At 39.1% G+C, this 144,179-nt stretch overlaps 4 protein-coding genes, 1 long non-coding RNA gene and 1 pseudogene across 5 annotated transcripts; 4 read left to right on the top strand and 2 right to left on the bottom strand.

Moving 5' to 3' along the window:
- Positions 1–31,110: 31,110 nt before the first annotated feature.
- On the top strand, positions 31,111–31,743 carry LOC135714083 (uncharacterized). The gene has a single exon (XM_065237352.1). It carries the CDS (start codon positions 31,111–31,113, stop codon positions 31,741–31,743), a length of 633 nt encoding a protein of 210 aa, XP_065093424.1.
- A 116-nt stretch (positions 31,744–31,859) lies between these two features.
- LOC135714082 (uncharacterized) lies at positions 31,860–32,900 on the top strand. Its single transcript, XM_065237351.1, has one exon. The coding sequence runs from the start codon at positions 31,860–31,862 to the stop codon at positions 32,898–32,900; it is 1,041 nt and encodes a 346-aa protein (XP_065093423.1).
- Positions 32,901–35,719: 2,819 nt separating this feature from the next.
- LOC135714081 (uncharacterized) lies at positions 35,720–49,553 on the bottom strand (annotated as a pseudogene).
- A 1,386-nt stretch (positions 49,554–50,939) lies between these two features.
- On the top strand, positions 50,940–51,489 carry LOC135714085 (uncharacterized). Its single transcript, XR_010518804.1, has 3 exons — positions 50,940–51,016; positions 51,083–51,145; positions 51,413–51,489. It is a non-coding gene; the product is annotated as an uncharacterized LOC135714085 (long non-coding RNA).
- A 20,697-nt stretch (positions 51,490–72,186) lies between these two features.
- LOC135714080 (uncharacterized) lies at positions 72,187–77,813 on the bottom strand. Its single transcript, XM_065237350.1, has 2 exons — positions 73,945–77,813; positions 72,187–73,246 (listed from the first exon to the last, which is right to left on the bottom strand). Exons 1-2 carry the CDS (start codon positions 77,811–77,813, stop codon positions 72,187–72,189), a joined length of 4,929 nt encoding a protein of 1,642 aa, XP_065093422.1.
- A 14,636-nt stretch (positions 77,814–92,449) lies between these two features.
- On the top strand, positions 92,450–93,319 carry LOC135714084 (iron-sulfur cluster assembly 2 homolog, mitochondrial). The gene is made up of 2 exons (XM_065237353.1): positions 92,450–92,548; positions 92,607–93,319. The coding sequence occupies exons 1-2, from the start codon at positions 92,508–92,510 to the stop codon at positions 92,986–92,988; spliced, it is 423 nt and encodes a 140-aa protein (XP_065093425.1). The 5' UTR covers positions 92,450–92,507; the 3' UTR covers positions 92,989–93,319.
- Positions 93,320–144,179: the final 50,860 nt, after the last annotated feature.

Below are 144,179 nucleotides of genomic sequence, written 5' to 3'. Positions count from 1 at the left end.
TCGTAATACCATAGAGGTAACTCTAAGACTAGAAGGTCTCGAAATAACGTGCTCAACTTTTTGGCTCAGCTCTGGTACTCTCTTCGGTCCCAAGCTAATCGATTCAACCCTCGAAACATAGGAAAATCCACTAACCCCTCATTTTATCTGCCAAACTTTCATTGCGAATCAAAACAAACATAGTGCAGTACTAGAATTTCGACTAGATTGGGGTACGTTAATCGTTTGCTTGGGACCAATTGGCTAGTCAAGTAGTGAGCTAATTTAAAATCGTTAGTTTCGTATTGATTGTTAGTAATACCACAAACGAAGTGACAGACGGAGCGGCTCGAAAACTTTGGTGACTAACCTGCTATTGCAATTTTTCAGTGTACCACATGGCAACACCACTACTACTGGATTGTACCACATGGCAACACTACTATTAGATTGAACTAGCATTTTCACCAAATGTACTAGAATGTTTTGGTTCTATCTCATTCACTCTACTCAAAACTGAAATACATAAAAAAATTACAAAATGATACGCACTCTTTGCACACTGTCAAAGAATCATTGTACACAAAATCAACTTTGTTCAAATCAAAACAAAAAAAACTAACCCATCTGGTGGATGATGGCACAAGCTTCCAAGAAAATTCTATTACAGTGAACCACATTATTTTAATGGATTTCTTCGCCAGTTAGTCGTCTGTAACTTCGTTTGTGGTAATACCCTACACGACAGGATCTATACTACCCATAATCGCATAGCAGTCCTATCTTTGCTTGATTTCTTATCCATATGGGACTGATATGCGATTATGGGCAGTATATCACTTCATATATTATTTTATTATTATTTTTTATTACTTAAATTGTTTTATTAGTACCGTAGACCCCCGTTAATCTGAACCACGCTTCGTGCAAATAAACGGGGTTCATTTTTCATTTGAACTTCTAGCAACCCTATTTCCAGCAGAAAAACAAGTTTCTTGTAGCCTTATTTGCTGTTTTGTTTTGATGCTGCGTTCCGTTTCGCATAGTTCGATTTCACTATGGGCTAAATGACGTTTGAGCAATTTTTAGTTTGTACGGCGTGCAGATGAGTGGAGTTTAAAAGTGTTCAAATTAAGGACTGTCAGATTACCAGGATCCACGGTATTATAATCTGCAGTTGCTATTATTCAATCATATTTAATTGCTGTATCAAGTACTATATATAGCGGCGCCGGTGGTGTAGTGGTAAGCGTGATTACCTCTCACCCCAGCAGGCCTGGGTTCAATCCCAGTCGGCGCCGCTGGAATGTTCTGAGGCATAACATCTCTGATCACGCCTTAAGCGTTGGTCCCCGGTTCATAAGTTGATGGGTCGATATGTAGGGTCCAGGTGTGGGAGCTGCCTTCCTGGCGTCGGTAGCATTGGTGCTCAGCACGGAAAACAAGATCGACGGAAAACAAATCAAGGAAAAAAAACAAATAGTACTATATATTCTGGTGAAGTAAATTAATTCATGTCAACACATGTAAATCACCCATTTCATTTAGTAGATTACAGCCCATGAACTTTAACAGGAGCTATTGGAACTTGATTCCATCAGTATGATATTTCTTTATTTTAATTGGATCTTCTATCACCGACAAACCGACATGAATGACCATAGTAAAAACAATAAAATTTCTGACCAAAGCACACTACTGACATCTTGCTCCGTGTTCGCGGGAAATATTTAGCTAAGCCATGACTCCGCATGCAAAAGTTATGAATTGGTTCGTGTCTGTTCTATTCTGGGCAAATTATTTTTATCTAGATAAAAAAAATCCTATGGTTTTGAAAGTTCGGATCACTGCACATTTAAATCAGCTGTTTACGATTTTCGGGCATAAGTCAGAATTAAGTGTCATGTCGGTTTGTCGGTGCTTCTATTACTATACTGACAATATATCAATGATGACGAGATATTTCTCGAGAAGGAACATTTCAAGGACTTCATACTATTTCAGAAGATTTTTTTTTTTACTTTTTTCCATAGAAGTTTTTTTTTACCAACAATTGAATTCGGAATAATTTAACCACCAGTAGGAATTTTTACTTTCAATCCTTTTCGAATTCCTCTATTAAGGGAAGAGTTACCGGCCCGAAAATTAAAAAAAAAATCGGTACGGTTTTGGAACAATTATCAAAAATCCAAGAAAATCAGTTTCTTCCTTAGATTTTTGTCAAAAATTACATTGATACCTTTATCCAATATTTTTTATAAAAATCAAAACGTAATTATTTTTTCGGAGCGGTGAGCTATACAGCTATTTCATTAGACTTGGGAGTAACCTTGAACTCATCTTAGTTTAATAGAAAATAATCAGTTTATCTTTTACTATTCTATTCTATCTTACAAGCATATGAAGCTATGGAGCTTCACATTTATAATTATTTATGGTCAACATTATTTGTAGCAGCTGCATTCCACGGACTTCATGTTTTAATTGGAACTTAATTTTTATTATTGGCCTACAACATCTAAATTACAATTTTTCAAGTAGTCTAGAAATTGACATTTTGCTAATGTATTTTGATTATTCTTATATATTTCAATTTACTGATTAGGTAGTTAATTTATAAAGTATATACTTGTATATGTGACTACCAATCACAAGGACTAAATAATTTTAGCATAAAAAATTATTATATTATTAACTATAAGATGCATTATTTTTATTATGAAAATATATAATACTAGCCACAATTTTATAAAATAAAACTATTACTGATTGAGAAAAATCATCGTGCCGCTTTGACACAATAAATTTCTCTCGATGACCTTTTTCATTTCGATTTTCCTAATTGTTTTTTTAGTAGAAATTGCGTTTATTTTAACAACAATTTTAATTATTAAATCATCAAATATAATAAGTTGATCAATTAATAGTCTTTTTTATTAGCAGGAGCTTTAGAATGAAATAATTAAATAATTAAACAATCCGCTACAAAATGTTGAAAAAGAAAAACAGTATCAATAAAATAATGGTTATTGAAATATATTTGAATGAAAATTTTTAAATAATGTAGTTTCAAATGACGCTTATATATTTGAAATACGTCAATAAATGAGTTATGATTTTTCAAACATTGCAAGTTTTCCGTTACACATTTTACCGGAGGCATCGGGTTCGGAGTTAAAAACCAAGAATTAATCGTTTGAGGCTTACTGAATATTGTACAGGTGTTCCACTAAGGATGATTATAATATGTATTGAAGAAAATATTATAAAACCTATAATAAAGGTTGCACATACTCATTTCAGCTAAAACAATGTTTTTTTTTTTTTAAATTATGACATAATTAGATACTATGATCATATTTTGAATTGGTAAGATACAAGAAGAGGTTGCAAAGAATGTGTTAGACATATTAAACCTGTTTATTTCACTTCATGAGAGTCACCATCAGCGATTTTTCACACACTCACTCACTCACTCACTCAGCGATCAGCAAATCGCTGATTTTGCCTAATAGAAAGCAAAATTTACAGGTTTTATGTTTCAAACGCATACTGTGTAACCTCTTCTTGTAAGTTACAAGTAAGACATGTCATCATGCCATCTATTGGTTTTATTATTATTTATTTATCATGCCATGGTTTTATTATTTTGGTTTTATTACACCAATGTTTAGAGGGAGGGAACAATTAAATTACTATTTATTTTAAGCAAAAAATTGTTTGACAGATTCAATCATTTCAAATTGAATGGAATATCTTTTGTTTTAGCACATTTGCATATCTCTAAACAACGAAAAACATTCTGGGAAGGAAAGGGTTAACCAACAAGTCGGGGCTGACCCCATCTTTAATTCTGCATAACCTTTTAATTTCAAAACTTTGTCGGTAGTGTTAATTATGCAAAACGTTTAATGTCCAGATTAGTAATGATAACCCGGTAGACCACCTACATGTGAAAGTCCAAAGCCCATATTTTAAGGATTCCCTGAACAAATTTAGAAAATGTATAGTACTTTAATCTAGATAGTTTTTCCCTCAAGACCATGCACCCATTACACAGCAAAAAATTCTGAATTTTAATTATCGCGTAAACTCTCCCTTCGGTTAATTTTGAGCTATACTTGGCATAAACAGCGGAATCGTTTACTAGCTTGCATACAATATTTCTTATTTATGCGATATTGCGCTTAAATTTACACGAAATATCGCGTAAATGTATGCCAAATCTAGCGTTAATTTTATGTGTGCTATAACTCGTAGAAATTTACATGAAATTTTCGAACGGTGTACTGGTGTGGCGGTGGTATGGTATGGCATCATACAACAAATATCATGCTGAAGACGTGTGGCGTGAGGATGACGATGATATTGGATGCCAGATTGATAGGAAATGCAACTAACATTCAATGTAATACATTTTTGGTTTGCGTGCATATATAAATTAAGTTTACCCAGATTGGACGTAACGCAGAAAAAACCAAAATATTGGTATATGGTTCATATTCAAAAAACTGGGTTTAATATTTACTCATATTTCACTTTTTTCGCTTAACGTCCAATCTGAGTAATCTCATAGCGCATTCGGCGTATTAAGAGTTCCCAATTTTCCCCGACCTACCACTAACTGACCGTTTGAACGCCTTTAGCAGCATCGTGTCCCTAATAAAATTTGAATGGTTATTTTGCTTAACGACTTGTTCGGGGTAACGGCGCCTGTGGTGTAGTGGTAAGCGTGATTACCTCTCACCCCAGCAGGCCTGGGTTCAATACCAGTCGGTGCCGCCGGGATGTTCTGAGGCATAACATTCTCTGATCACGCCTTCCTTCGGATGGGAAGTAAAGCCGTTGGTCCCCGGTTCATGAGTTGATGGGTCGATAGGTAGGGTCCAGGTGTGGGAGCTGCTTTCCTGGCACGTCGGTAGCATTCAATTGGTGCTCAGCACGGAAAACAAGATCGACAAAAAAAAAAAACAAACCAAAGGAAAAAAAAAAAAAAACTTATTCGGGGTGTCATCCAAACCATGTGTGGAATAGTTCAATCATTCGGGTTATCATTCGTGCATGGTATTTTTTATTAGTGGTACCGTAAAACGGGGTACCTTTGATAGTTTTTTGGAGTTCATTCTAAATAATTTTAACAACAATGAATATTTTTCAAATTTTATTTTTTAAGGCAAGGGATCCTAGATTCAATTCTTTGGTAACATGTTTACCAGGAATTATTGAATTTGCACCATTGTTATTGTCTTGTGACTGAACATCAGTTTTTGTTTTGTTTTGGGGTTACTTATTATTATCGTATTATTACTCGATGAATGTAGAAAACCATGCGAGAATCTCAAATAATCATATATAATCAGAAACATCATAAGCAATAAAAAAAAAAACAATATTAAATTTGTCATGACTTTATAGAAAATACAAATAATAAGTGATTTTTTGAGTGCCCGGGGAAATACAAGAAAAAATTGTTTTGCAGGTATTTGGAAAATATATAGAACATACTATAAAAAACTCTATACGGTATCAAAAGTAATACCCTGTGCTACAAAATGGAACCAATGTTTCCAATTCGTAAATAGTGCAGAACGTAAATTTAATCATTATATTCTACTATCAAAGTAACCCGCATTATCAAAGATATAGTTTTACGGTACTTATGACCAAGCATAATGTCTACCTCGACTCTCTTGATAAATAAATAAGTGCTTCATCATTGATTAATAGTGGTTCATAAAGTACACTCGACGTTCGGTAACAGATTAATGTTTACACATAGCAGCTGCATTCACTAACTGAAATGCATTTTATTTGTCTAACCAGTAATTTTCTTCTTAATTCCATCTGGAACCTTAAGCATCTTAATTAATCATTTACAAATGGGATCTTCATTTTGCGAATCCAGAATAATCCCAAGACTGAACAGCTGCTATTTGTTCACTAAAACTCCATCATGTAGAATGAAGCGCTTCTCGCTCAGCTAGTATGATCTTATGTCTTCAGCCAGAGAAAAAGGCTGCCGAAATAATTGTTATTTTTATTGTTAATTATGTTTTTTGGAGGGGGCATTGAGCCTGCTCGTCAGTGTAATGTTGACGACCAATTATACACCTTCCATGCAGCAATCAAACAGATAAAGATGAGATGGCTCTTAGATAATGACTTATGCGAGTCGATTGAAATCAGCCAAATATTAAATAAGGGTTAGGTTGATCCTTAACATAGAAGCGTAGATGCATAGGTGAAGGATGAGGGAAAGAAAAGGCAAAGGTGTTGAAATGAAGAATTAGATGTCGTCGAGATTGAATACGCATGTTTAAATAACGTTGATCCAGGTACCTATCGTACAAATTTGCATATCATATAGTTGTTATTATTGCCAATAATACTTACATTTCGAGAAAGATGATGCTACCTATTTTACCTTTTATGTGATACCTATCATCACAGAATCCAACCTGGAATCGTAGACCAGCTCCATTAACAATACACTCGTTCCGAGAAGGGGCTCATGGTACCACTCATCCTGTATAGTCATCTTTTTCTTCTTCAGGATCGCTTACCACCCGGAATGAACGCTCGGTGCGGTTCGTAATATCAAATAGTGCTACATGCAAACGAAAAAGAGATACAACCAGGATTAGTTTTTTAATGTAATAGTTTCATCTGAATACCCAACTAACCATATCTCAGTGACATTGTCTCACCCTAACATTTAAAGTTTAAATTCTACGGAAAACAACCGAGGGAAAAAGGATGCACTCACGGGAAACTACGAAGCGAACTAAACAGTAAGCGAATTGGTGTTGACGGCACCGTAGAAAATCATCTTATACCGTCAGAGATTGACAGATTCTTATGAGAATTTTCGCTTGAGTACGAGGATAGTACGATGTCCGCGATTTCGCACAGACGTTTTCTTATGGGATTTAACCATAGGAGTAAAGAGTAGAAAAATATCCAGATGGATTTCTAGTAAAGAGTTACAGAGCTGCGAACACACTCGAGTCGAGCTTAAGCCGACTCGAGTCATGCAGCCCGAGCATAATTTCGACCCGAGTCATGCAGATCGATCATCATGGTAACGTCTAACGTTGGTCTAACGCTAACATTTTTCCTTCTGGGCGTTAAATCTAGCGAGTTATTAACGAAAGAGAAAATCGACGAAGAGAATCGATCATCGCGTATAGGCCCTTATGCATGCTCACTGTCGAAGTATATTATATCCACGGTAACCAGCGTAAACACATTAATGTGTAAAATTTCACACATTTCGTGAAAAAAGGGGTCTACTCATAAAATATGTAAACTGCGTTTACACATTTATGTGTAAACCCAGCAAACGTCAATAAAAGTGTATTTTTTACTCATTTTTCAAGAACGGTTTTTACAGCAAAATGTGTAAAAAGTAATCATTTCTAGAACTTAAATATAATGGGGGCGCATGGTTTTTTATTAACTTCGGAATTTTCTTATTTGTGTTAATGTTCTGGGATCTCTGATCACGCCAAGAATCACGCCTTCCTTCGGAAGGGAAGTAAATCCATTGGTTCCCGGTTCATGAGTTGATGGATCGATAGGTAGGATGGGAGCTGCCTTCCTGGCGTCAGTAGCATTGGTGCTCAGCACGGAAAACAAATCAAGGAAAAAAACAAAAATCAGTATGAAGCAAGCAAGCGAGACACCGGACATTGATTATGATTTTTTTTTCCAAACTTAACTATGAAAATAGTATAAATCACCTACCTTATAGTATGTCCATCGTCGTACTGTCCAGCTTGGACCGTAGTTCCTTTATTTTCCTGTTGCACTTCACTGAAATATATACAAATTACGTGCGTAAACAAGGCAGGCTACAGCAAAGTTTGAAGTTTTTTTTACCCATTAATGAGTATAAAAATACACATTTTTTGACTGGTACTACATTCTTAAAATGTGTATTTTTTTACACATTTCAAGATCTCCAAATTTTACACATTTTTTGACAGCTGGATATATATATAAAAAAATGTGTATTTTTTTACACATTAATGTGTTTACGCTGGTTACCGTGTCGAAAAGACGATTTCAAGAGCAAATTTTCATTATGTCGTAAGTAACATTCGCACCAATCCGAGAAAAATAAAGTTTTGTTTTGATGACCGAAAAGTTATTCTTATTTCCAATTAAACACATTATAATCTCATCGTGATAGCAATGTTTAACATATTTAGCAGGATTTTTCATACAAATGCAAATTGCTAGCTTTCATGCTAAAAAATACTGGTTTTTGAGTCAAAAGTTATTATACGTCGTTTATTGTTACTTAATATCCTGTTCACATTACAGCCTATATCACGTAATATAGGCTGTCTTGCAATGAGCACTCATACATAGGATTTCCAGTGAAAACTAGATGCATGAGTGCTCATTGCAAGACAGCGTATATCACGTGATATACGCTGTAATGTGAACGGGGTATAAGTCAAAGTGTATTTACCAGGATATTCAGGAGAATTTTCAATTACGTCTCCTTAATTGCAGCCCATTCATCATTTTAGGACCACCGAAATCATCTTAGCAACAAACAGTTCGATTTATTCACTTTAATTATGAGAAAGCGAAACGACGAACGTACACTTGTTACGGGTTTCTCAGCGCTGTTCCTTAAGTCAAACGGCATCTCCATAGAAATCGGGTGACTTAATAGTACGTTCAGACTATGGCTGATATCATGTAATAAAGGCTATCTTGCAATGACCACTCATACATAGGATTTCCAGTGAAAACTAAATGCACAGACAAACAGACATAACACATTGAATATTTCTCACTGTAAAACATCGTTGCTAAAACATTACCGCCATCTGTTGAGTACACTATGGTGGGCACTACGCTGAACAGATGACGGCAGTTTGTAGGCGTCAAATGCAAGAGAATTGACTATGCGCGCCACAGGTGGCGGTACTACCAACAACGATACTTTCAAATTGTCCGTTAAATGCTTGTTCGATGAACAACTTTTGAGATTTATGTCTGTTTGTCTGTGCTAAATGTATGAGTGCTCATTGCAAGATAGCCTATATTACATGATATAAGCCATAGTCTGTACAGGGTATAAGCAACAATCAATACGAAACTAACGATTTTAAATTGGCTCACTACTTGACTAGCCTATTGGTCCCAAGCAAACGAATAACGTACCCCATTCTAGTCGAAATTCTTGTACTACTCTATGTTTGTTTTAATTCGCTATGAAAGTTTGACAGATAAAATGAGGGGTTCGTGGATTTTTCTATGTTTCGAGGGGTGCATCGATTAGCTTGGGACCGAAGATAGTAACAGAGTTGAGCCAAAAAGTTGAGCACGTTTCTTCGGGACATTCTAGTCTTAGAGTTACCTCTATGGTATAAGCATAGAGGTAACTCTAAGACCAGAAGGTCCCGAAATAACGTGCTCAACTTTTTGGCTCAGCTCTGGTACTCTCTTCGGTCCCAAGCTAATCGATTCACCCCTCGAAACATAGGAAAAACCAATAACCCCTCCTTTTATCTGTCAAACTTTCATAGCGAAACAAAACAAACATTGCGTAGTTCTAGAATTTCGACTAGAATGGGATACGTTAATCGTTTGCTTGGGACCAATAGGCTAGTCAAGTAGTGAGCCAATTTAAAATCGTTAGTTTCGTATTGATTGTTGGTATAAGTCTGTGTCAATAGTCCTCTCCAGGCGGGTTCGTATTGGTGCGATTTGCGTGTGTTAGTAAGATGAAATTTTTTGTTAGCTATGAGAAATTTTTTGTTTGCTGTAAGAACTGTCATTCTAACGTAAAAATAAACAACAAAACGAAAACAAACCCTACGCTTGCACGGTAACAGTCAAATACCCTTTTATGAGTAAAAGTTAACCCATTTTTAATAAAAGTTGCTTTACTCATTAATGAGTAAATTATTTTAACAACAACCGTTTATCACGCCACCACGAGTCAAAACCGAAGTGAAAATGAGTGAAGAGTAGTGGAAAAGCTTCGGGAATCGACGAAGGGTCGCCCTAAAGTGGAGGATTTTCATTTGGCACCGTCTGGCAAGTGAAAATCTTAGATAAAGTGTAGTGGAAAATTAGGCAAGCGCACAAAGACGCTACAGAAACAATAGCAATTGCCTGTTAACAGCCTCACGTTTCATTGACGTAAAAACTTGCATGCAATATTGCACGCAAGTATATATATGAACTGACGGTTTACTTTCCATATTCATCGTCACCGTCGTCGTCGGGCTAATTCAATTAGTGCCGTATTTGTTCAGGGTGCTTAACATCGTTCTTGTCGGGCTAATTAATTAGCGCCGTAATTTTCCGGGTGTACCGTTTCGCGCGTACGGTGTCACACATCAACGTGTGTCTGGGATCGGGGTAATCTCCAACCCCCCCCCCCAGCCATGGCGGCTGGCGGGGGCTTCCCACCTCTACCGGCTGATCCCGGAGGAGGGTCCTACGGAATGGTCGATGGGTCCCATAAGGGTCCCACGATACCAAAGTACATGGACACACACGGAATGCATGGTAATATTGTGGTGCTGAAGATGGAGGCGATTAACGGGAAACTCCCGATACACCCCTTCATGATTCGAAAATCTGTGGAAACTTGCATCAACGGAAAAATCGATGGGGGATTTCCGGAAAACCAGGGCCTCACATACGCACTGAAAGTGCGAAACAAGTGGCAGTATGAAAAACTCCTGGCAATGGATGAGCTACATGATGGCACAAAAATAAAGATCACCAAACACGTCAACCATAACACGGTACGTTGTGTGATCAGCTGCAGAGACATGACCGCAATTGAGGACAAGGATGCAATGGATTACCTGTCTGAACAACATGTTACTGACATCTGGAGGATAACGCGACGCTCCGCCAATGGGAAGGACCGGGAGAATACACCCACGGTTATTCTCACGATCGACGGCACGAGAGTACCAGAATACGTAGACGTGGGATACTTGCGTTGCAAGACACGTCCATACTACCCATCCCCGATGCTGTGTTTCAAATGTTACAACTTTGGACACACCAAAATGCGCTGTCAACAATCTCAGCCAACATGTGGTAATTGTGCTAAAATACACACTCTAGTAGAAGGAGAAAGATGTACGAAGCCCGAATATTGCCACAGATGCAAATCCACGGAACACCCCATCTCCAGTCGTAAGTGCCCGGCTTACCTGCGTGAAGATGCCATACAGCATATTCGCGTAGACAAAGGAATCACTTACCCAGCGGCGAGAAGGCTATTTGAGGCAACCAATCACTCCAAGTCCTATGCTGGTACTGCCAGTGCAAGCAAGGACCAAGCCATTGCAGACTTGACCGAGGGATGCGACACATCTAAATCTCAAGTTTAGATGGTCAACAAATCTCACACTAGCGAATCAATCTTCGAACAATCTTCTTTCATTTGTCGCATCTACTTGCATCGCTCATCTATTTTTTGCAGGAAATCTTCAGAATCGTCATCAATCTTCTTACTATCTACTCAGCGTGCGCGCAGCTAGCCACAGCAAAACACAATCTTTTTTGCATCGTAGATAGAGTCGTCCCCCTCGGACTTGACGGCCAATTACGACTCTCTCGCGATCCAAATAGAATGGATCTTACACGAAAGAACGGGACAATCAAAGAATTGGTCAAAAGGGTCCAAAGCCTCGAGGATGCATCCGCTGCGAAGGAACGCGAAAACGAAATACTTCGTACAGAAAACCAGGCTTTCCGGGAATACTTCCGAAAACACAAGTTAACGCTTCAACCGACGACACACACGAGCAAGGAAAAGGAAGCCCAAAATATTGACGAGAAGAAAGAACCACAACAAAAAACCACAGGAGGAGCGATTAAAAAGAAGACCACAACCAAGAAACACAGTGACGAAAACACCCCAAAACGAGCGAAAAATTAACAAGAACCCAACGCAAACATCAAAATCCTACAAAGGACAACCCGCCCCTCTCCGATGTACATCTCTCACTCCGAAGGGAACCTCCAAACGGACACGGAGCCAAATGAAGAAACCGCCATCATCACCAACGTAGACATCTCGTCGGACGAACTGATGGATGAACACGAATCCAAAGAATGACACCACACCACGACCCAATCCTCGTCTATCACCAGCTAAACCAGCATAACTATCAACCACCTCAATGGAGCACTCAACTATTCAGAGTGAAGAAACAGCCGAATCTTCAGACGAGGATTCTACCTTTAACACCAACCAGACCAACTACAACGAAACACCCACCACAAACACCATAACCACCATCCACATCACAGATAAGGTCTCGGGCAGCCGGGGCCCTGTCAGTGCGGACGCCTTAAACCAACCGGGACTGACAGACAACCCTCGGGACTCGCTGACAAACTCTGTCAATGAAATGAAAAACAATGCGACCAACCCCACTACACTTCAGTACAGGACTACGGATAAGGCCTCGGGTAGCCGCCCCCCCCCCCCCAGTGCGAACGTTTAGGACCAACCGAAACTGGGGAACACCTCCCGACACTTGTTGGCAAACTCCACGGATTACAATCGGCGCTCTGTACAGGAAATGCACGCAGCGGAGCAGCGGAGCAGGGGAGACCCCGTCAGTGCGGAAGTTACTCTCCCACCGGAACCGGCGGACAACTCTTCACCCTCCAATGCAGCTGGAAGAGGGACGGAAAAGGGAGCTTACTCCCATTCCCCTTTGGACAACGAGGGATCGAAAGCCTGCAGAATGAACCAGGACAACGAGGGAATCAAGTCGGCTAGGACGAACTCCCGTCTCCTAGGGTCGAGTGATAACATCACATTCCCCCTAGAGGACGAGGACGTGGACGAGGACGTAGTCACCAGCAAACACCAAGCGAAGCAAACGGCTCGAACATCTCTGCCGGTAGCGGGGTCAAGTTCGATTACTTCTACCGGTGGAGCTCTGCCGGGGTACGTCAACCAACCTTGGGACACACCGCTAAGAAGATCAGCCAGAATCTGGAAAAAGAAAGCCATCCCACTGCATGTCATCTCGAATGCGGCACTATATGACAAGTGGCAAGCCCAAGTGGGAGGGATCGTTCCTCCCATTGCAAGTTGCTCATCAAAATCAAAATCAAAATCACTCCCTGTTAATGCGGCTAGGACACCCCAGTCGGTAGCGGGGTCAAGCCAAAGTACTGCTATCGGTGGAACCTCTGCCTTCGGAGTCATGTTGGGGTCCGCCTCGGAACATAGAAGCAACATAGCACCGGTCAATAACCATCAACTCCCTACACTGAACGGCACTCTCTCTGCAACCAAGTCATTTTTGGCAATACAATGGAACATGAACGGTTTCCACCACAACATAAGTGACCTGGAGACTTTGGTTAGGGACCTCTCTCCGGCAATCCTCGCTATCCAGGAAGCGCACAAAGCAAGCGTGATTAGTATGAACCGGTCACTGTCAGGGCAGTATCGTTGGATATTAAAGACAGGGAGTAACATGTACCACTCTGTCGCCATCGGAATCAGATCCTCACTTCCATACACAAAGATCACCACTCCGGCTGATCTACCAATCGTTGCCGCAAGAATATGCTGTCCAATTACTGCCACGGTCATATCGCTCTACCTGCCATGTCAGACTGTTATCGACCTTAGGAACCGTCTAGATAAGTTCCTAGACACCCTTGATGGACCCATTATACTGATGGGAGATGTCAACGGACATCATCAAGCCTGGGGGAGACACCCAACCAACAAGAGAGGTAGCGAGATCATGGACCTCGCCGAAACCAGAAGTCTGATCCTCCTTAATGACGGATCCATCACCTGGACTAGTGGCCGGAGGCAGTCGACGGTAGACGTGTCCTTCGCCAGCGCAAGCATTATCCATCGACTTCTTTGGTGTGCTAGCGATGATCTGAGGGGCAGTGACCATCATCCGATTAGCATCCAGCTGGATGAGAAACCCCCCGAAATATCTCGAAGACCTCGGTGGTTATATAAGCAGGCCGACTGGAAAGCCTACCAGGATGCCACGAAGGAGTATTGCAGACAAAACACCTACAACACCATAACTAACTTCATCGAGATGATGTTCCACGCTGCTACCGAAGCCATTCCAAGAACAAGCGCGACACCAGGTAAGAAAGCCTTGCACTGGTGGTCTCCCAGTACCAAAGCGGCCACCAAAGCCAGGAAAAAGGCCTTTCGAGTGGCAAAACGAGTAGAAAAAACGTCTTCCTGTAGGCCACCCGGATCGGGAAGCCGCTCTTCAGAACTATCGAACGAAGAGGAACGAATGCAGGGACATTATTCGAGATGCAAAAAAAGAAAACTGGGAATCTTTCATCGACGACATTAACCCCAACCAACCGACAACCGACCTGTGGAGCAAAGTAAATGCAATCAGTGGAAAGAGGAAAGCCCAAGGTATCACCATTGTACATGAAGGTGTGGCTACTCATGATCCGGTTGAAATCGTCGACACCATCGGGAACTACTTTGCTTCGCTTTCATCGATCGACAGTTACGACGAGGAGTTATGTCAAAAAAACCACCCGACCATTAACTCGATCGGGGACATCGAAATCCCCGAAGATGCAGAGAATTCGGAGATTAACCGACCATTTGGTTTGGAGGAGTTTTCACACGCCTTATCAAAGGCCAGAGGAGTTTCAGCCGGACCGGACGAGGTGAGCTACCCTCTCATTCGAAATCTTCCCATGGGAGAACAGGCCAAATTCCTGGAACTCCTGAATCAAGAATGGACATAAGATTCCTTCCCGGAACAATGGAGGCACAGTCTCACCATCCCGATCCCCAAACCAAACTCTGTGGGACACGAAGTCGACAAGTACCGGCCAATTTCCCTAACATGCTGCGCATCGAAGATAATAGAGAGGATGGTGAACAGGAGACTACTCAGATTCCTGGAAGAAGGTAATCTTCTAGACCACCACCAACACGCATTCACGTTTTGATGATTTATTGAACTTTTAAATGTTGGAAAGCAGCGTTAGCAAAGTTCGCGATAAGAAATTAGTTGATTTGCCTTATGAAAATAATGTTGACAAAAAGAAGAAGAGGTTGCATCCATGACACGACCGTACGGTTTTGACGTAGGACGTCTGTGATTTCTATATGGGGGTACACATTGTGAAAACCGAATATGGAACATGAATTAATTGTGACACGCTTGGCATGGATGGCGAACAGACCGACCAGATAGGCCTCGTTGAATTCCTGTAGGGCCAGTAACGGCTGAGCTCTGGAAGCGCAGATCGGTCTTGAAGTCCTGGGCTTACTTAAAATTACTAGTAATTAAAATTAATTAATTAGTGAAGGTTTTATTTTTTTTTTTCCTTCTTAAGTGGTTGCGCACCGCTTTTGCGCAACACTTATGGCATCTTCCGATGCCTACGTTACGCGAACCAGATACTATGAACCGTCTTCGAAAGGACCATGGGTTGTCTTTTTCCGGCTGTGTAAGTATCCGGGAATCTTGGTACACAAAGAAAGATTCAACAAACTGCGTGTAGAAGCACCGACTTATGATGTGGCAAATAAAATTGCTGAACACGAGCTTTTTAGTGTTGAGTATAACATCTACATCCCTTCTCGAGATGTGGAGATAGAAGGCGTGGTCTCCGACGCGAGTCTGACTGTCGAGGACTTGAAACATGCCTCGGGAACTTTTAAAAACTCGACATTCGCTACCGCGCTAGTGAAGATACTGGATGTAAGGCAACTGCATTCAGCATCTTTGCTAGACGGTAAAAAAGTTTATAAACATTCAGACTCGTTCCGGGTGACTTTCGCAGGTTCAGTTCTCCCAAACTTTGTTGAAATTGATGGTGCTTTTTTTCCGGTGCGGCTGTTTGTACAGAGGGTATATAATTGTACCAACTGCAAAAGGCTGGGACACTCGGCCAGCCATTGCGGCAACAAAACTCGTTGTGGCAAATGTGGTGAAAACCACAAAGAGGATTCTTGCCACAAAGAAACAGTAAAATGCGCTTACTGTGGCGAGAATCCTCACCCCTTGCAGGAGTGCCCGATGTACAAGCAGCACTCCGATAAAGTGCAGCGTTCAATCTCTGGACGCTCCAAGCAGACTTATGCGCAAATGGTGAAGGCTGCATCAGCCGTCCAAGATGCAAACAAATTTTCGATTTTGTCAGCTGAAGAATCGGACTCTGACTCATCGGATGAAGGTGATTCTACGGTGGTACACGCACCTTCAAAAATGGACGGATCCTCAAAAAGAAAATGCCCCTCCCCGAAAGTGCGCCGTAAGAAAACTAAAGTCACCTCCAGAAGATTGCCAAATTCCCAAGGTAATGGGGATGAAAAAACAAAACCGAAGGCTCCTGCTGATTTAATCCCTGGATGCAGCAAGAATTTTCCGCCATTGCCCAACAAAGATAAAAAAAATAAAAAAAGCTGCTCCTCAAACTTCTCAAAAGAAATCCAAGTCCGAACGAGGTTTGCTAGCTTTTTCGGACATTGTGGAATTCATATTAAACATGTTCAACATACAAGACCCTCTAAGAAGCTTAGTTTCTGCCTTGCTTCCAACGTTAGAATCATATCTCAAGCAATTGACTGTTTCATGGCCCCTCCTTGCATCAATCATATCTTTCGATGGATAATTCGTCGAACGAGGTTGAAGATATGATCACTGTGCTACAGTGGAACTGCCGTAGTCTAGTGCCTAAACTAGACTCGTTCAAATTTTTATTTCACAATTCTGATTGTGATATATTTGCTCTCTGTGAAACATGGCTTTCTTCCGATAAAGAACTCAACTTCCACGATTTTAACATTATTCGCCTGGATAGAGACGATTCTTATGGAGGAGTACTTTTAGGGATCAAAAAGTGCTACCCTTTCTACAAACTTTCCCTTCCTGCTCTATCAGGCGTCGAAATCGTCGCTTGCCAAATAAATGTGAAGAACAAAGATCTTTGCATAGCTTCAATATACGTTCCACCGAGAACCTCCATTAGCCGTAGTCAACTCTAGAATCTAGTTTCGATTCTTCCATCCCCAGTATTAATTCTGTGTGATATGAACTCCCATGGTACTGGGTGGGGTGATCTATATGACGACAATAGAGCGGGTATTTTTTACGATTTATGTGACGATTTCAATTTGACTATTTTGAACACTGGTGAAGCGACACGTATAGCAAAACCTCCGGCTCGAGAAAGCCGACTCGACCTATCTTTGTGTTCAAGATCGCTATCATTGGATTGTCAGTGGAAGGTTATCAATGATCCCCATGGTAGCGATCATTTGCCAATCATCATTTCAATAAAGTGTGGCCCTCACTCTGCAGAACCATCTCGGGTTCCATTTGATCTTACAAGGAACATCGACTGGCAGAAATATACAACGGCGGTGACAATCGGTGTCGAATCAATAGATGCGCTTCCACCATTGGAAGAATATCGATTCCTAGCCGATTTGATTTACAAAAGCTCACTGGAAGCACAAAAAAGAAAAGTTCCAAGTGCACCCTTTAAAAGGAGACCAGCCACACCTGGTTGGGACGAAGAATGCACAAAATTGTATGTAGAAAAATCTGATGCTTTCAAAGCTTTTCGTAGACACAAAACCTCCACATACTTCGAGGAATATTCAAAGCTTGAGACAAAGCTGAAACAATTAATCAAAGCAAAAAAAAAGCGGTTATTGGCGCAATTTCGTCGAGGGACTCTCACGAGAAACCTCAATGAACACCTTGTGGAGGGTGGCTCGCAACATGCGTAACCGCTCATCTTTCAATGAGAGTGAAGAATACTCCAACCGATGGATATTCGATTTCGCTAAAAAGGTCTGTCCGGACTCAGTTCCAGCACAAAATATTCTTCGAGAAGCGTCTCCTAGCGGCGGCTCTCTGGATAGACCATTCTCAATGCTGGATTTCTCTATGGCTCTTCTTTCATCGAACAACTCCTCACCGGGAAGCGATATGATTAAATTCAATCTTCTGAAAAATCTCCCAGATATCGCTAAAAGACGCTTGCTAGATTTATTCAATTCCTTGCTAGAAAACAACATTGTACCGCCTGAATGGAGACAGGTCAAAGTAATAGCCATTAAAAAACCAGGCAAATCAGCGTCTGGCCATAACTCATACCGTCCGATTGCTATGCTTTCGTGCATTAGGAAATTGTTGGAGAAAATGATCCTTCGGAGACTCGATCACTGGGTCGAATCAAATAACTTGCTATCAAATACACAGTTTGGGTTCCGCAAGAGCAAAGGAACAAACGATTGTCTAGCGCTGCTTTCCACAGATATTCAACTGGCCTTTGCGCACAAGGAGCAATTGGCTTCAGTATTCTTGACCATTAAGGGGGCTTTTGATTCAGTTTCCATTGAAATTCTGTCAGACAATCTGCACAGATGTGGACTTTCTGGAATTTTAAATAATTTCTTGTACAATTTGTTGTCAGAAAAGCAAATGAACTTTTCTCTTGGAAAACTGACAACTTCCAGAATTAGTTACATGGGCCTGCCCCAAGGCTCATGTCTCAGCCCTCTTCTTTATAACTTTTATGTCAAAGATATCGACAACTGTTTAACAGAACAATGCACGCTAAGACAACTTGCAGATGACGGTGTGGTTTCCGTAAGAGGTCCACATGCCGTGGACTTGCAAGGACCATTGCAAAATTCCTTAGATAACTTGTCTTCTTGGGCTATGAATCTAGGGATCGAATTCTCGCCGCAGAAAACTGAACGGTTAGTGTTTACTCGAAAGCGGTACCCAGCCCAAATGCAGCTTAATCTTTTGGGCAGAAACATTACCGAATCATTGTCTTTCAAGTACCTTGGGGTCTGGTTTGATTCAAAGTGCACTTGGAATGCCCATATTACGTATTTGAAGCAAAAATGTCAGCAGAGGATCAACTTTCTCCGTTCAATTTGCGGCACATGGTGGGGTGCTCATCCGGGAGACCTCATAACGCTTTATAAAACAACTATTCTCTCTGTTCTAGAGTACGGCTCTTTCTGCTTTCTCTCGGCAAGAAAAAGTCACCTAATAAAATTGGAACGAATTCAATATCGTTGTCTGCGTATTGCTTTAGGCTGTATGCACTCAACGCATAACATGAGTCTCGAGGTTCTGGCAGGAGTAACACCCCTCCAGAACCGTTTCTGGGAGCTCTCTCTCAGAATACTAATCAAATGCGGAGTGACGAACACACTTATAATTGCTAATTTTGAAGAAATTCTTGGGCTGAACACACAATCTCGATTTATGAGAATCTACCACCACTACATATCGTCGGATATGTGTCTTTCTTGTTATACTCCAGACCGTGCTCACTTCACCAATCGCAATTCCTCAATTGAATATGATCTGACCATGAAACAAGCAACTCATGGTATTCCAGATCAACTTCGAACTATTATTATCCCGCGTATTTTTACTGAAAAGTACCAACACGTCAATTGCGTCAAAATATATTTTACAGACGGGTCCCGTCTCAATGGATCCACTGGCTTCGGTGTCTTCAATGAAAACTCTAGCGCCTTCCGCAAACTTCAGGAACCTTGTTCTGTTTATGTTGCTGAGCTGGCAGCAATCAACTTCGCATTGGGGATGATTTCCAACATGCCCGCAGACCATTACTTCATCTTCTCGGATAGTCTCAGTTCGATTGAGGCTATTCGGTCAATGAAACCAAGTAGGCACTCATCTTATTTCCTTTCAAAGGTAAGGGAGCAGATGTGTGTGCTGGTCGAAAGATCATATATGATTACCTTTGTATGTGTCCCCTCACATTGCTCAATCCCAGGCAATGAGAAGGCGGACTCTCTCGCAAAGGTGGGCACGCAGGAAGGCGAATTGTATGACAGGCAAATTTCACACGATGAATTTTACCATTTAGTGCGTCAGAGTACCTTTTCGAGTTGGCAAACCGATTGGGACACTGGAAATCTTGGACGGTGGTTACATTCAATTATTCCTAATGTTTCTTCGAGAGCGTGGTTTAAAGGCTTGGGCTTAAGTCGTGACTTCATTCGCGTGATGAGTAGACTTATGTCCAACCACTACTCGCTAGATGCTCATCTCAATAGAATAAACCTCGTGGACAGCAACATCTGTCGGTGTGGAAACGGTTACGATGACATCGAACACGCAGTTTGGCAATGTACGGATAATGACGCCGCCAGAGAGCGACTTTTGAATACCCTCGAGGCCCAAGGAAGACAACCCTATGTTCCTATCAGAGACGTGTTGGCAACCCGTGATCTCTGCTATATGCAGTTCGTTTATGTTTTTCTTCAAATGTCTAGTATAAGAATTTAATTCCTTTTGTCTTTTGTCTCTCTTTATTAGTTTTTGTTTGTCTTGTCCCCCCGTCTCGATGAGTCTCATCGTCGCCCACTGGTCACCCACCATAGCCGGTCGAACTCCAGACGAAGCTAGAACAGCACTACCGTTCATACTGGCGACAACGCTCTGAAGAGACAACGAAACCCTACCCCAAGCTCCTCCCCTGATCCTATCCTTCGAAAATGTACCCTTCTAACCTCGAGTAAGCCGCGAGTAATCGGCCCAACTCCTACTAGACATAGAATTAAGTGAATTTTGTTACACACAGTGAACAATGAATTATCGGCTCCGTAAAGCTAACGCGATTGGGCCTTCCAAATAAACGAACTAGATAAAAAAAAATTATTCGTAGATGCATCTTTAATAGGTCTTGGAGCGGTTCTAGCTCAATTTAATGGTGAGGGCATGCCTAGGATAATTGCGTGTTCTTCAAAGGTTCTCAGTTCCGCCGAACAAAGATACCCACATACGCAAAGGAAAGACCTAGCTGTGGTATGGGCAGTTGAGAGATTCTCATTCTACCTGCTGTTCAGAAGCTTCACAATTCGCACTGATGCAGAAGCAAATCAGTACATTTTCAATACTAGCCACAGATTGGGAAAAAGGGCTGTTTCAAGAGCAGAGAGTTGGGCGCTCAGATTGCAGCCTTATGACTTTTCGATTCAACGTGTACCAGGTTTCCAGAACGTGGCAGACGCCCTGTCTCGTTTGATTCCAGCGACACAGCAAGATCTACCGTTTGATCAGGAAAAAGATAACCATTACCTTTATGCCCTAGATCCCGGTTGCATGCAGATGACATGGAGTGAAATCGAAAATGAATCGGAAGCGACTATGAGCTAAAACTAGTTCGGATAGCAGTGGAATCGAAGAAATGGCCAGCAGAACTTAGTGGATTTGAAGCACAGAAGAAAACTCTGTATGTTCTAGGTTCGCTTGTAGTTAAAGACAACAGAACGGTCTTGCCAGCTTCTCTTCGTAAAAAGGCTCTTAGTTTGGCTCACGGAGGTCACGTTGGAGAAGTGGCCACAAAGCGTATCATGCGTCAATTTTTCTGGTGGCCTCGCATGTCCAAGGAAGTTGCTCGTTTTGTTAAGGAGTGTGAAACATGTGTGCTATTATCAAAAAGTAATCCTCCGTTGCCGTTAACAAGCAGGGATCTACCCGAGGGTCCATGGGAGATCTTACAGATAGATTTTCTATCGATTCCTAATTATGGTTCTGGTGAGCTCCTGGTGGTCATCGATACGTATTCTCGATATCTGTGCGTGATAGAGATGAAAGGTTTAGATGCAATCAGTACAATTCAAGCGCTATGTAAAGTCTTCCAAATGTGGGGGTGCCCAATCATCGTTCAAAGCGACAATGGGCCTTCTTTTCAAAGTGCATCGTTCGTTAACTTTTGGCAAGATAAGGGAGTTGAAATTCGCAGCCCACAATCCAACAGGATAGTTGAAAGGCAGAACCAAGGGATTATTAAAGCGTTGGCTGCATCGAAGCTTGACGGCAGAAACTAGCGTTCTGCACTGCAAAACTATGTACACCGACACAATACACTGGTCCCTCATTCACGCCTAGGAGTAACTCCATTTGAGTTGATGGTTGGCTGGAAGTACCGAGGGACCTTCCCTAGTATGTGGTCAGACCCGTGCGGCAGTGAGCTCGATCGTTCAGAACTGAGGGAAAAAGATGCAGATACAAATCAAATCAGTATACACAAAGAACAAAAATTGTTGCTATGAAAATAATGCATTTTCTTATTAAAAGTTTCCCAAAATTCGTATACGTAACTATTCAAAATGAAAGTTATGCTTTTGATATGAAAGTATTTCTTTCACTTGCAACATGTAATTTTAAAAGTGATTTTTTTAAAAGAAAACTTGTTCAACTGTCAAAAGTACACCTATTACTGAGCCCTCATTTGTCGCCTGCCACCAATGAGATGGATTACCGGGGTGAAGCAATCTGTTAAGTTGTGTGAGTAAAACCACTATATGATACAAGCAAATAGTGACGTCAATAATTGCGTTTACGTTATTTTTAGTTTGCTAAGCAACAATATTTCACAATCTGCTTTACCTCTCTATATACTCATTGGCCTGCATGTCAATTTACGCGCTCGAAACATCGTTGCAAATCTCTAGTTAAAAGTTAGTTACTTTTTGAAAGTTTTGGTTTGGTTTGCAGGAAATATTAGCAATAAATATTAAGGGAGAAACCGTATCCGTTGGTCTACTAGGGTGGAAACGACATACAGATTTTGTACATGGCACAGAGCGCGCGGTATGCGGAACAATATTGATAGTCGCCGAGTGGGAAGTTGCTGACGATGATGAGTGGCATTTTCATCTGGAATCAGAAAGGGGAATCTATTCTTGGTGAGTTGAGATGGAGTGGGAGAGCTGCGTGTTCGTGTTTTTCTAATTAGTCAATGTGTGAATTTATTTCAGATTCAGCCAACGAAACTTGAGCTTTAGTCCGGATGGTTATCATAATATTATCACGTTTCTAGAGCACTGACAGCCGCCGAGCAAGCCTACCAGCCAGACCGTGAGGGGCTCGCGATTATCTTCGCTGTGACCAAGTTCCACAAGATGCTGTTTGGTCGGAGCTTCACACTACATGCTCCACTTCTTCGGATCTTCGGGTCGAAAAATGGCATCCCAGTCTATACGGCGAACCGGCTACAACGTTGGGCTTTACAGTTGCTGCTCTACGACAAAATTCGGAAACGCCGATATCCTGTCCCGGTTGATCGATCAACACGTCAAACCAGAGGAAGACTTCGTCGTAGCCAGCATCATCACGGAGAACGATGTAAGATCTATTGCATTAGATGCAGTTAACGCACTTCCTCTCAGTTTCAGGGCAATACAGCACGCCACCTGTTTTGACCCTTTACTTAGCAAGGTCTACCGCTTCGTCCAGCAAGGTTGGCCACAGTTAAAAACGGCTATTTCGAACCGTGAGATCCAGCAATTCTTCAACCGAAGTGATTCGCTATCTACGGTTCAAGGGTGCGTGATGTTTGCCGAACGTTTAGTGATTCCGACCGATTTCCGGATGCGTTGCCTACACCATCTCCATCGTGGTCATCCAGGTATCCAGCGCATGAAAGCGATTGCGCGCAGCTTCGTTTACTGGCCGTCTATCGACTCGGATATCGCTGCGCATGTCAAAGCGTTCCGTCACTGCGCAGTTGCAGCCAAGAGTCCGCCCAAAGCACCGCCGCTGTCGTGGCCCAAGTCAACGTATCCATGGCAGCGCGTCCACATCCTGTACTTCCTGCTTAGCGTCGATTCGTACTCCAAATGGGTGGAAATCGTCAGAACCAAGTCGATAACAGCCACTGCAACCATCGGAATCCTACGAAGTCTCTTCGTCCACCTTGGTATGCCAGAAACGCTAGTCAGCGATAACAGTACGCAGTTTACCAGTGCCGAGTTCGCACAATTCTGCCTCGAGAACGGTATCGATCACGTGACAACTGCGCCGTTTCATCCGCAGTCCAACGGCCAAGCTGAGCGTTCGTGGACACCTTCAAGCGAGCGGTCAAAAAGATTCGAGAGGGGAGAAGATCAATTCAGGAAGCACTGGACACTTTTCTGTTGACCTACCGAACAACACCAAATCTGTCAGCACCACAAAGCAGATCTCCGTCTGAAGTAATGTTTAGGCTGCTCAACCAGATTCAAGGTTGTTCAGTAAAGGTGATCTAGTATACGCCAAGGTGCACTCTAACAATTCGTGGAGATGGGCATCAGGAGTGATTCTGGAGCGAGTGGGACAGGTGATGTTCAACGTGTGGGTTGAAGACAGGCGCATGATTCGTTCGCACATCAACCAGCTGTTTAGCCAAATGAACGCCGACAGTAAGTCAACGTCTGGCTCGATTCCGTCCAAGACAGACAAGCAACAGTTGCCTCTGGACATCTTACTACGAGCCTGGAATCTGCACAAGCCAACCCAGCCACATCACCGTCACCGGTTGCACAGACGCCATCAACACTCGAAACGCCGGCTGAGCATTCGACGCTACAGCAAGTCTTGTCATCCACGCCAGCTTCTCCGAGCCTAGTTTGGGTTACACCGGAATCGACAACTTCGTCGACAACAGACCTTGGTCAGCTGTCGTCTACGTCCGTAGTCCCATCGTCCTCTACAACAAGCCCTGTGCCACTTACATCAGCAGAAACCGAAACAGCTGTCCAAGTACCTCGCCGCTCTTCACGTCTACGAAGACCGCCGATTAGGTTCGACCCGTACCAGCTGTATTAAGAGGGGAGATGTTGGGAACATGGACATCCCTAACGATCGCTACCAACACAAACACTGCTGAGCTCACTGGTAGCAGCTAAGCTGTCACCCGTAGATGCGCGAACCAGCATAAGAAAGAGGAACAACACATCAGATATGTTCGGGTTCGTCATCTTGTATCGTGTGCGCTTCCCGCAAGTCAATGTATACTTTTGGTTCGTCATTTTAATAAAGTTTTATTTGCTAGTTTACGTTCGCGTTCATTTTATTGTACATGATGTACACGGCCACACCGTTAGCGCGTTCGTAACAGAAATTCAGAGAGAAGAAGGAGGGAGATGTAGTAAATAGGACAAGCTAATAGTAAATAAAATTATGAATATAAACAAAGGAGAATAGACGAGTGCACAGATGGATTTGAGTTCACTCACTCGACAAAAAGTGACACAACAGCGGGGCCCTGTTTACTAAAAATGAACACATGAATAATGCTCACGTAACATTTGAAACGGGTCTATCAACTTTTGTAAATAATTTGCTAAATTTTTGCTATTTACATTTCCGACTGTTGTTTGATGATTATATGGTGAACATTTTCTACATTAAATCTTGGTCGTTCATATTCTTCTCATTACACACCATAAAGGTATCCCCATTGAATGTACACCAAATCCTGTTATCAACTACACGAAACGAAAAGCAATCATTTTATTCATGTGTTTCACTTATACATTTTTGCCAAAACATCAGCCTTATACATTCCATAAGACAAACCAAATAGGTGCTATAAGCATGCATAAAAGGTATGTGTGACCGCTTATACATTTAATTTGACACATGATCTTCATTATTTTTTTGCAAAGGCATCTGCCTATACATTTTATGAATAATCAGCAATATAAATTTGTCAAAAGGTATAAGGAGATTTATATCCGTGTACTTTATTGATTTCATACGAACATGTTTAAGTTCACCTAAGGACTGTTCACTTTAAGTCAGCACAACAAAAAATGCAAGTAAAAATTAAATTTTTCATTATATTCGTATTGTTTCTTCGGGACATATTTAAATTATAGTCAAAACAAAATTATGCAATTCCTCAAAATAATGATAATCAAACGCATAACTTCAGAAATAACAATCATAGCAAGGCTTTCAAAAAAATTGATTTACAAAATACGCTAAAACTATATTTTGTTGTTCCATCTTTTCGTTTTCCGCGTAAATAAAAAAGTTTTTTTCTTCAATGTATGGGATCCTCTTTATACACTTACGTAGAACACTTAAGATAAAAAATATCATCATTTACACTTGTCAGATCACTTAATAAGAACACACTGTGATTAAAAGTGGATTGATAGAGTTAATAGTCAGAAATAAATTTTATTTTAAGTGTTTCAAATGTGTAAATTCATTTAAAATTTAATTAAAACTGTCACTGAATAGCTTATATTTACAGCATTAGAAAGAATTTTTGATATAAATTTTCGTAAAAATTATATGCTGTCTCAAGTACATAGCTCATATTTTTTTTTTTGCTTATAAGTAGAGCTTAAAACTTGCCGAAGAAAGTATTAAGCTAAGTTTTCAAATAATAATGTTATGACTGAAAGTTTATGTGTCCGTTTTATAAACTGAATAGTCCTTACATCAGAAAAGTGTCCAAAGAAGCCCACCACCACGGTACAGATTTGCATAAAAAGCATGCAGACTTTGTAATGATTCACCGCATTAATAAATCATGTAATGTGATCCATTATGAGAATTGGCATTACATTTGTTGTAAGAAAACATGCAGAGGATGTAATAGATCCACCCTTACATTTGAAGTACATGCCTTTTATTTTTCGGAAATCCTAACCGATTAGTTCAATCGCCTTAGAGAGTCTAAAGTAGCGTTTCCAATATATTTAAACTTTGACTGGGCAACGGAGTTCTTTGATGTCTATAGGTATCTCAAAAATCCTCCCAAAAAGTGTATTAAATAAAGTACGGTGTAGGTACCTGCGCAAATTTCACTGTCGCGGCAAACGCGATTTATTCACTACCAATGCCGCCACGAATAAATAGCGCCAGTGTGAGTGACCCTTAAAGCTCGCCTTTGAAACCCTTATCGTTATGGTGTATAACTTAAATATTGTTAATTGCATCTGAAATTGGACTGCCCCAAACAATTAAAAAAAAAATGTGATAAAAGTGCACGTTTCCATCAAATCGTTTTAGTGTCGTCGGCGCACTTATTGCTTGCATTATAAGGAATAATTGCACCGAAGACACCAGGAAACTCGCCCTTTTTTTTTTTTTTTTTTTTCTTCATAAGAGTGACAAAAAAAAAAAAAAAAACACTTAATAATGTTCAGTTTGGTGTATAATACGTAGTATGTTAGTGTAATGAATGTATTTGTACAGATATCGTTACGACCATATTGTTCTTTATTCACGACCCAAAAGTACATGTTTATGGTTTTCTTCTCTTGTCCACTACTGCCACTCGACTCCTCATTGACAGGCGGACACATCTGATACTGAATGTTTTCGATTACTAATTACATCTAACGTCACACTCTCACACTAAGATTATTATTTAATTGAACAACCTCACAAGAATAAAAGAATAATCGAGAATTGTAGATGTCCATATGTGTAGTAAACAGTGCTGTAAATTTTCATATCATTCGATTGAAGATGAACCACTACAACCATTCAATCAAGTCTGTGTAAACGAATTCTCACATGACCATAATTTGAAGAGCCCCTTTCTCATTCGAAGCTCATTGTCACTGTCAATTGAGTCACTCAGTATCATTTGATATAAGACAGTGGAGTATGGAAGAAATCCAGCAAAATGGTCCCGAACAGACAAGTCGACCCGATGTCGGATCAATGTAAGGCTAATTTAAGGTCGATGTCGACCCAATGTCGTGTTGTTGTCGGGTCAATTTTGAGTTTATGTCGGGTCAACATCGGGTTGGGGTTTGATAGAAGTCAGGTTGGTGTCGGGTTGGCTTAGCTTTTTCGCCGGAATGTCGACTAGAGCTCCGTTTGTGTGTAGGTTACACTCAATTGAATGATATATAGCGTTTCTCAAATGAGAATGATCCATGCCTTCGTCAAATGACTAAGCAACTGATATCACCCATTCGGAGGAGGTCCCGTTTGATAGCGAATAGCTACTTTTCTCATTTTCATCAAAAATGTTCAAATGATTTTGAGAATTTACAGCACTGGTAGTAAATGCTGAAGTCTGAAACGAGAACAGACATTTCAAATTATTATTTGCTCAATAATCTGTCTATGCAATCCCTATATTTCCATTTGCCTCTATCGAAACCTGCTAGCTCTAATCCGTCATCGCTATCAACACTATGCACACTAGTGAAACTTGCATCACTTTCATTGCAATTGTCTTCTTCTTCCTGCTCTTCTACTGAATCATTATCCGAGAAATATGTTTCATTGCCCTCTTCTTCGTCTTCTTCTACTACTTCACGCTCTTCTGCTGCTTCACACTCTTCTGCTACTTCACACTCTTCTACCACTTCACACTCTTCTACCACTTCACACTCTTCTACCTCCGCCTCCTCTACTTGTTGCTCTTGTTCCTGTGCCTGCTCGATGGTAGCCGATGCTTGCGATGGTGTTTGTAGAACCGTAGAACTTCCCCTACGGGAGCCGGTGATCTTTTGACCCGCACTGGATACTCGTACCGATCTAGCTTTTGTTCCTGTGTCAGGTTCCTCGGTACGCTATTCTGTACTTCAGCTTGTCTCGTATCCAGTGACATCTGGTCCAGATGTCGTTTGATTATCCGGTCGCTCTTGGATAACCTCACCAAACAGTTTCGCTTACCGAGAGTACGAGTTACTATTGCCGGCGTCCAACTTGCCTTATTCGGGTTGGTATAGTCCCGTGTGATCTCCCTCTTGAAACCGAATGTCCCTCGATCCTCTGTAGTTCCTCACTTGGGATTTGTTCCGTCCGTTCCCAGAAGGTAGGTAGCGCCCAATCCTATTTCTACGACAACACTACGAACAGCGACGCTGAATACTATGGTAGGGATTCGTACGAGGGAGAACAGCACAAACCGATCAGTATTAATTCAACCTTCAAAGTGTGTACACTAGAGCAAAGAGCAATAAATGTAGTTAAGTTAGTTTAGCAAAAGTGTTCTTTCCATCGAACCGATCATCCGAAATACAGTCCACCACCAAAGATCCGTCCATCCAAGGGAATCGTCAAGGGCACTTCCAGTGTCATCCCAAGATCGTTTTCCACGGCGATTCACTCCCGCATGTGTTATGGTTCATTGCATTGGAACATAATTTGGTCCTTCGAACCGGATCGGAATGCAGCCAAGGTTTAGCTGCCCACGAAGAGGATCGGTACCCAGTCCACGAGAGGTTTCCTGCCAGGAGAAAAGCCTAATCATCCCGAGTGAACACATCGTTGCTACACGAAACGAAACGAAACCGAGTTTCTTGCTGCTGGTGTTGTGTACACACATTTGTATGCACCGCGTAGTGAGCGGTCCGCAATCGTCCGCCGTCCAAAAGACAAAAAGTGAACGCCATTTTGCTAACTCCGAACGAATCGAAAACAAGTGTGTGCGTGTACAAGGTCATGTACAGTTGCGTCGTGTGTGCAACGTTGCCAATTTAGTGCCGAATCTCAATCCTATCGAGAGTACATCGTTGCCGAACTCATACCGAAACATTTAGTCCCGTCGCGTGTGCTACGTTGCCAGATCCATGTCAAAACGATCAGTGCGTCCCACGTGTGTGTGAAAAAGGACAACTGAAAAATAAGAACAAAAGTGAAAAAGTTACCTTGAAGGCAAACCCAAAAATGCCGGTAGAACATTCACCGTTGAAACAAGTGCAGCAAGAGGAGCAAGTACAACAATTGGATCAAGCGGAACAATCAGAAGACGTTCCAATTGTGCAACATATGGAGTTGCCGGGTCCGCCTACCGGGCAGCTTTCAAGATCCAATTCATCAGGTTCATTTCACGGATTCAATTGGGAGGAGGCTATGGATTCTGAAACGATGCGGATATTGAAGGGTCTGTTCCGGCAGAGAGGACAAATCGAGCAGAAGCTAGTGCGAATCCAGTTAACCTTGAGAGACCAGAAAAGTATGAGGTTGGCCCAGCTGCAGTGCACCAAGGAAAAACTCGTATCCATCTACACCGAGTTTAACCACTTCCATAGCGAGATCATGGCCTTGATTCCTGACGAAGCATCGGATGAGCAGGATGACATTTACTGCTCCTTCGAGAATCGTCACAGTGAGTTGTCAAATCGCGTTCAGGAATTGATCAACTTCGCTACACCACGGCAACCTGCAACTTTTTCTGTTCCCGCACCACAAGTCATCATCCAACAACAACCAATCCCTACGTTTGACGGCAATTACGCTAATTGGCCGAAATTCAAGACGATTTTCCAAGACGTGATGGCGCAGTCTGGGGACTCGGAAGCGCTGAAGTTTTACCATCTGGACAAAGCGCTGGTTGGATCCGCTGCTGGAATACTGGATGCGAAGACGATCAATGAAGGTAATTATCAGCAAGCCTGGAAGGTGCTATCCGATCGGTACGAGAATACGCGTGTGATTGTAGAATCGCACATCCGAGGATTGCTTTCGTTGAAGAAGATGTCGAAAGCAACGTTCAAGGAATTGGATAGCCTGCTGAGCGAAGCAACCGGTCACGTCGAAAGCCTTCGGTACCAGAAGCAAGAGCTGGTCGGTATTTCCGAGCACATCGTGGTGTATATCATCGTCACTGCCTTGGATGATTCGACGCGAATGGCCTGGGAAAGTACCCAACAGAGAGGAGTGCTGCCGAAGTACGAACAGACGATTTCATTCATCAAGACCAGCTGTCAAGTCCTAGAGCAGTGTGAGTCATCGCGAGTGCTAGCGCAACCAACTATCTCCAAACCCAAAGCCATATCGATTACAAGCAAGATGCCGTTGCTGAAGAGCAACACAGCCACCACGAGTTCCAGCACATCCCAAGGTCATTGCCAATTCTGTTGGCAGTGGACATTTCAACTTCCAGTGCACGGAGTTCAAACAGCTAACAGCAACTCAGAGGGCAGAGAAAGTTCGAACGACAGGTTTGTGCTTAAACTGCCTCCACAAGGGACACCAGTCCAAACAGTGTACGTCCAGCAAAACGTGTCGAAAGTGCAGCAGAAGACATCATACCCTACTACATGATGACAACGAAAGGGACAGCAGCCAGGATGTCAAAGCGAACGTCACTTCACCAAAGAATCGTGAAATCAACAAACCACCAGCTAGTGTTCAACCTCCTGCTTTGGTGGTGGATGAACCCGTGTCCACTGCATGCTCAAGCAATCACGTCCAAACATCGAAGACCGTTTTGCTGCTTACTGCAGTCGTCCAAGCCATCGATAAGCATAACCAACCGCATCCATGTTGAGTCCTGCTCGACAGTGGGTCACAAGTGAATTTCGTCACCGAAGAAATGGCAAACCGCCTTGGTTCTCCTAAGATGAAAGCCAACGTCCCGATTACTGGAATCACCGCCTTGAGAAGCCTAGCTCGTGACAAAGTGTTCGTAAAATTCCGATCGAGCTACGGAGACTTTCAAGCCAACATCGAGTGTCTGGTTACACCCAAGGTAACTGGAACTATTCCAAACAGCAGAATCGATTTCAGCACCTGGAAATTCCCTGACGGCATCCAACTCGCCGATCCACGTTTCTTCTGCCCCGAGAAGGTCGACATGCTGATCGGGGGAGAGCTTTTCTTCGACATTTTGAAGCCCGATCACCTGAGCCTAGGTGCAAATCTACCGCAACTTCGAGACACTCATCTTGGATGGGTGGTAGCCGGAGTGATAAACGAGCCGTACGTTTTGAACGCGGTTATCCAACACGCCAACTCTGCTTCGATTGATTACATCGAGGAATTGATGCACCAATTCTGGAAGATGGAGGAAGTAGCAGACGCTTCTCCATTTTCACCCGAACAGCTGTCCTGTGAAGCCCATTTCTTATCGACGTACGAGCGTGATTTGACCGGTAGGTTTGTTGTGAAGCTGCTATTCAAGGATAACGTGAACCAGTTGGATAACTGCCGCTTTCTGGCGCTCAAGCGATTCTTAATGCTCGAAAAACGTTAGAAACGCAATCCCGAACTCAAGCAACAATACGTCGGTTTCATCAAGGTACTGTGCGACAAGTAACACGGTCATGTGTGAAATGTTTCTGCACGAATCCTGATGAAACCAAACAGCTAATGGGAAATCTACCGACATCGAGAATCGTACCATCGCCTCCGTTCGCAGTGACTGGAGTGGATTATGCCGGTCCATTTCTGGTGAAACAAGGTTCACATCGTCCGAAGCTCGTGAAAGCGTATGTAGCAGTCTACGTATGCATGGCGCCGAAGGCTGTGCATTTGGAGGTCGTATCCAATCTGTCGTCGGATGCCTTCCTAGCGTCGTTGAAGAGATTCATCAGTCGAAGAGGAATGGTCCAACAAATTCATTCGGACAATGCAACTAATTTCCACGGAGCAAACCACGAACTACACGAGTTGTATCGGCAATTCCAAGATCAACAAACTGCGAAGAAGATCCAACAGTTCTGCCAAGCACGTGAGATACAGTGGCATTTCATCCCGCCGGACGCACCAGAGTTCGGTGGTCTCTGGGAAGCGGCGGTTAAGGCGACGAAAACCCACCTGAAGAGAGTCGTACGCAACGTGAAGCTGACATTCGAAGAAATGGCGACCATCTTGACGGAGATAGAGGCCATCCTAAACTCGCGTCCGTTGTACAGCGTGTCCAGCGATCCTGCAGATCCACAGGTAATTACGCCAGCTCACTATCTTATAGGTCGTCCGCTGATCGCTCCAGCCGAGCCATCCCTGGAAGATATCAACGTTAACCGACTCGATCGATGGCAACATCTTCAACTGATGCGTGAGCATTTTTGGCGAGCGTGGTCCAGGGATTACCTCAATTCTCTCCAACCACGCAAGAAGAATCTACGAACGACACCAAACCTTCGACCTAGAATGGTGGTCGTACTCCACGACAAGACTCAACCCCCGCTCAGTTGGAAGCTGGGTCGAATCACATCAGTGTATCCAGGTGATGACGGTTTAGTACGGGCCATCGATGTGTTCACCAACGGATCAACGTACCGTCGTCCTATCAACAAGGTCTCCGTACTTCCAATCGAGGACAACGTTTGCCCCTCATCGGTACCTGAAGCTGTTGATACGATGTCTCAACCGGGGGGAGAATGTTCCGTCCGTTCCCAGAAGGACTGAAGTGAGGTAGCGCCCAATCCTATTTCTACGGCAACACTACGAACAGCGACGCTGAATACTATGGTAGGGATTCGTACGAGGGAGAACAGCACAAACCGATCAGTATTAATTCAACCTTCAAAGTGTGTACACTAGAGCAAAGAGCAATAAATGTAGTTAAGTTAGTTTAGCAAAAGTGTTCTTTCCATCGAACCGATCATCCGAAATACAGTCCACCACCAAAGATCCGTCCATCCAAGGGAATCGTCAAGGGCACTTCCAGTGTCATCCCAAGATCGTTTTCCACGGCGATTCCCTCCCGCATGTGTTATGGTTCATTGCATCGGAACAGGATTCTTGCTGAACGATAATTGCCTGCCTCACTTTTTGCTCCACTGCTGATGACTTCTCTCTAGCGCGTGGTAACATCAAGTCCAATGATGTACGTAGCTCTCTACCAAGCATCATTTTAGCTGGAGAAAATCCGGTTACACAATGCGCAGCGTTACGATAACCCATCAGAAAATTAGCTACTATCTCGCGCACGTTGGATCCTCCTCCAGCTAGACACTTCAACAGTGAAGCCTTGAAAGTTTTTACAGCGTTCTCTGCTTGGTCATTCGTAGCAGGATGACCTGTATTTGTAAATGTCAGCCTAACTGAATTAGCCGCCAAAAGGTTTTGAATTTAGCCGCTGTAAATTGTGACCCATTATCGCACACGATTTCCTTCATTAGGCCAAAACGAGAAATGCACTATAGTATCTTCTCCAACACGAACTCCGTATCACATCTCCGCGTAGGAAACACTTCTATCCACTTTGAAAGCGCGTCGACAACAATCAGAAAACTGGTGCCTTGAACTGGACCAGCAAAATCCAAATGAACTCTCTCCCATACACTTTGCGGTGGGTGTCACGGTATCAGTTTGGCTTTCTCCGGTGATGGTTGGCTAGTAAGGCACTCGGAACAGTTTTTGATGTGTCTTTCCAGTTCCGCATCGATGCTTGGCCACCACACAAAACTTCTCAATACGGATTTACTCTTCACAATTCCCAAATGGGATCGATGCACTTGGCACAAAACATTTCGTCTCAGTTTCAATGGCACAACCACGCGTAAACCCCGCATCACTAGTCCGTCTTCCACCGACAATTCTCCCGCAATTTTCCTAAATGCGCCGTTCGCCATATCATTGTTTCATTTACCGGTTCTCAGCCACTCCCTAATAGCACAAAGCTCCGGATCTTTACCCGTTTCTTCCCGAAGCATATCACAATCAACAGTATTGAGAAAGTTAACATAACTATCGTCTTCCTTCCACAACTTCCAGGACTCATGTGGAAACCTTGATGCAAAATCTGCAATGTTTTCTCGGGAGCCTACGTGTTCTATCTGATAACTAAAACCTGCCAGAAAATTGGCCCAGCGTTGCATGCGACTAGCTGCTTTCTGCGCTAAGACAGCTGAAACACCTTCCATTGACGCGTCACAGATTAAAAACAATTTAGCTTTTGGATTAAAATGCGCTAATACGACATCTTTGCATATCTGATCCTTCGCCTTAGTTAAAACTTCTTGACACTCCCTTGACCAAATAAACTTAACTCCTTTCTTGAGAAGCTTGTATACTGCAATGTATATAGGGCTCATGATTTCTGCCATGTTCCCCACATATCTGGCGTAGTGATTAATCAGTCCTGCAAAAGCTCTCACTTCCTGGATGTTCTTTGGCTGTTGAGCTTCCTGAATCGCTTTGACTGTATCGTTTGTTTTCCTTAATCCATCCGAACTAATCACATGCCCCAAGTAAGTCACTTTGTCCTTGAAAAACCGGCCCTTTTGTTTATTAAGTTTCAGTCCGGCCTGCTCTAGTACCTCAAATACTCTCCCTAGATTTTCCAGATGCTCCTTATCAGAATTTCCCGTGACCAGCACATCGTCCAAAAAGTTCTGCACACCCGGTATACCGCACAGTAGTTTTTCCAGTTACCGTTGAACGATACCCGACGCAGGGTGCACACCGAAAGGAAGACGATTCATTTTATACACTCCTTTTCAGGTAGATATGGCACATGTCTCCCGAGACTCTTCATCAAGTTCAAATTGGTTGTAACACTTCGAAAGATCCAATTTACTGAATTTCTTTCCACCGTTTAGCTTGCTAAACACTTCTTCAACCGTAGGCAAAGGATGAATAACGTCTTTCACGTGACGGTTGACCGCACTCTTATAGTTCCCACTTTTGTAACGCATAATTTGTTTTATCTTCAATTGCATGAACGTTCGAAAGTCCTAAGTCGAAAGCACGAACAAAGTTTCTTCCCAGCAAGGGTGGACCTCCGTTTTCTACCACCGCGAACGTTAACGCCTTGCGAATTCCTCTGAACTCAATCACTGGTTCAATCCGAGGGGGCGACACATCTAAATCTCAATTCTAGATGCTCAAAAAATCTCGCACTAGCGAATCAATCTTCGAAAAATCATCTTTCTTTTCTCGCATCTACTTGCATCGTGCGTCATCTTTTTGCAGGAAATCTTCAAAATCGACATAAATCTTCCTTCTATCTACTCAGCGTGCGTGCAGCTAGCCACAGCAAAACACAATCTTTTCTGCAACGTAGATAGAGTCGTCCCCCTCGGTGCAATCACACCTTTCACCAGCAACTGCTCTCCACCGTAACCCGTTAATCGCAAATTTGTCGATTTCAATTCACACGCACTCATGTTCTTATTGAAATACGGCAATGAAATCACTGAGACTGCTGCTCCTGTGTCTAACTGCATTCTATAGGCTCTACTTCCAATCCTCACCTCTGTTTCCAAAGGAACCTCAAACACTTATCCCTCAATAGAAAAAAATGAACCGTCACACTTACTGATGAAGTTTTGCTCCAAGTTCACCTCATCCGTATCCCCCGAACTGTGCTCCAGTTGCTCCTGTCCTCCAACGAAGTAATTTCTCTTGGAGGTACATGCCGATTGCAGGTGGCCCCGTTTGTTGCACTTTCGACAGATGTATTCCAACACCCGTTGAATTCTTCACACCCCTGGAATGTCCTCGTTCGAAATCATGTTTTCCCCGTCCCATCTGGAAAATTCCTGCTGATTTGCTTTCTTCCGGTTCGCACTTGATTGCAATTTCGTATGCCCGTTCGAACGTCAGCTTCTCGTCTTCCTCACAGATTCTGTCGTATGCCTTTCCTTCGAGACCATCAACAAACTTGTTGAGTAAATCATGCTGCAAGTGGTCTCCCAATTTCGATACCAAGTTCTTCACTCGCACTGCCCAAGCATTCAAAGTCTCCGGGGGATCATCTCGCCTCCTGGCACGCATAAAATTTCGGCGTTCCTTATGCACCACCACAGGTGGGGTGATATGTTTCGACATAAGCTCACATAACTGCGCGTATGGTTTTTCCGCTGGCGCATTCGGTGTGCAAAGGTCCCGCAGCAGTTTGTATGTTTTAGCTTCACAATGGTTGATAAGCACCGCTTTCTTCATGTTATCCGCAATCTGATTCGCCGTAAAAAACTGCTCGAGCTGCTCCTTGTACAGCTCCCATTCTTCCGTTTCCCCATCGAAACACCGAAACCGCGATGCCTGCGCGATTCTAAAGAAATTCACGAACTTTTACTTAAATCCTCGTCGCCAATGTAATCAATGTATTTGTACAGATATCGTAACGACCATATTGTTCTTTATTCACGACCCAAAAGTACATGTTTATGGTTTTCTTATCTTGTCCACGACTGCCACTCGACTCCTCATTGACAGGCGGACACGTTTGATCATTGCTGCAAAATTTCGACAATAGACGAGTGCACGGATGGATTTGAGTTCACTCGCTCGACAAAAAGTTACACAACAGCGGGGCCCTGTTTACTAAAAATGAACACATGAATAATACTCTCGTAACATTTCAAACGGGCCTATCAACTTTTGTACACAAAACTTGTTAAGCCCTTTTCGCGCGAACCGAATACGCCCACGCAAACTAACAACACCATCGGGTAGGAGAAATTCTCCCCTTCATGATAGTTCTCTTGGTTTACGTAAGCATACTTCGGTTCTCGTGAAAAGGACCTTGCAAGTTGTTCAGAAAAATTGATAATCCATTTTCAAATGTTATGCGAGCATTATTCATGTGTTCATTTTAAGTAAGCAGAGGCGGGGCTCACTGTGTCACTTTTTGTCGAGTGAGTGAACTCAAATCCATCCCTGCACTCGTCAATACACGGTGATATTGACAATCCTGCTTTGGTCACTCATTTAGTGGACCGTACACGATTGCTTTTATTGACAATAATCATATTGTCAAAACATTATTGTAGTAGATAAAGCCTGGTACGCAGCTGAAAAGTAATGACGTTTTTACGTGCTACGGGATAGAACACGGAATGCTAAAGAAATTTCTTTTCCTTAGCATTTCTTGACCCAGTACGCAGTTCAAAAGAAATCGGTAAAGGAAAGATCGATTACATTAGTATCGTGATCGATATGAAGGTGGCGCATTCTGAATGCAATTTCATTTTCCTTGCGGAATAATGGTCTGACCAATTATTCCGTTAGGTAATTTTAACGTTTGTTGTAAAAATGATGTTTTGGATGCATTTTAACAACATAAAAATTGATAATTGTTGATTTTAAAATTAGACGACACCTACCTATGAACTCAAAATTTAGCAAAAGACACCTCCCTATAGCTGTCAAATTTACTTTTGGGAATATTCCTCAAAATTACTTTTCCGTTTTCTTTTCAGCTGCGTACCAGGCTTAAGTATAGTCGCTATATTCATAGTCTGGCGGATAGAATCTCGGGAACCAATTGAGCTGTCAAATAGCGGAACCAATTGAGCAAATCACGACTAACAACAGAAAAGAGCACATCAGCTATTGCGAACAAAACGTCGGAAACCATTTTCTCGTGACTCAAGGCTCGCCTACGCAAACTAATATCATCTTTGGGTTGTGGAAAGTTTCCCTTATCCGGTGATGCCGGTAGTTTGCGTTCGATTGGCGTGGAAAGAATAATTTACGTTTGTTTATAAATGTTGATAGTATCTTTTCCATTGTTGGTCTAAAATATATTGAATTGGTTCCACTTTTTGATAGATCGAAATTCTATCCGCCAGACTATGAATATAGCGACTATAGGCTTAAGACGAGACATGACGAAATGAAAATAGAAATCATAGTAGGCTATTGACAAATAATCGGTAATAAAATCAGTCTTGTAAGAGAGTTTGTAGAATACGGAAGTAAATTGAAACTCTACTTTATTCGTTCCCGAAAATCCCCGAAAATCAAACCAATTACGATGGAAGGCAATCCAGGTCACGACATTGGCGCAAGTGCTCCCAGAAGGTGAGAAAGTTGAAAAATATTTGAAGAAAATTTATGCGGAAAGTAAATCTCGAGGCAAGAAGAAATACAGTTGGAATTTGCTTCGTTCAGGTATGAAATTAAAAAAAAATAATATCGAAAAATCGGCTGAAAACTGGTCGATCGAAAGTTTTTTTTTATTCGTTTCCATGGTTATATCCATATAGCACACACGGCAGGTCAGTTGAAAATTTGATATGGTGTCCGCATTATCCAGTTATAATCCCCTGAATTGAATAAAAAATCCTTATTAGCACTGTGACAAGAAAAGATAATTTGCGGATATTAGAAACGTGATAAAAATTCAAAAAAGAAGAAGAGAATTGTATCAGTATCGTGATGAACAAATTAAAATATAAAAAAAAAAAAACAAAATTCAGCTAGTTTGACGCAAGACAAGTAATGAAAGGCTAACAAAAATTTCAGTACGATCTCTTGATAAAATTCGTACAACACAAACGGCTGCTTAAAAAATTTGTAACTATTCGCGTTATGTTCTGTGAAAACCATTTTAAATCTACCAATGAAACACATTCTTCCTTTAATCAACAAAACACGTTGCTAGGTTACTGAAAATTATAACTGTTCACTGACCATTAACCGTTGGTAACCAAGAACTGAGAAAAAAAGCGAAAATCGTTCCTTCGTGATAATCGTACAGCATACGCGATAGATCATCTGAAAATTTGTGTTACTATTACTGTACTACGAATTCATGTTGCTAGCTTCGTGACGAACAAATTGTGCTGAAAAATCGCGCTGAAATATGTGGTTGACGCATAAACGAAAGTGATGAGGAATTACATAAATATAATTTTTTCTGACGGTAGCACTCGTACAATTTGTCAATTTATAGTTTACGTGACTATTCGTGTTATGTACTGTATAAAAGAAATCATTTAGCATCTTGCAATAAAAAAAAATCTTCCTAAAAATAAACAAGATTACAACAGGCTACTGGAAATTAAATATGTTCACTGTTGTTCGTTATCGAGTTCGTTCTGCATGAAAATCAACAATAAACTAACGGTTAATCTCCATGAAAACCAGATGACGTGCAGAAATTAGTGAATACGTTTTCATCGACGTACGTCGATTATCGATTTGCATTGAAATCATTTTGACGTTTGGTCTTGTAAGTGCAAAGTGTAAAGAAGAAAGAAGGGTGGATACAGACATGCAGGATTGTGCAATTTCATCACAAGGGATAGAAAAAAAGAAGAGAGCGAGAAAATAAAGAGATTTTATGACAGGACAGAATAACGGTTTGTGAGAGAATGAATAGCACGGTTATTGTTAACATTCTATAAACACGCTAATTAAGTGAATCTTCCTGGAAAAGTAGAAATTGTGAACGGAACGGTTGTTTTGTGAAAAGAAGATTGATTGGAAATTTGGACATTGTGAACGGAACGCTTGACGGAACTGCCTGAAAATGTAGAAAACGTGATAGGAACGGTGTTTGTTTTGTACAAAGAAGATTATGTTAAAATTATGAACGGAATGGTTGTTTTATGAAAAGATGGCTGATAGAAGATTTGGAAATTGTGAACGAAACGCCTGTGGTGCAATAAAAGAAGCTGATTATGATCGAAGGAACCAAGACTATTTGGTGATGAGATGATAAGCATAATCAGAATACATCTGTGATGAAAGCGATAAGTATCGATAAATGACATCATATATTACTAGAATCAGGTTATCTTAAAAAGTCGGCAAACTTTGTTTTTATAAATCGGTTTTGCTGTTTGTTCTAGATGAATTATAAATCGTTCGTTAAAATCAAAAGGAAGTTTTGATCAGAACTAATTGTACTTTCTGATGAAGTGATTCGCAAAAAAAAAATATATACACTGGAGTCGCTTTTTACGCGGGTGATACGTCCCGCGTAAAAAAAAACCGCGTAAAAAAACCGCGTAAATTCCGGAATCCACGTAAAAAAAAACCGCGTAAAAAAAGACCGTGTAAGAAAAAACCGCGTAAAAAGCGATATACCGCGTCAATTTTTAAATCCGCGTAAAAAAAACCAAAATCCGCGTAAAAAAAAACCGCGTAAATTCCGGAATCCGCGTAAAAAAAAACCGCGTAAATTCCGAAATCCGCGTAAAAAAAACCGTGTAAATATATATTGAGTGACTTGTTGACTCTCTCAAGTGTGAGATATTATGTTATGGTTGTATGTTGTATGTATTATTAACAAAATATTGATGATTTAATTCTGAATTAAAATACACTTCGTTTGTGGTTTTTGTACTTATGATTTTAGTCAATGAAATATGGAAAATTGACTGCATAATTAAAAAATCTCTGAGAGGCTATTTATAAGCTAATTTTGGCCAAAAGTTTCGTTCAATAGAGTAATTATTTGAACTAATTCTGTACACAGTTCTGAGTAACTGAGTGATGTGATGTTTTTCTGAGGAGTTTAGTATTCAACTATAATCGTCATAAAGATTTTACTAATGACATCAACATTCCTTGGCCAGTTATGAAAATAATGCAATAAGCTTCGAGTGGCTTGTTTACATTTAAAAAATTAGAAATAAAAGAATAATTAACTCAGCATTGATGGTATCATGTAATAACAAACTCCGAGAGGTTGTGAATGACAATAACAATTTTATAGTGTAAATATATTTTTTTTACCTCAAGGTGCTCGCAATAATTGGAAGAGTTTCAAATAGCTTGTTTACACTTAGAAATTGAATGATTTATTCAGTACGGATGGTAGCATGTAATAACCAACTCTGAGTGGTTTGGTGTGACTTCTTTAAAATACTATAGTGTGGATATGAAATTTCCTTGCCTCGAGTGGTTCGCAGTACATAAAAAAAGATGTGCTGAAACAAAAGTTATGATTAACAAATAATTTTTCATTCTAGAGTTGAGAAGAAAAATAAAAAAGCTGATGTTTTGATTTTGAAAAAAGCACTATTGGCTACCAGAAAACGTAGTGCTTCTCTATTGGCGAAACTCAAACAAACTAAAGCCGAAAAGAAGAAATTAGAAAAGTCGATCAGCCTGAATCAAGACAGTGTCTTACAGAAACACTCGACAATGAATGAGGAACAGTTTTCGAGAGATAATGATTCATCATTAATGAGTTCGATGAATAATCTGTCATTTGCTTCCTTAAATGTCCCTGATTGTAAACCACCAGATGGTGAAGAGGAAATTGATAAGAAATCATTTGTTCAGTGGAAGGAATTGTTGGAGGCATCAATGCAGTTAGTGGGGGTGACCGACGAATTCACTCAAATGAGAATTTTCAAGATAAAAGCTGGATCGAAACTACTGGATGTACTCTATGGAACAGCGACGTCAGCAGAGGATCCAGATCTGACCAGTAAACCGTATTCGAATGCACTTAGCCGCTTGCAGAATTACTTCGGTTCTCGCGACTATTTGTTGATGCAACGCCAAAAGCTGCGCTCCATGTATCAAGAAGCTACCGAGTCCGATATGAAATATGTCAAGCGTGTCAAAGCTGCTGCAAAATTGTGCGACTTTGGAGGAGCAATTGCTGGAGAATATTTGTCACATTATCCAGTCTCATGCAACCAACTTGAAGATACGTCAGATCGGTCGAAAGGTTTTAAGAAAGGGCGGAACTTTAGCTAATCTTTTGGAAAAAATAAGGGTCCAGGAGGTTGAAAGAATCAACGAGGAAATATACACGAAAAATCACCAACAGGCAAGGAAAGTGGATGTGGCTGCCGTTTCGTACAAGCAACAGCAAGAGAGAGTACTTAACAAATCAACGGAAGGTATTACGGGTACAACAGGTCAACGAGCGGTAGGAACTTGGCAGCAACGAGCGCCAGGACCTTGGCAGAGTACCCGGGGTAGAGGAGGATTTTTGCGACGAGGAACATCGAGGACTGCCAACAGCCCACGTAACTTTTGCTGGAGATGTACAAGTGACTATCATTCTGCAGCGGAGTGTTATGCGATACAAAAATTATGCCATAACTGCAACAAGAAGGGTCACATTGAACGTGCTTGTCGGTCTGCAGTTTCGACGAAACGTAAACCTCAAGAATTCCATGAAGCAACGCTGGCAAAAGTTATGAAGATTGCCGCGATCACCAAGGAAGAATTTTGCGATGATGAACATTCAGTAAGTGAATAATTTTGATGAGCTGAACTATTTTGATGAGCTGAACTATTTGTTGATTTTGATTATTATTTTATGATTCAATTTATTATTATTTATGGTTCAATTACAAAATAAATCAGTTTATGTTTCATGAATAAGGTTAACTGAAGGTAATCATAATTTCTTCCAGCAAATGATACTACGAACTACTGATCTTGTAGAGGAATTGAATAATAAGGAAATTGTTGGACGGGTTGCAGGCTTACCAGTTACATTTTTGTTTGATTCTGGAGCAGAAGTGAACACGGTGGATAGGGAAACGTTCAATAAGTTGAGGAGTATTGATAGTTCAGATGGCGCCCTAATATGTATTTCTATGGGCTCAGACAAGCCGCTTAAAGCATATGCTTCCCAAGGTCAGATTTCGGTGATTGCAACGTTTGTAGCAAGCTTGTTTATTTCCGGTGATCGACCACAGTTCATGGAAAAATTCTATGCCGTCGAAAACGGTAGACCGCTTCTCGGAAGAAACACTGCAATTCGATACAGTGTTCTTCAAATTGGTCTAAATGTTCCAATCCTTCCATCGGATAAGATTAAAGCAAATTTCAAAATGTTTCCTGGTGAAATATGTGCCATAATGACCACCGGCGAATTTCCTAAATTTAATGTGCCACTAGTCGAGCTGTCGTACGATAGGAACTTACCACCTTCACGGAACGTGTTCACCAGTATTCCTCCGGCTTTCAAAGAAGAGACAGAACGTAGAATCAAGGAACTTTTGCGTACAGGGATAATCGAACAAGTGGCGGATGACATGGATAAATCTTATTGCTCCTCGTTACTAGTCGTCCCTAAAGGAAAAAATGATATTCGGTTGGTAGTTGACTTGAGGGGACCCAACAGAAATATAATTAGAACACCATTCCGTATGCCAACCCTGGAAGCAATCTTAGCGGATTTGGACGGTGCTGCTTGGTTTTCTACAATAGACCTGACGAGCGCTTTCTTTCACGTTGTTTTGCATTCAAATTCAAGACATTTGACGATTTTTTTTCGCGGGGAATGCAACATACAGATTCAAAAGATTACCTTTTGGTTTATGTAATGCTCCGGACATCTTTCAAGAAATTTTGCAAACGGTCGTACTAGCAGATTGCAAAGGCGTTTGCAATTATCTGGATGATATTCTGGTTCATGGAAAAACTAAAGAGGAGCATGATGCTAGTCTGGAAGCTGTTCTCTGCCGCTTGCGTGAACATGGTGTAAGCATCAATCAAGAAAAATGTGTGTTAGGAAAGCAATCAGTCAAGTTCTTGGGTTTCTCACTATCAAATGACGGGCTTAGAATTGAAGAAGATAAATTGAAGGCTATCAGAGACTTTCGGAGACCTGAATCTTCGTCTGAGGTGAAAAGTTTTCTTGGATTAATGAACTTCACAGAACGATTCATTTATCAACGAGCAGAGAAGACAAATCATTTGAGGAATCTTGCGAAGGCTGAAAGGTTTCACTGGGGACAAAATGAGGAGGACGAATTCGTTTACTTAAAGTCAGAAGCATTAAGAACCATAACGAAGTTAGGGTTTTTCAGATACAAGGATGAAACAGAACTCTACGTCGATGCTTCTCGAATCGGACTTGGTGCTGTTCTTATTCAGTACAATGTATCAAAAGTTCCGAGGATTATCGGCTGCGCTTCTAAGGCGTTGTCAGAAACAGAAAGAAAATATCCACAGACGCAGCGAGAAGCATTGGCCATGGTTTGGGGTGTCGAAAGGTTTTCTTTTTATTTGCTGAATAAGTCATTCACCATCAGAACTGATTCAGAAGCAAACCAGTTTATCTTCGGAAATGGATGTAGAACAGGAAAAAGGGCGATCTCTCGGGCAGAAGCATGGGCTCTCAGACTTCAATCGTATAGTCTAGTCTAGTCTAGTCTAGTCTACACATACACAGCCAGTACTTGAAAGAATCCTGGAAAATGATACATCTATCATTTTTCTTGTCATTATTAATGCCTGCTGCACATCAAGGATGTGAAACAAACAATAAAGCGGCCAGGCCTACTGTGTAGCGTTTAGTTAATTTTTGTGGAAGTGAATGTTTACCATGTCTACTTAATAAGTATAGATAGTGGTTAACATTTAATCCACAGGTAATCAAAGAGCGGGGACATACCGTACCAACCGCTCCGTATGCAGGATTTGAAAATAGGCTATATAAATCGTTGGGAGTGACAGAGCTAAGAAAGTTAATGTACACTCCTTGGTTGTCCGATCTCCTGGGATGGAACACAGGTATTTACCCCTTGTGTTCGAGCGTACAGTCCTCCCTCCGTACAAGCGTGGACCTCAGTCGACCTCAGTCGAAGGACAACAGAGAGCGGTGTGCGGACGTAACCCATACGGAGGGAATGCTGTATTCGCCTAGGTTATAGCGCCCTTGCTCGCTATTCGTTATTCGCTGTCTACAATGAGAAGAAACAATGCATGAAATTTATTGTGAGTAATTTTATAGAATATATATATATATATATATTTGACTTAAATTGATATATATATTAGCCGTCACGATTGAATGCGCATTTTTAAACAACGTTGATCCAGGTACCTATCATATAAATTTGCCTATAATCTAGTTATGATTATTGTCAATAATATGTACTTACATTTCGATAAAGATGATGCTGCCTACTTTACCTGTTATGTGATACTTATCATCACAGAGTCCAACCTTGAATCGCAGACCAGGTCCACTAACAAAACAAGGGGTTTATGGTCTTCTTCTTCTTCTTCAGGTTCGCTCACCACCCGGAATGAAGGCACGGTGCGGTTAGTAATATCAAACAGTGTTACATGCAAACGAAAAAACGAAAAAAACGAAAAAGAGATACAACCAGGATTAGTTTTTTAAAGTAATAGTTTCATCTGAATACCCGACTAACCATATCTCAGTGACATTGTACCACTCTGAACCCACACCTAAAGCTATTTTGTGATTATATGGTTACTTTGGTATTCACATGAAATGTTGTGCAAGTACCAGAGGTTCAACAACGCCCAACTATGGACAGCTCAATGTTAATACCATTTACTCTTTGAATCAGCTTACACCAACATGATAATCTACTAAGAAACATCTAAGAATGTATAGAGATAAAGTTCAAAAATACAGTTTTAACTGATGGTACTTTATAAACGTCAAACTGTTCAATATTGGACCCTGCCAACACACGGCGCCTGCACGGCAATGTGGGCCGTCAGAATGGTTCATCGGTTGCGAAGTGAAGTGCTTCTTAAACTGAAGCGATACATTTCTCAATGTTTCAACGTTATCTTAACGTAAACTTAATATTATCACCCATATGCCTGTCCACGCCCGAAACCCATCCACCAAACAAAATCAAATAAAAATGTTTCTGTATGGCAAACACGTCCAGACATAAACGAGAATATGGGTGTATATCTTCACTGTAACAACTACGGGTAATCATCGAAAATACTTGCATTTTACTCAGGCACTTTTGAGCAAACTGCAATCACTCTCTCATACTCGTAATGTGCCACGACCAAATTGGCACAACGACGCCCTATACGCTCTCTGACCAAAGCGCAGGGATGGGCTCTCAGACTTCAATCGTATGACTTTAAAGTCAAATGTGTGCCAGGTGATAACAATTATATTGTTGTTCAATGTGGTCATTTAGATTTTTTTTTTCTGTTCAAACGAATAATGGTATAGGTGATTCAAATGTTGCGGACGTGCTATCTCGGTTAATTGCAAAAACACAAACAGATGAACCTTTCGATGAAGATAACGATAGGCATTTGCTGTTTGCACTGGACGCTGGAACAATGGACATAACTTGGAAGGACATTGAATTAGCATCTGAAGCAGATGCAGAGCTAATTGCTATTGGTGAAGCGTTGGAATCAAGAAGCTAGCCAAAGGACCTCCGTCGTTTCGAAGCACACGCTAAGGAATTGCGGATTTTGGGTCCCAAGATATTCAAAGGAGAGAGACTTATCTTACCAAAATCATTGCGCTCAAAAGTATTGCTGACAGCACACAGAGGACATATAGGATGAGCTGCAATGAAAAGAATTCTAAGGGAATTCTTTTGGTGGCCAGGTTTGAGTGATGACGCAGAGTCATTTGTAAAGAATTGTAAGACCTGCCTTATGATAACGAAACGACATCCACCAATACCGTTATCAAGCCGCAAGCTACCTGAAGGATCATGGAAAGTGTTGCAAATAGATTTTTTATGCCTTCCCGGCTGTGGTTTTGGTGAATTTTTGATTGTAGTTGATACGTATTCAAGATACTTAACAGCTGTCGAAATGCGATGTACAGACGCGAAAAGTACTAACGCAGCTCTATCCAAGATATTTTTTACTTGGGGTCTACCACTGGTTATACAGAGCGACAACGGTCCACCTTTTCACAGTACTGAATTCGTTGAGTTTTGGATTGATAAAGGAGTAAATATTAGGAAATCGATTCCATTATGTCCACAATCAAATGGTTCGGTTGAAAGGCAGAATCAGGGGTTGATCAAGGCTGTTGCAGGAGCGAAGCAGGATGGAGAAAATTGGAAAAATGCGTTAAATAATTACATTCATGTGCATAACACTATAAAACCACATTCAAGGCTCGGAGTCACGCCATTTGAACTGCTTGTAGGGTGGAAATACAGGGGTACTTTTCCATGCCTTTGGGAACAGAAAAATGAAAAAATAGATAGAGAAGAGATACGAGATAAGGATGCTGAATCAAAGTTAATAAGCAATAAGTTTGCAGACAATCACAGAGGAGCCAAATGTTCAAACATTGCTGTCGGTGACAAGGTAATAATAGCTGTTTCAAGAAAAACGAAAACGGATCCAACATTCTCTCGCGAACAATTTACGGTCTTATCCCGTGATGGAGGAAAACTCGTCATCAGGAGTGATCGAGGTGTGCAATATTCTCGTAGAATACGAGATGTGAAGCTTATTGTGGATTGCGAAAAAGGCAATAGCGCTGAAGAACTTGAAGAAAAAGCAGCAAATGTGTTACCAGAAACAATGGAGTCTATGCAAAGACAAGCAGAAGAAATTGGTAGATTTTCTTGTATTTTTTTTTTCTAGTTGAAGTAAGTATTTTGACTATACACAATTATTAAAACGATCAATTTCACAGACGAGCCTGTTGTGAATCCCATGGATACCAACGTATATACTGATTGTGAAGAGAATTTGAATCTGTCAAACGATGAAGCCATTGCCAGATGTCCAAATCTCGATGCGTTAAAGGATGCCAGGCCAAAAAGAACAACAATCAAACCTAAGAAATATCATGATATGTATTTGTATAACATTTTTGACTAAGAGTAGATTAGAGGAGAGATGTAGTAGATAAGACGAGACATGACGAAATGAAAATAGAAATCATAGTAGGCTATTGACAAATAATCGGTAATAAAATCAGTCTTGTAAGAGAGTTTGTAGAATACGGAAGTAAATTGAAACTCTACTTTATTCGTTCCCGAAAATCCCCGAAAATCAAACCAATTACGATGGAAGGCAATCTAGGTCACGACAATTATATCAAGAGCAAATTTTCATTACGTCGAATGTAACAAAGGTAAACAAAGTCGAGCTATCAGTGTCAATCGATTCTCCTGCTATTACACTATATACTGTCCGAATATAGGATCAAATCCCATTTTTAAATTTATTTGCCAGCCAAATTGCTTTTTGACGTAATCACCTTCCGATCAAAATAGTTTTCGATGTTACTTAAGTCACCCAATTTCTATGGAGATGCCGTTTGACTTATGTAACAGCGCTGAGAAACCCGTAAAAAGTGTACGTTCGTCGTTTCGCTTTCTCATTATTAAAGTGAATAAATCGAACTGTTTGTTGCTAAGATGATTTCGGTGGTCCTAAAATGATGAATGGGCTGCACGTAAGGAGACGTAATTGATAATATATTGACGTCAATACATCGAGATTGACAATATTTCTGAATTCACATCATCAATATTATTGTCAATAATTCCCCTTCGCGTCAATGTATTGATGCGTGTGGGGTTTGGTCAATCTCGATGTATTGACGTCAATATAGAATGTATTGACGTGTAGGGTCCACTTTTGGGCTAACAGTCACAGTCAAGGCAAACCATGTCAATTGTCAATGACAATGCTGTCAGTGACGAACATGAGTAGATTTTTATATTAACTAATTTTTTAACAAAATTAAATGACTTGAGCAACACAATTACATGGAGCCGTTAACATTAACAAGCATCTACGTCCTGAAATGCTTGGATAACATTAATGTGACTCAGAATGTGCGATATTACACTTTCTGTTACCAGGTGAATCTTTGTCATTGACGAAAAAATGAATGAGATTTTGACGAAGGTTTTTTTGAGGATCAAGTCTGTCAGGGACTATAAAGATGAATACTAAGATGAAACTGTCGGAAGAAAAACTTTATATTTTAGTGTCCTCTTTCACGGTCCCTTTCATCCAATGAATATCCCCCGTATTCAAGGTAATTTTGTGATTTTGCTGCCCCCTCGGTAGAGATGAAATTTTGCGCTCATTTTTATCAAAACAATCCCAGAAGGAAAAATGTTAGCGTTAGGCCAACGTTAGACGTGACCATGCTGATCGATCTGCATGACTCTATAGTCGCTATATTCATAGTCTGGCGGATAGAATTTCGATCTATCAAAAAGTGGAACCAATTCAATATATTTTAGACCAACAATGGAAAAGATACTATCAACATTTATAAACAAACGTAAATTATTCTTTCCACGCCAATCGAACGCAAACTACCGGCATCACCGGATAAGGGAAACTTTCCACAACCCAAAGATGATATTAGTTTGCGTAGGCGAGCCTTGAGTCACGAGAAAATGGTTTCCGACGTTTTGTTCGCAATAGCTGATGTGCTCTTTTCTGTTGTTAGTCGTGATTTGCTCAATTGGTTCCGCTATTTGACAGCTCAATTGGTTCCCGAGATTCTATCCGCCAGACTATGAATATAGCGACTATACATCCCACATACAGCGGGCTAGTCGCCCACGGCTCGCCCCCGGACCGCTCGGCGGACGGGGCGGACTTGGGCGACTCGAACCTCGCGGCGCCGCTTGGTGCAAATTTGGTCGCCGGCGCGCCGGGGGCGACCATATTTGCAACATTTGGGCACCTGAGGCGACAACGATACTTGTCAAAAAACTGATCGTTTCGGCCATTTTGTCCGCCCCCAGGCGCCCCGGCGCGCTCCCGATTGTTCACCACCATTTTCTTTTTCAATGGGTTTTAAATTAATAAAAATGAAAACAGTTGAAGCATAAACATGACTTCATCAATAAATTTTATTTTTAATTTTCTTATAACTAACATATGTTTTTTGTATTAAATAGATCTTAACCTAACAATAATATCTTACAAGCTAAGTCAACCGCATCATGCGACAAATCAAATTACATGACAATTTAATTACTAGTTCAATGGAACTCAAATCTAGTTCCAAGAACCACTTTGGCCACATCGAGACACATTCCGGGTGTCCCGGGGGATGCAGCCAGCATCTGATTAGGGTCAAACCCACCATGCGACACATCAAATTACATGAGAATTCAAAGACTAGTTCAATGGAACTCAAATCTAGTTCCAAGAACCACTTTGGCCACATCCGGACATATTCCGGGTGTCCCGGGGGAAGAGGCCAACATCTGATTAGGATCAAACCCATCATGCGACACATCAAAATACATGAGAATTCAATTTCTGGTTCAATGGAACTCATATCTAGTTCCAAGAACCACTTTGGCCACATCCGGACATATTCCGGGTGTCCCGGGGGAAGAGGCCAACATCTGATTAGGGTCAAACAAATCATGCGACACATCAAATTACATGAAAATTCAATTTCTGGTTCAATGGAACTCAAATCTAGTTCCTAGAACCACTTTGGCCACACCCGGACATATTCCGGGTGTCCCGCGGGAACTTGAATAAAAATTTACGTTTGCCTAACGTTTGATGTCTACATCAGCATCGAAATAAAATGTATTCCTGGCATCAAACATTAGAAAACATTGCGATTTAGATGTATTTATACAAGGTAACGAGAAATAAAATTTTGCTATTCAAATGTTCTGTCGTCGAGAATTTTAATCGAATTTTTTTTTAGATGATTTTAGACGTACAAAACGTTAAAATTTAACGTTCTTCGGGTATTTTCAAATGTACCCACACGAATTGCCGGCGAAAAAGTGACGTCATTTGACATTGAGCGACTTGAAGACTGATCGTTCGCCCTTTGTCCGGGATGCGGACAAAAGGCGACTCGCCCCGCTAGAGTAATTTCATCCGCCGGGCTACCAAATGGCGCTCCGGGATGCGGACAAAGGGCGACTCGCCCCACTAGAGTAATTTCATCCGCCGGGCGACCAAATGGCGGATGGAACTTAGCAATTTTTTTGTGATTTTTTTCGCGTCGGCTGATTGCGTGGTCAGTCATGTTTTCATTTCGTTCGTGTCAGGTGCTTTTTTTTATCCGGCTCGCAAAATTGGCCTCCGATGGCCATCTTCGGAAGATATTGGTCTTCCGACGGGACCAGCTTCAGTTGAAGTTTATATTCAAGGTAAGCAACAGCTTTAAATTTAAAAGAAAACAAAATCTTGATATTTTTTTCAAATATTTTTTTCAGCCGGCTGCTTCTAATGGATTAAGGGAGATGGAGCTGAAATAAACTCGCGGAGATAAGTTGACAGTAAGTATTGTGTTTAGTGTTTATTATATTAAATGTATATATTTATTCAAAATTGATCCGCTGGAGGAGTTAAGCATCCTTACTGATGCAACGCATCAATAAGGATGTTCAACTCAGCCGGATTCCTCCAGCGGATAAATTTTGATGTAATTATTTATCAAAATAGATCCGCTGGAGGAATCTGGCTGAGTCTAACATTCTAACAATTTATCCAGCGGATCAATTTTGAAAAATAATTAAAATTCTAACAGCATTGTGATTCTCTAGGTTCGAAGACAGATCCCGATATGGAATCCTGATGCCGTATCGCGACCGATAACCGATGCCGGATCCGAAAGTTAAATGTAAGTTAAAGTTCAAGCTGAATTAAATTTATGTTAAAGTAAAGTTAAAGTTATGTTAAAATATTTAACTTTAAACTAGTGTAAAAGTTATGCTAAAGTTGAGTTAAAGTTAAGTTAAAATAAGGTTAAAGATATGTTAAAGTAAATGTTAAAATAAAATTAAAGTAATGATAAAGTTAAGCTGAAATTATGTTAAAATTGAGTAAGTTAATCACCCATATTCTTGTTTTCGTTCGAACCGTATTTGCCATACAAAAAAACTGTTTTTTTATGGAAAATACGGTACGAACGAAAACAAGAATATGGGTGACTGTTTAATTGTTAAATTGTTGTTAAATTGAGTTAATGCTAAAGTTTAGTTAAAGTTATGTTAAAGTTAAGTTATTAGTTATTTACAGAAAATGTTTCAGTTAAGATAAAGGTAAGTTAAAGTTTGGTTAAAGTTAAGTTCGAGATAAATTAAAGGTAGGTTAAAATTATGTTAAAGTTAAGCTAAATTAAATTTATGTTAAAGTAAAGTTAGAGTTATATTAAAATTGAGTTAGATGTCTGCTGAAGTTTTGTTAAAGTTAAATTAAAGGTATCTTAAAGTTAAGTTAAAGTTAAGTTTAATTAATGTTAAAGTGAAACTAAAATGAATGTTTTGTTAAAGTTAAGTTATGATAAAGGTAGGTTAAAATTATGTTAAAGTTAAGCTATATTAAATGTATGTTAAAGTAAAGTTAGAGTTATATTAAAATTGAGTTAGATGTCTGCTGAAGTTTTGTTAAAGTTAAATTAAAGGTATCTTAAAGTTAAGTTAAAGATAAGTTTAATTAATGTTAAAGTGAAACTAAAATGAATGTTTTGTTAAAGTTAAGTTATGATAAAGGTAAAGTTAAGTTAAAGTTATGATAAAGTTTCGTTTAATTTATATTAATGTTAAATTAGGTTAAAGTTATGTTAAATTCGTTAAGTTAAAGTTATGTTAAAATTAAGTTAAAGTTAAGTTAAAGTAAAATGAAAGCTAAGTTAAATGTAAGTTAAAGTGATATTAAAGTTAAGTTAAATCTATGTTAAAGTTATGTTAAAGTTATGTTTAATTTAATTAAAAGGTGCGTTAAGGTTTTAAATATATATAATATATGTTAAAGTTATATTAAAGTTAAATGGTAAGTTAAAGTTATGTTTAAGTTGAAATAAAGTTTAAATTTAGTTAAAGTTAAGTTGAAGTAATATTAAAGGTAAGTTAAAGTTTATAGAAAGTTAAGTTACGGTCCGTTACGTTACGTTAAGTTAAATTAAAGTTATTGGTAAGTTAAAGTTCAGTAAAAGCTGAAATTAAAGTAATGTGAAAGTTGAGTTAAAATCAAGTAAAAGTTATGTCAAAGTTAAGCTAAAGTTATGTTAAAGTTAAAGTTAAGTTGAAGGTAAATTAATGTTAGGTTAAAGTTAAGTATAAGTTATGTTAAAGTTAAATTAATTTTAAAGTTATGCTTAAGGTAAAGTTAAGGTCATCTTTTATTAATGATAAGTTTAAGTTAAAGTAATGTTAAAGTAAAAGTTTTTTTTTAAATTTAAAGTAAAGTTCGGTTGAATTAAGTTAAATTAATGTTAAAATTAAGTTAAAGTTATGCCGAAATTATGTTAAAGTTAAGTTTAATTTATTTTAAAGTTAAAGATATGTTAAAGTTAAAGTTATGTTGAAATTATGTTAAAGTTATGTTAAAGTTAAAGTTATATTAAAGTTAAAGTTATTTTAAAGTTAAATTTATGTTAAAGCTTAAGTTATGTTACAGTAAAGTAAATGTTTAGTTAATGTTAAATCAAATTTAAAGTTAATGTTTAGTAAAAGTTTAGTTAAGGTTAAGTTAAATTTAAAGTTAAATTAAAGTTAAGTTAATGTTAAGTTAAGTTAATGTTAAGCTAAAGTTAAGTTAATGTTAAGTTAAAGTTAAGTCAATGTTAAGTTTAAGTTAAGTTAATTTTAAGTAAAAGTAAAGTTAATGTTAAGTAAAAGTTAAGCTAAAATTGAAATAAAGTTAAAGTTCAGTAAAAGCTGAAATTAAAGTAATGTGAAAGTTTTGTTAAAATTATGTCAAAGTCAAATTAAATTAACTAGGTTAAAGTGAAGTATAAGTTATGCTAAAGTTAAATTTATGTTAGAGCTATGTTTAAGGTAAAGTTAAGTTAATGTTTTATTAATGGTAAGATAAAGTAATGTTATAGTTAATGTTTTATTAAATTTAGAATAAATTTTGGAAGAATTAAGTTAAATTTATGTTAAAATTAAGTTAAAGTTATGCTGAAATTATTGTAAAGTTAAGTTAAATTTATTTGAAAGTTAAAGTTATGTTGAAATTATGTTAAAGTTATGTTAAAGTTAAAGTTATATTAAAGTTAAAGTTATGTTAAAGTTAAGTTAAATTAAGAAAATGTTAAATCAAAGTAAAAGTTAAAGTTTAGTAAAAGTTTAGCGAAAGTTAAGTTAATGTTAAGTCAAATTTAAAGTTAAGTTAAATTAAGTTAAAGTTATGTTAAAGTTAAGTTAAAGTTAAGTTAAAGTTAAGTTAAAGTTAAGTTAAAGTTAAGTTAAAGTTAAGTTAAAATTAAGTTAAAGTTAAGTTAAAGTTAAATTTAAGTTAAATTTAAGTAAAGTTAACATTAACGTTATGTTAAAGTTAAAGTTAATGCTTAAGTTAAGTTAAAGTTCAGTTAATTTTAGGATAAAGTTATGTTAAATTTAAGTTAAAATTACGTTAAGTTAAAGTTAAGTTAAAAATATGTTAAGTTAATGTTCGGTTTAAGTTAAAGTTATGTTAATGTTAAAGTTATGTTTAATTTAAGTTAAAATTTAAAGTTAAGTTAACGTTAAGTTAATGTTAGGTTAAAAATAAGGTAAAAATAAGGTAAAAATGAGGTAAAATTTAAGTTATGTTAAAATTAAGTCAAAGTAAAGTTGAGGTTATGTTAAAGTTTATTTAAAGTTAAGTTAAAGTTTAGTTGAAGTTAAAGTTTAGTTGAAGTTAAAGTTAAGTTAAAGTTAAGTTAAAGTTAAAGTTAAGTTAAAGTTAAGTTAAAGTTAAGTTAAAGTTAAGTTAAAGTGAAGTTAAAGTTAAGTTAAAATTAAGTTAAAGTTAAGTTAAAGTTAAGTTAAAGTTAAGTTAAAGTTAAGTTAAAGTTAAGTTAAAGTTAGGTTAAAGTTAAGTTAAAGTTAAGTTAAAGTTAAGTTAAAGTTAAGTTAAAGTTAAGTTAAAGTTAAGTTAAAGTTATGTTAAAGTTAAGTTAAAGTTAAGTTAAAATTAAGTTAAAGTTAAGTTAAAGTTAAGTTTAAGTTAAGTTAAAGTTAAGTGCTTCCTGATGTTGTCAAATGTACAAGACATTAAAACAAAATGATTTTCGGGTGTTTTCAATTGTACTAAGAACTTATTGTTTTCGGATGTTTTCAAATGTGCAAAACATTAGAATCTAACTTTTTCAAATGCTTTCAACCATACAACACATTAGAATTAAAACATGATTTTGTAAACAGTACACACCATTGTTGTTAGATAACGTTATAGAAATGCATACATAATAGTCATTGCTATAGCTCCCGTTCCCCACCAGTCAGTTAACTGACCTTAGCTAACCTAATATCATTGTAGCAACTCTCTATGCGGCATTGGAACCATGCCATCAGCGCGCTAAGAGTTATTAGACTACTGACATAGGCGCCAATTCGTGGATGACGAGGCACTAGGTGACGTTACAGCGAGCTTGACGATTGTTGTATCATTTTTTAACGAACTACCAGACAATGATGCGTAGTGTTTACATGATCAAGTTTCCAACTCTACTACAATCTACAATCTACAATCAACTGGAAATCGATATCCGACGCCATTTTTAAATCAAATATGGGATATATTGTCATATACCGTTGATACCGTTGATACCATTGACATCGATATGGGTATTTTTGGAATCGGGGTGACGTGTAGATATAGGAAATCGATATCCGACGCTATTTTGAAATCCAAGGTGGAGGATTCCTGTTGCAGAAATAGTGTCAAATATCCATAAATAGGGTATTTTTAGAATCGGGGTAATGACTAAAGGCCGCTAATCGATATCCGATAAGATTCTGAAATTAAAGATGGCGGCTTCTGGTTTAAGAAAAATTGGGAATACTGTCAATTATCTATAAAATGGGTATTTTTGGGATCGAGTGACGTCTAGAGATTGGAAATAGGCATCCGACGCCATTTTGAATTCCGAGATCCAAGAAGAGGTGCTTCAGGTTTCAGAAAAAGTGGGAATTACTGTCCAATATCAATCAATATGGGATTTTTTGGAAGGTTTTTGGAGGTTATCGTCTAGAGAAAATCGATATCCGATGCCATTTTGAAATCAAATTTGGCGGCTTCCAGTTCCACAAAAAGTTAAAAATAATTTCAAAAGTCCATAAATATGGGTATTTTTGGAATTTGGGTCACGAATAGAGGTCAAAAATCAATTTTAACATAACTTTAACCTAAAATTTACTTCCCAACAAACAATTGCCTATTGAAGAAACGACTTCTTGACGATTTTATATCACTTCATGCTTAATAATACTTGTACTATTTTAAATATTAACTTTTGTTCAGGCTTTGTTCACACAAATCTGGAGAATTTATTCAACTACAACATCGAAGTATTTGGTGTTGAATAAGGTATGTCGAGAAGCTTTTCTTCGACTTACAAAAATTGTAACAGAGCTTATTCGATCAAATTTTTGATTATTCAGCGTTCATTAGACATCATTACTTCCTTAAACAGCGATGATATAAAGGTGTATATAGACGCTTGATTATCATGTGAAATAATGTTTCATTAGACACTATTATACATTTATTAAACGATTGTTAAATTACGGGATAATTTAACTTAAACTTAACGTAAACTTAAACTTAAACTTAACTTAAACTTAACTTAATTTTAACTTAACTTTAACTAAACTTTAACTTAACTTTAAATAAACTTTAACATAACCTTAACTTTACTTTGACTTAAATTTAACATAACTTAAATTTTAACATAACTTTAACCTAACATTAACTTAACTTTAACTTAACTTCAAATTTTAACCTATATTAAACATAACTTTTATATTAACAAAACTTTAACTTAAACCGAACATTAACTTAACATATCTTTAACTAAACTTTAACTTAACGTAATTTTAACTTAAATTTAACATAACTTTATCCTAAAATTAACTGAACTTTACCTTAACTTAAGCATTCACTTTAACTTTAACATAACTTTAACATAACGTTAACTTAACTTAACTTAAATTTAATTTAAACTTAACTTTAACTTTAACTTAACTTTAACTTAACTTTAGCTTAACTTTAACTTAACTTTAACTTAACTTTAACTTATCTTTAACTTAACTTTAACTTTCACTTAACTTAACTTTAACTTAACTTTAAATTAACTTTAACATAACTATAACATAACTTTAACTTAACTTTAACTTAACTTTAACTTGAACTTTAACTTAACTTTAACTTGAACTTAACTTTAACTTAACTTTAACTTAACTTTAACTTAACTTTAACTTAACTTTAACTTAACTTTAACTTAACTTTAACTTAACTTTAACTTAACTTGAACTTAATTTTAACTTAACTTAAACTCAACTTTAACTTAACTTTAACTTGAACTTAACTTTAACTTGAACATAACTTTGACTTAACTTGAACATAACTTTAACATAACTTTAACTTAACTTTAACTTAACTTTAACTTAACTTTAACTTAACTTTAACTTAACTTCAACTTAACTTTAACTTAACTTTAACTTAACTTTAACTTAACTTGAACTCAACTTTAACTCAACTTTAACTTATCTTTAACTTGAACTTAACTTTAACTTAACTTTAACTTGAACTTAACTTTAACTTAACTTAAACTTAACTTAAACTTAACTTTAACTTAACTTCAACAACTTAGCTTTAACTTAACTTTAACTTGAACTTAACTTTAACTTAACTTTAAATAAACTTTAACATAACCTTAACTTTACTTTGACTTAAATTTAACATAACTTAAATTTTAACATAACTTTAACCTAACATTAACTTAACTTTAACTTAACTTCAAATTTTAACCTATATTAAACATAACTTTTATATTAACAAAACTTTAACTTAAACCGAACATTAACTTAACATATCTTTAACTTAACTTTAACTAAACGTAATTTTAACTTAAATTTAACATAACTTTATCCTAAAATTAACTGAACTTTACCTTAACTTAAGCATTCACTTTAACTTTAACATAACTTTAACTTTAACATAACGTTAACTTAACTTAACTTAAATTTAACTTAAACTTAACTATAACTTTAACTTAACTTAACTTTAGCATAACTTTAACTTAACTTTAACTTAACTTTAACTTAACTTTAACTTAACTTTAACTTATCTTTAACTTAACTTTAACTTTAACTTAACTTTAACTTAACTTTAAATTAATTTTAACATAACTATAACATAACTTTAATTTTACTTTAACTTGAACTTAACTTTAACTTAACTTTAACTTAACTTTAACTTAACTTCTACTTAACTTTAACTTAACTTTAACTTAACTTGAACTTAATTTTTACTTAACTTAAACTCAACTTTAACTTAACTTTAACTTGAACTTAACTTTAACTTGAACATAACTTTAACTTAACTTGAACATAACTTGAACATAACTTTAACTTAACTTTAACTTAACTTTAACTTAACTTTAACTTAACTTTAACTTAACTTTAACATAACTATAACATAACTTTAATTTAACTTTAACTTGAACTTAACTTTAACTTAACTTTAACTTAACTTTAACTTAACTTTAACTTAACTTTAACTTAACTTTAACTTAACTTTAACTTAACTTGAACTTAATTTTTACTTAACTTAAACTCAACTTTAACTTAACTTTAACTTAACTTTAACTTAACTTTAACATAACTTTAACTTAACTTGGACTTAACTTTAACTTGAACTTTAACTTGAACTTAACTTTAACTTAACTTTAACTTAACTTTAACTTAACTTTAACTTAACTTTAACTTAACTTCAACTTAACTTTAACTTAATTTTAACTTAACTTTAACTTAACTTTAACTTAACTTTAACATAACTTTAACTCAACTTGAACTTAACTTTAACTTGAACTTTAACTTGAACTTAACTTTAACTTAACTTTAACTGAACTTAACTTTAACTTAACTTTAACTTAACTTGAACTTAACTTTAACTTGAACTTAACTTTAACTGAACTTAACTTTAACTTAAACTTAACTTAACTTTAACTGAACTTTAACTTAACTTTAACTTAACTTTAACTTAACTTTAACTTAACTTTAACTTAACTTTAACTTAACTTTAACTTAACTTTAACTTAACTTTAACTTAACTTTAACTTAACTTTAACTTAACTTTAACTTAACTTTAACTTAACTTTAACTTAACTTTAACTTAACTTTAACTTAACTTGAACTTAATTTTTACTTAACTTAAACTCAACTTTAACTTAACTTTAACTTGAACTTAACTTTAACTTGAACATAACTTTAACTTAACTTGAACATAACTTGAACATAACTTTAACTTAACTTTAACTTAACTTTAACATAACTATAACATAACTTTAATTTAACTTTAACTTGAACTTAACTTTAACTTAACTTTAACTTAACTTTAACTTAACTTTAACTTAACTTTAACTTAACTTTAACTTAACTTGAACTTAATTTTTACTTAACTTAAACTCAACTTTAACTTAACTTTAACTTAACTTTAACTTAACTTTAACATAACTTTAACTTAACTTGGACTTAACTTTAACTTGAACTTTAACTTGAACTTAACTTTAACTTAACTTTAACTTAACTTTAACTTAACTTTAACTTAACTTTAACTTAACTTCAACTTAACTTTAACTTAATTTTAACTTAACTTTAACTTAACTTTAACTTAACTTTAACATAACTTTAACTCAACTTGAACTTAACTTTAACTTGAACTTTAACTTGAACTTAACTTTAACTTAACTTTAACTGAACTTAACTTTAACTTAACTTTAACTTAACTTGAACTTAACTTTAACTTGAACTTAACTTTAACTGAACTTAACTTTAACTTAAACTTAACTTAACTTTAACTGAACTTTAACTTAACTTTAACTTAACTTTAACTTAACTTTAACTTAACTTTAACTTAACTTTAACTTAACTTTAACTTAACTTTAACTTAACTTTAACTTAACTTTAACTTAACTTTAACTTAATTTTAATAACCTTAATTTAATTAATTAACATAACTTAAATTTTGACATAACTTTAACCTAACATTAACTTAACTTTAACTTAACTTTAAATTTTAACTTAAATTTAAGATAACTTTAGCATTAACATAACTTTAACTTAAACCGAACATTAACTTAACATATCTTTAACTTAACGTAATTTTAACTTGATTTTAACATAACTTTATCCTAAAATTAACTGAGCTTTAACTTAACTTAAGCATCAACTTTAACATAACGTTAACTTAACTTAAATTTAACTTAAACTTAACTTAACTTTAACGTAACTTTAACTTAACTTTAACTTACCTATAGCATAACTTTAACTTAACTTTACTTGAACATAATTTTAGCAAAACTTCAACTTAAATTGAAACAAATTCACTATAAATTTAATTTATTTTTAGCATAGCTTTAACTTTAACATAACTTTGAATTTAAATTAATTTTAACTTAACATAACCATAACTTTAACGTTACTTGAACTTTAACATAAATTTAATTTAAATTTAACTTTAACATAACTTATACATCAATTTGAATAAACTTCACCTTAACATAATTTTAACTTACCATTAACTTAACCTTAACTTAACTTTAACTTAACGATGCATCAATAAGGATGCTCAACTCAGCCGGATTCCTCCAGCGAATCAATTTTGGAAAACAATAAATTACATCAAAATTGATCCGCCGGAGGAATCCGGATGAATTAAACATCCTTATTGATGCGTTGCATCAGTAAGAATGTTTAACTCAGCCGGATTCCTCCAGCGAATCAATTTTTAATAATAATTACACTTCGATTCCTTCCAGTGTCGTAAATGCCCTGATCATCCAAAGCCCACAGTTCGAACGTTTCCGGGGCCTCTTCCAAATACAACTCCCGAGTCGTTGTCAACACTCCCAACTGGTCAATCATATCCAAAATAACATCGCACCTAAGCACTTCCCCCGTCACCAAATCCTCCGCCAGCATAATCGCCGTATTCCTGCGCCTTTCCTTATTGATCACGGTGACCACCACCCGGTAGGAGCAGTCATCATTCGTTTCATCGTATGCGGGTTTAATCTGAATCAGATCCAACAGGGAAGAAGTCCATTTGAAGCAGCCTTTCTCCACCACTTCGAGGGTAAAGTTGACCGAAATGTGATCGAAGATTGGCAGCAGAACGCGTGGGTAATTCAGCTTCGTTGCCGTTCCCGTGGAAGCCAGCGCCAGTAGCGCTAGCAAGAGGGAGGAAAATCGCATTTTCCTCGTCGGTTACCGTCGATAGTGCTCACCGATTGCAGACAGGCAGCGTGATTTGCAGCACTTTATTTCGGAAAATAAAAATTCACGTACTGTCAAGAAGATAAAATTTGTTGAAATAATTACAACTGTTCAGTACTTACCATCAACTTTGCCATCGGAGGCCAATTTTGCGACGCGGATGATAAAAAAAAACGCGTCTATACACGCACGATATGAAAAAACGACTGACCACGTAATCAGTCGCCGCGAAAAAAATCACAAAAAAATTGCTAAGTTCCATCCGCCATTTGGTCGCCCGGCGGATGAAATTACTCTAGCGGGACGAGTCGCCTTTCGTCCGGATCCCGGAGCGCCATTTGGTAGCCCGGCGGATGAAATTACTCTAGCGGGGCGAGTCGCCCTTCGTCCGCATCCCGGACAAAGGGCGAACGATCAGTCTTCAAGTCGCTCAATGTCAAATGACGTCACTTTTTCGCCGGCAATTCGTGTGGGATGACTCGGGTCGAATGCTCCCCAGAAGGAAAAATGTTAGCGTTAGACCAACGTTAGACGTGACCATGCTGATCGATCTGCATGACTCCGGTCGAATTATGCTCGGGCTACATGACTCGAGTCGGCTTTAGCTCGATACGAGTGTTTTCGCAGCTATCGTTTTCGTTGACGATGACTCAGTAACACTTTACTAGAAACCCATCTGGGGATTTTACTCTTTACTCCTATGGTAAATTCCCATAAGCAAACGTGTTCAAAATGTTCGATGTTACTTAAGTTAGGAAGGAGATGCCGTTTGTCTTAAGTAACATTATTTTTTAATTCTTTATTATAGTCTTAAGTAACAGCGCAGAGCAACCCGTGAAAAGTGTACGTTTCGTTTTGCTTTCTCATTATTAGCCTGGTACGCAGCTGAAAAGAAAACGGAAAAGTAATTTTTGAGGATTTTTCCCAAAAGAAAATTTGACAGCTATAGTCTGCTAAATTTTGAGATTATAGGGAGATGTGGTCAAATTGTAAAATCAACACTTATTAGTGTTTATGTTGTTTAAATGCATCCAAAACATCAGTTTTGCAATAAACGCCAACATTACCTAACGGAATAATTGATCAGACCATTATTCCGCAAGGGAAGTGAAATTGCATTCAGAATGCGCCACCTTCATGTCGATCACGATACTAATGTAATCGATCTTTCCTTTACCGATTTCTTTTGAACTGCGTACTGGGTCAAGAAATGCTAAAGGAAAATAATTTCTTTAGCATTCCGTGTCCTATCCCGTAGCACGTAAAAAAGTCATTACTTTTCAGCTGCGTACCAGGCTATTAAAGTGAATAAATTGAACTGTTTGTTGCTAAGATGATTTCGGTGGTCCTAAAAAGATGAATGGGTTGCACGTAAGGAGACGTGTGTGATAATTCTCCCGAATATTCTGGTAAATACACTTTGACTTAAGTAGCATTAGGGGGCCACCAAACTACGTATAATAACTTTTGACTCAAAAACCAGTATTTTTAGCATGAAAGCTAGCGATCTGCTTTTCGGGGAATGTGCATCAGTTGCTTCCTCGGTTGATTTTACCGTCGTAGCACTAACATTTTGGTTTAGGCTGGGATTAGTCTTGTTTTTTCTTTAATGTTGCTAATGTAATGATTGTGAACTGGACGAAACATGTAAATCTCATTACGTTTCTTAGACGATTGGTCTATCTAGGGGACGTAATAAAATTTGCATCTTTGTTCTGGTTGGATGTTGAATCCACTTTCATGCCAATCCCAGCCTAATCAAAATTTTACTGCTACAGCCTGGTACGCAGCTGAAAAGAAAACGGAAAAGTAATTTTTGAGGATTTTTCCCAAAAGAAAATTTGACAGCTATAGTCTGCTAAATTTTGAGATTATAGCGAGATGTCGTCAAATTGTAAAATTTACACTTATTAGTGTTTATGTTGTTTAAATTTTTTCCTAAACATCAGTTCAAGAGCAAATTTTCATTACGTCGAATGTAACAAAGGTAAACAAAGTCGAGCTATCAGTGTCAATCGATTCTCCTGCTATTACACTATATACTGTCCGAATATAGGATCAAATACCATTTTTAAATTTATTTACCAGTCAAATTGCTTTTCGACGTAATCACCTTCCGATCAAAATAGTTTTCGATGTTACTTAAGTCACCCAATTTCTATGGAGATGCCGCTTGACTTAAGTAACAGTGCTGAGAAACCCGTGAAAAGTGTACTTTCGTCGTTTCGCTTTCTCAATATACCGAATAAATCGAACTGTTTGTTGCTAAGATGATTTCGGTGGTCCTAAAATGATGAATGGGCTGCACGTAAGGAGACGTAATTGATAATTCTCCCGAATATCCTGGTAAATACACTTTGACTTAAGTAACAATAGGGGCCACCAAACGACGTATAATAACTTTTGACTCAAAAACCAGTATTTTTTAGCATGAAAGCTAGCGATTTGCATTTGTATGATTAAAACCCTGCTAAATATGTTAAACATTGCTATCACTATGAGATTATATGTGTTTACTTGGAAATAGGAATAACTTCTCGGTCATCAAAACAAAACCTTATTTTTCTCGGATTGGTGCGAATGTTACTTACGACATAATGAAAATTTGCTCTTGAGTTTTGCAATAAACGCCAACATTACCTAACGGAATAATTGATCAGACCATTATTCCGCAAGGAAAGTGAAATTGCATTCAGAATGCGCCACCTTCATGTCGATCACGATACTAATGTAATCGATCTTTCCTTTACCGATTTCTTTTGAACTGCGTACTGGGTCAAGAAATGCTGAGGAAAAGTAATTTCTTTTGCATTCCGTGTCCTATCCGGTAGCACATAAAAACGTCATTACTTTTCATCTGCGTACCAGGCTTACCGCGGTAAAGGAAAACAACCGAGTAAACAACCCATGAGCTGTCAGACCACTTAGTAGAACAGGAGTTTTCCCTAATCAAAATAACACATCTTAGTCCGTAACAAGTTTTACACAATGTTTTTAGTCACAAGACTCTGGTTGCCCACCGAGGATGATATTGAAAAAAAAAAAAGAAAATATGGGTAGGTCTTATATATGATTTCTAATCTTCTATTCGTTGTTCTCAAGTTTGAAGGGCCAGTTGTCCCACAGCTGTCTACAGCAGCAGTCGATTTTTTATTTCGTTGTGAACCACACGATAGCCTGTTTTCGAGACTCGCTATTATATAGTTGCTCTTTGTTCGTTGCTAGCAGTTCGGTGCCTTTTGTTGCTACGGTGCAAGATGTGTGAAGTAAAAAACACCATCAAGTTTAGCTTCAGCCATTGTGATGCCAAACCAAACATCGGAGAGATAGTAAATTTCGCCAAAGCACTCGACGCGGATCCGGCTGAAATGGAAGCTGTTTATCGCATTGGTGAGGAAAGGGGAGTCTTCATGAAGTTCAAATCAGAGGAAGCGATGCTCCATGCTCTGACATTCAATTCGGAGGATTTAATCTTCCATTATGCGAATGGAACGACGGCAAAGGTACGCATGTCGCATGCTGGTGAATTCATTCAGTATGTGCGTGTGTATGACTTGCCACCAGAGGTACCCGACAACGAGCTGGATGAAGTGCTGGGGAAATATGGGAAAATTAAACGCATCATCCGGGAGAAATTTCCAACTGATCTGTGTTTTGAGGTATATACAGGGATACGCGGTGTATATATGGATGTGAAGAAGGAAATCCCCACGTCATTACATTTCTTCAATCGCAAAGGAAATATTTTTTATGATGGCAACAAAGATAAATGTTTTCTGTGCAAGGCGGACGGACACCGGAAGCTTTCCTGCCCCAAGCGGAAGGCTCGGAAGGAACCGGAGAAGCAACTGAAGGAAAAAGGAAAGCAAAGCGAAAGAAAACAAAACAGCAGCAGTACGTATGCTGGTGTAGTGGTGGAAGGTGCGTCGTTTGTCATTAGCGATCAGGAAACGGATACGGGGTTGGAGATGTTGAATGCAGATAACGAAATGGACGTGACTACCCCGACGACCGACGAGAGAAGCGGAGAGCATGCAACGGGAAACGATGTCCAGAAACAGCAGCAGCGATCACGATTCGGGTTCAATGAAAATGAGGAATCGCTCTGTCGCGGCTTCGATCGCCACCCAGAAAAATCATATGATAAAATATATTTGTACATATTTTTTTTTTGTATTTTGAGTACCGTAATTGGTATTCTATGTTACTCGGCTCCGCTAAGTTATTTTTATAACATTTGAGCCTGCCAAATAAACGAAATGAAAAAAAAAAAAAAAGTTTGAAGTAGTTAAGATTAGGATTCTGATGCATGGTCAATAAAGGTGTCACTGCTTGATTTTGTCCCCAAGGATTCTGATTTTGCTTCCCTAATAAAATTTGTATGGTTATTGTGATTAATGACGCACACTGGGGCAGATCAGTGATTTTCTCGGAAAAAATTAATAACTTTTGAAAAAACCATCCAATCAGAATACTGTCTTTGGTAAAGTTGTTTGTATTAGTTAAGCGCTTCTTCTGAATAAATTGATTAGTTCGCAACTTGGTCGTAGAGATGGCGCGTGAATCTAACTTTTGAATAAAGCATCCTAGACGTATGGTGTTTTAAACAAAGTTTTTTATCTATTAAAATAAAGGAAAGTTGAAGAAGACATAAAACTTCCATAACCTTTAGTTTCGGAGATATAGGGTACATTGAAAAATATGATGCCAAAATTCTTATTTGTTAACTTTTTTGTATTTTTTCATATGTTTGCTCTGGTTTCTGCATTTATTTCAACGAAAACAAACTAGGTGCGAATTTTTATTGAACTATTTGTGGAATTTATAGTGGTTTTAGTGAAATATTCTCGAAAAACATGATATTTTGCCTCTATTTTAGGTGGGTGGGATTCTCGAACGGGCAGCTAAGGGCAGCTGGGCTTTGTCTCTTTTGTTAGCTTCTGTCATCATCTAACATATACCAGAAAACTGAAGACATGATATTGGATGATTTTTTTAAATTTCACTTTATATATACCGATAAAAATATCCTTTACATTGAAATGAACTGTTTCACAAAATGGATAACATTATATAAATTTTTGACATGTCACCATTTTTAAATGCTGTGCTGAATTTTGAGATTGTTTACTTATTATGAGCTGCCAGCGAACCAGGGGCCTGACTGGTGGCCATGTTTTTGATGCTATCATCTGCTTTTGTCTCTCTGCTTACTACACGATTATCCGTCCCTTTCCACCATGTATACGTCAGCTCAATCAGCTGCATTACCCAGGTAAAGTTGTATATGTGACATCATCGTCCAAGCTGTGTGCTGCTGTGCCAACGTGATCGTGTACAACGTACAATTATCGATTACTTTTTCGAAGAGGCGTATCAGCTTTTGTAAACAATGCATTTGATCGTCTGTTTGGTGTAACTGGTGCTCATCCACGCATACTAACACCACTATCATGCAGGAAAAAAATTCCCCTATCTGATGGTACACTCAGAATAATTTTCACGTCAATGCTACGTGAAAACATACGTAGTCGGCTCCGTAAAGCTAACGCGATTGAGCCTTACAAATAAACGAACTAGATTAAAAAAAACATACGTAGATTTTTTCCATCGTACTTTTCACATAAGAGCTATGTGATTCTCATGTAGGGGCACTCATTTTATGAAACATGACCGCCATAGGATTATCACATAGAAGTTACGTGATTTGATCCTTAGCATTCGTTGGAGGATTCTAGTATCAATATTTGGCACTTTTTATACAAATATTTCTTTAATGTGTAAAAAAATCTTCACGGTATTAATAGTAATAATAAAAATATTCCTTCGATTTATTACAATTTACTAAATAAACCACATCAGCATTTTTTTATATTCGAAACGCAGCACAAATCTGGACGATCATGGTGATGGGCCTAGATGTTTTTTTCCGTTGATGAAGAAACTGCTGGATAGCTTGACATCATTCTGTTGAGTACGATAAAACAGTCAGTTTGTGTTTGTCAAAGAGAAACAAATAATCCATAATTTTATACTTACATCTTGCCACATTCTTTAAAAAAATACCGAAGCCCATTATTATGCTGACATGATTTGCACCGCTCTGAGTGTACGTACCACTCTTTTGTTTACATGTGGACATCTCATAAGTTTTACGTGAAACGCACATAGACTCAGTATTATGTGAAAATCACGTACATTTCTTTGATTATGTAGGTGTGTTACACAGGAACTCCCTGTGAAATTCAAGGGACATTACGTACATTCTACGTGAGCCACGTAAAACTGAGAGGAGAGGAAAAAGTGAGAACTTACGTGTTTTTCACGTAGCTTCAACGTGTAGATTATTTTGAGTGTAGTGTTAGTATGCGTGAGCAAGCTACCAGTTACGCCAAACCGACGATCAAATGCATTGTTTACAAAAGCTGATACGTCTCTTCGAAAAAGTAGTCGAGAATTATTCATGTGCGTCAATGTTTCAGTAGTTGGTATCCATAAGCGTGAATTTTTTTCTCGTCTCAGTTCAGTGATCAATTCCCAGTGTTGCGCAATAATCCACAAAGTTGCTATAATGGATTCACCTTCAATGTAAATGTAAATGTTGTAAATGTAAATTAACAACTGTATCAAAACCAAATCAGGTAACTACTTCGTCTAATTGTAGGCATGAGTAAATATAAATAATATAAATAATTAAATATAAACATAAATACAAATAATAATAAAAAATATAAATATATAAATAATTATATATAAATATAAATACAAGTCGTACTACAGGGTAATATGCCGAGGGTGGGTATATCACAAAAACCACGCAGGAACGATAATCGATGGAGCTAGGGAATAATGGGGTAAATTCTACACAGTATTTTGAAGGAGCCAACTCTAATCAGGTAATAGTAGCAATTAATAATCAAACAACCATAAAAAAGGTAAAAATGAATTAATTTATTTTAAATACAGTAATGACCCGAGTTTGTCAGCCCCTCCGCGCTTCAGACATTTTTCTTTCAATAATTTCACATAACCATAATTCTAAATTTTTCTCATTCATCGTTAAGAGTGATATTTAAAGTATACTTTGGTGCACCTATTAATAAGATTACTGAAAAAGGGCATGGGTTTTGTAGAACATTGGAAAACCTTTTCAAAAAAGGGGGCAAGACTAGAAGGTTCCGAAAAAAACGTGCTCAACTTTTTATCTGTCAAACTTTCATAGCGAATCAAAACAAACATAGTGTACTACTAGAATTTCTACTAGAATGGGGTGCGCTTGTAGATGTACTTGGAACCAATAGGCTAGTCAAGTAGTGAGCTAATTTAAAATCGTTAGTTTCCGGTTCCTTAAGTGGCTTGATTTTCAACGCTTGTTGTATAGAGACTTGTGCGTCTGATTGCAAAACTGTGAACTGAAAAGTCTAAGGAAATTAATTGGGCTTTTCGTTAAAAATATTTTCAAGATTGGACACTCACGAATAACATCTCAAAATGGTGAAAATTGCTCAAATTATGCGATAAGTGAATTTTAACCTACGAGCACAGACAAACAGACATAACACATTGAATATTTCTCACTGTAAAACATCGTCGCTAAAACATTACCGCCATCTATTGAGTACACTGTGGTGGGTAGGGTTGCTTCCACTCACTTGTTATAAAAACATTATTTTCTGAATTTTGAAATCATTAGATGTTATAATGATATTTTGTACTTGTTAGATACAAAAAGATGTTAAAAGGCAAGTGTTCGACTCATAAAACCTGTCCATTTCGCTACCAGAGTGTTACAATCAGCGATCTTATGATTCGTGAGCGTTCACTCAGAGTGAGCACTCGCGAGTCGTAAAATCGCTAATTGTGACTATCTGAAAGCGAATTTGACAGGTTGCATGTGTCAAACACTTGCCTTTCAACCTCTTCTTGTATCTAACAAGTACAAAATATCATTATAACATCTAATGATTTCCAAATTCAGAAAATTATTTTGACGTAGGACTACGTCTTTGATTTCTATATGGGGGTACACTTTGTGAAAACCTAAAATGGAACATGTAACAAATTAAGAAAGATTTTGAACGTTAATAACTCAGCTGCCCCTGGTCCAATTTCAATAGTTTTATCACCAATCGATTAGAAACATGGCTACGCATCGATAGAAATGCTTCCAAATGATGATTTTTAACAAGAAACTATTGAAAAACTGGTAAATGTCCAGCATTGTCCAAAAGCGTCGAATTACCTAACAAATCCACCAATTACCTACATGCATATGCTGCTTCCCCAGCACAGTCGTCAGAGAGTAGTAAGTAGACGAAACAAGTCGAAGTGGCATTTGCCTCCGATCCTCGGGCGCGTGCAAATAGGGAGGATGGAATTGCGTAATATTTAGCACACTCATCGCCATACTCAGAACCACACGCTCTCAACGACCACACCACTGTGTGGTGGTGTTCGGTCGTCGAAATTAGTAGCAGCAGTAGCAGTGCTTTCGGCGTATGGCGTTGAAAATTGTTCTCCAGTAACAACCCAAGTCTGCCTGCAAGCAGCGAGCTGCAGAGCCCACATAAGCAACCATCAAAGGAGGAAGAAGCTGCACCGCTATGCTATGGATCGGAATCAGTAGCTCTTCGTGAGTCACTGCGGGTCGGTCATCTATGCCAAGCGTGTCACCCTTGCTCCAAACGACATACAGCTCGACAGCATCATCCGTGTTGAACACCCAGCTCAGAATTACTCAACCATCACTACAACATGGTCCTTTTCAGGGCCACCAAAAATCTCTTAAAGAGTATTATTTGCACATTGGTCAAGGTCATCAGTTCCCGCAAGCAGCTAGCTATCAAGGCTCAAGCTGTCTATAGAAGGTGTGGAATTGTAGGCCTTAATATTTTGGTGCAATTAGTTTTTCCTCGGCTTTCATTCCGCACGATTCGTTTCTTTCGTTTAATCAATCACCCTTGTAGTGACTTCAAAAAGATTGTTTCAATCGGCGCTTACATATGAAATTTGATGTGGATTATAGAATTTTTTGTATGGTACCAAAATTTATGAATGGTTTGCTACTAAATGTTGAGATAATTTATTGATTATTGAATTATTACACTGTATACAATGGAAAAGCAGCCTGTTTGTGAGTTTTTGCCTGTTTTCATGTAAGGAGTTATCATAAAAAACAAATCGCCAGCTGGTATTTCCCAGCGACTTTACAAATAAATAAAATCAAACAAAATCATCATGCAGAACTAGCTAGGATTTGTTTTACTTCAGATTTCACAAAATTGCTTTCGAGTGTTAAGACATCGTCTCCCGCAAAGTTTACATTTTTCCCTCTACCAACACATACAACACAGGGCTAGATAGATCTCCACAGGATCTATAGAATCCACGCAATTTCAAAAAACCAAAATGCACAGCATTACGAAAAGAGGTCAGGTTTCGACCAATAGCAGATAGATTTTAATTCTAAACAAGCCAAACGATTGGAAATTTATCTACCAATCTGCTAAAATGAACACTTAGTTAATTTTCAATAGCTCACTATTGAAAAATACCAAATGTCCAACTGTTGCAATGGTGATCAAAATTATCACCGAATGTCTGAAAACAGCGCATTCTCTAACACAGACTTAAAAATCGAATTCGATGCGGTCCCACTGAACGGTGCTCATTCAATCACCGTAAGTGGTGTCCAGTCCAGTGCTTTCAACAACAACAACAACGAAAGGCTGCCTGCAAGTAGCGAGCGCAGAGCTCATATGAGCAACCATAGAGAAGGAGGAAGAAGTCCCACCGCTAGACTAGGATCGGAATCAGTAGCTCGTCGTGCTCTGCTCAGCATTACTCAACCATCACTACAAAACAGTCCTTTTCAGGACCACCATAAATTTGTTAAGAGTATTATGTGGACATTTGTCAAGGTCATCAGTTCCCGCAAGCAGCTCAACCTGGTTTCTATAGAAGGTGTGGAATTGTAGGCCCGAATGTATTGGTAAGATTAATCAACGTCCGACCATTTTCCAGAACACGCTGGTAGGTAGTGTTAAAAATCCATATAGAATTTGAGAGAAGTGGGAATAATTCGCTTTGGGTGTATATTCAGTCCCCAGAAAGAAAATAAAATCAAATTTGTGAGAAAATTAGCTCTCACGAGTTCAATCTCTCGAAGTCCCTCCTTTTTTACATATTCTGCACAAACGATACTTTTCGCCCCGCTCCATTCATATAATTCGGAAGGAAATCCTGTGAGTGGTGAATTGAATACACTTTAATATCAAAATGCACAAAACTTAAAAAATCTTCATCAACTTTCTCTTTGAAATAAATACTACAAATTTGATACGCTTACAAATAAAAAGGGAAAGAGTTAAGATAATTGATGATTGATCAATTAAAAGAACTAAATGTTCACATTTGTTCCGTCCACTAGCGGTCCTACGTCAAGATTCCGTCCGTGCCCTTAGGCACAGACCCTTCTACTTTTTTTTATAGCAGGTGAGTGGAAGCAAGCCTGGGTGGGTAGTACACTGAACAGCTGGCGGTAGTGTGTAAACGTCAAACGCAAGGGAAATAACTATGCGCGCCACAGGTGGCGGTACTGCCAACTACGATACTTTTAAATTGACCGTTAACTGCTTGTTCGATGAGCAACTTGCGAGTGTTATGTGTGTTTGTCTGTGCTATGAGTATCTCGAAAATAACAACTTTGGGCAAATTAAGCACTAAGAGCTTTTGTTGGGGCTCTAATTAAGTCCAACGAAAATTCTGCTGGTTATATTGCCCTGAAAGGCCACATTTATTTGCCCTGAAAGGCTACAATGACTTGCCCTGAAAGGCCACTATTTTGCCCTGGAAGGCACCAAACTTTTCTTTATTTTCCTTATTTAATTATTAATAAAATAATTGATTCGTTCGAACTAAATACTGCGACGGTCGAACTTGTTTTAATCTTCTCGCAGCGCGTATCATCCTGCGTCTCGTACTTCTCTTTCGTTCTCGGAAATGCTTGTTGTCCTTCTCTCTTTCAAGCAAGCATAGCGTTTATCTTGCGTTGCGAGGGGTTAGTCGATGCATCGTAGTAGGCTGTGTTTGTAATGTGTCAAAACTTTTCACTATCGTTCGGACTCGGAAGGAAGCGGACGAACATTCTCCCCGCCGGAAAATTCCAAATTTTCCTCGTCGGTCTTAGCTTTGCAAGCATTTTCCTCAATTGGGAGCGGACAAATCTTGCTGATGGGTCTTCGGAACACGCCTTGAGGTGTCTGCAGATCTACCACTCTGACAGCTCCATCCTTTCCCGGGTAAGTTGTGATAACCCTTCCTATTTTCCAGGATTGCGCTGGCTGATGATCCTCCTTCAAGACAACAATCATGCCTTCACGGATATTCGGTTGCTTGACAATCCATTTTTCACGTACCTGTAGATGGTGCAAATATTCGGACGACCATCTTCTCCAAAAGTGCTGGCGAAGTAATTGAATATATTTCCAGCGGGTCAGCCTGTTAACGGTGATGTCCTCGTATGATGGTTCTGGGATTGCCGTAAGCTCACGTCCGATCAAAAAATGGCCTGGAGTGATCACAGCCAAATCGTTAGGATCACTGGATTGTGTGAATAGCGGACGAGAATTCAATATCGCCTCTATCTGCGTCAGCACTGTCGAAAACTCTTCGAAATTCAACGATGTTGTATGGAGTATCTTCTTCAGGTGAGACTTTACACATTTTACATTGGCTTCCCAAATTCCTCCGAAGTTGGGTGCCCGTGGGGGGATGAACTTCCATTCAATCTCTCTTGGTTGACAGAATTCATCGATGACCTTACTGGTTTGCTGGTCCTTGAAAAGCTTGTAGAGCTCATGAAGCTCGTTGTTTGCTCCGACAAAGTTTAATCCGTTGTCCGAATTCATCTGTTCAGGTATGCCGCGACGACTTACAAACCTATGCATTGCTGCAATGAATGCTGAAGCACTGAGGTCTGAAACTAGCTCTAGGTGCACGGATTTCGTTGCCATGCAAATGAAGACAGCAATATACGCCTTCACCAAGATTGGTTTTCTAATCCCGTGCTTCACAAAGACTGGACCAGCGTAATCCACCCCGGTTTTGGCGAATGGAGTTGCCGGGATGACTCTGCTTTCGGGAAGGTTACCCATCTTCTGATTGACATCTCTGGGATAAGCACGGAAACACGTTACACAACTTCTGGTGATCATCCTGGCTGCCGATCTGCCGTTAAGCACCCAAAACCGTTGACGAATGGCTGCCAAAAGGCCGGATGGCCCGATATGAAGGTTTTCCACATGAATGGTCCTCATTAGAAGCTTCACAACAGAATTCTTCTCCGGAAGTATGAGTTGATGTTGGAATAATCAGGTAATTTAGAGTTTTGAATTCTTCCACCAAGCTTCAACAGCTTAAACTTCTGGTGATCATCCTGGCTGCCGATCTGCCGTTAAGCACCCAAAACCGTTGACGAATGGCTGCCAAAAGGCCGGATGGCCCGATATGAAGGTTTTCCACATGAATGGTCCTCATTAGAAGCTTCACAACAGAATTCTTCTCCGGAAGTATGAGTTGATGTTGGAATAATCAGGTAATTTAGAGTTTTGAATTCTTCCACCAAGCTTCCACAAATTGGGTCTAAATTTCCGATTCTCTTGCAGGGTTCTCCCTGCTTGACACATTCAATCTCTTCGTGTAATTCTGACAGTTGAATTACTCGAACTATCACCTCTAATGAAGCTCGAAATTCAGGAATACTCACCGAGTATCGTTTATTCTGCTTTGCGACAACCTTTTCCTTACAGTTTTTTACAAAACGAAGCACCAATCCAATAACACGCTGAAGTTTTCGGAATGAGCTGTACTTCGTGAAGACTGGAAGTACTTCAATCAACGCCGCTGAACCTTGAGTCACTCTTCGAAGTTCCGGAATCTGATCTTCGGGAAACGGATCTGCTTCGTCCGGATGGATTTCTGCTTCATTCAAAAACACCGGACCGCTCCACCATAGCCTGTTTACTCGTAGCGAATCCGCAAGTTGGCCACGAGACACAACATCTGCCGGATTGGTTGAAGTATGCACGTAATCCCATTTCGCATTCCACTTGTACGCCGATTCGTTGATTTCAGCCACTCTGTTTCGTACGAAGACCTGCAGCGAGGCCGATGATTTCTTGAGCCAGGCAAGTACGATTTGACTATCACTCCACAACAAAATCTTCTGGAACTCTATTTGCAACGCAGGAACCGCCTTGTCCACAAGACGACTCAGGAGCAGCGCAGCGCACAACTCCTTCCGAGGAATAGTCAGCTCCTTCAGTGGTGCCACCTTAGATTTGCTGCACAAAAGCTTAGTGAGTACACCCCGGTCACTGCCAATGCAGCGTACATATAAGCAGGCACCGTAAGCAAGCTTTGAAGCATCTGCAAAACCATGAAGTTCGATAACCTCCGCATTCTGGGATACCACGCCTCTTGGAATTCTCATGGATGATAAGTCTGGCAACGAGCACGCAAACATTTGCCAGGCTCTTAACTGCTCTTCTTTCAACTGCTCATCCCAGCCTAGCTCGCTGGCCCAGAGATCTTGCATGATGAGCTTAGCAAGCACAACGATTGGCGATACTAGGCCCAGTGCATCGTATAGCCTGGCTATCTGCGACAACACGTATCTTTTGGTGATCTTCTCCATTTCTATTTTTTCTGCCTCTGGAACTGCAAACAGGAACTCATCCGTTACAGGGTCCCATAGTATACCCAATGTCTTGATCACTTCACAACCACTGATGTTTTCTAACTCGAACGGTTTTTCCTTCTCTTCCTCAGGAATATTCCTCAAGATCTCTGGAGAATTTGATGACCACTTGTGTATCGGGAATCCACCGGATTCCAACAGCTGCTTCAACTGTACTATTCGATCTGCTGCTTCCGGAATGCTATTTGCACCACTCAAAATATCGTCCACATAAAAATCGTTCTCAACGATTTCTGCAGCCATAGGAAACCGCTCTTTTTCGTCCATTGCAAGCTGCTTCAACGCTCTTGTTGCCTGAAACGGTGCGGATGCCGTTCCGTATGTCACCGTTGTGAGCTCGAACACTTTTAATTGCTTACTTGGATTCGATCTCCAGAACATTCGAAGATACCTAGTGTCTAGAGGATTCATCCAGACTTGCCGGTACATCTTTTTAACATCAGCTTTGAAAACGACTGTATGCTTCCGGAACCGCAAATCGATGGAGAAGAGGTCGCTCTGCACTACAGGACCAACATGAAGAACATCATTAAGCGACCTTCCCGATAACGATTTTGCTGAAGCATCGAACACGACCCTCAATTTTGTGCTGGAACTTGAGGGTCTCAAGACAGCGTGGTGGGGCAGGTAGTATGTTTGCAAATTTGGTGGATCCGTTGACTCATTGATCTCCTTACAGTGTCCCAAGCTTTGGTACTCATTCATGAATGCCTCGTATTGATGCCGAAGGTCCGTACAACGACTTAAACGTTTCTCCAACATCATAAACCGCTTAACGGCCATTGCTCTGGAATCACCTAGTTCGTTGACATTATCCTTGAAAGGAAGTGACACAATGTACTTGCCATTCCTATCACGACGATGGGTCTCCTGGAAATGTCGTTCACAAAAGTCTTCGCTTGCGGCTTCATCCCGGTCTGAGACATCTTCAATTTCCCAAAATTTCTGGATCAACGTCTCCAACGACGGTGACACGATAGCGGCATTCGAATGCACGACCACTGTTTCTGGTTCTTCTCCGTTGCTGTTAATTTCTCCTGTTACGATCCAACCAAGCCTGGAATTGTGAAGCTCAGGAAGATTTTCAGCTAACTTCAACGTTCCTGGAACCAGTAGCTGCCAGAACAATCCACAACCGATAAGCAAATCGATATCATCTGGCCGGTGAAACTCTGGATCAGCTAGATCAAAATTCGCAGGGATCCCCCATGACGATGTGTTGATGTTCGTCAACGGAATCATTCCTGTAATTCTGTCCAGCACCAAGCAGTTGATTTTTGCAGAGAAATCCGAAATCCTGGACGTAAACTCAACCGCCATCCGCTTGTTTCCGGTAGACTTGGTACCATTGATTCCAGTAACGGTTACGTGAGTTGGTGATGATGGCAGATCAAGTAACTTGGCCATCCTGGTCGATAACATGTGTGACATAGAGCCTGGATCAATAAATGCTCGACATTTTTGAACTTTGTGGTTTTTATCCATCACATGTACTACTGCTGTCATAAGCAGCACCTGACTGGGCGAATGAGGCATGCTATACGAACAAATGGTAGACTTATCGGAATCCTTTTCCTCTGCTGATGGTAAACGTCGTGGCTTGCTGCTTCCTGATTCCGCATCTTCTTGCTGCTCCGATTGCTGCGCCTTGTTCCGGTTACTTGATCCTTTCTGTGCATCTTCCAGGTGTAGAAGAGTATTGTGTTTTAACTTGCACACCATGCACGTCTTCTTTGATTGACACTCTGCCAGCCTATGGCCTTTACGAAAGCAGTTGAAGCAAACCCTCATGTTCTTGGCTCTAGCTATACGCTCGCTTGTACTCAACGCACGGAACTCTTCACAACGGAACGTCTGATGTACCTTGTTGCATAGCTGACATGAATACCCGTTGGTATTGTCGGTGGTTGCTACTAAAGTTTTCGTAACACTTTTAGTTGGTGCTGACTTCACGTTCACCTTCGCTTTTGGGTTGACTGACGATTCTGGAGCCTCGCATCGTTCCATAATTTGACAACGTTTCCTCAGAAAATCTATTGTCTCGTTGTACGTTGGCAGCTCTCCATACTCCAATGTAGCTTCCCATAACTTCTTTGTTTCAGGATCCAAGGCATCGGACAGGTGGAGAATAACCATTAAATGGGAAACTCCTTCGCAGTGTTGTCCCATGAACTCCAGGTGGTCGACGTGCCGTGTACATTCCTCGACTAATTCACGAAGCTCGGTAGAGGACTCCTTTGTCATCCTTTTCATCTTGCTCAATCCTCGTAGGTGCGTTTCTATAATGTTGCGCTTGTTTTCGAAGCGATCCTCTAGTATTTTCCATGCCCGCTGGTAGTTGTTGTCGTTTATGGTTTTGATGTCGATAACCCCAGCTGCAGCTCCTACCAAGGACTTTTCCAAGTGATAGAGCTTAACAGCATCTGAATCACTGGAATTTTTCATTAAGTCCAAGAACATGGACTTGAATTTGGGCCAATTCTCATATTTTCCGTCAAATGTAGGCAGGGGTACTTTCAAGCTCTGTTGTTGAACGACGACTCTCTCTGATGCTCCAGCACGAACAGATGATCCGGGTGGTGGCAATGACAGACAATTTACGATCGTTTGGAGCATCACCAATGTGTCCGTGTACAGCTCTTCAAATTCTTCATATTTTATTTCTTGAGATTTCCTACCTTTTTTGTTGACGTTGTCCAGTACCTGACTGTGGTACAGCAAGTACTCGTCGTAGTGCTTAGCCAGGTTGCTCTTCATTACTTGCGCCCTTGGTAAGTTAATATTACGCCGTTCCATTCGCAAGGTGCTTCGGAGTCTTGTCACTTTCGCTTTCACTTGCCCACGCTTGTAGATAAGCAAGCTTAGCTCGTCTTCCTCTTCTTCTTCTTCAATTTCTTCTTCACTCACTTCTTCATTTTCTTCTTCGTTTTCTTTCTGCACGTCGGCCGGTTTTTGTGGCGGAGTATGTATGAGCGACATTGTTCACTACTCGGTGCACTATCACTTGCTCAAACAAACTCTCTATTCCACCTTTCACTGTTCCGAAACACCTTTCGGATGATTTTATAAGCTTTCTCGCAAAACGTGGCAATTATCCACTTTTCTTCGGTATCCGGTGTTGAAGGACCATATGTTGGGGCTCTAATTAAGTCCAACGAAAATTCTGCTGGTTATATTGCCCTGAAAGGCCACATTTATTTGCCCTGAAAGGCTACAATGACTTGCCCTGAAAGGCCACTATTTTGCCCTGGAAGGCACCAAACTTTTCTTTATTTTCCTTATTTAATAACAAAAATAATTGATTCGTTCGAACTAAATACTGCGACGGTCGAACTTGTTCTAATCTTCTCGCAGCGCGTATCATCCTGCGTCTCGTACTTCTCTTTCGTTCTCGGAAATGCTTGTTGTCCTTCTCTCTTTCAAGCAAGCATAGCGTTTATCTTGCGTTGCGAGGGGTTAGTCGATGCATCGTAGTAGGCTGTGTTTGTAATGTGTCAAAACTTTTCACTATCGTTCGGACTCGGAAGGAAGCGGACGAACAGCTTTTATGTTGTAAAATTAATGTGTTTTAATAATAACACCATTTAAAAGATATTCGATAACTGTAGGTAGTATTTTGAAAAATAGTACCTTTTTCAATAATTCATAACTTTTTTGTTTATGAATTGCCCGGCAAATTCACATTGTCGGTAGGTATCTCTTAATCTTAACTACAATATAAGTATAAAAAAATAACTTAAAAAAATATACAGTTTGAATATTTTTTTTTATTGTTTTGATTTTTTTTTTGTAAATAATAAAATAATATTTTACAATGTATATTTTTTATTTAAAGGCACAATATTGTCCGCAACCTTGCGCAAGACACCATCTCGATCAAACAAATCGTTCGCGAGGTATATGTTTTTCTATCCAGCATTTTGCGAGCGCTATGGCCGCCACAATCTGGCTGAGTTTTTGGTAGGGAACATATGATTTGACGTTTGGGTTGTGTCGTTTGACGTGTACACGTCAAACGACACAAGCCAAACTTCAAATCTTATGTTCCCTACCAAAAACTCAGCCAGATTGTGGCGGCCATAAGCGATCGTAAAATACTGGATTGATGCGTATCATTTTTGCATAATCCCTTGTCAAATGCTAGTCGTGTACAAAACTAGGGAACCAAATATGTAAAATGACATGTTGGACAATAATAAACAACTGTGCAAAATAACAAGTAATTCTAAAAACATCGATCCGAAACGATTTGCGAATCTGAGTGGAACTACTGTCCTAGCGAACTCGCTTTTGCCACTTTCATTCGTAGGACGAAGGAAATCCAATGATGTTTCAATGCGTTTGGACGGAATTGAAACTCGTAGGACGAATTTGGAATCAAAAAGCAGCGTTAGATTTTTAATAATATCTCAACACTGTGTGGCTCTTTATCACATTCAACGGTACTTATCGAAAGGGTAATAAATTTAAAAGTCATCTTTGATAGAAACATTGAATTTATTGTTACGTTATATATTTATATATAACGTAGTATTACCAGTACTGACCATATGACTAGGGAAAAGTTGAAAATCTTACTTTTATCTTAATAAATCAACTTTTTTGTATAACCGTTGCATTGTTTTAATATTACTGGTGAGTTTTCTAAAGATCGGTACTTGATTAGCTGGCGTATATAAGAAGCAGAACTTTGACTATCATTGGTCCCTTTACGATGTCAATGTCATTTGTGCACTGACATTGAGGCGAATAATATTGATATTCTAACTATGTGAACTGATACTGACATCAGGTGGCTAGGGAAATTCAGCATTTTGTAGGTATTTTGATATAGATGTTTTACAGCACTGCATATTACACAACCGGCGGAATGATCTCTGTGCAGCTGTTTGGATGTAATATTCAACAACTTTTTTCTGTGTAGTTAATAATATAATAATTATTTATACTAAAATCATCATTAAATTGAAATATATAAGAATAATCAAATTGCATACATAAAAAGTCACAATCAAGTTGCAGCTTCAAATCCGAAATGATGACTACTTGAAAAATGGTAATTTATATGTCGAATTAAGCTTATTAATAAAAATGAAGTTCCAATTAAAACCAGAATCCAGTTGCTACAAAAACCTTTCAGCCATAAACATTATTTGAAATTGTAAATGGAGCTTCAATATATTCTGCTTGTAAAATAGAAAAATTAATTCCTAATATTGCAATAAAAAATAAACTTTGTATGGTTTGAGTGTAATTATTTGCTTTTAAACTGTGATGAGCTCAAGTAGCTGTTACTGTTGCTAATAAAATAGCTGCATTTAATATAAGAATTTGAAAAAGATTAAAAGCAATAATTCTTACTGTTGATTAAATTTAACCTAATCCAATTGTTGGAAATAATCTTTAATGGAAAAAGCTAAAAAAAAAAACAGAGAATGGACATGTTATAACTTTCAGTTTATTTTATGTTGTTAAATATTTAAATTTTGGGAAGATTAATTCGAATTATATAAGAACATCCAATATAATTTTAAGTATAAAAAATAATTAAATAAACAAGAAATAAAGTTAATCATCTAATAGGGGCTATTTGAGGAATTGAAAAAATATTAGATTAATACAGTTTCTTAGTTTGACATACTAAGGTTTTTATAAAACTATTTTTTGTGTAGTTGAAGATGCTAATTTCAAATAACAGACTGTAGTGGTAATTTTTATCCGATAGATGGAGTAGATGAAAGCATAGTGTTGATAGTTCCGTTAGAGTACGGCAGTGTGAAGATTGCATATAGATATTAGAATAGCGAGCTAGGACAACTTTTAAGGAAGGTACAAATCGGTTTTTTTCATCTCTCTTTACCAAACTCCCCCTTTGGAGAGGGATGGTGAGGGGTGAGCAGTATCGCCACCACGCTGCACCAGTATTGGTTATCTGTATTATCTGTCAGCGCAATCCGCCCTGGATAGCTACTGCCCTGGGAGGCCAACCCGATGAAAGAGGCTGTCATTTCCTCTTAATACTTACCTTTCCCAACTCCGGTTACTGTGCCATACAATCCTCCGGTCCACTTCACGATTCTCATGTGGATGTGGATGTGTTTTGATTCTCGAAGAATTTGCGTTTAAAGCCATTGTTTAAGTTTGGTTGTTCCGCCTATTTCAATTGTTGGTCTAGAAATGCTCGTTTGTATACACTCTGCGATCGGAGCACGAAGTTTGACACTTGATGCTCTAGCAGAGTGTAAGCGAACAAGCATACAATTTTTATGCTTGTTCGCTTACTCTGCTAGAACCCGAGCGTCAAGTGTCAAACTTCGTGCTCCGATCGCAGAGTGTAAATAAACGAGCATAAATTCCACCACAGAGATGGTCTAACGACGTCTAACCAGCCATCCAAAAAATGTCTAACGTTAGTCTCACGTTAGACTAACATGTTAGACCGAAAAGAGCTGTAACGTCTAACAGAATGTGTCATATCAGTCTAATATTAGACGAACATTAGACTAACGTTAGACCAAATGTTAGTCTAATGGTCTAACGTGTTAGACTAACGTTAGACTCATGTTAGACTAACCTTCCGTGCTGGGATCACACACAAATCAGAGATGTCCCATTTTTAGTTACTCGATTAACAACTAATCGATTATTTTTTGTTCGCTGTGCTGCCATTTTTCCACCAATGAGCATGCTTGAAACGATCGGTGATGATCCTCTGGAGATGTTAATGCTTATATCGGCATGATATAACCGATTACACATATTTTATTTTCGGTTCGTTAATCGATTAATCGATTATTCGAAAGAAAATCAGCCATCACTAGATGAATGTGAAACGTCATTTCAAATATAAGGACCGTACATAAATAATGATACAATTTGAAAGGGACCGGGGCTAATCACAAATTACGTCCCCACGGTAACTGAAATAAACACGAGTGTTCACCGGTTGGTGACAATTTTGTCAATATCGCGCGAAAGTCTGTCAATGACAATGACAAATCTCAGCACTTCGTCTGATACATCTGATGGGGTGACTGAATGCTTTCGATTACATGGCTAGCCTATTGGTCGCAAGCAAAAGATTAACGTACCCCATTCTAGTCGAAATTCTAGTACTACGCAATGTTTGTTTTGATTCGCTGTGAAAATTTGACAGGTAAAATGAGGGGTTATTGGTTTTTCCTATGTTTCGAGGGGTGAATCGATTAGCTTGGGACCGAAGAGAGTACCAGAGCTGAGCCGAAAAGTGGAGCAAGTTATTTCGGGACCTTCTGGTCTTAGAGTTACCTCTATGGTTATATCATGCTGATATAATCATTAACTTCTCCAGAGGATCATCACCCATCGTTTCAAACATATGCTGCACTCTCATTGGCGGAAAAATGACATCACAGCGAACAAAACATAATCGATAAAAAAAATGGGACATCTCTGATTTCGGTGTGATTGTTCTGATAAAAAAAGAGCGCAAAATTTCATCTCTACCGAGGGGGCAGCAAAACCACAAAATTACCTTGCATACAGGGGTATTCAGTGTATGAAAGGGACCGTGAAAGAGGACACTAAAATATAAAGTTTTTCTTCCGACTGTTTCATCTTAGCATTATTCTTTGATCTAATAGTCCTTCTAACTAAGTATTATCGGTACACCTGAAAAACGGAATTCCTGTTTTCAGCAGTCGGAGCAAAAGAACCACACCGGTTCCAAATCCTCAATAATATTGATACCGCATAACCAACAGAATATGGCCACTCCCGGGATCCACTAAATGAATACGCAAACCAGCAGTATCGCCACCACGATTTACCATTGTTTCGGTTATCGGTATTCCAAGTGCATTTCACCTTGGATAGCTTCTGCCCTCGAAGACTTATTTACCTTTCCCAGCTCCGGTTACTGTGCCATAAAATCTCTCTGATACACTCCGCGATTATCACGGTAGTCCTCATCGATAACGCCGATGGGCACCGACATCTAGGAAAAATACAGCTTCATTAACTCTTGCAGTGAGAAAAAAACCCTGTCGCAGAGTGATAGCTTGAAATTTTCATAGTTGAAGATGCTAATTTCAAATAACAGACTGTAGTGGTAATTTTTATACGATAGATGGAGTAGATGAAAGCATAGAGTTGATAGTTCCGTTAGAGTACGGCAGTGTGAAGATTGTATATAGATATTAGACAAGCGAGCTAGGACAACTTTTAAGGAAGGTACAAATCGGTTTTTTCATCTCTCTTTACCAAACTCCCCCTTTGGAGAGGGATGGTGAGGGGTATTTGACATATAAATTACCATTTTTTAAGTAGTCATCATTTCGGATTTGAAGCTGCAACTTGATTGTGACTTTTTATGTATGCAATTTGATTATTCTTATATATTTCAATTTAATGATGATTTTAGTATAAATAATTATTATATTATTAACTACACAGAAAAAAGTTGTTGAATATTACATCCAAACAGCTGCACAGAGATCATTCCGCCGGTTGTGTAATATGCAGTGCTGTAAAACATCTATATCAAAATACCTACAAAATGCTGAATTTCCCTAGCCACCTGATGTCGGTATCAGTTCACATAGTTAGAATATCAATATTATTCGCCTCAATGTCAGTTCACAAATAACATTGACATCGTAAAGGGACCAATGATAGTCAAAGTTCTGCTTCTTATATACGCCAGCTAATCAAGTACCGATCTTTAGAAAACTCACCAGTAATATTAAAACAATGCAACGGTTATACAAAAAAGTTGATTTATTAAGATAAAAGTAAGATTTTCAACTTTTCCCTAGTCATATGGTCAGTACTGGTAATACTACGTTGTACATCCATTGATGTAATATTGTATCTGATTTTTGCTATTACATCATTATTTCATACATCAGCTGGAATTACGTTGATCGATATTACATTTTTGTGTATGACATGTATCATTTTTATCATTATAATTATTTTGATTTTTGACTTTTTTTTTATTTTGCGAGACAGAAGGGGGTCTTATGAACGCCAGATCTCAAGTCTCAAGGCCACATTCCACAACGTGAGTGGAATATGGTTATCACGTCAAACTATAATGTCTAAAATAAACCACATGCCCCAACCAACCCCTAGAACGGCTCCAATACACTCACCATGCTGAATTGTGAGTCCTGCCTTTTCCCTATCATTGCATGCAAAATAATAACCCAATGCGAGTCAATTGAAGATGCCAAATTGAATTAGTTGCAATGATAGTGTTAACAGTATGTATATGGTATAACAATAAATTTAATTGTTTCTATCAAAGATGACTTTTAAATTTATTACCCTTTCGATAAGTACCGTTGAATGTGATAAAGAGCCACACAGTGTTGAGATATTGTTAAAAATCTAACACTGCTTTTTGATTCTAAATTCGTCCTACGAGTTTCAATTCCGTCCAAACGCATTGAAACATCATTGGATTTCCTTCGTCCTACGAATGAAAGTGGCAAAAGCGAGTTCGCTAAGACAGTAGTTCCACACAGGTTCGCAAATCGTTTCGGATCGATGTTTTTAGAATTACTTGTTATTTTGCACAGTTGTTTATTATTGTCCAACATGTCATTTTACATATTTGGTTCCCTAGTTTTGTACACGACTAGCATTTGACAAGGGATTATGCAAAAATGATACGCATCAATCCAGTATTTTACGATCGCTTATGGCCGCCACAATCTGGCTGAGTTTTTGGTAGGGAACATAAGATTTGAAGTTTGACTTGTGTCGTTTGACGTGTAAACGTTCAAATTTGAACGTTTACACGTCAAACGACACAACCCAAACGTCAAATCATATGTTCCCTACCAAAAACTCAGCCAGATTGTGGCGGCCATAGCGCTCGCAAAATGCTGCATAGAAAAACATATATCTCGCGAACAATTTGTTTGATCGAGATGGTGTCTTGGGCAAGGTTGCGGACAATATTGTGCCTTTAAAGAAAAAATATACATTGTAAAATATTATTTTATTATTTACAAAAAAAAAATCAAAACTATAAAAAAAAAATATTCAAACTGTATTTTATTCAAAATAATTTTCTGAATTTGGAAATCATTAGATGTTATAATGATATTTTGTACTTGTTAGATACAAGAAGAGGTTGAAAGGCAAGTGTTTGACACATGCAACCTGTCAAATTTGCTTTCAGATAGTCACAATCATCGATTTTACGACTCGCGAGCGCTCACTCTGAGTGAACGCTCACGAATCATAAAATCGCTGATAGTAACACTCTGGAAGTGAAATTGACAGGTTTTATGTGTCAGATACTTGCCTTTCAACCTCTTCTTGTATCCAACAAGTACAAAATATCATTATAGCATCTAATGATTTCAAAATTCAGAAAATAATGTTTTTATAACAAGTGAGTGGAAGCAACCCTACCCACCACAGTGTACTCAATAGATGGCGGTAATGTTTTAGCGACGATGTTTTACAGTGAGAAATATTCAATGTGTTATGTCTGTTTGTCTGTGCTCGTAGGTTAAAATTCACTTATCGCATAATTTGAGCAATTTTCACCATTTTGAGATGTTATTCGTGAGTGTCTGATCTTGAAAATATTTTTAACGAAAAGCCCAATTAATATCCTTAAACTTTTCAATTCACAGTTTTGCAATCAGACGCACAAGTCTCTATACAACAAGCGTTGAAAATCAAGCCACTTAAGGAACCGGAAACTAACGATTTTAAATTAGCTCACTACTTGACTAGCCTATTGGTTCCAAGTACATCTACAAGCGCACCCCATTCTAGTAGAAATTCTAGTAGTACACTATGTTTGTTTTGATTCGCTATGAAAGTTTGACAGATAAAAAGTTGAGCACGTTTTTTTCGGAACCTTCTAGTCTTGCCCCCTTTTTTGAAAAGGTTTTCCAATGTTCTACAAAACCCATGCCCTTTTTCAGTAATCTTATTAATAGGTGCACCAAAGTATACTTTAAATATCACTCTTAACGATGAATGAGAAAAATTTAGAATTATGGTTATGTGAAATTATTGAAAGAAAAATGTCTGAAGCGCGGAGGGGCTGACAAACTCGGGTCATTACTGTATTTAAAATAAATTAATTCATTTTTACCTTTTTTATGGTTGTTTGATTATTAATTGCTACTATTACCTGATTAGAGTTGGCTCCTTCAAAATACTGTGTAGAATTTACCCCATTATTCCCTAGCTCCATCGATTATCGTTCCTGCGTGGTTTTTGTGATATACCCACCCTCGGCATATTACCCTGTAGTACGACTTGTATTTATATTTATATATAATTATTTATATATTTATATTTTTTATTATTATTTGTATTTATGTTTATATTTAATTATTTATATTATTTATATTTACTCATGCCTACAATTAGACGAAGTAGTTACCTGATTTGGTTTTTATACAGTTGTTATTCTTGCTCTTATCTCAAAGGAATCAATTCAATTGTTATGTCCTGATATTTATATACGTACTTCGAATTATGGAAGTCCCCTCAAAGGTCTGCCTTTTGCTTACCCTAATTAACAGTACCATAAATTGATAATAACCCAAATGGTATAGCTATTCCACAAATTGTTTGGATGATACCACGAACACGTCATTAATCACAATAACCATACAAATTTTATTAGGGAAGCAAAATCAGAATCCTTGTATGTATGTATGTAAAGGATACCACTCATTGTTGCAAGGCACAGCCATTAGACAGTGGATCATCCTCCAAGTATGACTTGATCAAGTACGATACCTGGTTGTATTCAATTTACCATTGTAAGAAGGGCCAAAAACGGAGGGGCGGACCCGTAAGCAGATACACTTACGCGCAATCCGCGGGATCAGGAGAATCGCCTTCCAATGATAAAATCCTACAACCCGATGTAGAACAAGCCATCATACGAGGGAACGTCCCAATGAGTGGGGAGAAGAGCCCGCCGTCAATTCACGAAATGTTAATGACAGGGAGTTGGCAATTCCACTCTCCCCTTCCAAATCGCTTCAATCCGGAGCCCTGGTGGTCCCATCCCTCCCCTTTGCATATGATGTGTATATATATATATATTTATATCGGCATTACCCGTTAGATTTTGTCAACACAATTTTGCTTTCTTAGCTTTTCAAAATCTTTAATAAATGCAAATCTTATCATATGACCTATTCCGCGAGTCGTGTGAATCTCCACCACCAATGAGTCAACAAAAGTCACGCTCTAGTGGGGTGACTCTCCGTGCCATTAAATGAAGAGTCACCTCACACGAGGCGACCCCCGTCACCCTACTAGCGACAGAGAGCCATACTACTCGCAGAACAGGCCTGCAGGTGACGTTTAAAGCTCCACAATTTTACTGAAAATCTAAGAAAATTATTGAACAGAATTTAATAATATAACTGCAGAGCACAAGCAGTTTAAATATACTGAGGACGTGTTACCAAAATCGAATGGATACTTATATGTTTATTAATTTATCTTACCTTGATGAACCAACTACTTACCTGTCCTTAATGGCCATAAACTCCAATCGGTATTTCCCGGTAAATCCGATCACAATCCTTTACAACATTTGGCCGACACCAACGCGCATCATCGCAACCACTCAGCACTTTCTTCCTCTTCACTAAATTGAAGGGCTTCTAGGGAAACTATTTTCTTGTGGACCGCGTTGCGGTCGGACTTCACTGTTCTTCTCCTTCTTTTTCTCTTTTAACCCCTACTACGAGAAGATGAAACACCTATGTGGCACTCACTCTCCTACTATCGGTTGTCACTGCATTAAAACCGCTGCCGCAATCTTTCACCGTTTTCTTTTTGCTTCTCTTTCTACTCTCTTCGTCTAACAGAATTTCACCACCGCTTTACTCTGTATTCCTTTAGGGTGCTCACTCACACACTACTGTTTGCCGCTATATTTTTGGCACTATCAGCTTCTTCTTTTCTTCCCATTTCCTGCCTTCTCGCACTCGAAATTATCTCTACCGTTCGGCGTGGAATCAACAATTTCCACTCTTAAACGCAACTCCCCTTGCGCTCCCCTCGCACACATATGCACTCTGGATCTCCCCGCATAGACCCTTCGCCCCTTCAGCAGCAATTCTGCCAAAAGTAGTCTCAATCACGCTTTTTCTTTCTTCTTCTATCACCGCCACCGATTGAAACCGTCACGCAAGTTATAGCGCATCACCTGCGGATGTTAACCGCCACCTTATCTTAGTATCACTCCACCAATCCGCCTCCTAATCCGTATTACCGGACCAGCCTTCCGTCGAACACTTTCCTCGAACCAGCAACAACACTGAACGCAGCAGCAAACAGCACACACGTCCGACTCAGTCGGTAGTCACTCACGTATGGGAAGCAAAATCAGAATCCTTGGGGACAAAATCAAGCAGTGACACCTTTATTGACCATGCATCAGAATCCTAATCTTAACTACTTCAAACTTGAGAACAACGAATAGAAGATAAGAAATCACATATAAGACCTACCCATATTTTCTTTTTTTTTTTTCAATATCATCCTCGGTGGGCAACCAGAGTCTTGTGACTAACAACATTGTGTAAAACTTGTTACGGACTAAGATGTGTTCTTTTGATTAGGGAAAACTCCTGTTCTACTAAGTGGTCTGACAGCTCATGGGTTGTTTACTCGGTTGCTTTTCCTTTACCGCGGTAGCAGTAAAATTTTGATTAGGCCTGGATTGGCATGAAAGTGGATTCAACATCCAACCAGAACAAAGATGCAAATTTTATTACGTCCCCTAGATAGACCAATCGTCTAGGGAACGTAATGAGATTTACATGTTTCGTGCAGTTCACAATCATTACATTAGCAACATTAAAGAAAAAAACAAGACTAATCCCAACCTAAACCAAAATGTTAGTGCTACGACGGTAAAATCAACCGAGGAAGCAACTGATGCACATTCCCCGAAAAGCAGATCGCTAGCTTTCATGCTAAAAATACTGGTTTTTGAGTCAAAAGTTATTATACGTCGTTTGGTGGCCCCCTAATGCTACTTAAGTCAAAGTGTATTTACCAGAATATTCGGGAGAATTATCACACACGTCTCCTTACGTGCAACCCATTCATCTTTTAAGGACCACCGAAATCATCTTAGCAACAAACAGTTCAATTTATTCACTTTAATAATGAGAAAACAAAACGAAACGTACACTTTTCACGGGTTGCTCTGTGCTGTTACTTAAGACTATAATAAAGAATTAAAAAATAATGTTACTTAAGACAAACGGCATCTCCTTCCTGACTTAAGTAACATCGAACATTTTGAACACGTTTGCTTATGGGAATTTACCATAGGAGTAAAGAGTAAAATCCCCAGATGGGTTTCTAGTAAAGTGTTACTGAGTCATCGTCAACGAAAACGATAGCTGCGAAAACACTCGTGTCGAGCTAAAGCCGACTCGAGTCATGTAGCCCGAGCATAATTCGACCCGAGTCATGCAGATCGATCAGCATGGTCACGTCTAACGTTGGTCTAACGCTAACATTTTTCCTTCTGGGGAGCATAATTCGACCCGAGTCATGCAGATCGATCAGCATGGTCACGTCTAACGTTGGCCTAACGCTAACATTTTTCCTTCTGGGAGGTGTTTCGCGGAAACCCATTAATGGGTATAAAAATACCCATTTCCGCTAAAAGTGCCCCTCCTCATTTAATTGATAAACTACACAGGAAAAAAATGTAATTCAAGCTGATGTATGAAATAATTATGTAATAGCAAAAAGCAGATACAATAGATGTAATTTTGTTCGCAAGATCGATGTACATCGTACAACGTAAAATTACACCTCCAGCGGAATGACCTCTGTGCAGCTGTTTGGATGTAATATTCAACAACTTTTTTTACTGTGTACGGTTTACTCATTAGAGGGTAAATGGGAGGTCTGTCAATAAATGGGCGTTTTTACCCATTTTCTTAAATTGTGTTTACCATAAAATGGGTAAAAACTACTTTTGTTTTTTTCAAATGGAGGATTCACACCATGGTGGGTATATAAATGGTGATACAGCTTTGTCACTATATAGGCAAGGAGGTCGCGGGGGGGGGGGGGGAGGGGGGAAGTGTGGTTCTAGAGCAAATTGTAAACAAACTCGGTCGCTGTCCCATACAAAAATCCAACATGGCTGAATCATGAATTTGACACATTAGAACACCTATATGTAGTCACCTTGATTCACACCATGGACCCAAAGGTCAGGACCAATAGCGTGGAAGGAATTTATCGAAAAATCATGGTTCTCGGTAATAGAATGGAAGTGCACGCAGTAGTAGGTTTTTTAGATTTGTGGGTAGTTATATTTTTGAGTGCATGGGGGAGTGCTGTCAACAATTGATCAGTTCACGAAGATTTGCCGCACTCTTCTCTCACCCGTAAGTTTTGACAGTTTTGGGTGGTTTGTTTTGGCTCCCATTCGTTGCTATCTCTTTTACTCAGAAGCAAAATGATAGGGAGCAAAAAGTGAGGTTAGGGACCGTGCACTGATCTATGCTGTCGGTTTGTTTACCAACAATAGCTGACGTTTTGTTTTAACCTAAATTTTTTCCTAACCTGAACTTCAGAGCTAGGATTAAAAATGTAATTCAGTGCCAACATTTTAAAGGGGCGTAATTGCTTTTGTAAACAATTACTTTAACCGTCAATTTCTCGTGAATGTAATCTTACCTCTACAAAATTACATTGCTTGCTGATAGAGGAAACATTCCTCTACCTGCTGGTGTCATTATTTTTCATGAGTGAGCTTTTATTCACGAGAAATCGACGACTAAAGCCATTGTTTACAAATGCAATTACGCCCCTTTGAAATGTTGGCACTGAATTGTTGATGTTGAGCAAAATCCCACATACAGCGGGCTAGTCGCCAGCGGCCCCCGGACCGCTCAGCGGACGGGGCGGAGTTGGGCGACTCGAACTTCGCGGCACCACTTGGTCCAAATTTGGTCGCCGGCGCTAACTGCAGCGTGACATCACGAATGAACTCAGTGTTAATTGGGAGATTGCCGTAAAAGCTCAACGCAGATGTCACCACTGCATGATAATGATAATGTTGACAGATTACATATAAAATTCGTGAAAATTAGCATTAAATCATAATTGTCATCAAGCCTGCGTAAAATCCTTCCAATATAACATTCGAATTGAAGAAGAAAACGTCTTCACAATCAGGCTGATGTGCATTTTTGACTTTTCCAGATGAACTTTCATAAGATATATTCATTTCATTTCATGGCTCCATTAATGCTGCATCGTTAATATGATGTAAACAGAAGTAAATTGCTCAATTACTCAAAATAAAGATGATTTGTCATCTTGTTATCACTTTGAAAACCATCTAGCACCATTTTATAGTATGATGCGTGTTGAGTACATCAAGTTCCGTTACGTTTTCCGTCGAAAATTGTGAAAATCAATATGTTTGCCTTTAAAAGGCCAAAATGAACATTTATTGAACATTGGCGTCCTATAAAACCAATTCTCCATTACCACCAGCATGATACAACCTTTCCTAAGTAAATTCTGTTAATTTCCACTTTCATCTTAGTGGAAATCGCACATATTCACCATTTTCCGAAAAATGCAGCTGCGCAGGAGGTAACCTCTCCCTGTGGGTGCAAACTTGTTATGCATAATTTTCCATGAAAACGTCTCCGATCCATACCGAAATAATAACAGTTAGTTTTCAAACACGTTTTCTTACACGATTCAAGCAAAAGTTTCCACGAGAAATTATTAGTTTTTCTTTATAGACCGATTTGCCCCAAAAATCGTCTGCTTTACTTGGAAAATTTGGAAACTATCCTCCTTCTAGTAGTTCTCACTTCGAAATGTAGGTGGCGAAAGCTTGGAAAAGTTTCACTGCAAGACGCCAATCGGTTGAACCTTTTTGACAGCTCAGTGGTACTGTTAACAAGTACTTAGTCGGTTTTTTCCAAAAAAAAATTCTAAAATTTCCGAATTTTAACTTGAAAATTGTCGAGCAACAGCGCGTTGCAAGAATGTTGCTCGTGAATATTGCAGAAATGTGGTTTACATCTCACTGCAGTTTGAAAAATTATAGAGAAAATCCACTCAAGAAAAAAATCGACTAAGTCCACGTAAACAGTACCACTAAACTGTCGTCAGATTGAGGTTAACCCCGACGGTGCAAAACCTAATTTAAAACCTCTTCTTCTTCTTTTCCTTTATTTAACGTCACTCATAAAATAAATCACTTGGAGGCGAACCAGCCCAAGGCTGAAAGCCTCCTTAATAAAGTTAAATAATAATAATAATAAAATAAATCACATAACCAGTGGAAAATATCCATGTGAATTTCACATAACTTTCATGTGATCCCATAATTGGAAATTGCACCACTAAAGCACATGAACGTTATGTGTCCAATGAAATCTATATGATTAGTCACATAGAATTTCTGATGTTATCCGATATTCACATAAAAATTATTATTTTTGTTTTTGGAAAATTATTATGTGCTTTCCTAATAGAAACTAAGTAAAAACTTTTTTCAGTGTAGATGCTGCACGATGACGTCACAAATGAACGTGATGAACCCGCATTCATCAGTTTGACATCTGGTGGTTTGTTTACCTTTGCTTGTTAGTCATTCAAGTGGATTTGAGGTTTTAAATAAGTCAAGTCGAAATGGCACTCTTTCGAAATATGTTAGCAACTATTTTGGTACAGTATGTAGTAACTTATGCAGTAATATTATTTATATCTAATAATTGATCGATATTCCAGAAAACCACATGTAATTCTACGAGACGCATTGTTTTCATCGAAACCGGCTATCGCAGGACATTTGAAGCTCAGTGACACTTGTCTGAAACGTCTCAGGGAAATTTGCGACGAAAAATCTTTCCTTCGCATCACTATTGAAGGCGGTGGTTGTTCAGGGTTCCAGTACAAGTTCGACATAGATGACAAACTTAAATCGGATGATTTGGTGTATGGTGAAAATGATGCACGAGTCGTAATAGATCAGACTTCTATTGAGTACGTAGATGGGTCAATGATCGATTTTCACACAGAGCTGATACGGTCCGGATTCAGGATCATAAACAATCCAAAAGCCGAACAAGGTTGCTCGTGTGGAGCATCATTTGCCATTAAATTAAATTGATGGCTTATATGGATATTAGGGCGATTGTTTTTCGGATGAAAATTACGTAAGAACCTCTAGTTGAACAAATACTAATATATTTTTTTGTTTTGTGGCGTATTTTTCTATTCAAATCACTTAGCATACCGAAATTCAATAAAATATCATATGTTTTCGTATTTGCAAATAACAGAAAATGTCTCCCCACCAAGACGTTTTGCTAACCATTCGTTTTTCACAACTGCTAGTTTAAGGGTTTCACACCTGAACTTAGCGTTTAGGTTTGTGTGGAGTGCTCTGGCCATCCCAACGATGATTAGTAAATCGCTTTCCAATAGATTGTTGCATAGTTCTGAAAAGAGAGAGAGGAAAAACTGGGGTGAGTTGGAGATTAAATCAGAGCAAATTTTCATTATGTCGTAAGTAACATTCGCACCAATCCGAGAAAAATTAAGTTTTGTTTTGATGACCGAAAAGTTATTCCTATTTCCAATTAAACTAATATAATCTCATAGTGATAGCAATGTTTAACATATTTAGCAGGGTTTTAATCATACAAATGCAAATCGCTAGCTTTCATGCTAAAAAATACTGGTTTTTAAGTCATAAGGATATTCGGGAGAATAATAATTAGTTGAACTTTAGTGAGATTGAGATCCGACTCAGCATCGCTAAAAAAAGTATAGGATGCTGCACGCTGACTTCACGAATGAACGCGATGAACCCGAATTCATCATTTTGACATCCATTGGTGGTTTGTTTACCTTTGCTTGCAAGTCAATTCAAGTGGATTTGAGGTTTTAAATAAAAAGAATTAAAAGATATGATATCCGACTATGTTCATTTGAAAAATATTCCTCTCCAATAAATCGTTAAAAAAAATTAATAAATTTTTTAACCTTTTTTTTCTAAGTCCATGTAAGCAAACCACTGCCAGATGTCAAAAAAGTTAGGTTACCCCGACGGTGCAGCTCCTTATAGTCCATTTTATGAAATGACAGGAGCTGGTTTGCCTGCCAGAATTTGATGATATTGATATTGCTTGTCACAGCCGTTTAGTAACCGCCTCCTGTCAAAGTTCATTCATGAGTTGAACCAGAAACGTCTAATAAAATGCTCTACACGGTGTTTCGTGAAAACCCATTTATGGGTAAAAAAAATACCTACATGTATGCAGCTGTCAAAAAATGGGGGAAATTTGAAATCATAAAATGGGTGAAAAAATACCCATTTAAAGAATCAGTTCACGGTTGAATAATAGGTAAATTGTTTACCCACTAATGGGTGAAAAAACACTTCGAAATTTCATCGTCTCATTTCCGTCACCGATTCATTGGGAATGCAAACAGTTAAGGCCCAAACGCAATATGGACGGAAGCGGAACGGAAACGGAAAGTTTGACAGTTGTCACAAATGACAACAAGTTTTCAATTCGGTATTATAATATTTCGTATAAAATTTGAGCGGAACATCTGCATTTATTTTCAATGTATTAGAAAGTTTTTTACATCAACGAGCGCTTGCATTCTCCATTTGCAAAAATGGGTATTTTTTCACCCATTTTACGGTAAAAACAATTTAAGAAAATGGGTGAAAAAACACCCATTTTTTGACAGACCACCCATTTACCCATTTATGAGTAAACCATAGTTTACCCATTAAATGAGGAGGGGCACTTTTAGCGGAAATGGGTATTTTTATACCCATTAATGGGTTTTCGCGAAACACCGTGTATTGAGTTCTCCAAGCAGGATCTCACGAACACTACACTAATTGGAAGATTGCCGCAAAAGCTCAACGCAGATGTCGCCACTGCATGATGATGATAATGTTGACAGACTGCATATAAAATTCGTGAAAATTAGCATTAAATCATAATTTTCATCAAGCCTACGTGAAATCCTTCCAATATAACATTCGAATTGAAGAAGAAACCGTTTTTACGATCAGACTGATGTGCATCTTTGACTTTTCCAGGTGAACTTTCATAAGATATATTCATTTCATTTCACGGCTCCATCAATGCTGCATCGAAAATATGATGGTAAACCAGCCCAGTGGCAGGCGCGTAGGCAACATGTTATACAGTGACAGCGGGCCCAGCACAGCAAAATAAATGATTTGGGCCCGGGACATGCTGCCTACTGTCAAACGCTGCTGTTGGTATAGGCCTTGTCACTGGCCTGTGGTAAACAGAAGTAAATTGCTCAATTACTCAAAATAAAGATGATTTGTCATCTTGTTATCACTTTGAAAACCATCTAGCACCATTTTATAGTATGGTGCGTGTTGAGTAAATCAAGTTCCGGTGCGTTTTCCGTCGAAAATTGTAAGTATCAATATGTTTGCTTAAAAAAGGCCAAAATGAACATTTATTGAATATTGGCGTCCTATACAACCAATTCTCCATTACCACCAGCATGATAAAACCTTTCCTAAGTAAATTCACTTAATTTCCACTTTCATCTTAGTGAAAATCGCACATATTTACCATTTTCTGAAAAATGCTGGAGCTGCGCAGGAGGTAACCTCTCCCTGTGGGTGCAAACTTGTTATGCATAATTTGCCATGAAAACATCTCCGATCCATACCGAAATAATAACAATTAGTTTTCAAACACGTTTTCTTACACGATTCAAGCAAAAGTTTCCACGGGAAATTATTATTAGTTTTTCTTTATGGACCGATTTGCCCTAAAAATCGTCTGTTTTACTTGGAGAATTTGGAAACTATCCTCCTTCTAGTAGTTCTCACTTCGAAATGTAGGAGGCGAAAGCTTGGAAAAGTTTCACTGCAAGACGCCAATTAGGTTCTGCAGCGTGACGTCACGAATGAACTCAGTGTTAATCGGCTGAACCTTTTTGACAGTTCAGTGGTACTGTTTACAAGCACTTAGTCGTTTTTTCGAAAAAAAATTCTAAGATTTCCGAATTTTAACTTGAAAATTGTCGAGGAACAGCGCGTTGCAAGGATTTTGCTCGTGAACATTGCAGAAATGTGGTTTACATCTCACTGCAGTCTGAAAAATTATCGAGAAAATCCACCCAAGAAAAAATCGACTAAGTCCACGTAAACAGTACCACTAAACTGTCATCAGATTGAGGTTAACCCCGACGGTGCAAAACCTAATTAGGTTTTGCACCGTCGGGGTTAACCTCAATCTGATGACAGTTCAGTGGTACTGTTTACGTGGACTTAGTCGTTTTTTTCTTGGGTGGATTTTCTCGATAATTTTTCAGACTGCAGTGAGATGCAAACCACACTTCTGCAATGTCTATGAGCAACATCCTTTCATCGCGCTGTTCCTCAACAATTTTCAAGTTAAAATTCGGAAATTTTAGAAATTTTTTTTTCGAAAAAACGACTAAGTGCTTGTAAACAGTACCACTGAACTGTCAAAAAGGTTCAGCCGATTAACACTGAATTCATTCGTGACGTCACGCTGCAGAACCTAATAATTAGGTTCTGCAGCGTGACGTCACAAATGAACTCAGTGTTAAACGGCTGAACCTTTTTGACAGTTCAGTGGTACTGTTTACAAGCACTTAGTCGTTTTTTCGAAAAAAATATATTTTAAAATTTCCGAATTTTAACTTGAAAATTGTTGAGGAAATGCGTGGTGAAAGGATGTTGCTCGTGGACATTGCAAAAGTGTGGTTTACAGCTCACTGCAATCTGAAAAATGATCCAGAAAATCTACCCAAGAAAAAATCGACTAAGTCCACGTAAACAGTACCACTGAACTGTCATCAGATTGAGGTTAACCCCGACGGTGCAAAACCTAATTAGGTTCTGCAGCGTGACGTCACAAATGAACTCAGTGTTAATAGGCTGAACCTTTTTGACAGTTCAGTGGTACTGTTTACAAGCACTTAGTCGTTTTTTCGAAAAAAAAATTCTAAAATTTCCGAATTTTAACTTGAAAATTGTCGAGGAACAGCGCGGTGAAAGGATGTTGCTCGTGGACAATGCAGAAGTGTGGTTTACATCTCACTGCAGTCTGAAAAATTATCGAGAAAATCCACCCAAGAAAAAATCGGCTAAGTCCACGTAAATAGTACCACTAAACTGTCATCAGATTGAGGTTAACCCCGACGGTGCAAAACCTAATATTATTAGGTTTTGCACCGTCGGGGTTAACCTCAATCTGATGACACTTTAGTGGTACTGTTTACGTGGACTTAGTCGATTTTTTCTTGGGTGGATTTTCTCGATAATTTTTCAGACTGCAGTGAGATGTAAACCACACTTCTGCAATGTCCACGAGCAACATCCTTTCAACGCGCTGTTCCTCGACAATTTTCAAGTTAAAATTCGGAAATTTTAGAATTTGTTTTTTCGAAAAAACGACTAAGTGCTTGTAAACAGTACCACTGAACTGTCAAAAAGGTTCAGCCGATTTACACTGAGTTCATTTGTGACGTCACGCTGCAGTACCTAATTAGGTTCTGCAGCGTGACGTCACGAATGAATTCAGTGTTAATCGGCTGAACCTTTTTGACAGTTCAGTGGTACTGTTTACAAGCACTTAGTCGTTTTTTCGAAAAAAAAATTTCTAAAATTTCCGAATTTTAACTTGAAAATTGTTGAGGAACAGCGCGATGAAAGGATGTTGCTCATAGACATTGCAGAAGTGTGGTTTGCATCTCACTGCAGTCTGAAAAATTATCGAGAAAATCCACCCAAGAAAAAATCGGCTAAGTCCACGTAAATAGTACCACTAAACTGTCATCAGATTGAGGTTAACCCCGACGGTGCAAAACCTAATTAGGTTCTGCAGCGTGACGTCACGAATGAACTCAGTGTTAATAGGCTGAACCTTTTTGACAGTTCAGTGGTACTGTTTACAAGCACTTAGTCGTTTTTTCGAAATGGATCACATCATTCGAGCAGTTTAAAATGACGTTTCCTACCACTCGAACTTTAACGTGGAACAATATTTTAATATTTTTTCCTCTACAACCTCGAGAAAGTAGGGTCTTATTTGTAAAATGCTTGAAAAATCTGAAATTCAATGTCAACATTTCAAAGGGGCGTAATTGCTTTTGTAAACAATGACTTTAGCAGTCAATTTCTTGCGAATGATATCTTACTTCTCCAAAATTACAATGCTAGCTGGTAGAGGAAACATTCCTCTACCTGTTGGTGTTATTATTTTTCATGAGTGAGCTTTTATTTGCGAGAAATCTATGGCTAAAGCCATTGTTTACAAATGCAATTACGCCCCTTTGAAATGTTGGCACTGAATTGATTGTTTCATTTCCGTAAAATCGCTGGTAGAAGGTCGTCCCAAAACTGCTCGACAATATGATTAATTAAATATTCTAAAATTACCGAACTTTAACTTGAAAATTGTCGAGGACCAGCGCGATGAAAGGATGTTGCTCGTGGACAATGCAGAAGTGTGGTTTACATCTCACTGCAGTCTGAAAAATTATCGAGAAAATCTACCCAAGAAAAAAAAAACGACTAAGGCTGTGAACCATTTGCCGAGTTAAATTTAACTCGTGGTTAAAAGTGACATTTCGAAAGTTATTTTCTATGTTCGAAAATCCCTGTGCTGTCGATCGACCGGTTTTCGAGAAGAACTCAGCCAAAGTTGTCAAAATTTAACTTCTTGTCTGTCAGAAGTAACCAAGCTCGGATAGCAGGGTCAATCGATAACTTTCCATCTGTCAAATTTTAACCAAAAGTTAAAATAATCCACCAAATGGTTCAGAGCCTAAGTCCACGTAAACAGTACCACTGAACCACAGACAAACAGACATAACACTCGTAAGTTGTTCATCGAACAAACATTTAACGGTCAATTTAAAAGTATCGTAATTGGTAGTATCGCCACCTGTGGCGCGCATAGTCAATTCCCTTGCGTTTGACGTTTACACACTACCGCCGTCTGTTACGCCGTACTGCCCACCACAGTGTACTCAACAGATGGCGGAAATGTTTTAGCGACGATGTTTTCCAGTGAGAAATATTCAATGTGTTATGTCTGTTTGTCTGTGACTGAACTGTCATCAGATTGAGGTTAATCCTGACGGTGCAAAACCTAATTAGGTTCTGCAGCGTGACGTCACAAATGAACTCAGTGTTAAACGGCTGAACCTTTTTGACAGTTCAGTGGTACTGTTTACAAGCACTTAGTCGTTTTTTCGAAAAAAATATATTTTAAAATTTCCGAATTTTAACTTGAAAATTGTTGAGGAAATGCGTGGTGAAAGGATGTTGCTCGTGGACATTGCAAAAGTGTGGTTTACAGCTCACTGCAATCTGAAAAATGATCCAGAAAATCTACCCAAGAAAAAATCGACTAAGTCCACGTAAACAGTACCACTGAACTGTCATCAGATTGAGGTTAACCCCGACGGTGCAAAACCTAATTAGGTTCTGCAGCGTGACGTCACGAATGAACTCAGTGTTAATCGGCTGAACCTTTTTGACAGTTCAGTGGTACTGTTTACAAGCACTTAGTCGTTTTTTCGAGAAAAAAAATTTCTAAAATTTCCGAATTTTAACTTGAAAATTGTCGAGGAACATCGCATTGCAAGGATGTTGCTCGTGAACATTGCAGAAATGTACTTACATTTCACTGCAGTCTGAAAAATTATCGAGAAAATCCAACCAAGAAAAAATCGACTAAGTCCACGTAAACAGTACCACTGAACTGTCATCAGATTGAGGTTAACCCCGACGGTGCAAAACCTAATTAGGTTCTGCAGCGTGACGTCACGAATGAACTCAGTGTTAATCGGCTGAACCTTTTTGACAGTTCAGTGGTACTGTTTACAAGCACTTAGTCGTTTTTTCGAGAAAAAAAATTTCTAAAATTTCCGAATTTTAACTTGAAAATTGTCGAGGAACATCGCATTGCAAGGATGTTGCTCGTGAACATTGCAGAAATGTACTTACATTTCACTGCAGTCTGAAAAATTATCGAGAAAATCCAACCAAGAAAAAATCGACTAAGTCCACGTAAACAGTACCACTGAACTGTCATCAGATTGAGGTTAACCCCGACGGTGCAAAACCTAATTTTATACACACTAGCGTATACTGTCATGTGCACGGTAAGAATAAAACATCCATTTACGATTTAAAGTGAACCCATTGTCAATAAAAGTGGCACTACTAATTAATCAATAATTTATTATGTCAATTAAGTAGTAACTATTTGCTACTGTTAGCAGAAACTAATTGTTGTTAAAATATGAGTAAAACCACTTTTATTAAAAACGGGTTAAATTTTACTCATAAAAGGGTATTAGACTGTAGCATTAGTACATGTACATTTACAAATTTGACATTTAGCATTTGTAATGATATTCTTATTTGGGACTTGCAATGCCTTATTCCATAGTTATACATTTTTTCGACAATCATTAACAGGCTAGATAAACCGAGAGATGAGCTATAGAGATAGCTAAAGTATGATTGTATCAGTGATTTGTTTTCATCGGGAAAAATTTCCGCTATGAATTTTTTTTCCCTATGAAAACATTTTGCGTATACGTATACGTGACGTAGTGTGCGTATGATAAACGTCAGCAATCTCTATAGTCGGGTGAGGTTATGTTTGATAGAGCTGCGGCAGCGGTCATATCAACAAATTTCTCTTAAATGGGTAAAGTTTACCCATTTATCAAATGTCAACATCTGAGTTACACAGTTTTTGTCACAAGTACGTTTTCCCAGATTTGGGTAAATGCATTTTTACCCATTTTTGGGTAGGTTCAGTTTTGGTCGAACTGGGTAGACTCTACCCATTTTTGGGTAGATTTCAAGTAGCGTGTACACCCTAAAATATTTTGGTGAACGGCACACGGAACCGAAAAATTACCCAAAATTAAGTTATTTTCACTCATCTCCCATGTTCCGTTCAATAAGCTAATTTTCAGTAAACCGCTTATAGTAGTTTGCATTTGGCTACGGCAAAAATAATTACTTACTCGTGTGTATTTTCTACCCAAAATTAAGTTCAATTGACTCAAATTTGAGAATATCTCATATACTCACTAGTAGCTTATTGAACGATAGTCATGAGAAAGTCGAATCTCTCGTTCCGTTTTTGACAACAACAAAAAGTGAGAGTGGGATGCAAAACTCAAAATTACCCAAAATTAAGTAAAAAGAACTTAAATTTAGGGTAATTTTTTTCTCTGTATGTAGTACCGACAAACCGACATGAAACTAAAACTTAACTCTTGATCGAGAATCCATAACGGCGGATTCAAATGTGCAGCGATTCCATCTGTCAAAACCATAGAAATTTGTTATGTAGATAAAAATAATTTGTCCGGAATAGATTAGACACGAACCAACTCATACATTTAGTATGTGTGTTCGTGGCTAGGATACACATTTTTCGCGAAGTCAGTTTTGTGCTTTGATCAGAAATTTTATAATACTTTGTATGATTATTCATGTCGGTCAGGGTTCCACTCACTTGCTATAAAAAATGATTTTCTGAATTTTGAAATCATTCGATGTTATAATGATATTTTGTACTTGTTAGATACAAGAAACGGATGAAAGGTAAGTGTTTGACACATAAAACCTGTCAATTTCGCTACCAGAGTGTTACAATAAGCGATTTTATGATTCGTGAGCGTTCACTCAGAGTGACCGCTCGCGAGTCGTAAAATCGCTAATTGTGACTATATGAAAGCGAATTTGACAGCTTTCATGTGTCAAACACTTGCCTTTCAACCTCTTCTTGTATCTAACAAGTACAAAATATGATTATAACATCTAATGATTTCAAAATTCAGAAAATCATGTTTTTATAGCAAGTGAGTGGAAGCAAGCCTGATGTCGGTTTGTCGGTGGTGTAGTACCGGTGTAGCTACACCGCAAAAACGAAAACGACATTAGAAATTATCACCGACTTCGGTAATTTTTACCAAAATCTGAACAGCTGAACTTTTCGGTAAAATTTATGCAATTCTTTGGTACAAGCAATGTAAATATTTACCTTATTTGACAAAACCCAGGTAATCATGACAGCAGTAGGTTTCTTTTCTTCATTCAAATTGTTTTCAATAATCAAACGTCATGGTTACCTGGGTTTTGTCAAATAAGGTAAATATTTACATTGCTTGTACAAAAGAATTCGATTCAATTGGCAAATCAAAGTTGGCACTCGTGGAGAATAGAAGAACTATGAAAGTGATGATGGTTTCAAAATTTTGCACGGGGAAGTATACGAGTGCAATCTTAAAATGCTTTTATTTTGATAATGGAGCATTTTATTTAAATCTGGTTACTGCTACAGTGGTAGAAAAGCGGAAGTCTATGTTTACACCTAAAAATATGAAAAGAAATTAAGTTTTCTGTATTATATGTCTATTGAGTAGTCCTGAAGTTTTCTACTAACGTAGCACTTACCAGATTTAAATAAAATGCTCCATTCACAAAATAAAAGCATTTTAAGATTGCACTCGTATACTTCCCCGTGGAAAATTTTGAAACCATCATCACTTTCATAGTTCTTCTATTCTCCACGCGTGCCAACTTTGATTTGCCAATTGCTTTTCAGCTACTTTGAAACTAAATCACGCGTCACTTTTCAAATAGACCAATGTAACAAATGTAAACAAATCGAGTTAAGCGATACAAACTATTGCTCCTCTATCATTGTATGTGATACAAAAACATCCATCCAAATTTACTTTCATTTATTTAAGATAATCATAGGTCAAAAATTGTCCAATGTGTCGGAGCCGTACCAGACTCCGATGAAGGGAATGGTGGGACTTCTTAGTTCTCTTGCGGCAAAACTAATCGTGTCCTGACAAGACAGGAAAGGGAAAGGGTGCCGCTCAAACAGGAAGTCTTCGTAAAATGAGTGTTCTGCTCAGGCGCTTGGGATAACAAAAAACTCTTCTTGCCCTGATAAGGACGGTTGGGATTCCGCAAGCCCGTCGACAGCAAGCACTCAACCAGCGGTGGACTGTATTTAAAAACGGTGTACTGCTCCTCCTCAGTTGAACACAATGCCGGATCAGAGGATGTTGTAAAAAACTAGGATAGCTTCAATTATTTATTTTCCTCTTGTTGTATACAGTTTGACAACTAAAATCATACTAATCCTAATGCCACTAGCTTCGCTGCTTATATACTATCGTACTGCTTCTTCTTCATCTTCTGGTTTCGCCTTGCTCGATCGTTGGTTGAGAGAAATTTAACAAATGGGTGGGCTTACGACGGTCACTGACTATCGTTCGCGTTTGGGCGTGAACATTCTCCCCCGGGCTGAGAAGTATCCTCGGAACGATGACCCAACGATTGTTTATTGTCCTTGATAGGAAGCACTGCAATCCTTGTTGCTGGACGCTTGTAAACAGTGCTACCAATCTTAACGTCGACCGTACGAACTAATTCATCGGATCCTGGATAGGTTCGAACAATCCTTCCCAATTTCCAGTTCATGGGTGGCAAATTCTGTTCTTCTAGGAGCACAATCATTCCTGGCTGCAAATTGTGTTTCTTGATTTGGTCCTTGGTTCGTTGTTGCAAGGTTTGCAGGTAATCATTTTTCCACTTTCTCCAAAAGTTTTCCCGTAGTCTTTGCAAAAATTGCCAACGGCCAAGACGATTGACAGAAATGTCTTGGTAATTCGGCTCCGTGATGGCAGTAAGCGGACGCCCGATCAAAAAATGACCAGGAGTGAGTACCTCGGGATCATCAGGATCAGGTGAGGTAGCATAGAGCGGCCGGGAATTCAATATAGCCTCGACCTGTGTCAGAACTGTCACGTATTCCTCAAATGTCAAATGAGTGTCCTTCAAGGTGCGTTTCAAATGGTATTTGGCACTTTTAACGGCGGCCTCCCAGATACCACCAAAGTTTGGTGCCTCAGGTGGAATAAAAAACCAAGCGATTTCCTTCGGTTGACAAAAACCCTCAATTTTTCCAACGGCTGATTGAGACCGAAACAGTTTGTACAGCTCGTTGAGTTCCGCCTTTGCTCCTCGGAAGTTGGAGCCGTTATCAGAGTGCATTTCTCGAGGCAGTCCCCTTCTGCTCGTAAATCGTTGTAATGCGCCAATGAACGCATCTACATCTACATAATATCCGACACTAATTCCAAGTGCACAGCTCGTGTTACCATGCACACGAATACGGCTATATACGCTTTCTCCACAATTGGCTTTCGTCGTCCTAGTTTAACAAACACGGGGCCCGCATAATCCACACCAGTCACTTCAAACGGGTGAGCAGGAGTCACACGGCAAGAAGGCAAATTTCCCATTAGCTGACTTGCCTTCGTTGGTCTGATATGAAAACAAGTGACGCAATTCCTCGTAATTTTCCTTACTGCAGATCTACCTCCTGTTAACCAAAATCTGCCTCGAATTATCACGAGCAAACTTGACGGTCCAACGTGCATATTCTCGAGATGGTACGCTCTTATCAGAAGATCGACAATGGGATGATTCGGCAATATATACGGATGTTTAGTCATGGTCAATATAGGCGAATTCGTCAATCTTCCACCTACTCTCAGCAGTCCATCCTGGTACACAGGATTCAGAGAAGCAATTCTTTTACATGGCTCCTTGTTCTCGATACGGCTTATTTCGTCTCCTAAAATTTCATGTTGAACTACCTTGATGATTACATCCATCGATCCTCATAATTCAGGAACTGTGAGGTGACACTTCAAGTTACGAAGACTCGAGTCCTTGATTTTACAGTTTGAGATGAAACGCCGTACATATGCGATCACTCTCTGCAGTTTCCGAAAGGAGCTGAACTTGGCAAAAACGGGAAGATTATCAGCATTGTATGCGGCTGCAGAAACGAAGGCTGTCAATTTCAATTCCGGCAATTTTTCATCCGATAGCTGATTTGGTTGTTCAGTTTCGTAGTTTGCGGATCGTAGGAAAAGGGGACCCTTCCACCACAATTCATTGGATATCAAGACTTTGGGCAGCGAGCCTCTTGACACAATATCCGCTGGGTTCTCCTTGGTAGGGACATATTTCCAGGTGTAGCCTTTGGTTTCAGTGATGATCTCAGCAACTCGGTTCCGTACAAATACTTGGAGTGAGCTTAATGGCTTGCGTAGCCAAGCCAGTACTATCTGGCTGTCAGACCAGAGAGTAACATCGTCAAATTTCATCTTCATCGAATCAATCACCTTCACAACCAATCGGGACAACAGTCGGGCCGCTAACAACTCCTTCCGAGGAATGCTCAATTCAGCTATTGGGGCGACCTTTGATTTGCTACACAAGAGTCGCAACTCGGCTCTGCCATCAGGAAAAACATTCCTCACATACACAATTGCACCGTACGCAGAAATCGAGGCATCAGAAAACCCGTGGATTTCCATAGCAACGGTGTTTGAAAGAATGACACGTCGAGGAATTTTCATCTCACACATTTGCGGCAGAGCATCGCGAAACTTCAACCAAGAAAGCAGAAGTTCTCCTTCAAGATTTTCGTCCCAAGAAAAACCAGCGGTCCACAATTTCTGCATCAAGATCTTTGCTCCACAACGACGGGAGAGACTAAACCCAATGGATCAAATAGCCTCCCAATTTCCGAAAATACCTTTCGCTTGGTGTATGTTTCAGGCACTTCGGCTGGAATCTTCGTTACGAACATGAATTCATCAGAATGTGGGCTCCAGGTTAGCCCCAAGGTCTTGATTACTTCGCTTGTGGTAGTATAATCCAAGCGCACTAACTTCTCTCGATTTTCCTCAGGGATTTGATTCAGTAATTCCGGACAGTTTGAGCTCCACTTGTGGATAGGAAAACCACCAAGTTGGAGTAATTCTTGCAGCTGGCGCTGTGCTTCTACAGCTTCTTCTACACTGTCAGCTCCAGAGAGGATGTCATCGACATAACAGTCTTCAATGAGAATCTTCGACGCAAGAGGAAATCGGTTACCTTCGTCGTTGCACAACTGAACCAGGCATCTGGTGGCAAGGAAAGGCGCTGAAGCTGTTCCGTACGTTACGGTTAGCAGCTCCAGAACTCGTAGTCGTTGGTTGGGTTCCATCCGCCAAAAAATCCGTTGGAATTGAGTATGGCCCAAAGCAATCAATATCTGCCGATACATTTTTGCTATATCAGCGGTGAATACTACGAAGGGTATGCGAAAACGAAAAAGAATGCTTAACAAATCACTCTGAACAACGCCTCCGACTTGAAGTACCTCGTTTAGAGACTTGGCTGACGGGCTAGGCTTGGCCGAAGCGTCGAACACCACTCTTAGCTTCGTCGTCGAACTGGTTGGCCGTAACACTGCGTGGTGTGGTAAATAATAATGACCTTGAGAAGGAACATCGTTTGCTTCATCGACTTCATGGCAATGACCCAATGCTTCGTACTCAGCAATGAACTCAGAGTACAGTTTCTTCAGCGTGGGATCCTTCTTGAACCGTCTCTCAAGCATTAGGAAACGACGAAGTGCAACGGATCGGTTGTCCTCAAGCAATGTAATATCTTCTCGGAAGGGGAGTGAAACCATGTAACGTCCAGTTGACGTCAAACGATATGTTGAACGGAAAATCTCCTCGCACATATTTAACTCTGTTTCCTCCTTCACTGAATGTGAAATATCCTCAACTTCCCAGAACCGACTTATCGTCTCACTTAGGGAATCAAGCGAAACAGGGTGGGCCACTACGGTATCAGCAGCATCGTTGTTGATCTCTCCAGCGAAGACCCAACCGAGATGGGTTTCATGGAGCTCAGGAAGACCATCGGCTAGGTGAATCTGACCAGACTTCAGCAACGTGAAAAACTTTGAAGCGCCGATTAGCATGTCGATTTTATCAGGCACGTGGAATGTAGGATCTGCCAATTGAACTCCGGTAGGAATTGGCCACGATGAAACATCTATTTTAACGGAAGGGATGGTACCGGTTACCCTTGGTACCACAAGGCATTCCATATCAGTGGAGAAATTGGAACACCTGGACTGGATCGTCACTGTCAGTTTCTCTCTTGCGTAGATCTTTGCTCCGCCTATTCCGGTAACTGGCACGTTCACTGGCTCACGGGAAATCTTCAAACGGTTGGCGATCGTCTCGGACAAAAAACATACTTGGGAGCCACTATCCATCATTGCCCGGCAAGGAACTAACTGACCATCAGCACTTTCAAGATTCACGATAGCAGTTAGCAGCATCACGGTCTTCGCGGTTTGAGAATGGTTGCAGGAACAGGATGTGTTGGCACTTGTTGACGGAACGATTTTGGGAACTGTTTTGACTTCAGCAGCGTCCTGGGAAGAGTCCTTTTCAGGGAGGGTTTCGGTCTCAAGGGGTTTCGTGAAGGATTCTTCGTGCAGGAGGGTGTGATGTCGCTTGTGACATTTCGAACAATTACGCTTGGAAGAACAATCCTTGGCACAGTGGCCAAGTCCGAGGCAGTTGAAACAAATTCTCAATTGCTTCACCTTGTTTATGCGCTCTGCGATAGGCAATTTGGTAAAAATGGGACACTCAAAATGGCGGTGGTTTTCACCACAAAATTTACATTGACTCGAAGAATTAGAGGACGTGACAGTGTGTGCCTTCTGATACACAGGTTTTGCATTGGAATGTTTGGACTGAGGCTCTTTCGCCATAACAGGATGACGAGAATGTTGGAAACACTCAAGAATTTGGCACTCACCTTTTAAGAACACCAACGTATCCTCGTACTTGGGTAACTCGCCATGTTTTTGCTTACGTTCCCACAGCTGTAGGGTGTGATTGTCCAAACGGGAGGTTAATAGCTTCGTAATGATGACCCCGGATAGTTCGTCCACTGCCAGACCCTGGTACTCCAGTCCTGCGACGTGACGCTCACATGATTTCGTTAACTCCAACAGATCCTTGAAGTTGCTCTTCATCATCGGTTTCAACTGGATCAATCTATCGACGTGGGTGTCCACTATGACACGCTTGTTTTCGAACTGTTATCTCAACTGTCTCCATACTTGATGGAAATTGTTGTCTTGAATCATCTTGGCATTGATGAGACCAGATGCGTCACCCACCAAAGATTTGTCAAGATAATGCAGCTTGACGGCATCGGAATCACCACTTTTCACGACCAAATCCTCAAACATGGCTTTGAATTTGGGCCAATTCTCCACACGACCATCGAAAGAAGGTATCGGTGCTTTGAGGGGATGATGCTGCACGACTACTTGGGCTGCTCCACTAGGAATAGCAACCACAGGAGCAGGCTTGGCAAAATACTCCATCAGACGCTCTAGGCGATCAAGCGCTTCCGTGTGCAGAACGTCGAATTCGTCTAGCTTGTCGTCTTGCTCTTCCATTTTTGCCGGTGGAGTTATGGCAATCACTTCACGGTGGGCTTCAGTGTACTCGGTGTAATGCATTTCTAACTTTTTGCCATACACTTTGAGTAACGATGCACTGATTTGCGATGGGTCATCTTCAGCCTTTTCAAGGTTGTTGGTTATTTTAGTCACTTTGCCTTTAATTTGACCACGTTGGTGAATAAACATCTGCAACTTCTCGGCGTCCGCAGTGGGCTTCTTAGGCGTGTGGTCGATAGGCATTATGACGTTTCACTTTTCACAACACACTTTCTTTCACTTTTTCACTTAAATGTATCTTTTTTATTTATTGTCCACTTTACTTATCCAATTCTCACTACTCACTACTAGCTTTCTTCCAACATCCTCCAGAAACTTCTCGTAGGTTTCTCCGCACAACGTTGCTCTGATCCGGCTCGAAGGACCAATGTCGGAGCCGTACCAGACTCCGATGAAGGGAATGGTGGGACTTCTTAGTTCTCTTGCGGCAAAACTAATCGTGTCCTGACAAGACAGGAAAGGGAAAGGGTGCCGCTCAAACAGGAAGTCTTCGTAAAATGAGTGTTCTGCTCAGGCGCTTGGGATAACAAAAAACTCTTCTTGCCCTGATAAGGACGGTTGGGATTCCGCAAGCCCGTCGACAGCAAGCACTCAACCAGCGGTGGACTGTATTTAAAAACGGTGTACTGCTCCTCCTCAGTTGAACACAATGCCGGATCAGAGGATGTTGTAAAAAACTAGGATAGCTTCAATTATTTATTTTCCTCTTGTTGTATACAGTTTGACAACTAAAATCATACTAATCCTAATGCCACTAGCTTCGCTGCTTATATACTATCGTACTGCTTCTTCTTCATCTTCTGGTTTCGCCTTGCTCGATCGTTGGTTGAGAGAAATTTAACAAATGGGTGGGGCTTACGACGGTCACTGACTATCGTTCGCGTTTGGGCGTGAACACAATGTACAGTTTGAAATTATGGGTACATGTTAGTTACTTCGGTCATTCGGAGTGCCTAACATGATTGGTGTTCATTTTCCAAAGACGTGGCCAATCTAAAGTTAGGTACTCTACTCTGAAATCTGTGAAAGGGAATCTAGTATCATGTAGACAAAACGTCCAATGTAACACTCATTGATATGTCATTGAGAAAAATCGTCCAATGTAACATCACAAACGAAGTGACAGCCGGAGCGGCTCGAAAACTTTGGTGACTAACCTGCTATTGCAATTTTTCAGTGTACCACATGGTAACACCACTACTACTGGATTGTACCACATGGCAACACTACTACTAGATTGAACTAGCATTTTCACCAAATGTACTAGAATGTTTTGGTTCTATCTCTTTCACTCTACTCAAAACTGAAATGCATAAAAAAATGACAAAATGATACGCACTCTTTGCACACTGTCAAAGAATCATTGTACACAAAATCAACTTTGTTCAAATCAAAACAAAAAAACTAACCCATCTGGTGGATGATGGCACAAGCTTCCAAGAAAATTCTATTACAGTGAACCACATTATTTAAATGGATTTCTTCGCCAGTTAGTCGTCTGTCACTTCGTTTGTGGTAACATGTCTGATGTACAACTTGACTTGTCAAAACGTCCTATGTGGTTTTTTTTTTCTATATTGTAGCGTGAAATTCAAAGTAAAATTGTGATTTTACCGTTTCTACTGAATTTTAAACGTTATTATTTACTGACTAAATTAAAAATAGCATTGCAAAATGTATTGTTTCTAAACAGTTAAAATAATAATATGTCGAACTTCAACTTCGATTTTCTCAAAATGGTGGATATGTTACATTGGTCTATTTGAAAAGCTACTAGCAACCGGTGAATAGTGTTTATTTCAGTTACCATGGAGACGTAATTTGTGATTAGCCCCGGTCCCTTTCAAATTGTATCATTATTTTTTATGATCGGCCTTATATTTGAAATGACGTTTCACATTCATCTAGTGATGTCCGATTTTCATTCAAATAACCGTTTAATCGATTAACGAACCGAAAAGTAAACTATTTATAATCGGTTAGATCATGCCGATATAAGCATTAACATCTCCACAGGATCATCACCGATCGTTTCAAACATGTGCTGCACTCTCATTGGTGGAAAAATGGCAGCACAGCGAACAAAAAATAATCGATTAGTTGTTAATCGAGTAATTAAAAAATGGGACATCTCTGATTTTGGTGTGATTGTTTTGATAAAAATGAGCGCAAAATTTCATCTCTTCCGAGGGGGCAGCAAAACCACACAATTACCTTGAATACGGGGGGTTCTCATTGGATGAAAGGGACCGTGAAAAAAGACACTAAAATAGAAAGTTTTTCTTCCGACAGTTTCATCTTAGTATTCATCTTTGCTACTAGTGAGTATATGTGATACATATTCTCAAATTTGAGTAAATTAAACTTAATTTTGGGAAGAAAATACTCACGATTAAGTAATTATTTTTGCCGTAGTCAAATAGAAATACTCAGAGGGAGAGATGGGCGGAGAGAATGTTTTGAGCCAAATGAACTGTCAAAATCTGAGCCAATCGAAATTTGAGGGTATTGCAATCGAACAGAAATTAAATCACCTCTATGTTTTGTGTGCTTCTCAGATTCAACTAGTTTTTGGAATCAAAAACAATATTCTAACTCTATTGATTAATTGATCTTCGTTGGTTAATGAATGGCACCAAGAAATGTGCAAAATATTACGATGCAATCAATTATTATTTGCATGTAAATCGAATCAAAAATACAAGTCATTTGAAATGCTAGCTTCTAGCTGAAGTGATATGGTTAAATAAAACGTACACGATTGAACCCAGGAGCAGGCAGACCTTTCGTCAGAATATCGGTCTGCTGCATCAACGACGGCACGTAGTCAATTTTGATGAGATTCCTCTCCAACAAATCACGAACGTAGAAATACTTTACATCCATATGCTTCAGGCGCGAAGAATCCTTTGGGCTCGAAGCAATTTTAATCGTCGATTGATTATCCTCATGGAAACAGATAGGACCATCCGGAAACCATCCAAAATCTCCCAACAATCGGACTAGCCACTGGCTGTGGCACGCAGCCGTACAGAGTGCAACCAGTTCTGCCTCGGTCGACGACAGTGAAACTGTTGCTTGCTTCTTCGAATACCAATTAATCGCAGCACCAAAGACTTTGAACACCGCACCCGAAACGGAACGACGGTCGGTGACATCGCTTGCCCAATCCGCATCGGTGTATGCTTCCAGCAGTGGACTATCATTGCTAGCACGGTAACACAAACCAAAAGATAGCGTACCTTGAATGTACCGCAGCACTCGCCGAAGATGAACCCAATGTTCTTCATTTGGACACACTTGGAATTGGCTGAAGTAGTTGCCTGCAACAGCCAAGTCCGGTCTATTCGTCAAGGATACATACATAATGCATCCCACCAATTCCCGATATTTCAAGATTCTTTTCGATTCTTCCCCTTTTGGAAGCTTCAGCTTGTTTTCGAGCGGCGTTGAAACAGCACGACAGTTCAAACCGAACAAGTAGATTCTCTAGAATCGACGCTGATGGAGGCACATCATCTTCTTCTTTACATCACGATTGATCGTAATACCCAAAAAATGTTTAACAAACCCTTGATCAGTCATTTCGAATTCTCGAGCTAGGCATCGTTTTATCGTACATACAAGCTTCTCAGATGGACTAACAAGTAGAATATCGTCCACGTATAGAACGATCACAACCAGTTGTTTCCCGGTTCCCCTACAGTACAGGCACAAATCGTTTGCACTTCTTTGGAACCCAAGCCACTCAATGAATGTATGAAACCTGATATTCCATGACCTTGACGCCTGTTTTAACCCGTAGAGCGATTTATTCAGACGACAGACAAGACCCTTCTGCTGTCGAAAACCCTCTGGTTGAAGCATATAAATCTCTTCGGTGAGATTGCCGTTAAGGAATGCCGTTTTCACATCCATTTGATGAACGGTCATTCCTTCCTGGTTGGCTAGAGCGAGAACTGTACGAAGTGTGTCAGTGCGCGCTACAGGGGAGTAGGTCTCCGAAAAGTCAAACCCTGGCTTTTGACTAAAGCCTCTAGCCACTAAGCGAGCCTTATATCGTGGTGACTGATCTTCATCGGCATGCTTGATCTTGAAGATCCACTTACAAGACACTGCACTACGTCTCTTTGGCAACTCTGCTAAGGTCCATGTACCGTTTTTCACTAACGCGTCCATTTCCTCCTGCATAGCTTTCTGCCACAGACACCAATCTTCTCTCTTCTGCATCTCCGACACCGAATCGGGCAAATTGTCAACGTAGGACAGAGCATTCAGTGCAAAATTGGCATCCACTTCATAATCTTTGTGCCAACCTGGCGCACTACGAACACGAACCGATCGACCATCCAGATCAATATTGACAGCATTTTCAATTTCATCACTTCCTCCTTCCCTGAAACTTGAAAACTGTTCTTCTACACTGTCGGATTGTTCTTCGCTCTTTTCTTCTTCACCGGCGGACTCTTCGTCGTGCTCTTCTTGTTCATTAGCTGACTCTTCACTTCGTACATAAATCACTGGATTATACTTCTTCTTCATCTTTTCAGACGCCGGCAAATCCTCTGGAGTTTCAACAAAATCCACATCGTGTGCGACAACAATGGTTCTTGTCGTTGGATTCCACACGCGGTATCCGTTCGGAGAGTAGTCAACAAATACACCTTTCCAGGCCTTCGCGTCTGATTTTCTACGAATCTCACTTGGTACGTGGACATACACTACACATCCGAAACAACGAAGTTTGGAAATATTCGGACACTTTCCTTCCCAAACCTCGAACAGCGTTGCATTCAAATCGTTCGTGCTGGTCGGACACCTGTTGACCAGATACACAGCAGTCTGCATTGCTTGCACCCAGAACTGCTTTCCAATGTTCGCATCTTCTAACATGGCACGCGCCCGCTCAACAACAGTGCGGTTTAATCTCTCACTGGTCCCGTTTTGTTCAGGGGTGTAGGGAACGTTCCACTCGATTTGGATCCCTTTAGCCTCGCAAAACGCTATGAAAGCCTTGTTCGCATACTCGCCACCATTGTCACACTTAAATCGAGATATTCACTGATCAAACTTCGATGTCACTACTGCTTCATAATACTTGAAACACTCAAGCACTTCTCGTTTGGATCGCATCGGGAAAATCATCGCGAAGTGACTCCAATCGTCCACTAATGAAATGAAATACCGCTCACCGACAAACGTTTCCCATCGCACGCGGGGAAAGGCTTACGCGTCTGTTTCCCGAGAATGCACGGCTCACACGTCATCGCGGATTTGTTCACACTTTGTGCCACTGATAACATATCGTTCACCATCCGTTTGTTTATTATCTGCTCATACGAGTTCCTGCTTATACGACCACAAGATAACATCGCCTCACTTTTGCACTCGTTACTTGTATATAAATCAAGTTTGTAAAGTTTACCTTGTCGCGAACCAGACACGAGAATTTCGGAGCCTCTATAGATTTTCACTTCCCCGTTATTGAAAACAACTCGCATTCCTTTGCTTTCAACTTTCACTACCGAAAACAGGTTGAAACGACGGAACGTACTGTACATCATTGATAGTACATGGTGTGTACTTACCATCCGCGATACAGAAAAGCCTTGCCGTACCGGAATGGGTTGCAACTATCGACTCGTCATTCTTAGCGACAACAATATGCACGGGTTTCGCAAGCGATTTCAGCTCTTCGAAAAGCTTTCTGTCCTTCATGAGGTGGTCCGAGCACCCCGAGTTGACGAACCACTCCACTGTTCATCGCGACGACACTCACTGTTCAATGCTATGAACGAAACAACACCCTGGTCCGCAAAATTCGCTTTCGACTGATATTTTCCTCTCTCTGGAATTTTCTTCGGGCATTCCGACAATTTATGCCCTTCTTGTTGACATCCGAAACACTTTAGCTTTTTCTTCTTTTTCTGGTTCTGCTTTTGTGGTCCAGCAAAAGCTGCTGCGTCAAAACTTGAAGTTGAGGCAAACAACTCGACACCTGATCCTTTCCGTTTAATCTCCTCATCGAAAAGACGACATCTCACGAACTCCAGTGTTAATTTATGGAAAACTTCGACCCAAGCGTTAACAGCAAGTGGCAGATTACGTCCAACTCATCGATGACTGCTCCGGTGTTCCGGTAGTCTCTCACCAAACGGTAAAATCTTAAAAAATGCTCCTGTAGAGATCCCGCATCAAAACGTAATGACAGCATCTGCCGTTTGAGGTGCATGCGGCTTGTGATGCTTTTACGCTCAAAAACACGAATGAGAGTATCCCAAATTTGTTTCGGTGTCCCCTTTTCCTGCACGTACTCAAGCTGTGAGTCGTGAATGCGAGACACTAACAACGATTTGCACCTGTCCTGCTTCAAACGTTTCTCCCGCTTCTCCGCTTTTACCTTTTTGATAGGCTCACTGTCATTAGGTTCTTCTTTCAGGTCATTCACCGCAGCCGCTTCCGTTTCTATACACTGTAGAAGTGTTGGTAGAAGGTCGTGTTCTTCCAGCAGAATCCGCACTCGAAATTTCCATGCGGTGAAATTTGACCCATCAAATAACGGTAGTAGAAACCGTTCGTTTCTATCCTCCTCGGTCATTTTACGTTTTCACTTTCACGAATCGTTGCGATCACTTTACACGTAACTGGGAACCATAACCTGAAGTGATATGGTTAAATAAAACGTACACGATTGCTCAGAAAAGAAACTTGCTTCCACAGAAATTCAAAACAACCCAAAATTAAGTTCTTTTCACTCATCTCCCATGTTCCGTACGATAAGCCAAATTTGGGTAAACCGGCTCAAAGTAGTTTGCATTTAAGCACGGCAAAAAAAAATTACCCATCGCTAAGTTATTTTCAATTTTTTCTACCCAAAATTAAGTTCAATTAACTCAAATTTGGGTATATTGCATATTACTCAATTTTGGCTTCTCGTACGGAACTAGACGGTTGAGTCGAATCTTTCGTTCTATTTTTGACAACAATAGCAAGAGGAAATGAAACGGGCAGAGGTCAAATAACTCAAATTTGAGTTTAAAAAACCCAAGCGGTGGGTAGTTTTGTTTTTCTGTATACTGTACATTTACATCGAGTGAATAAAACAAAGAAATCTGAACGTCATCAGTTGACAGCTAAACTTAACCATGAGCGAGGGTATTAGGTTCTGCAGCGTGACGTCACGAATGAACTCAGTGTTAATCGGCTGAACCTTTTTGACAGTTCAGTGGTACTGTTTACAAGCACTTAGTCGTTTTTTCAAAAAAAAAAATTCTAAAATTTCCGAATTTTAACTTGAAAATTGTCGAGGAACAGCGCATTGCAAGGATGTTGCTCGTGAACATTGCAGAAATGTGGTTTACATCTCACTGCAGTCTGAAAAATTATCGAGAAAATCCACCCAAGAAAAAATTGGCTAAGTCCACGTAAACAGTACCACTAAACTGTCATCAGATTGAGGTTAACCCCGACGGTGCAAAACCTAATTAGGTTCTGCAGCGTGACGTCACAAATGAACTCAGTGTTAAACGGCTGAACCTTTTTGACAGTTCAGTGGTACTGTTTACAAGCACTTAGTCGTTTTTTCGAAAAAAATATATTTTAAAATTTCCGAATTTTAACTTGAAAATTGTTGAGGAAATGCGTGGTGAAAGGATGTTGCTCGTGGACATTGCAAAAGTGTGGTTTACAGCTCACTGCAATCTGAAAAATGATCCAGAAAATCTACCCAAGAAAAAATCGACTAAGTCCACGTAAACAGTACCACTGAACTGTCATCAGATTGAGGTTAACCCCGACGGTGCAAAACCTAATAGATGGGGGCAAATAGTTCGTCAGAAACACGGCGAATGAGAACGACCCAAATTTGAGTTTAGTTCACTATAATCGTCAAAAGTGCAGGAACTCAGCGATGAGTAAATTTTCCTCATGTTTTCCCAGGTTTTTCCTGGATTTTCCAAACAAAAATTCCCGAATTTGAGAAAAGTAAAGATTGAATTCACTCAGTCTATTGGTACTACTCCGAGACTGAATGAGATTTTCGTCAATTTCCTCATTTTCGGCAGATTTTTTAGGTTTTCCACAGGAAACCATGAGACAAATTTTACTCATCGCTGAGTTCCTGCACTTTTGGCGATTATGAATGAACTAAACTCAAATTTGGGTCGTTCTCATTCGCCGTGAAGGTTTATATACTTAACACTAGCAAGGGTTGCTAGTTAATTTACACACTAGCAAGAGTTGCAAGATAATTTATGAACAAATCCCTGCTGCCGAATTGTATTTTGTTTTCTCCGCCTATCTCTCCCTCTGAGTATTTCTATAGTCAAATGTAAACTACTATAAGCGGTTTACTGAAAATTAGCTTATTGAACGGAACATGGGAGATGAGTGAAAAGAACTTAATTTTGGGTAATTTTTTGGTTCCGTGTAGGTACTGCATCGTGGCCGAGATTCGGTAAATAAAATTAAGTGTGTACGTTTTGGTATTTAGGCTGTGTTCCATTTGGCGAATTTTCACTTAAACTTGACAGATGGAAAATTTCCAAATTAACCTGCTATTCCAGCAGACTTATATCTGACAGACAAGGAATCAATTTTGACACACACCTTCTCGAAAATTGGCCGATCAACAACAGAGGGATTTTCGAACATTATAATTTAGTTTCGAAGTGTCAAATTTAAGTGAAAATTCACCAAATGGACCACAGCCTTAGGCTCTGAACCATTTGGTGGATTTTTTTAACTTTTGGTTAAAATTTGACAGATGGAAAGTTATTGATTAACCCTGCTATCCGAGCATGGTTATTTCTGACAGACAAGAAGTTAAATTTTGACAACCGTGGGTCGAAAACCGGTCGATCGATAGCACGGGGATTTTCGAACATAGAAAATAACTTTCGAAATGTCACTTTTAACCACGAGTTAAATTTAACTCGGCAAATGGTTCACAGCCTTAAAAATATATACACTCAAAAAATTCCACACATTTTTATTGACGAATTTCCGTGGGGTTTCTACTATAGATACTACAGATTTCATTGATAAGCGAAGACAAAGTAAAATGTAGCCAAACGAACTGTCAGTTAGTGTAGCCAAACGAGCATGACGTCATCATGGTGTTTTTTTGCGGGAGTAGTATTGTAATATTATGAGCACAAAACCGAGCACAAAACGCATTCCACACTCCACATTCTGATTCATTTCGCGTAAAACGGAAGAAGGGAATAAAACGCAAACCACTCCTCGAATCACTGTTTGATCAATTTGATTCATCATTATGCATTTTTGCACACAATTAATATAACAAAAAAAATAATAAACAAAATTCAGTTTGAAACATGTGTATCTAATAAGGAGACAACCATTCAAAAAACGTAGGACCGCTAGTGCACGGAACAAATGTGAAGATTAATCATATCGTCCGACCATTTTCCACAGAGATGGCGCTGTTCCACTGGTAGGAAGTGATAAAAATCTTCATACATAAATTGAGAGAAATGGGAAAATTTCGCTTTCGGTGCATATTCAGGTCTAAAAATTAAACGACAACCTAAAGAAATTAGTCAGGGACTTTATCGTTCAGTTTTGTCCTGGAGATTATTGTTAAACATGATACAATTAAATAAAAAGGGATATTTCCTACATTTTTAAATCGCTTCACTACCAGTCCCCAGAGAGCCAAATTTGAGAGAGAGAATTCTTTCTCACGAGCTCAATCTCTCAACATGCCATGTATTTTGATGACACTCGATTTTTGATTTCCCTTTCACAGATTACAAAATAGAGTACATCTATATACATTTAGATTAACATCCGAAGTCCCTCCTTTTTTAAATATTCAGCACAAACGATACCTTTTGCCACGCCCCATTCATAAAAATTGGTGGGAAATTATGTGTGGGTGAGCTTTTTGTGTGTTGAATGTGTAAAAAAGGAGGGACATCGAATATTAATCTAAATGCGGATATAGAGGTACCCGAGGGGGAAGACCACTTTCATTTGAGTACCTCTTTTACTCAGAGTTGCTCAGAGTTACTCTGGTTTGCTCTGGAATCTGATCTAATTTGTGACGAAACCAAAATTAGTAGGGCATATAGTTTTGGAATCTGACCATGCAAATGTAAGTTCGATAACGAAACGAAAACAATGAATGAAGAAAATAAATAGATGCAGTATTTAAATAAGGAAATAATCTCGTTTTCTACCAGTTCATTGAAGTTTTGGCTATTTTCTTAAATCACTCTGATCATCACTTTCTGCAGGGCACTTTTCTCTTTGCAATGATAATGAAATTGACCAGGATGTTGCTACCGTAGTACTGGGCATCCAGATGCTCACCCGAAAAAAAAATTACAGTGAAATTTTCAGTGGAAACAATGCTCTAACATTAATATTTATTGTCGACAATAAAAATGATTGTTATAATGTTGTACTCTTCCGAAAACGGCAAAACTGCTACCTAGCTGTACAATGAATGTACGTAATAAAATCATAGAGGTAACTCTAAGACCACTGGGTCCCGAAGAAAATCATTATTATTTTTGGCTCACTCAGTACCAGAACAACGGTCCCAAGCAGTCCCAAGCTATTTCACTCACCCCTGCATGTTCTGCATGAATCCACACACCCCTGATGTTATCTGTCAAACTTTCATAGCGAATCAAAACAAACATAGTGTAGTAATAGAATTTCAACTAGAATAGGGTACGTTAATCGTTTGCTTGGGACCAATAGGCTACTAAAGTGGTGAGCCAATTTAAAATCGTTAGTTTTGTATTGATTGTTGATAAAATGTTGTTGCAATGGTTTTTATCGTATTTTTCATTTATTTTATTGTTAACATGATTCGATCATGAACAATAATGAACAACTCTATTACAATAAAAATTGTTGTTACATTAAATTTGGTGTATTTTCATTGTGGGTTCCCTAATAAAATTGTTATGGTTATTTTGCTTAACGACGTGTTCTGGGTATCTTCCAAACCATTAGTGGAAAAGTTCAATTATTTGGGTTATCGTTCGTTTATGGTTATTTTTCATTAGGGTTACTTCACGAACAATAAAAATAAATCTGATTGAAGCATGCAGACTATGAGAGGGTCAGCAACACTGCCAATGTAATTAAGATAGGCGCTGCTCGTATGGCTGTGGCTTTGACAGTTCGTTTGGCTCAAAACCAGGCAGTCCGCGTCCACTCATATCTTATCCTAGACCCTCTCTAAAGCTTAATAGAGACCTTTTCCGTGCAGTCAATAATCATACAATAATAATAAAAAATTCCACCACTTGAAGATGTCAGGAAGGAACTCTCAGGTGGAAGCATATTTCATGGGCGATTCTCTCCAGTCGAATGCATTAACTTATCAACGACGCTCAACCACCAAGGAGACGTGACCTAGGGATATCGAGCGCAGGGGAGTTTGCCTGCATTTCTCACAAGTTCCGGATCGAATCTCGATCCATAACCAGTAAAAAAAAAGGACCTCCACCCGTAACAGACATACCACCCCCTTCCCTTCCCGCGGCAATGTTTTATTTTTTCGATTTATTTTTAAAGTCGATAAAGTAGATCTGTCAAGCCAACACATACACTCTAAAGTACACTGTTATTTTTTTAATCAATAAATTTGCCAACCAACAGTAAAATAACAATAATATATAATGTTATTGAAAAAAATTATATGGGAAAATCACGAAAATTTCATTGTTAAGATACTTAACAACCCCCCTTTTTTATTGTAAATTTTCCATTTACCATGAAATTTATTGTTTTGTACAACATAAATCAAGGTAAATTTATTGTAGACGTAACAATATAAATCATTGTTAAGACAATAATTTTCGTCTTATTGTTACATTGTTTTTTAATGTATTTTTGTTGTTATTTTTTTCGGATAGAACAAGCGAATTGATATTCCCTTCCGGTTACCAGCTCCGGTGAGGACATTTACTTGTTGATGAGTCCTGTGAGGGTCTCGGTTGCTAGAACAAAAAATAAAAACGTACAAACTTTTCCACCAAACCCCCACAACCCTAGCCCCATATATTTTGTATCAAAATAGCAACGTTATTGCATGATGTTTTTTTTTGCTAATAGGTTCTCCGATGAATTGAGTGTATTTTACGCCATAGATAACCGGCTGAAAAAAACTAACATTTCTTGGACTGCGCTGTCAAAACAATCTAGATAATAAAATCGTTGATCAGATAGCAAAAGAGTTAATCAGAGTTACTCTAGATTGCTCTTAATTTCTCACTGTCTTCCCCCTCGGAGGTACCAGTCATGTTTTGCACTGCACTGTATTCAATTAACGGAAAACAGATTGCACGTAGTTTCCGATAGACGTCACATGAATGCAGAAACTTAACAAAATGTTTAATTGATCGATCATCTATCATCTTAACTCTTTCCGTTTTTTAATTGTAGGCGTTCCAAATTTGTAGTATTTTTTTCAAAAAGAAAGTTGATGAAGAGGATCGATCAAAATCATTTGCACCCTTGCTTTCAAGTTTGGTTACAAGAGTATTTTATGTGGTCGTTGGGGCGTGTGGTTCTGAATATCGACAAACAGGTAGATATATTCCATTCCTACTTTTTACTGTAATAAGCTTGGTGGCCCTGAAAAGGTACAGTACAACGGTACAGAGTGCGTCTCTGTCGCTTCAAAGCGTAGACGACACATCCATGGCCGCTTACACTTGGCGTGTTCAGTGTAGGTGGCAGCATCATGGATCCCATTTTACATGAAGACCTTCAGCACACCTCGTAGACCGGAGATACGTTTGAAACCGCCACGGCGAGCCAGACGACTGCTTTTGCTGCTTCTTCTGCCTGCTCACTACGGCGTCCGAAGCGAAAATGAGTTGAGGCTAGAAAGCAGCGTTGTTTTATATCTTTTCAGGTTAAAGCAGAATGATGTGCAACCAAGTGGTACTCGATAATGACTACTGGGTTTGGGAAGAACGTTTATTTCATGAAAACAGTGATAAAATTATCGCTTTTCATTTGTACAGTGGACAATGCTTGACATTACCACTTTTTCAATAGTTTCTTGTTAAAAATCATCAGTCGGCATTGCGTAGAAATATTTCTGATCGATTGGTGATAAAATTATTGAAATTGGTCCAGGGGCAGCTGAGTTATTAATGTTCAAAATCTTTCATAATTTTGTTTCATGTTCCATTTTCGGTTTTCACAAAGTGTACCCCAGTATAGAAATTAAAGACGTAGTCCTACGTCAAAAGCAAGTTTAAAAGTTTGGGCAGGCCTGGTCTATCTCTCTATTGTTTTTTTGTACGATCGACGCTTGGGTATTGATCGGTGCAACCGAAAATATAACAACGGTACCGAGAGATTCGAATCTGTTCAACGTCATTTTCTGTGTTTTGCGCTTCGTAAATTTCCTTGGAATGATCCGTTTCGGCTACCCAGCTACGAAAGTCGTTGTAAAATTATCAACTTAGAACTTCTCCGAACTAGCAGAGCAAACAGATTACGAGGCTATCTTGAGACAAATTTACCTAGACATTCAACCCTGCAAATTTATATCAGGGTAGACACGATTCGCGATCAATTTAAAAGAATCATATTATTTATTATTAATTCTTGCGTGAGTCGCATCACGTCGCGTGTCGGGTCCACCCTGGTCGCGGCCTAAGGCTGCGTCTTCGTCGCATGAACTGTGGAACATACGGAGAAATTTCCATTTAATTACAATATCTTATTTGCTTATCCTTGACAGATACGCGTATTTCGTCTACAATGTGCAGACTTCTTCAGTGTCTTATACTAATACTCGAGTGAAGAAAAACATAGCATTTTACGGAATATATAGTAACACAGGTACATTTTCACTTAAAAGCAAGGTAAACTTAAATTTAATTTCCTGTATGACCAGGTACTCCACTGCTTACTCGTTTGATGGTAGTAACTTGAAAAGCCATCATCGTTACTGAAGTCCTATGTTTGGCGATACTATGTTTTGAAGATAATTTTATTCGAAGAGTTACGTCTGTTTGTCTGTGATTCTAGCCCAATTTGATTCATCATTATGCATCTTGCACACTATGAATATAAAACACAAAAAAATAAACAAAATTCAGCTTGAAATATGTGTATCTAACAAGGAGACAACCATTCAAAAAAGCAAGTTTAAAAGTTTGGGCAGGCCAAGTCTATCTCTCTATTGGATCGGAGATGAACTAGCCATTGTCTAAAAATCTTCTTAATAAAGAATTTAAAAAATCTCTCTATTGTTCTCTTGTACGATCGGGTATTGATAGGTCTAACCAAAAATACAACAACGGTGCCGAGAGATTCGAATCTTTTCTACGTCACTTTCTTTGTTTTGCGCTTTTTTTCCTTGGAATGATCCGTTTCGGTTACCCAGCTACGAAAGCCGTTGTAAAATTATCAACTTAGAACTTCTCCGAACTAGCAGAGCAAACAGATTACGAGGCTATCCTGAGACAAATTTACCTAGACATTCAACCCTGCTTCGTAACAAATTTATTCTAAAGGTACGGCCAGGGTAGACACGATTCGCGACGTGACGCGACCAATTTAACAGAATCATATTATTTATTATTATTTCTTGCGTGAGTCGCATCGCGTCACGTCGCATGTCGGGTCCACCCTGGTCGCGGCCTAAGGCTGCGTCTTCGTCGCACGAACTGTGGAAAATACGGTGCGATTTTTTTGCTCTCGACTTTCATCTTACCTTGATGCGCTTTTATAATGACATTTGCGTTTTTATAATGACATTTTATTTGGAGAAAAAAAAAGCCCGGGTACCACCTCTGGTTCTGCCTAATAGCGCGCACTTGAATGACATTTAAAATCATTCCCATATCAAACAAACGGGGTGCAGTGATGCAAAATATCATGACACTCACTCGACACTCGTCAACGCATCAACCGACTAACATTGACAGAACGTTTTGTCACACAGTGAGAGGTAGAGCCTAAAGAGCCTAAATTTATAAAGAGGCGACATGTCAAAATTGGAACAATCGATTGTCTGTCAAAGTCATAGGAAAAGTAATTCCAATCCAGCAGAAGACCTGTAAAATGGATAAGATGTCGTCTCTTTATAAATTCAGGCTCTTTAGTAGAGCCATGTAATGATCGCTGCTCACTAGTGCGTCCGAAGCGAAAATGAATTGAGGCTAGAAAGCAGCGTTGTTTTATATCTTTGCAGGTTAAAGCTGAATGATGTGCAATCAAGTGTCGACTCAATAATGACTACTGGGTTTGGGAAGAACGTTTATTTCATGAAAACAGTGATAAAATCATCGCTTTTTATTTGTACAGTGGACAATGCTCGATTACTACTCGATTAATTGAGCTAATTGATTATCTGTTAAAATAATCGATTAATTTTAAGCGATTGGGTGTCTACTCAATCCAAGGAATCAAATTCCCTGAGTTTTCCAGGTTTTTCCAGGTCGAATGAAAAAAAATTCCAGGTGCATACACATTATTATTTTATCTATTTATCCGTCTGGAATCCCTTTTATGTACTTATTGATTTATGTTATTTTCGATTGTTCAAACTTGGGCGTTGGTACTTATAAGTCGGCACAGCAAAAAAGTTTTTGAATATTACAGCAGAACAGATGCACATAGGTTGTTTAATATTAATTTGTACAATTTATGTTTAGTAAATGCACCAATAGGGGAGGTACTTTAGTGCAATGTGTTCCTATGGTGGCTTATAGAGTCTTCCTAAGCCGCTATAGAAGTACATTACGTTAGAACATTGCACTAAAGTACCTCCACTATTGGTGCATATATTCTACACATAATTTGCGAAAAGAAATTATATCCATGAGTGTAGTATTGTATTTGGTTTTTGCAATCACATTAGTTATTCATACAGTAGCATGCATTACGTCAATCAATAATACATTCTTTTTTGGTATTTGTGTAGTATTTTTTAATTCAAGAATATAAATACAAGTAGGAAACCTATCTATACTATGTCGATAACACGATATATCAAAATTTGATAACAATATGCTTTCAAAAACAACATATCATTTTGATAATATGTTTGCGTTCAACTCTGTTTGGAAGATCAAGACAGAATAAATTATGGTTTCACATGTCTAAAATCTCTTAAGATCCGTTTAGACTATCTGATTTCTTGGTCTGATTTTTTTACTTTTTCCTTTATTTAACGTCGGTCTCTGTTCCGCAATCTAGTGCCAATCACCGACGGACATCGTTTGCCATCCATTGACGGCAATCGAATGTGCAGGAAGGCAGCTTCCACTCCTGCGTAGGATATCGCACCCATTCATCAACACACATGGGCCGGGACCAACGGCTTTACTTCCCTTCCGAAGGAAGACGTGACCAGAGATTTTTATGCCTCAGAAAAATCCCACCGACCTCGACTGGGATTGAACCCAGACCCATTGGGGTGAGAAAGCAGTCACGCTTACCACTACACCACCGGTGCCGGCAAATGGTCTGATTTTGACCGCCGCCATAATGAAAAATCTGCTCGAATTTACTTTCGACACACTTTGTCGAACCCCCCTGTTTGCTGGTGTTCACACTGCTTGCACATGTCGAAAGAACTGCCAATTTAGATTTCAAAACAAAACTGTATCAGGAATCAAAAGTAAATACTTCCATCATGAATTACCGGAAAATTGCTCTAGTTTCGGCAGACGTATTTGCTTCTATTATTTTAAATGAAATGAGGAAGAGAAGGTGAACTTTGTGGAGTAGGAAATGGTTGCTCAGGAGGAACACCGGCAGGGATCTGGTTCATCTTGTCCATCAAGAGTTGCGATATGAAGATGAAAATGGATTTCAAAACTTCGCCAGGATGTCGATACCAACTTTAGACAAGCTAGTGGAAAAAGTTCTCACTAGATATACAAGATTCCTTGAGTTCTGAAAATTTCTGTTAACAACTCAATTCTGCAAGGTCTTCAAACCTTCTGACGTCCCTGAAGTTTTGTTTCTGTTTTCCGGTAAAATTTCTTTAAAGATCAACAATCTTTCCTTACAATTCAGTTCTTCAGAAGTTCTGCAAATTTTCCTAAAAATCTACAAAGTTCCTGAATCTCTGAAGATTTAAAATCCTTGAAGATCAACAATTATCTCTGATGTTCACAAAATTTCTAATAATCTACAAACTTCTTGACAGTTCTGTAATTTTCTCTGCAGATTTTCATGATTCAATGAATATCTGCAAATATCTCTGAACATCTATACAATTTTCTAAAGAATTAAAAGAAATTTTTGAGCTTTCCGGAAGTTTTAGGAAGTATTCTGAAGTTTTTCTAATTTTTCTGAAGCTGTGCAAATATCTCTAAGGATCAGCGAACTTACCTGAAGTTCTGTAAATGTCTTTCAAAATCCAAGAACCACAGTAAAATTCTGAAAATTTATTTAAACATCTGCTAATTTTTCAGTAGATTTACGATCTATCCTCTGAACTTTTCTAAAGATCATAAAATTTATTTCAAATTCTGTAAAGTTTCCTGAAGCAAGGTTACTGATACTCGCATCGTACGACTCAAAAGCGCTTACCGTCTCCGAACGCGTTTGGAATAACGAAAGCAAAGCATACATTCCTGAACGAACCGAACGATGCCATTAACGTGAGTCTTCGTGAGTGACCTGTGTGCGAAGAGTATTCGTGTTTCCTTCCATTCACTCTCGTTCTATTCTCATCGTTCTTTACGAACTGGTGTGATCGGATAAGAGTGCAGGCCTCAATGAACGTTCACGTCGAGTCAGTTTAATACTCGCGGCGAGTGCAATGAGTTGCTGATATGCGCAAGACGAATCATGGAAATTTAGAAAGGAAGATAAGTGACGCGGACACCACTAGGGGTGATATGCTCCTGGGTACGTTGCAAATGGTAACGGAACATAACCTTTCCATAAGGTATCCAGAATGGAAAGGTGCCAATTTGCTTTTGGACCTCCTGTGGAAGGCGTGGGGTCTCAAAATCTCCCGGAATACTCTGCCTCCGTTTATCAACAGAGGCGCTGAAATAATGCGGCAAATTGTGTCTGCAAAATTTTGGCAGAAGGTAATTTGCCTAAAAGTTGATGAAATTTTTGAGTAATTACCGAAAAACTAATGGCCAGTCAAAGTTTTCTTCCATGACAAAAATCATACTAACACCACTAACAGGTAGGAGAAAATTTCCCCTATCTGATGGTAGTGTTAGCATGCCTGGGCGAGCTACCAGTTACGCCAAATCGACGATCAAATGCATGGTTTACAAAAGCTGATTCGTCCCTTTGAAAAAGTAATCGAGAAATATTGTTGCAATTGAGTTACTAACGAAATAGAAAGTCGATAAAGAGAATCGATCAAAGTAGATAGGCCCTTTTTCCAGCTCTGTATAGATTTGACAAATTTGCATGAACCTGACTATGGATTTTCCTTTTTTTATGGATTGCTGAGATAACTTCTCTATATTTTAAAATAACATTAATTCTACGATGATGAATTTGAGATGGCTCATGAGTGTTATGCATTTTCAATGTACCTGATGTCCGGAAACATCTACTAAAACTTTCGGGAAAATTAAACACTCCGAATTTTTGAAATTAATTTTCGTACACAAAACTATTACCTCTATATGTAAGTACAAAATTCAGATACATTTCAGCCCAGACACCACAGATTCCCACATGTTGCACTTGGCTTGCACTGTTCCTATTGGTAATGAGTCGACCAGGTTAATTCCTAACGCTGATTTTTTGTTTGTTTTAAAGTTATTCCAACTAATACCCCGTGTTGCAATACAGTACAGTGTGTGCCATAGTGAGTTCGTTGAAAGATCTCTTATATACATCCGACCACATACGATTCTGCTTACGTTTTTTCTTAATTAAACACATCAAAATGTGTTTCACATACTGCCTTTAGATTGCTTGAAATTGAATAGATCTTCGTTTTACATTTAGTGGCGTTACCGACTGTTTAGTGTCACGCGGATACCAATTTAGGCAAGCTCTTATTCAATAGGGTTAACTACGCCATTTCCGGCATTTAAGCACAACCCGCACTTAGTCTTTCTTAATCTAGCGCAGTTTAGCACCAAACGGAATGTTATTATTGCTGATGGCTTCCAAATTTATTTACCTTTGCGTATGTACCGTAAGATTTGATAAAGAGAAACCAATCTTTGAAATATTGTCAAAAGTCTAACACTGCTTCTTGACGCCAAACTCAGCCTACGAATTCTAAACTTGGCTTAACGCATTGAAACGCCATGGAAACGCCAATGAAATCACTTCGGCCTATCGGATGAAGATAAAAATTGATTCGGTCGGAGCGCTTCTTTTGTGTTTGGGGATTAAGGGTTCCAAACCTTCATATCACGCGTTCTCATTGACTTCGTTCCGTAGCTAATTAACTAAAGTATCGTACCAAACGTATAATTGACTTGTTAACTCTGAAATCATGGATTTATTTAAAGTTTTCTGCTCGATAGGCCCAAAATGGGCGATTAGGCCGAAGTAGTTCTTTACCCTACTGCACATTGGTACCGCATATTTAATTGTGCCAAACGCGTTATAGATGTTGGTCAACGGCACCCAATGTTTTGAATCCGGAACTGTAGGAGCAAAGGCTAAAGACATATTTTTACTAACTCAAAGTTACGTTCTCGCGCATTGGCGTTGACGGCACCGCCGAAAAATCGTCTCTTCTAGCAAAGATTGACAGTTTCTTATGGGAATTTTCAGTGGAATGAAAGGAAAGTGCGAAATCCGCCATGGTTCACGCACAGTCTGACGTTTGCCTATGGATTTTACCATTGGAGTAAAGAGCTATAGAGTCGCCGTCAACGCCAATACCTGATCTGTACCCACAGTAGTGCGATTGCTGAGTGATAAAATTATTCACTCCAGTCTCCAGCGCAGCGTCAAGCTACCACTTAAGCGTCCAGCTCAGTACATTGCATCGCCGTGAACGCTCGTGGCGAGTGGAATCTTGCATTCTTTGTGAAGATTACCCAGAAACGAGAGGCAATCGAATTGAATAGACCACGCTATACTCGTCCAGTAACGAACAAGCGGATGAGTAACGATTGTTGTTTTGCCTAAAGCCGTAACTCAGCGAACGACGAGAGAATGTAAAAGAAGCGCAAAACCGAATTGTTGAACATCATTCGTGGGAGATATATGAGCCGCGATAAGAAAGCCGCTCTACTGTAGCACTACTTCAGCAACAGTGAGAGGAATATATAACGTATTTTGCTTCGCTGTGAGGATCAGCAACCTTGTCCTGAAGTACTGTATTTCTGCTCTAAAGATCTACGAACTGCCCTGAAGTTCCATAAATTTCACAGTAGATCTCCGAACTTTTTTAAAGTTCTTTAAATTTCTTTGTGGATTCTTGATCTAAAGATCGGCGAACTTTCCCAAAGATCTGTGAGTTTTGCTGAGGTTTTGCAATTTTTTTCTAAAAACGTATGAACTTTCTGACGTTCTACAGACTTCTCTTAAGGTCTACGGACTTCTTTTAAGGTCTACGGAATTCTTGGAAGTTTTTTAGATCTATCTATTTCCGACTTCCATGGAGTTCTGCAAAATATTGTACTTTTGTACTTCCCTGCGATTTGTTTTTGGAATTGAGGTGCTTTTCTGACATTTAACGAATTTTTCTGAAGATCTCACATTTGGGTGAAACTGTGAAACTTTCTGTCAAATTCCTGCAAATATCTTTAAAGTTCTGTAAAGTTGTCTTAAGCTCCGTAGCTCTATTCCCAAGATCTACAAATAAAAACTTGAGGCTCAATAAATTTCTCAGTAGATCTGCAAACTTCTCTGATGTTTTGTAAATTCCTCTCGGGTTACCCTGAAGATTTGAAAATTTCGTTGAAGATTACCTTAAGTTGTCAACATTTATCTGAAAATATTTGAGCTTCTTTGAAGTTTTAAATGTCTCTCTCAAGATCTAAAAATTTTCCTGAAATCGTGTAAATATTTTTTTTTTTACCGCCGAACTTCCCTGAAGTTCTGCAATTTTTACTGAAGAGCCATTAACATTTCTGAGATTCTTGTGATTTTTTCAGAAATCCTGTAATTTTTTTCAAAGTTCTGTAACTTTGTTCTGAAGATCTACGAACTTTTCTGATGGCGAATAATGTTTCGAGGATCTCCAAACTTCTCCACTTTATATTTCACTGTAGATTCTTGGACTTGTCTGAAGTTATGCAAATTTCCCTGAAGATTTGCAAAATTTCGCTTAAAGTTTTACAAATTGATTTGAAATTATTTTTGCTTGCTTGAAGTTTTGAAAATTTCTTTGAACACTTATCTGAAGATCTACGACCTCTCTTGTGATGTTGTTTTTATGAATTTCTGTTAATTACTTTTAATTTGTTATGTTCTCAAGATCTACGAGCTACCCAACAAATTTCTCAGTAGATCTCCGATCCTCTCTGAAGCTAAAAAAAAAATTCTATGTAGGCTCTCAGACCTGCTGTCTGGCATGCTTATTCTTATACAATACATGCTTCGTATATCGCCGGCGCCGGTGGTGTAGTGGTAAGCGTGACTGCTTTCTAAAACCTCGATGGGTCTGGGTTCAATCCCAGCCGAGGTTGGTGGGATTTTTCTGAGGCATAAAAATCTCTGGTCACGTCTTCCTTCGGAAGGGAAGTAAAGCCGTTGGTCCCGGCCCATGTGTGTTGTGAATGGGTGCGATATCCTACGCAGGTGTGGAAGCTGCCTTCCTGCACATTCGATTGCCATCAATGGATGGCAATCGATGTCCGTCGGTGATTGGCACTAGATTGCGGAACAGAGACCGACGTTAAATAAAGAAAAGAAAAAAAAAAATGCTTCGTATGCTTCCTTTTGCCAGTCTCTTTTTCGGCTGTTTCCTTTTTACGACGATTTGGATCCTCCACATACAAATCAGCGAAGAGCGAGCGTGACAAGGCTCTCTGAATGAACTTGTCTTGTTCGCACACGTTGTCTTAGATGTCAGATGCTTGTCAAATCCAGTGTCCTTAAGAAACGTTTCGAGAAACTGAACGAAAAACTTCTTTTGAATTACGAATGAAGTGATAATTGGAAAATTCCCTGAGTGGAACCAAAATTCCCTGAATATTCCTAAGAGATAAACTAGCCTATGGCTAAAAATCTCTATAATAAAGAAAAAAAAAAAAAAAAAAAAAACCCTGAATATTCCAGGTTTTTCCAGAAAAAATAAAATTCCCTGTAAATTCCCGGTTTTCCAGGTTTTTCCAGGTAGTAGACACCCTGGCATTATTTAATGCCTCCATTATCTGCTAATCGATTAATTTGCTTCGATAATTACACGATTTTTAAAATTTTCGTTGTAAGTAGGAGTTGAATTTATTTTAGTGTATATTGAGTTCTCCAAGCAGGATCTCACGAACACTACACTAATAATATAATTTTACACACACTAGCGTATACTGTGATGTGTACGGTAATAATCAAACATCCATTTATGAATAAAAGTGAACCCATTGTCAATAAAAATGGCACTACTAATTATTGAGTAATTTATAATATCAATTAAGTAGTATCTGTTAGCTACTGTTAGCAGAAACTCATTGTTGTTAAAACAAATTACTCATAAATGAGTAAAGCCACTTTTATTAAAAACGGGTTAACTTTTACTCATAAAAGGGTATTTAGCTGTTACCATGCAAGCGCAGAGTTTGTTTTCGTTTTGTTGTTTATTTTTACTTTAGAATGACAGTTCTAACAGCAAACAAAAAATTCTCACAGCTAACAAAAAAATTCATCTCACTAACACACGCAAATTGCACCAATACGAACCCGCCTGGAGAGGACTATAGACCACCAAGCCAACAAAGCATCGATTAAACTATGTTCCATCCAAACTTGAAGTTCAGAACGTCTATTCTCCTGGGAGGGAGAAGCAGATAGCACACACGGAATTCATTGTATACTTGTTCTTCTTTTCATGAAAATTTGTGCCGTTGAAATCAAATCAGAACAGGCGTAGCAAAATAGCGTGTTTTGCTTTTAGCGTGTAGTGATTGATTGAGATTTTTCAGTGGGCAGTGAGAAACTGTACTTTTTTGTTTGGTATTTTACTATGCCACTAGATGTTTTGACAAAACCTTGGCTAATGGTATCTTTTAATATTGATTTGTGTGTATTTTGAATGAATTTTGGAAAAGCTGGAAACGACCGGTTGTCACAAATTACTTTACGCAAGATTTCAATAGATTACTGTGCATTCTTGTTCAACTGTAAAAAAAGCATCATAAAATTGCTTGGCTCCAAATGACAGTTCGTGACAGCATTTGACGTTCCATTTTTCTCTCTTCGCAACTCTCCCTCAGCTATTCTTTAAAGCAGATCAAACAATGAACCATTTAGTCAAGACTATTTTTCACGCAGATGGCGCTGTCCCATTGGTAGCAAGTAATAAAAAAAACCCATATAGAAATTTGTATAAGTGGAAATAATACGCTTTTGATACATATTCAAGTAAAAAGAAGTTGACGACGGTGATCTTCAAATAAAACAACGGCGAACAGCATGTCCGTCTGCGAGTACGTTAGAGTTAAAAAGATGTGTGTCTTTATTATGGAGAACGGCTTATATACTAAGTTACAATAGTATGTTTTGCGGGTAGCGCTAGGACAGGTAGTCTAAATAAAGTAGTGGCATTGGATGCGGCTGCGCATCCATGCTGCGTGTTCTGTTTATTATGGGTAAGTCCAAGGAAAGGTTAAAATAAAGGTTTTGCTGATTTGCATAAAAAGGTTGTTTTGGAAGCGAAGCGGGAAAAACCTGATATGTAGTTTATAACTTGGAAAATACATGTTATTGTTTGGGTAGTAGACCTTTGTGAATTTTGATGATTTGAATGACTTTGAAAGCTACACCTACATACTACACCTTCCCTCTTAAAAAGAATGGCGTGTCTAGCATGACATTCTTCCTTTTATTATGCTTTTACCACAGACAAACAGACGTAACTCTTCATTGTGTATCTTCGTTCATGCATTTAACGGTTGATTTGAATATTATCAGTTCCGCGAACTACTCGCCGCAGCGCTGGCATCGGATCACTTTGACGTTTCTATATATTCTATAGAAATTTTATGCAATATTGTTTACGAGTTAGCGAGCAAGCTTGTTTTCCGCGAGAAGCCAGATAGATGTCGTTACTGAGGTTATATGTTTTGAGATACTATGTTTTCAAGAACAAGTTTTTCAAAGAGTTACGTCTGTTTGTCTGTGCTTTTACAATTCTATTCATATGTACCGTACTTTGTTTGTATTTTTATTTTTTATTGTACAGTTTGGATTGCTAAGTCTCGTGACCTCGAATGGTCCTATATAGAAAGGATCTAGTTTTTTTTTCTGTTTTCATTTGACAAGTAAACTGTTTCGCCAATTTCTAATTTTATTGGATTTATATTATATTTATATTATATTTTCATGATTTTCTCTGGCTATTGTACTTGTATTTTGTATCATGAATTTAAACTCGTTGTAGTATTGATCTAAGTTGTATATAGGTTCGCCTCTAGAGCTGTTTGTTAAGTTCTATGGTAATTTTGCCTTACGACCAAAAATTAATTCAAATGGAGTAAAACCATGCTCAGTGTAAGGAGTTGTGTTGTAGCAAAATTCGTAATATTTCACCCATTCATCCCAGTCTGTTTGGTGAGCATTGACAAAGCATCGCAGATACTCGTTGAGACATCTGTGATTCCGTTCCAATGCTGTGGATGATATGCAGTGCTAAAAGTTTGTTTTATTTCTAGTAGTTTACAGATTTGCTCCAGGACTTGATTGTTATATTCAGTACCTTGATATGTGCACAGTTCTAGGAATTGTCCATATTTGAGTATAAAATTTTCTACTGACGCTCTTGAAATGACGTTAGCTTCCTTTATTGCTATCGGGATTAATACTACGTATTTGCTTTAATTACATTGTATAGTGAGAATATACCTATTCCCATTATTTGTTTTAGTGAAAGGACCCACTGTATCCGCTGACAAAACTTCAAAAGGTTTGGAAGGAGTCGTAGTTACGACTTCTGTTTCCTAAGTATGTCTAACTATCTTATTTTGTTTACATTTTTCGCACATCTTGACAATGTGCGTCGTTTGTGATGTCGTTTTTCATGTTTTTCCATTTGTAGTGTTCTCTAGTTTTGAGGTACAGTCGATGCTGTCCTATATGACCTCCTACCGGGGTAGTGTGATGCTGTTGTAGCAAATTTTGAACATCTTCTTGCCTTGTTATAAATACTGGAGGTATGAATATTATCATTTGGTAATTGGAAATGGCTGTGTTTGCGATTTCCTTAACGGTATGCAGGGAAATATATTTGAATACATTATCCTCCGTTGATACTGCAATCATATCTCTTCCATATTTTGAAAGAAGTTTACGGATTTCTAGAAACGCAAGCTCTAGTGCTTGGCTTCCATTAGCACGCGTTAGGGAAACATTAATTGTTCCTAATATATTCTTATAGTTATGGTTATAGAGAGACATTCTCAATTGGTTATGGTGCACTTCACAACCAAGTTTAAGAAGTTTCGATACTTGCGATGGATTTTCAGTCTGCCAAGTTGTAAGGTGATCAGTCTCATTATTAGCTACCTTTGAATCCATGGTTTCATCAGCTTTTACCTTGTTCTTAGTCATGGCTCTTGTGTTAACCATAAGTATACTTGAAACTTTTAATTCTTCTGGCGTAGTAGGGGTAACGATACGTGAGAGCGCGTCCGCACACACGTTCGATTTTCCTGCTACGAACTCAATATCAAAATAACATTCTTCTAAATCTACTCTCATTCTGGTGAGTTTTGATGTGGGATTTTTCATGTTAAATAAATATACTAATGGTCGATGGTCTGTGCGAACCAAAAATCTGTAGCCATACAAATAAGGCTTGAAATAATTAACAGTCCAATGAATTGCTGTTAGTTCTTTCTAAATGATTGGTTTAGCACGTTCGCCTGAAGTGAAACTTTTACTTGCAAACGCGACTGGAAAATCTCCCTCCTCATCCCGCTGAGAAAGTACTGCACCACAAGCTACATCAGATGCATCTGTGGTTAAAATGAACTGTTTTGAAAAATCTGGGTAACGCAATATTTGAGGTGCCATTAAATGCTGTTTGAGTGTTTGAAAACTGGCCTTCTGGGCATTTGTCCATTTGAAAGTTGTTCCCTTTTTCAATAGATAACGTCTACAGTGGTTGGCCTAGGGTAATTTTATATTGTTTCGAATTTAGAGTCATCTGGTAAGATTCTCTGTCAGTAATTTTATGTCCCAAGTATATAACTTCAGTTCTGAAAAATTTGCATTTGCTGGGGTTCAGCTTTAAATTGTAATGTCTCAATCGCTCAAATATTTTACATAGATTACTAAGATGGTGGTTTACCGAGCATCCTATAACCACTATATAATCTATGTAAATAAAAGCACACTCGGGAGTAAGTGCAGCCATAGCGATATTCATCATTCGCTGAAAGCTGTTCGGGCTAATATTCAATCCGAAGGGTAATCTTTTGAAATTAAAATTACCAAACTGCTAGGAAAATGCGGTATACTTTTTGGACTCTTGGTCTAGTGGTATTTGACGAAAACCTGCCATTAGGTCAAGAGTACTGAAGTACTTTGCTCTTCCCAGCTGATCTAAAATTACATCTATGCGTGGCAACGGGAATTTATCTGCCAACACTTTCTTATTTAACTGCCGAAAATCGACTACTAACCTCTATTTTTTGGAAGTGTTTTCTGTCTTTTTCGGCACCAGCAAAATTGGAGAAGTATATGGTGATACCGAAGGTTCAATAATGTCTTCATTTAGTAATTTTTGTATTTGATTTTGTATTTCTTGTTGTTGTGAGTGTAAACCTTTGTAATTTGGTATGTAAACAGGTGCTGTATCTTTGAATGGGATATGGTGACAATAGAAGTTATTTGTGGTAAGATTTTCTCCAGGTAGGAAAAATATATCCGGAAATTTATTGATTAGTTTCACAAGTTGTGGCTTAAGATAAATGGGAACTTGGTGCATGTTGATTTCTGATAGATTTTTTCGTAATCTTCCATCATCCTGATTTTGCTTATCATTGCATTGCGTATTTATTTTATTATAATTTTCCAACGCATCGACTTTTGGTCTGAAATTTGTTATTGTAATTTGTTTGCGGGTTGTATTAATTATCTTAACGTAAGGTGCGTTTGGTGAAACTATGGTATTTGCACAGAACACTCCAGGGAATATTTCTTGTGACAATACTACCGAGTCTCTAGCCACGCTAAAATTTGGAATTTTCCTTATAACTTCGCATCTTGCTGGAATCAGGATGCTATTGTTAATATTATCTTCTATTGGTACTGATACCAAGCAGTTCTGGAAATTGAAATTAAGTAACCAGCTTTCGTAATCTATCGTACACTTGTATTCAGTAAAGAAATCTCGACCCAATATACCGTCGGTCAAGATTGGAAATGCGTCATGTACTAATTGAAATGAGTGATTCACAGTTAACCCATTGGAAAATCTAATGTTTGTGCTGGTTTCGCCAATTGTGTTGGTAAACCCTTCTGTTATTCCTGTGACCTTAAATATTTGGTTAGGATTAAATAGTTGTGTAGGATTTACTTTCCCTTGCTTAAAAATAGAAATTTCTGCACAATAGTTGGGTAAAGAAGAACAAACCATCGGCTAGAAATGCTCTCGCAACGTGGGGCTTTAGGTAGTGATGAAAACGTTGCTAGAACTATTCCACAGCCGCAGTCAGTTTATGAGCAAAAAGAGGGACGCACATTTTTGCCTGTAGACTTGGAGACATACTTCAAGTCTCCGCGTACATCGTACGGGTTAGGCAAAAATGTGCGTCTATCTTTAAAAACTGTCGCATTAATGGCCCTTCGCTCTTTTTCAACTTCTATTAAATTTTCATACTGCCGTACTCTAACGGAACTATCCACCTACCCTCTTCTAAAGATAATTCTCTAGCTAATAAATCATCACACTAAAGCGTCATGTAAGCATTTCCAACCAACTCTGAAAATCGTTAACTTCGCGTATGAAGTAACATAAAAACACTTTGAATGTTTTATATTCCTTAATAAGATCAGTTGATGTTTCGGATTTTTCTATAATTCCTTGTAATGTTCGTGGACGGTTTACACTTTTTCTTATGTTACTGTACGCCTTGTTTATTGAATCAGTTATTGCTGACAACGGGTTCATCTGAACTGTTCATGCTCAATTATTTACCTTGATATACGGCATCTGTCCTCTGGATATTCCTTCGGGGGTTTTGTTACCCGCGTCTGTTTCCATGCATTGTTGTCGTCCACTGCACTTCACTGCCCTCTTTAGCGATTATGACCTGTAGTAGATTGTTGACCTCCAATTCACGCTTTTCCATGCTCCTCTGTAGGCACTTGATCCGGCAGCACATCAGTACTAGCACTATTATATTAACGTCCACTTTTGCTTGGTTGATAATTCTTTCGACGAACTGTTGTGTTTTGTTCTCATTTATTGATAGAACTTTTTCGGTGGTTGTCACCATTATCGGCCAGCACCCACGGACGCCGCACGCTAACTTATTCATTTGGTTTTACTATAGAAGTCTGTTTAATTTTCACGATCGCGCTTGTGCTTCACTTATTATTATGGGTAAGTCCAAGGAAAGGTTAAAAGAAAGGTTTTGCTGATTTGCATAAAAATGTTGTTTTGGAAGCGAAGCGGGAAAAACCTGATATGTAGTTTATAACTTGGAAAATACATGTTATCGTTTGGGTAGTAGACCTTTGTGAATTTTGATGATTTGAATGACTTTGAAAGCTGTATACTACACGTTTGGTACGATACTTTAGTTAATAAGCTACCGAACGAAGTCAATGAGAACACGTGATATGAAGGTTTGCACCCATTATTCCCAAAAACAAAAGAAGCGCACCGACAGAATCAATGTTTATCTTCATCCAATAGGCCGAAGTGAATTCATTGGCATTTCAATGGCGTTTTAATGCGTTAGACCGAGTTTAGAATCCGTAGGCCGCGTATGACGTCAATAAGCAGTGATAAAATTTTGACAATATCTCAACGATTGGTTTTTCTTTAGCAAATCTTCCGGTACGTACGGAAAGGCAAATAAATTTGTAAGCCATCAATAATAATAACATTACGTTTGGTGCTAAACTACGCTAGATTAAGAAATACTAAGTGCTGGTTGTGCTTAATAGGCCGGAAATGGGGTAGTTTAACCCTATATATATAAAAACGAATTTCTGTCTGTCTGTCTGTCTGTCTATCTGACCCTATTAGACTCGGAAACTACTGAAACGATCGGCGTGAAAATTTGTAAGCAGGGGTTTTTGGGGCAGGGAAAGGTTCTTATGGTGGTTTGAGACCCCTTCCCCCTCTGTAAAGGGGGAAGCCCATACAAATGATACAGAAATTTCTGCATAACTCGAGAACTATTCAAGCAAATGGAACCAAATTCGACATGTGTAGGTCATAGGGGGTAGCCCCTTAGATATGAGGGGGGGGGCTACGTACAATATAGCATGCTTTTTTAAATTGGCGCATAATATTGCTAATATTGAATCCCGAGCAAGGCCGGGCACACTCAGCTAGTTTCTAATAAAAATGTTTTTTTTCCTTGATTTGTTTTCCGTGCTGAGTACCAATGATAGCGACGCCGGGGAGGAAGGTTCCCACACCTGGACCCTACCTATCGACCCATCGACTCATGAACCGGGGACCATCGTGATCAGAGATGTTATGCCTCAAAACATCCCGGCGGTGCCGACTGGGATTGAACCCAGGTTTGCTGGGGTGAGAGGTAATCATGCTTACCACTACACCACCGACGCCACTTAGTAAAAATGTTAATAAGCGTTAAAGAGTATAAGAGTATTTTATTGAATTGTTATATCTTGAAACAATATTATTCTGTAAATTATAATTTACACATGATCCAAGGATGAATAATCTACAGCTAGTTAAAACACCGTCTAGACACGCGCGACTTACAAACAAACCTGGCAAAATTAAACGGAAGCTGTTGGGCTCACTCACCAGCATAGTCGCATAAGTAACTGCTTCAAAACGAGCACAGATGAATGTCGTGATTGTCGGGAACGATCAGATCGGCGATGGATCACCATTTGCTTTTTACTTCTTTCGTCAACTTGATGGATGGTCATGGAGAGTGCTTCGAAAATTGCATTAGGTCCTAAGTAACATTGATAACTACCGATGCCCATTCACTGCTCGACCTCCTTTCGCCGCTCTTATTTAAAAAAAAATGTTGAAAAAGTTCACAAAATGAGTTTAAAACCAGCTTTTAAACCTCAATAACTTACAAACCACAAACGCTTTAAATGGCCAGAAAAAAATTGAACATAAAAATAAATCAATATTTTCATTACGACATGAGCGCTGGTTTTTTTTTTATAATGCGTTTATTTTTCCAGGCTCATTTGCCGTAGCTTTGCGGAGTCGATATTCATTGTGTAGATTACAAAATTACAAAAACTAACGTTAGAAAATCCGGGGCCGATTACTTGCGGCTATCTCGAGGTTAGGGGTAACAAATTGTTACAAATGGATGGCAGGGTAGGGATTGAGAACACAAGGTTTGGAGAGCAATGTGCTCTTGATCTCGAACTAAGTGACCAACTGACGAAAAAGACAAACATGGGGGTACACCGATGGGCAGCTAAGAACTTGGGGCAATACAAGATGACACTAACTACTAAATCCTCAGATCTATCCGTTTTAAAAACACATAAATTAAATTGCAATAGTCGAGATCTCGGCTCGCCAAGATGTATCTAACAGTCCGCATTGGTTTTTTTCCTCGGGCCCTGAGGGATGCGGATAACTCGGATCTAGCAACACAATGGAGGGTGCATTACCAAAGCACGTGGTCGATATCGTGATAACCACTACCACAAGCGCACAAATTGCTGCCTGCGAGCCCGATTCGAAAGAAATGCGAGTCCAACGAGTAGTGATTGGACATGAGCCTTGATATGACACGTATAAAGTCACGGCACATGTCCAATCCTTTGAACCATGGCTTGTTCGATACCTGGGGAGAATAGAATGTAACCATCTTCCCAGATCACACTCATTCCATTTTTTTTGCCAGTTGGTGAGGATGTGCTGACGAGTAATTGAGAAAAATTCCGCAAAGGCGATTTGTCGATCAAAAATATCGCCTTCCATAGCGCCCACCTTAGCTAGCGAGTCCGCTTTCTAATTACCCGGAATTGAGCAATGAGATGGGACCCAAACTAAGGTGATAGTATAGGATCAGTTAGATAAAGTTCTCAATTTAGCTCGGATTTCGGTCAGGAAATACGAGGAGTGCTTCATCGGCCTCATTGATCGAATAGCCTCCAACGAGCTAAGGCTATCTGTAAAAATAGTGATCAGATGGTAGTGAGGCAATTTGCTCTACTGCGTAGAATATGGCTGCTAGTTCCGCAACGTATGCGGAACAGAGTTTGGCAATGTACGGATAATGACGCCGCCAGAGAGCGACTTTTGAATACCCTCGAGGCCCAAGGAAGACAACCCTATGTTCCTATCAGAGACGTGTTGGGAACTCGTGATATCTGCTATATGCAGTCGGTTTATGTGTTTCTTCAAATGTCTAGTATAAGAATTTAATTCCTTGTCTTTTGTCTCTCTTTAATAGTTTTTGTTTGTCTTGTCCCCCCGTCTCGATGAGTCTCATCGTCGCCCACTGGTCACCATAGCTGGTCGAACTTCAGACAAACTAGAACCGCACTACCATTCATACTGGCGACAACACTCTGATGAGACAACGAAACCTTACCCCCAAGCTCCTCCCCTGATCCTATCCTTCGACAATGTAGCTCTCTAACCTCGAGTAAGCCGCGAGTATTCGGCCCAACTCCTACTAGACATAGAATTAAGTGAATTTTGTTACAAACAAAGAACCGTAAAGTTAACGCGATTGAGCCTACCAAATAAACGAACTAGTTAAAAAAATACCAGAAAACGTGAACATGGGGGCATGTTCTTGCTGATTATTCAGCTGATTTTCTGGTCGAAAAACTGGGACATCTGGGATTTTAGATGATCCTGGAAGTGACGGAAAGTTTCGGACGGTTTCGGTGTATTTCCGTTACCTCTTGATTTTTCCAAGGGGGGAGGGCGGTCCATACGAGCAGCCTTGCGAGGCTTTTCGGTGGTGTGTTTTTTGGCTCGTTTTCTCGTATCGTCTTTAAAAACAAACGGACTACCCTCACCGACCTCTGAGTCAGAATCTAGATCATCAACTGGCAAAATGGAGAACGTGTTACTGCTTTTTGGTGTGGTCTGAGAAGATGAAGCGGTATTCTTCAAGAGTTCTGCTATCGTTCTCTTGGAGCAAGCTTGCAGAGACCGCTTAATTTTTTCTCCCTGCTGTTTATACCTAGTATGTTTAGTCAGGGTATGCAGCCTCCGCAAGGATACACGCATTTTGGAGGAGCACCACAAGGGCTCTCTTGATGCTGCTCGCCACACTGATCGCAGCGTGGTTTGTTCGAGCAGTAGTCCGATGTGTGACCAAGTTGTTTACATTTCGAGCAGTTCATTACCCGAGGTACAAACAGACGTGAAGGCAGCCGAACCTTGCCGATAGCGACGTAGTGAGGTAACGCTGAACCCGAAAAGGTCACCCGAAACGAGTTTGACAAGGAATAATATTTTTTGGAGCCTACTACGAATTGTCTAAGGTATCTTGCAATGGTCCTTGCAGGTCCGGTGCACTTGGCCCTATAACGGACACAACCCCGTCCTCTGCAAGCTGCCTTAGCGAGCAATTTTCATCAAGACAACCATCAATGTCTTTTACATAGAAATTATACAGAAGGCTTAAACATGAACCCTGGGGGAGACCCATGTAACTAATTCGTGAAGTTGTCGAGTTTCCATGATAAAAGCTCATATATTTCTCAGACAACAAGTTGCTCAAATAGTTGTTCATAATTGGTGAAAGCCCACTATCGTTGGGTTTATCCGAAAGGACATCGATATAAACAGAATCAAAAGCCCCCTTAATATCCAAGAAAACTGAACCCATTTGCTGTTTTTGCGCATAGGCCAGTTGAATTTCAGTTGAAAGCAACGCAAGACAGTCGCTCGTTCCTTTGCCTCTCCGAAATCCAAATTGCGTATCTGAAAGTAAACCATTAAACTCGACCCATTTGTCTAGACGAAAAAGAATCATTTTCTCCAACAATTTCCGTATACAGGACAGCATCGCGATGGGACGGTACGAGTTATAATCCGACGCGGGTTTACCAGGTTTTCGAATGGCGATAACTCTTACTTGCCTCCAGTCATCCGGAACAATGTTGTGCTCCAGAAATTGATTGAATAAGTTCAACAAGCGTCTTTTCGCGACATCTGGGAGATTTTTAAGCAAGTTGAACTTGATTCTATCCATTCCTGGAGCTGAATTGTTACATGAAAGGAGAGCAAGTGAGAATTCCACCATCGAAAACGGGGAATCTATTTCGCGTTTCGCATTCTCCTGCCGACATTCCAGAGTGTTCTCATGGAAGTCTCACGCGACAAACCATCGACGAACCGACGCCAGTAACCGCGTTTTTTGGTTTTAATCAAGCCCTTAAAAGCATTGTCGAGGTCGATGTACCGCTCGAAATCCCCGACCATACCGTGTTTGCGGAACCGTTTAAACGCGGCGGACTTCTCGCTGTTCGCGTCGGTGCAATCCTTATCCCACCACGGGGTGGGAGGTCGCTCGCGAACGGAAACACCCGGAACACGTTTCGTCTGTGCTCGCAGCGCAGAATCGATGATAAGACGCGCGAGAAAGGAGTACTCGTCCAGCGGAGGAAGTACGTCAACCGATTGACTGGGAACAAGAACCGCGGTCGCGAATTTTCGCCAGTCAATGTTATTTGTAAGATCGTACGCGATGTCGACCGAACGAGTAGAAGATGAACCATTGGTAATAGAAATTTTGATTGGCAAATAGTCACTACCGTAGGGATCTTGAATTATTTTCCACGAGCAATCCAACGATAGTGAACTCGAACAAAGTGAGAGGTCTAATCTGCTTATTTTTGCTGGAGGTTTGGCTACTCGTGTTGCTTCCCCGGTGTTCAGAATTGTCATTTTGAAGAAGTCGCACATGTCGTATATCAAGGTTGAGCGGTTGTCGTCGTACAGTTCCCCCCAGCCTGTACCGTGAGAGTTAAAATCTCCCAAGATCAACCGTGGCTCCGGCATAGCCATCCAGATATCCGAGACACTTTGACGAGAAATCACAGTTCTCGGTGGAAGATATACTGAGGCAATACTAAGCATTTACCTCGAATGTTAACCTGACATGCAACAACTTCAATACCTGTCACCGAAGGCAGATCGATTCTGTAGAAGGAATGGAGCTTGTTGATCCCCAGAAGCACCCCTCTATACGAATCTGCGCGGTTAAGGCGAATAATGTTGAAATCGTGGAAAGCAAGATCGTTGTCTGAAGAGAGGAAGAGAGCCTTGTTTCACAAAGAGCAAATGCATCAGAAAGTGAGTTGTTAACTAAAAATTTAAATGTGTTAAGTTTTGGCATAAAACTTCTACAGTTCCACTGAAGAACAGAGATCATATCCCCGATCTCATTCGGAGAGTTATCCATCAAAGGATATGATCGATGCAAGGAAGGACCACCTAGAAGCTAGTTGCTTCAAAAGATTTTTCACCATTGGCAGCACTAAATTAATATTGCTCCTCGTTGAGTCAGAGATATTGAATATACTGAAGAAGCTATCCACAATACCAGAAAACGTGAACATGGGGGCATGTTCTTGCTGATTATTCAGCTGCTTTTCTGGCCGAAAAACTGGGACATCTGGGGTTTTAGATGATCCTGGAAGTGACGGAAAGTTCTTGTCATAATTACAAGGTTTAAAGCCCGGTGGAATGGGTTTCGGTGTATTTCCGTTACCTCTTGATTTTTCCAAGGTGGAAGGGTGGTCCGTATGAGTGGCCTTACGAGGCTTTTCGGTGGTGTGTTGTTTTGCTCGTTTTCTCGTATTGCATTTAAAGACAAACGGACTACCCTCACCGCCCTCTGAGTCAGAATCTAGATCATCAACTGGCAAAATGGAAAACGTGTTACTGTTTTTTGGTGTGGTCTGAGAAGATGAAGCGGTATTCTTCAAGAGTTCTGCTATTGTTCTCTTGGAGCGAGCTTGCAGAGACCGCTTAATTTTTTCTCCCTGCTGTTTATACCTCGGGCAGTCAGTCGCATTTTGGAGGAGCACCGCAAGGGCCCTCTTGATGTTGCTCGCCACACTGATCGCAGTGTGGTTTGTTCGAGCAGTAGTCCGATGTGTGACCAAGTTGTTTACATTTAGGTCATTACCCGAGGTACAAACAGACGTACAGGCAGTCGAACCTTGCCTATAGCGACGTAGTGAGGTAACGCTGAACCCGAAAAGGTCACACGAAACGAGTTCGACAAGGAATACGATTTTTTTGAGCCTACGATGGATACTGACTGCATTTGAAGGCAGTCCAATATCTTCACCTTCGGCAAAGCACGGTTTTTAAAGATTCCGAAGGAATCGGAACCCATGAAATCATCACTAGTCAAACTCGCTTCGGTGACCACTCTTTCAATTTCTACCTCACTACTGGGTATGTAGACTAGGTAGTCCAATGAAAAAAGCTCGCACGCAACAATTTGGTTAGCCTTCTTCTGGTCATCAACGGTAACGTGCAGTTTTATTGGTGTTGCCTTGAAAATATCGGTAATGGCCGAAAAATGTGTTGTTAGATCCTTAGAGATCCTCGTACTGTTCAAAGGTTTTTGTT

The sequence above is a fragment of the Ochlerotatus camptorhynchus genome, unplaced genomic scaffold, assembly GCF_037179485.1.
Source record: "Ochlerotatus camptorhynchus isolate MF236.1 unplaced genomic scaffold, CSIRO-AGI_Acam_v1.1 ptg000606l, whole genome shotgun sequence".
Taxonomy (NCBI): Eukaryota; Metazoa; Arthropoda; class Insecta; order Diptera; family Culicidae; genus Ochlerotatus; species Ochlerotatus camptorhynchus.
The sequence above is the reverse complement of the archived record's forward strand: the minus strand, read 5'-3'. Positions and strand labels throughout refer to the sequence as shown.

Coding starts and splice junctions, on each gene's coding strand:
- LOC135714082 (XM_065237351.1), top strand. CDS start 31,860: ATGGGAAATCTACCGACATCGAGAATCGTACCATCGCCTCCGTTCGCA.
- LOC135714080 (XM_065237350.1), bottom strand. CDS start 77,813: ATGTCGCTCATACATACTCCGCCACAAAAACCGGCCGACGTGCAGAAA. Junction 73,247..73,944: donor GTACTTCCAGTCTTCACGAA/GTACAGCTCATT, acceptor TGCTTATCCCAG/AGATGTCAATCAGAAGATGG.
- LOC135714083 (XM_065237352.1), top strand. CDS start 31,111: ATGAAAGCCAACGTCCCGATTACTGGAATCACCGCCTTGAGAAGCCTA.
- LOC135714084 (XM_065237353.1), top strand. CDS start 92,508: ATGGCACTCTTTCGAAATATGTTAGCAACTATTTTGGTACA. Junction 92,549..92,606: donor TTAGCAACTATTTTGGTACA/GTATGTAGTAAC, acceptor TCGATATTCCAG/AAAACCACATGTAATTCTAC.